The 144,179-nt window shown below is 38.4% G+C and overlaps 3 protein-coding genes across 7 annotated transcripts in view; all 3 read left to right on the top strand.

Annotated features, from left to right (window-relative positions):
• The window catches only part of angpt1 (angiopoietin 1), a 47,634-nt gene extending 4,096 nt beyond the window's left edge, over nt 1-43,538 (top strand). The window contains exons 2-9 of the mRNA XM_056741820.1: nt 14,241-14,396; nt 14,823-14,946; nt 17,774-18,013; nt 23,048-23,175; nt 23,809-23,910; nt 27,772-27,938; nt 37,964-38,094; nt 41,603-43,538. Of these exons, the coding sequence (XP_056597798.1) occupies nt 14,241-14,396; nt 14,823-14,946; nt 17,774-18,013; nt 23,048-23,175; nt 23,809-23,910; nt 27,772-27,938; nt 37,964-38,094; nt 41,603-41,766 (1,212 nt within the window). The 3' untranslated portion in view covers nt 41,767-43,538. The remainder of the gene's footprint in view (nt 1-14,240; nt 14,397-14,822; nt 14,947-17,773; nt 18,014-23,047; nt 23,176-23,808; nt 23,911-27,771; nt 27,939-37,963; nt 38,095-41,602) is intronic.
• An 8,094-nt stretch (nt 43,539-51,632) lies between these two features.
• Nucleotides 51,633-58,791, top strand: abrab (actin binding Rho activating protein b). Of its 3 annotated transcripts, none has more exons than XM_056741727.1 (3): nt 51,633-52,358; nt 52,916-53,343; nt 58,665-58,791. In XM_056741727.1, the coding sequence occupies exons 1-3, from the start codon at nt 51,724-51,726 to the stop codon at nt 58,754-58,756; spliced, it is 1,155 nt and encodes a 384-aa protein (XP_056597705.1). In that variant the 5' UTR covers nt 51,633-51,723; the 3' UTR covers nt 58,757-58,791. The 3 variants fall into 3 exon arrangements, with proteins under 3 accessions (XP_056597705.1, XP_056597704.1, XP_056597706.1); XM_056741726.1 differs by lacking the exon at nt 58,665-58,791 and adding an exon at nt 54,555-56,185; XM_056741728.1 differs by lacking the exon at nt 58,665-58,791 and having other exon boundaries at nt 52,916-53,698.
• Nucleotides 58,792-59,754: 963 nt separating this feature from the next.
• On the top strand, nt 59,755-129,595 carry samd12 (sterile alpha motif domain containing 12). Of its 3 annotated transcripts, none has more exons than XM_056742144.1 (5): nt 59,755-59,892; nt 70,435-70,616; nt 72,548-72,677; nt 86,261-86,401; nt 93,622-94,513. In XM_056742144.1, the coding sequence occupies exons 1-5, from the start codon at nt 59,880-59,882 to the stop codon at nt 93,753-93,755; spliced, it is 600 nt and encodes a 199-aa protein (XP_056598122.1). In that variant the 5' UTR covers nt 59,755-59,879; the 3' UTR covers nt 93,756-94,513. The 3 variants fall into 3 exon arrangements, with proteins under 3 accessions (XP_056598122.1, XP_056598121.1, XP_056598123.1); XM_056742143.1 differs by lacking the exon at nt 59,755-59,892 and adding an exon at nt 60,162-60,404; XM_056742145.1 differs by lacking the exons at nt 59,755-59,892; nt 93,622-94,513 and adding exons at nt 60,170-60,404; nt 126,407-129,595.
• The last annotated feature ends 14,584 nt before the right edge of the window (nt 129,596-144,179 follow it).

Here is a 144,179-nt window from a genome sequence, read left to right as displayed (position 1 = left end):
TGGGTACATACAGTAAGTCCTTTATTGAATAGATTTTTTTCAAGTATTAGATTAGTTTAGTGCAAAGAGGGTTTTAAAAACACTCCTTATCACACTTTAAGCCTAAATGTTCTTTCAGAGACTATTAAAGTCTGACTTTGTATAAAGCCGAAGGAATTCAGTTCCGTCAGCAGGGCTTGGCCTGAGGTCCATTTTGGGTTGATCTCAAGCTTCTGCCAGTGACATGTGGGAGTTCTCAAGGGAGTAGAAGTGATAGATCTTCACACTTAATGTGTTCAAAGAAAACCTTCTTCAGTCTCATGTTTCTGCGGATGGTGCCTCTTGCCAAGCGGCACTTTAGATTTAAAAGCACATACGTCCGAACCTTGGCCCTGTGAAATTCTCATTGTTCTGCTTTACCCTCGGCATGGCTGGCGGTGACTAGATGAAAACGGAGAGGTTAATCTTGGTGCTTAAAGGCCAAACGCTGTGGTTTTCCTCCACTGAGGGCATAAATGAAGACTGGACCATCTCACGGCCACACAGCATGTCTAAGAAGCCAAAAGTTGGACTGGGCTATTTTAGGGATGACTTTCTTAGTATCAAAGTTTGTTTTTGCTGATGGAAACGGCCAAAACCAACAAGCTAGATGAAGTGAAGTGAAAGCACCCTTGGCGGACTAAACAGCTCTTCCTTCCTGTTTCATAGCTTTTACACGCACCAGAACAGCGCTCCATTTATCAAGGCACCACATTAGATTCAGTGTCACTTCTTCAGATTCAATTCTTGCACAATGTGAACGCAATGCAGCACTTAGGCATGTAAGGGAAATAAAAAACATACTCAACTGTCACCATCTTTCAGGGCGAATGAGGAAACTGCAGCCCACGCTGAACGTTAAGCACAATGCAAGGGTCGTGTGGTTGATTTTGATAAACCATACTACCCGCTTTGAAAGTCATTTTCCAGAAACGTCATGTCATCTGGGTCTTTAAGCTAACTCTGGCATGTCTGTTTGATATAGGGCAGAGAAAACTCATGAAATCAATACCCTGCTAACAAAACCCAAGTGAGTAGGTCGCTTAATGTCATCTTAATTTTGTAAACAAACCAAATCTCCTCAACCATATTGTAGGCAGCATTATGTAGTTATGAGGTCAGATTTCCATCTGTGACTCATGAATCTTGCACAAGCTTTTAAGATTAATGTGAGTAAAATCTTTATTTTTGGGGCTTTTCACTTTTCTCGCTTTTGGGGAACGCCTAGGGCCGAAGTCCGATGGGTCCCTCACAAAAATGAGAGTATTCAAATATTTATTTTGGGATTCTTGTTGCCCCAGAGTATTTTAATATTTTAAATCTCAGTGTTACTGTTGGCATTAAATATATATCCCCTTCATTTTCTATTACACTGTGGCAATGCAGTTTTCCAAATCGCTAAACAATGATCAGGATTGCTGAAATTAATATAAGCAAAGATGATTGTTTTGGACAGGAAACAGAGAGGAACATTATTTTTAAACCTGAGCTTTTACTTTTCTTAGTGCATGTGACGGATAAACCTAATTTTACAATAGGCCCAATTTTTTGGGCTTTGTTAAGGATTTTTCACTTATTTAGGGATTTATTAATGCTGCGTGTGGAAATGTGGAATGTAGTTACTAATAATGTGCTTATTGTCAGTTGTTTTTCTATGCCTTGTAATGTTAAGAACTTAATCCAGGTATCAGTCAAATCTAATTCAGCAGTTCAAGAATAACCATATATAGGTATAATGGCCTTTCTATTATTAATATAATGAAAGAATATTATTATTATTACATTAAAGGGATAGACCACCAAAAATGAATTACTCATCCTCGAGTTGTTCCAAACCTGTTTAAATGTCTTTGTTTGGCTGTACACAAAGAAAGCTTTGATAAACACAAAAGAAGATATTTTGAAGAATTTAGGAAAACAAACAGTTCAGGGCCACCTTTGACTACCATTATCTGACTACCGCATCTCAGTTGCTAACATTCTTCTAAATATCTTTCTTTAGCCCTATTCGGACCGGACTAGTTTTACCAGAGGAGGTTTGAGAAATTTGTGTATCTCAGACATACTCGGTCATTTTAATAGACTTATTAACAAAGTTCATCATCCACATGCTGCTTTGAATGACATTTCCTCTTGGGATGTGCTTCTTCTGAGCGAGCTCCCAGTGCGGACGTCCCACGTAGCCTTCACAATGTCTTCACTTTCCATCATCCCAGCGAGGATGAGGTTTTAAAGAACGATGTTTCAGTTTATCGGATAAACCTAGTTTACCTTCATCAGCTTTTCCATGAAATCAAATCAAAACATCAAATGTTAGGATGAAAGAAAGCTATGATTGACTCCAAACGCCAAACTGAAAACTAATGAACAATAATGTAAACGCCCCTATGGGAAAACAAGTCAAGTACGAACAGGAAATCGAAAATGTGTGTGTGTCTGTGTGTTTTAAATTGTGTGGGGCAAAGGATTTAAATGATTTATATTTTCCTCCCTTCTTATCATTCTCACATTACAGTTTTTGTAACACTTGCACTGTGTCTGAGCCGCAGGTCTTCTTTTTACTAGATGCAACAGTGCCAGAACTAAGGGAGTAGTTTGTTTTATCTGTATTTTCTATCAGTGTCTGATATTCTTGATGTTCTGCACAGTGAGGTTATGCACACAGAAAGTTAACTGACGACAATCTTACATTACGATCAGCATTAAAAAGATCTAATGGTCTGTATACGATTAACCTTGGAAACAAGTGCACAAAGCATAGAGGGTGTTTAAAAGGGCAATTGGTGCAAGGCATTTTCTTCCAATATGTGTTTTATTGGGATACTTCCAATTCAAAGAAGAAAGTCTCATGCACTATTAGTTAAAATGAACAATTGTTAATGCACAAATACAAGCAATTGTACTCTCCATAAGTGGTCCCGTGGTTGGATATTATGAGTTTACTGTATAGTTTAGTGGTTTCTAGCCGCAAATTGTGTGACAACCACAACCCCTTATGAACCAGCCCACCACCCTCGACGCGATAGTCCGAACCCCGGCCAGCATCACACTTGCCTTTTTCTGGGACCACATCCAGGCTTCTCACATTTCACCCCATACCTGTTTAAGAAGGGCTGCGTATAATTGCTAAAGACGGAGATGTAGCCACTCACTACCCCCACCTTCTCCCTCCTTCTCATCTATTTGAAAGCAACTTGAACTGCTGGGTTAATAGTAGCAGGTTAAAGATCATTCCCCATTATGCTATGGGAGGTGGAAAATGACTGTGGCTTCAGTAAGTAGGCACTGTTTGTAATTTACCTCCAATTACTCATGGGATGTAGGCATTTTAAAGGATTGATGTTGGCGAGAAATGCAATACTACAGGTAAGAGGTTTGACTGTTACAACTAAACTAAACAGATAAGTCCTGTAATGCTTCTGTAAGTGATTTTGCAAAACAAAGTTCATTAAGAATGGATTTAGAAAACGTGTGTAATACAGTTATTTTTAATAAGGAAATGTGCAAAACTTCTTTACAGCCATTGCATTTCCAGTGCATTGCTAGACAACACAATCTCACTGGAATCCGTAACTATTCTTATGATGCTAAGTCGCGTAAATCGTAATCTTATTTTTTGCTCTGTTTAAGAGTGATTTGCGGTTGTGACTGTTAGGTTTGGAGGCGGGGTTAGGTGAGGGGCTTCAGTATTGCTTTTCCCTAATAATCGTATGTTTTTGTATAATTCACATTGTATGAATTTAAACAAATTAGCCAACTCGTGAAGTAGTTACGAATTCCTTTGAAATCAGGTTGTGGTACAATTTTCATATAGGTGTTTGCTGTGATGTTAGGTGGCTTCAAGAGCTTCATTACAATGATCCTAGTTCAAAGAGCCAATCCACCAACACTGTTTGGCTATGGGTCATGTTGCTGTACGGTTGCTGGGGGTTTTCTGAAATAGATGGTTGTTTTAGAGGCAAGGCACGTCATTACATTTCGCAGAAACGTACAAAGACAAATACTTTTCTCTATAGAATAACACGCACAGATGAATCATACACAATAAGGCCATGAACATTCATTGTGAAAGTTCAGTTAATCCGGTCAGTTTTGATTTCACGTTGATGTCAAAACCACACAATCAAAAGTCCAGAAAAACATATTTTTTTAAGTTTCAGATTCAAGTCTGAAGTCAGCGCAGATGAAGGATTTTTAAGAACACAGATGGGCAGGAAGCCACATCTCGTACTGCACTCCTCTTTAAAATGCATGAGTGAAGTGCATTACTGAGTGAAGTGTGTTTGTGAATGGATCTCTGGCTAGTGTCTGATGTTCTGCGTGACAACCGTGTATCATTAACAGATCTGTTTCTCGTGTGAGAGGTGGGAATATTGCCACACTAATAGCTGTTTGAGAGCTTGCGTGGCTAGATGGGCCTTAATAGTTTTTTCATATACAAGTTATTTATGTACTTGTCTACCAATGCAAAGGTCTTTCTCTTTTTTTCCGATGTCTCCTCCTTTCTCTTACTCCCTCACGCTTTCCTCCCATCAGTCTATTTTTATATCCCTGTTTTCCCTCCTCTGCTTGGCCACAAAACAACTTCCACAGACACAAAAGGGGCCTCTAAATTGTACAGTGTTGAATGGTATGACAACACAATGCCACAAACAGGCTCGTCTGTTCCGAGCTCCTCACGGAAAGTTCAGAGAGGATAACTTGTTAGGGGGGGTGCGGGACACAGATTCTACAGACTCTCTATCTAACGATTCTTCTTGTCATCAGAAAGTAGGTTAAGCAGGGACTGGAAAGCGTATTAAAAAAGTGTTATTAAATTATTACCGCATTTGACAGCCTTTATTATGTCACATAATTTTACTAATAGCATGTTAGATATTTAGTTTTTGTGTTTCATATTCCTGTCTTTAAAAATGACTGAATTATGAGAACTGGAATGTTTGGGATATTTGTGCACTGTATTAACATAGCTTGTGGAGTTGTGTTGGGAATTGAAAACAGACATGACGTTTATTTCGTCTTCTCCTCTGAATTCACCCAAATACTCTGGCTGGCAGTATCTCCTGAAACTGAAAGTATATTTAAATATGTTCTTTGTTTACTTATGAAGTAAATTGTAACATATAGCATACCCACGGCAAAGACATCTAATCTAGGGCCCATATTACATGCCAAGCTCAATAATAAGCCATCAATCACAGTCAAACTTAACCTGATAACCAATTGTACCCAAACAAAGTTGATAACATGCTGTTTTGAGTTCTGCACGAGTTGTCCGTGTCATTTTCCACTGGAACTAACTGTGCTTTGTGCTTTGGTGATGCCTGTCTTCTCCATGCCGCTGAGTTTTAAAGGATCAGGGTAGAGTCACGGTGGCAACGATGATGCATGCCTCACCCTTGCCCAGCGTTGGAATGGCAATCCGGGCCCCATGGAAAGGTTTCATGTGAGGGACTGTTGTTCTGGCCGAGAAGCGCTTATACTACGTGCAAATGGGCCACGCAGACACAAAGAGTGTGCAGTCATAATTCCTTCATATGACATCATTGTAACTGCGGATAAGCGGAACGACTAGAGGTTGTTATAATATTGTCTTGCAAGCCTCGCTTGGGTTATTTATGAGGTTTTTATCAAAATCACTGTACTTAGAATTTTATATCAGCATGGATGTCCTTGAAAGGAATTTTTTGAAGGATCTCCCCAAAATGGACTGGGAATAGACACCTTGCGAACCATTTTTTGAGTTAATATTTCTCAAGGTCCCTAAGTGATTCCTAACTGGGTAGAACGCTTCCAAGGGGGATTACCAGACCAAGTCACATTCTTTTTGTGATCTATCTTGGCAGAAAAGTTCCCATGTTCTGAGCTCTCATTTTGGGAAAGCTGAGGTCCGCTGTTTGCCTGGTATAGGGCATGAGATTGGTTTCCAGTATGATTTGTTTGTTGTTCCCTGCTTTTTTCTTCAAGGTTCGGGTAAATGCTGACATTTCCTCTCCCATACATTCAGATACACATAATTAATCAGGGTAATTCGGGGGTATCAGAGCAATTTTAAGAAACGGTTTTGAGTCGCCTAGACGTATAACAGAAAAAATGTTATAAGTGAGGCCTTGTAACTAGATGATTTGAACAAATATACAGTCATATACAATCTAATTTGGAAACTGTTTGTCCAGTGTCAGCAGTATTTCACATGAGATATGCAGAGGAAACGTGAATCCTGTTTGACGCAATAAGCTATTTGCTACACTACTTGTCATGAATGTTTTGTTTTTATTTTGAGTACGTGAACTTGAAAGTTAAGAAACGAATTTAGGCACAAAAACATTTGCAAACATAAATAAAGCAAAGGAATGTAAATAGTTCAAGGCGATTTAATGAGACATTCATATACTGTACACTGCCTTTCAAAAGTCTAGGGTCACTTATTATTTTTAATATTTTTATATCAAAACCGTAAATAACAAATGTAATGGGAATTATTTCATCAAACAATTTTATATGTAAACATATTTGAAGTATCCTCTCTGCCATTTAAAATGAGAAATAATATTGTCATTTTATTCTTATTAAAGTTCCCATATATAATGGGCTAAAATTGGCAGCGTTATATATATATATATATATATATATATATATTTGCTTTGTAATAAATTGTAAACAATTATAAATTTCTCCATACATGACTTTCATCTGCCATCATATCAAGCCTTCATCGAATTTGAAATCAAAATATGCATAAAAAGTTTCATAAAAGGTGTCTGTCATTGAATAAACACTGTTATATTATTCTCAAATGTGCACATAATCACTTCCCAAAGGTGGGAAAGTCCTTGTGTGCCTTATCGACTCTAGACGGACACTAAAAATCCAGTTCCAGAGTATTGATAATAATAACAAGCACATGTCCCATGCTACTTCATGCTATCAAAATCACAGAAGACAAAAGCAAACATTTCTCTTGGACGCTCTCCTCCCATCTACACCGAGTCAAAGCAAACAACCACTCTGTCTTCCTTCTGTGCTGCACGTAACTTCACGTTTCTCAGACAGGATACAATAAATTGAATTCTCCTTTGGTTAACCTCCACAGCCCGCCCTGCATTATTGGGTTACAGCACACCAGGATTCATCAGATGGGCTCTTGTTCTACGTTTTTGGTATTTATAGATCAGTGTGTATCATTTTCACTGGCTTCACTGGAGTGCTCATGGCTTCCAAAAGATGATCGATGATAAAGAAATTATGGATTCATGAGTAACATTCATGTTTAAAGTTGAGTATGTGCTATTTGAAGTACTGCGCTAAGTAAAAAAAGGTGTTGTTTGCAGTGGCTTCGTGAAGATATTGTTACCAACACTTTTGGCATCATTGGTTGTTCAAGCTGTGTTTGGTAAGGACAGCAATCTTGATTTTTCAATCCAAACAGCTTGAACGTATTTTCACGAAGAGCGACTACATTGTGTGACACTTGTGCGGTTTATGAAATCACATTCTTTAGTCTTTGTATAGTACACTTTTTAATTTCACAGTCAAATGTGTGCTATTACCAATAAGATGTGCATTCTAAGTTTCCTTGACCTTTTTCTTTTCTCTTTCATTCCTTTTAAGTCAAGTTGTGTTTAGACTGAAACACTTTGTTGACTTTGAAATGGGAGCAATGTTGATTTTTTGATATTGTGTTTCGTGCCAGTTAGCGTACATATTTTGCAGCCCAAAAGACAGTTCAACAAACTTCACAGACTTTAATACAACTTACACCATGTTGTTTAGATTTCTGTCTGAAGTCGCAAACCTCATCTGACACAGAATGTAGTAGCTCACATGCAAACAAAGGCTTCCACGAGGATGCGTGACAGTGATATCTTGCTTTACTTTAGACTTTCTTGAGATCACAGCAATAGGGCATATCTCAAATCAGTGCCACATGGGAATACATTATATTTTACTGCTACTGACACTAGAATTACAACATCGCTCACTGTGGCATGGCACCCTGGCAATGTTTTACATTTTTTGAGAGATGGGTAGTTTAGATTTACATTGCGTACATAAATTGTAGTCTCCAAACTGTGTATAAACAATATAATAGGGTGAAACGAATACAGTTGCACCGAGAGCATGCCAGTTTCAACTAACATCATGCTGTAAGTGTGTTTTCTCTGTGAATGTTTGACATTGCGTACTTGAGCGTGTTTGTGTGCATGTGAAAGGATGCGAGAAATAGAGTTTGTTATTTAGAAGTGAGTGTCAGTATTGTAACTCTGAGGAACTGGGTCGTAAATGTTTAATGTAAGCTTTAACTTTCACAGCACAGTCTAGGACTAAACATTTTGAAGTTCACTGTTAAAGAAGATTTCCCCATTAAAAATTAAAGAAGTTGTGCTCCTGGTTTTAATACATTTCGTTTTGCATACATCATGGTTTGCATACGTTTCGTCTCGAAAACCTAGCCATCAGTGCAGATACAGTAGTAATTCATGTTAATTTTTACAATCTGTAATTGCTCATTCCCAGCAGCCACCGGTGTCAAAAAAGCTTGCCGTAGCCCTTTTTCTAAACGCGGCAGACGAGATAAACCAGGCTTCGGACCATAGTTTCTCCTGTGAGACCTCACTTGTCCTGGTTGAGCTGTATCCAAAGTGCTGTAATGCATCACACTTTACCTTATGCTTGAATGTAATGTATATATCCCAAAGAGCTTGTGTTTAAATGTGCAATTACACCCTTTCACAGAGAAAACACTTCAATTTAAGTTAGTTGTCTTAATTTTAAATAAATTAAAATGTCTTTCGCAAAGAGATACAATTTTATGTCAATTAAATTAGCGATGCAAATTTGAATAAGTTACTTCCCAGCACTACATTTGTCCAACTCTTTATTAGAGCTAAGTACAGTCAGTTATTGCTTTAAACAGATTGTTGTAGCATTAACAGACTCATAACAGTGCTTTTAAGTCTCATAAACTACAGCAGACAGGAAGGGGAATGAATGTGCCACTACGGCAGCAAGAGAGCAGAGGTTGGCGTCACAGCACCAGCCATAGTCGTTATCATTGACCTCACCGTTCATCATTTGACCCGGCCTCTGTAATTCACAGACCTCTGCATTTTACAACCCTGTGTCAACTAGCAGTTTGGGAGATATTCCATTCGACAATTATGTCCGGCACACAGATGGATGATTTAGTGGCTCTTTAAGCAAGTCTGGTGTTATGACTTTTTAAATGGGTAAAGGCGTTTTGTCACCCTCACCGCTTGAGTGATGTGTGCTTTTATGATTCTGGGAAGAAATGTTTCCTTTAACTTCTGGTGTTAAGTTGTGAAACCCATGCTTTTTATTTAGTTTTCTCTTCTTTTCCTGTATTAGACATGTTTTTTAAATTCTGTCATCGGTTTAAGTCATGTGACCTGGAAAAACGACGAGTCTTATTGGCTATCTGATTTGATGTGCAAAAATGAGCAATGATCCTGTTCCACCAGTCAAAACGTTGGACACTCGACTGACTTTCCATTTGTCGTCGTTTTGAAGGACACTTTTTCTTATTCACACTTGTAAAAATAACAATCAAAAATATTTTTTTAGAAAAATACAAATTGTGCTGACAATTAAATTTCTTTATATCTCAGCAAGCTTTAGAAAAAAATCTTGGAATTGAGTGGCTACTTTAAAGAGGTTTTATTAACTTTTTTATTATTACATAATCTTTCACATTAAAAAATAAAAATGTCTAAACTTTTAACTGGTTCGTGTTTTTAAATGCTTTAAAAAATACTAAAATACAAATGACAGAAATAACATGGTTTTATGCGTATGGAACATTTCTGACTTCTTAAAATTGGATGTCTTGAACATCACTCAGTAGGGCTGCCCGGTTCACCCTCTCAAATTTGCGCACTTTGCAAATAAACACAATCAATCTGCAAGTCGACTAGTAAACTTTGCTGGCTTTAAACAGTGCTGTGATATTGATATAGACGTGACTGCTCTCGGGTCAGATTTTTGAGTGCTGATATGGCTGACCTCAAATCATTCGGTATGACCCTCTGCTGGTGGGCAGCTGTGAGATGTAAGCCAATCCCCCAGGTGCAACACCACCAGGTTCCACACGGTCATACACTTGATAATACTTGGTTATACCAAACTCACTCATGTGTGAAATACATCTTTGAGACGAAGTGCAGGTGAAAGAACTCACACTGTCTCCCCCCCAGTGAAGTTTTCTTTATTTTATTGTTGTTTATACAAGAGACCTGGTCTAGTTGTCACGCTTTTTCTGAATATTAAGGTATAGGTTTGTTTTCAAAAGGAAATTTCTGTAAAAACTTTTTTTATTGGGTTAATGTTGACCCAGGTACAGAAAAATATTATGAATTTCACAAAGGTTATTCAGTAACACTTTACAATATGATTGTATTTATTAACATTAGTATAAGCAAAAGTTTACAGTGGCAACATATTTTTACAACATTCAGTAATCTTTGTTAATTTTAGTTAAAAAATTATGATTGTTCACGTTACCATATTAACCAATGCTAACAGATTAGCATTAGCTTCGGCATTACCCATTCAATTTGTTTTTTTATTTTTACTGTTCCATCTGATTCCATGTGCCCCGAACAATATTTGTGTTGTCCTTAAATCTTGAAGGCTAATAAAAAACGACCAGATTTTATTTCCAGATTTTATAGCTGTAGCCTATACCTCATCTGTTGTCTTTGGGTTGGAAGGTTTGTTTATGAATGGAAGTGGGAAATAACTATACACCCACTAAAGCCCTTTTACCGTTTCCTTCAAGGAATTTTCTCTTGAAGTTTGTGTTTTTGTAATCTTGATTGTCCTTCCTCTGTTCCACACATGATACACTATGGAACATGACACAACCAAGTCACCCTCAGAAGGCCGAAAGAATGGATCTGTCGTCTTATGTTTCTGCAGGCCACCAGAACAGCACCCACACCCCTTCTGAAGGTGACTCCAGTAACTCTCACGCATTGGCCAACTTTGTCTCAGTTGAATCCATACATTCGCTGCCTCTTTAAACTGGATGGAAGTCAAAAATTCACTCCACAGAGATGGATTTTAATGGAAGACACAGGTGGAGAAGTTAAACGGGAAGTTCCCCCCAAAATGAAAATTTTCATCTTTTACTTTAATGTAATTTCAAACTTGTATGGCCTTCTGCAGAACAGATAGATCATTTGAAGAATGTGAATAACCAAATAATATTGGGCCCGTTGATTGACATGAGGGTGGAAAAAATGATTATACATTTTTTTATTAGGTGAACTATCCCTTTAATTTCATTTTAAAGGCACAATTCAGATGTTTTGGCACACGTTGAATCGTAACCATAAGACACCTCTAATGCCCGCAGTCTTTAAGCATTGTGTTACATGCCCCTCATATTCCATCCAATCACATATATCATGATTTAGTTGTTTATTCTAGAAAGAAACTTGTATCATGATAACTTGCCTCATAGTTAAAAATTTCTCATTTTATACTCGGGACTCCACATTCATTGCCAAGAAGAGATATAGTCGTGCGATCCTAATTCCATATGACATGAAATTGCTGGCGGCTAAGGCGGATACCGATTGAATTGTCTTAGCATTGTGTTGTTAACGGTCCATTTTAAGTTGAAGTGGAAAAATTCATCTTTTGTTGTACACTTTTCTTGTTTTATATGTTTTATTATCTATTTCACAAGATGACATCATATCTCGCTCTTAATAATTCTTGTCTCTGTCATAGATTGGAACGAACCGTGCACTTACAACTGATTTCCTCAAACATGTCTTACATTTTCTCAACATTCTAAACGTCTTCATGCCAAGTGATTTGTTCAATGGGTTCAGTTCTCCTAAATACACACAGCAGATTTAATGCAACAGCTAATACAGCAATAAATATGATGAAACCGTTAATTGAAATGCCATTCAGGTTTGCTTACAGCTCATTAAACTGCAGCATGGTGACAATCTAGTCCTCGAGACTCAATTGAACAAGACGTCTATAAAAGACTGGACCGTGACATGTCGCAGTCCTGTTAACATTTTGCTCCCTGTAGATCTTGCCACAGCATTTTGTTGCTTGTTCAGGCTAATAGATTCAAGCAACGGGATCACTCATGGTGTGGTTAGTGGAGCAGCACGGCCCACTGCAGTCCAGGAAAAAATGGAGCGACGACTGGGTTGTCAATGTAGATTTACAAAAGTGTCCTGCAGTTGGAAATGTTTCATCACTGTGGGTGTAGCTTTTTCTTGATGGCATGTTCAAATTTGCATATAAACCAGTTGGATCCCATTGCTTATGCTTAGTTACCAAAAGTTACAGTTATCCTATAAAGGCAGAATTTTTATTTTATTTTTAAGGGACAGTTCACCCAAAACATTTTTTAAATTGTCAAAAATAAAAGAAATGTCATACTTTACTCACCCTCAAGTTGTTTCAAATCTTCAAATGTCAAATTAAGAATTTTTTAATAGTGGCCAAGAACACGCATTCTTCCAAATATCTTTCTCTGTGTTAATCAGAAAACACTAAAACTAAAACTTTTTTTATTTTTTGCTTGTTTTTTCATATACTTGCTATATTCTATATACATCTCAGGTCACTTTTCTTGTCAAGTACTTGTATATTGATGTAAGAAGTTTTAGATATTTTTACTAAAAACAAGACAAAAAGGATTAGTAAGAATGTCATATTTTGCAGTGAATTTATACATATTTGGAACAACTTGAGTAAATGATGACAGAATTTTCATTATTGGGTGAACTGTTTCTTTAATAATTAAAAGATTCCTCCAGAAACTTTCTTCAAGAATTCTAACCAAACAGTCATGAGTTTCAACTCCAGAAGGTCCTTTAGTTGTGTGTAGGTTAAGGCAGCACTACATTTCGTAGCCCATCTTCAAAAATCTAGCATTTTTTTTCTGAACAAAATCCAGAAGTGATGGATTCCTGCCAAAGCACCAAGGTTTAGAAATGCGACTAGCTGGCAACCCACAGTGCAGAACACAGAGATCTAATGATAAACTGGTTGTCATATCTAATGCCCCGAATGTCAGCGGGCATCTCAGGGGGTTTAATCAGCAGAAGTACTCTTTGTGCCGTATTTGTGAAGCTTGTTCTGGCCTTGTCATCTCTCCAGCAAGAAGATTAGAATAAAAGGGTTTATGATAAACCCAAGCATCCCCTGCAGCTTGATATCTAAATCTCTTCCTTTCTGAACAAATGACCTACAGCTGCATCCACCTACCTTCAACACTGACTCCACAAGAGGTTGCTTTGTGCCTTTAGTTTATTACTAAGCCGCTCAAAGACGTCATGGAGTGAAGAACCTTAGATAAGAAATTCCTTTACAATGATGCCAACAAGGCAGAAGGGTTGAATCTTGGTTTCCTCAACATGAGGTTTTTAGTTTGAGGAAGCCGTAGCTGTGATGGGTTTGATTGCCCGTGTGTCCTTGTGCTGCAGTTGTGTCACCTTACGTTTTATTGGCCTCTTAAAAAAGTTGTCAAACTCTCGGTGTGCTCAGTGTTAAAATGTCTTTAGGACTGTTGGGGATGTCAAGTTAAAGGAATATTTTACTACCAAATCAAAATGTCCCCATGTTTTACGCATCCTAAAGGTATCCTAACTGAATATGGTTTTCTTCTTATAGTTATAATACGCAAATCATTTTGCTTCCAAGCGATAGAACGGGAGGGAACCGGTGTTGATTTTTTGAAGCTCCAAAAAGTGCATCCATGGATTAAAAAGATGGTGGTCTAGTGGGTTAAACCACTGAACTGGTAATCAAAAGGTTGGATAAAAGCGTCTGCCAAATGACTAAATGTAAATGTAAATGTAGATCTTCTGAAGCAAATCGATGCGTTTGTTTAATAGAAATATCCATATTTACATCACTGTTAATGTTGATGTCTCGAATGCGCGTGAACCTCTGGCTTGTTCTTTATTCTGTCTGTCTGTCTTTTATTGTTTCTTTCTGTCTGTCTGTCTGTCATCGGAAGATCGGTCGGTCTGTCTGTCTGTCTTTCCCCAACCATTACGGCATGATCCTAATTCCAGAATTAAAACTGACATGCACTAAGAGAGCAAAATTGTGACTAACAAAAAATTTTTGCACCTTGTGAGCGATCAAATATATAATAAACAATAACATTGTGGCAGCCTAGCTGTTGTTTTTTTCTAACGTGATCTTTTTTCTTGTCACAGATTGAGAACTACGTCAAAGAGAGCATGAAAACAGAGATGGTCCAGTTACAACAGAGTGCTGTTCATAACCATACAGCAGCAATGTTGGAGATGGGCACCAGTCTTTTATCCCAGACAGCGGAGCAGACACGCAAGTTAACTGATGTCGAGACGCAGGTACCTTCCTTCCAGGGTCCATTTCATGCCCCATTTAGTGAACCATTTTCCCCTTATGTAGCCCCTTAATACATTCTCTAACAGGCCAAGAAAAACCCTCATGCCACACTAGACTTGCAATCTTTTTAAAGTACCTTGCTACTGTTTTTATTGCTAAATGTCTTAAAGACTTGTGCATTTTTTAATGAGTCACAGCGGAATACAGTAAAGTTGCATTTTGCTGATTTGTCAAATAAGAGATTGACTTAAGAGAATATGTGGTCTTAAGTGCTACCGTATGGCACCGCGGTGAAGTGGTGCGCTCTATCCTATTTTATGTCTTTTCCTGTGGTAATGCTCAGATAGGATTGACTTACTTAATGGTTTTAAGGTCTGTGTTTTTGCGGAAGGATTACCGTATTTTTACAGAAATGTTATCGTTTTCAGGTATTAAATCAGACATCACGGTTGGAAATTCAGCTGCTGGAGAATTCACTGTCCACCAACAAGCTGGAGAAACAACTCATGGTTCAGATAAATGAAATCAACAAGATCCATGACAAAAATGGGTAAACCCCCCTGACCTCCCACCACAGCACACAACCGTACACCAAGCTTTCCAAGCTACAAACTATTGATCATTTTTATTAGTTAAACTACAGTCAGTTAGTTGGATTATGACACAGGAGCAACATAAACGGATTGTTGACCCAAAAATTACAAGTATATTATTTATTCATCCTCATGTCATTCAAAACCTTTATGGATACAATTGAAGTCAATGCACGCAGAACAAAAATGTCTGGAAGTTACAGTAGTGACCCTGATTTAATTTCCCACTGTACTGCTGAATAACCTGCCAGGACAGATGTTTAAATCTGACATGCTTGTAATTCATAGGACAATAGGATCTTAGGCCAAAACCACAATACAGATCATTACACAAAACGATTTTCAATCCCTGACAACATGATGAGCTCTTAGACTTCAACTTGGACTCACACAGAGCAGTGGGATGAAACCTCTGAGTGACGTCCACTGAACTCCCGTTCAACTTTTTCCCATGTGGAGACAAATACCAAAAAGTCTTGTATGTTTGCATTGATTTTGCAATGCACAATTTTTGTAATTCTTTCAATTTTTTTCTAAATTGATTGATCCGGTGGGACACATTAGTTACTGACAAAACAAAAAGTTCAATTCCCAGTGTTTGCTGTGGTTTGAGTCCAGCTGATGTTGGAAAAAGTGGATAGGACATTCATATCTCTTTATTCAATAAAATATCTAAAATATCAGATTGCTTGTGTTGTCGTTACCTGCGTTGGTATGGTTGCTGAACTTATATTATAGATTGTCTTCTATTTCTATCTTAAATAAATTTTGCATTCTATTAAAGGCCCCATTTTTTCAAGGTTTTCTAAGCTTTGGTTGTGTTTTTTGAGTATTTAACAATGTATGTTTATGTTTCTAGCTTCAAAAACCTTTATATTTCACAAATTTCTATCTTCCACCACTGTCTCTCTTCTCACCAAATAAATGGATTTCTTCTGGTTTTTCCAAAGTCACTCCTTCAGAAACGCTCTGATTGGTAAAGCAGATCAGCTCTGTCGTGATTGGTTCCCCGCTTAGAGTGTGTGGAGATGTCCCACCCATACCATATCAGTGAGTTCCGCTCATCAAGCTGTTGTGATTGGTCGGTCCCCCTCTCAGTGTACGTGTATTCATAAGCTTTGGCTTTCAGCAATAAACTGTGACAATAGTGTAAACTTCACTTCATCAGTTAAAAACACGGAGAGCGATCAAAGTGTAACGGAGGTCTGCTAGTGCATACGCAAACATCAATCTTTGTTACAAATCATATTTTTTCTACTGTGTGAGGGAAATGACACCGGACCGAATGACGTCAGACCGGTTATATTACCACTAATAATAGAAACGTTAGTTTTGCCTTTTATATTGGACACGAGTTGAATAATAAAACAAGCAGATTGACTAGGAGACTGCAAGCAGGACTTCAGAGGACATTTTATAGAAGTGTTGTAGACAGAGGTAGGCACACACGCACACACACACACACACACACAAAATATCAGTGTATTACAGAGAACAGCTTTCACGCTGATGTTAGTCATGGATTTTTTTTAGTCGTTGGTTATCTTAGAATGTGTGTAGCGGGATACTTTATACCAGCCGTAGGACTGTGATGAAAGTGATGGTAGTTCAGCGCGTAGCTCAGTCAAATGTTTACAATCTCTGATAACTAAACTCTACTCCAGCGGCTCTTCCTCTTCTCTGAGGAAGGTCTCGCCCACTTTTTGGCCTATTCCTGTGGGCGGAGGTTATTAAAAGCACTCGGAATAGTGACATCATATACCCGGAAAGTAGAGGGCTGTACTCAATTCCTCCCATCCTATGTAGTCCTTGACAAGTGATTTTGTTAAAGACGATATCTCTCTTGCCATTTAACTTTGAGCATTATCATTTTGCAGGTATTATTTATGCTATAATAGCAATATTACACACTGATTGAAGTTTGAAAAATGCGATCGCGGGGAATGGCCGCTTTAAGATGTTAATGTGGATTGCATTCTGCTTTAGTAAGCCAATGAATTCAGCTCAGCGTGCATGAAGTTTCCAACATTCACTTTAGAGATTTAAGACTTGGATCCATTCTACATTTAAACGAAATCCCAAAAGGTATACTTTAATTACCAGTGTGTGTGTTTGTTTGTATTGTGTGTAAGTTATGGAGATTGGCTACATACATAACAAAATTTATTTGAAACATAAATACAGTATTATCATGTTCTATTACAGTCCAGGACTCAAATAAGAATTTTTTACCTTGGGGTCCACACTTTCAAAAGCATGCAAGATGGTGATATATTATTTTATATTATGGAATTCTATACATTTTTAGAGAATTTATTTGCATTTCATGTATAAACCATCCATAGTACATAGTGTAGATAATTATAATTGATAAATATTTCTTTACAAATTGAATTAACATTTCAGTCCAAACTTTTGTAAACGTGGGCAATCTTTCACACTCTCAATCTGTGAACCGTTCACCAAAGTTACTATTAAATTAGAATTAAACTGTCACATAATTTATGATTTGATGATTTCTGTACGTTTCAGTTTTTGTACTGTACTGTTTGTACTGTACTGTTACCACAGTAACAAGCCTCCAGAGTCATTAAAAATAAATAAAAATCATTGTAATCCCATATAAATACCTTTATAGGAACAATAATTGCAATAACTATGGTATTTTGGCAGACATAATGGCATGCAAGTCACATTTTATTATAACACAATAATTCAAAGCATTGTCTTTGATTAGTTACGTTTCCCATAATTTCATCATCCTTTTTTTCTCATTGTTGCTCAGGTTCTGGAGGTGAAAATGCAAGAGTTGGAGGACAGGCACAGAGAGGAGCTGGAGGCTCTGCGGGAAGAGAAGAGCTCCCTGCAGGTTCTGGTTGGCAGACAGAGTTCAGTGATCCGCGAGCTGGAAGCTCAGCTGGGTCGAGCGACCGGTAACAGCACGGCTCTGCAGAAACAACAGCAAGACCTGATGGAGACCGTACGAAACCTGCTGGGCCTCTGCGCCAAGGATGGAGATACAGCATGTAAGCACATATAAATCTCTTTATTGTTTTCCTCTCTTAGTCTTTGAAGCTGAGCTGGATAAAAGTGTCTGTTAAATATCTAAATGTCAATGCAACACACAGATCAGTGTGTACTGACACTGAAAGAATGAGACAAAACTACAAATGTTATTTTGCTAAACAATTGTACAGAATGACGGGGAATTTTAACTAGATCCAGCGTATTACATAACACGTGCGTTATCAATGAGAAAAGCCTCTTCCTGGTAGTTGGTAAATATGCGTCTTTCTGCAGAAATGTCACATTTCCCTCCAGGCGGTGTTGCGAACCTCAACGGATGAGGCTTATCACGCTTCAGCACACTGCCTGTGGTTAACAGTTGACTGAAATGTCAAACAACCCTTGATTGAGTTACAGGCCAGACCTTACGTTCTCCCAGTGCAGAGATCAGGGATGGAGGGTTTCCTTCACACCAGCAGGAGTCAGTGTAGTGAACTCATTACCCTCGTTGTCTCCACCACAGCCCCAGCGTGGCCCGTTGGCCTCACGTCTGCCCTGTGTCTCTGTGGTCACAGAAAATTGATCTTGAATGTCGGAGATGGAACAGCACGGGTGGAAGCTCAGGCTTCTCTCTGGGATTTTGTCTTGCTGTGAGGAGCGTGTGAGATCTACTTCCTGTTCGGAGTGACCTTGACATGGCTCTACCTGTTTTGAGTTTACAGGACGAAATTCAGACAGTTTTCTGGGTGATTTTTCCAATCTGAATTTTAAAAGTGAATGCTGTTTTGGTGCTAGTTTGACTGGAAAAGGGCATCAAAGTCTTATTCTGAAAACTGTGTCCGTGGTTTTGTGTCCATACAATGGAAGTCAAGGGGGGCAATGTTGTTTGGTTATCAACATTCTTCAAAATATCTTATTTTGTGTTGTTTGGAATGACATGAGAATGGGTAAATAATAACATGTGCAATCCATTCAAGGTATAATTCAATGTTAGCACGTACTGTAGCTTCATATCCTTCATATCAATCACTTTTTGGGCGGTACACTTTGTGGTGGCCAAACTCTATAAACTTACTAAGTGCCAGTTCACATGCTTTACTTCCATGATCCGTCAATAAATATTGTAGTAGTGTGCATGTGGCTGAAAAATATCAGCATATTTGAACAACCCGCTGTTATCTTGGATTGAGACGTACACATTTGTGCACGAGCCAGTCACTCAAAATGAAAGATGAGTTTTTATTCCTGCTTGGTTTTGGGCTATGAGCTAGAACCTGAATAAAACGTTACAAATGGTTTCTTTGAGAGCTTTAATTGGCCGTGTAAAATGCAGTTTAGTTCCACTGTGGTTTGGCTTATTTTTAAGGTGGGACACGTAACATGATTTCTTGGTGGATCTTATTAAGTATAATTGTACACAAAAGTGCACTTTACCAAACAAATTATGTTTGTAATAAACTCAAGTGCAGCCTCAGCTATGTGGTTGGTCTTCTGTCCTGTGCAGCAGTGCCCAGCGCCAGTCTGAACTATAGAGGTCATTTTCATGACCTCTGACTGAATTTGTCAAACCTAATGGCTCCTGTGGGGAACCTGTCTATCAAGGTAAGAAGAAAAGATACTGTACTGTGGGTCTCTAAGGTTGTCTGTCGGGACGAAAACTATTTTTAAAGCAGTGTTCTACCAAGGCTCTAAACTGTCTTGTTTTGGCAGAAGTATAGACACGCTTGATTTAATGTTTTTAATAATGACATTTAAACTCGAAAACTATCATTTGTGCATGTACTGTGCATTTCTTTATTTAATCTGTTTTAGTTCAAAATGAGCAGATCGTACAAAATGGCCATGAAGTTGACATCTTTTTCAATTCTGTGTGTAAAGAATTAAAAGTGGATACGTCAGTGATGGTTGAGAGAATATCAAGAATATGCAGTGGCCACTTTAAAGAGGCTGAAATATACTGTAAGAGTTTCGGTTTGTTTAATTTTCTGTGGTCACTTTTCAATTCCCATAATTTCATTTGTTATTGTGTTATTACATGGTGACTCTGTTGTTCAAAAATTTGGAAAATAGTAATATGATTACTGGAAGTGTGTCTGAATGTTTGACTAGTTTATGCCTGAGGACATGTTCATTTCTTTTTCTAAATTTCTCATTTCAAATTTCTATTTGTTTTGAAAGAACCAAACCTAGCTGTTGCAGCTGTTTAAAGGGATATTATCAAGCATGCGTAAAATAGCATTACTAAATTTGTTCTCCCTTTTAAATCCCTAGTTGCTTATAATTATTGACTTTTTAGAATTGTATCAAGCGTAATAAACCTCATCAATCATCCTTTCTGCATAAATGAGCAAAAATACTGTTTTCTGCTTCAGAATTTAGTTCTCTAGAGACAAATGGTTACTTGCATGAAAAATGGCAATATGTCAGAAAAGAATTTTGGAGTTGAGAATGGTTTATGCCTTATGAAATATTTAAAAAAATACAGCTGCTCAGCTGGTGGCCTTTATTCTTAGGGTTCCTCCATTTGGAAAATCATCCTTCGTCATTACAATTTTTTATAAATAGTTATTTTGCAGTAGTAAATGTAAACCAATTCCCGCTCAGATGCCTCTCCAACTTAAAATGTGACTAGTTAGTCAACTGTTTTCAGTTTAAAATAAACTTCTTGAATAAATGTCTCAGTTTAAGTAGGCTGATAAACAGCAATTTTGTATTAGTCTGAAATTCTGTGACATTACAGACTAAAATAACTGTGTAATACCTGATAAAGGGAACACTTATTTTAATTTACTCAATTCTAAACTATTAAACTTTAGACTATATAGATGCTGTGGTCTGCAATGGCCTTAAACCACCCCGTTGTCCAATAAAATGCCATTAATATAACAAATTTATTAACACGTGTTGAAGAACAAAGATGAACAAATATGGCTCAACAGGTCTTTGCATAATGCTGCATTTTGTCATTGCTTGTACTAAGCTTGGCCGTCTCTGCTCTCTTCAGCTCTGCAGTTTTCAGCTTCTGGCTACGAGCGGTAAATTGTCGCTGTCTGACGCAGCTGGGCTTTTGTTGTGTTAGACTCCGCAGTGCGAAGTTCCCCTCTGTCAACCTGTCACAGTGGGAGATCCTTGTCGCCGACACTCAACCCTACCAAAACGGCAGGAAAAATATCCCAGAATGAAGGGTTGTCAGCCCGAGCCCTCTGTCCCACAACAAGGAACAAAGTTCCGCCTTAAGACCCCTGACACGGCCCTCTTTAACAGACACATCTCTACTTAAATACTCCCAACAAAATAAACAATGGTGTGAAAATTGAGATACGGTCTTTAGCTGCGACAGGAAAAAAATGTGAGAGGAATCGGAAGGAATTTCCAACTATATAACAAGTACACGGTGGGTAAATATAAACCACTTGTTATAACAGGAACTTGAAATTTATAGCTTGTAGTATTTTGTCCGCAGACTCTTGCTTGGTTTCAAAATATTGGCCTTGTAATTGTCTGCAGATGGAAAGACAAGCAGCTGTTGGTTCGGAACGCTCTGTCTGAGTGGAGCGGCTTTTCTATGAGAGCCAGAGATCAGCTTTTCGATTAAAAGACTTTCACGCCTCAAACGTGTCACTCACGAGAGGAAGATCATTTTGATAAAGCACCAGAGATCTGGGAAGTCACTGGTTTCTTTGAATTTCCAAATCCATCTAACCAGGTGTGAGACATCCAATGAAAGCCAATGCGTATTTTGAACTCGCCAGATGACGGGAGTCTTTGTTTATGAAATTGTTAAACATGATTTATTCCATGGTGTGCAATATTTTATAATATCAATATTTAGTATTGATATTGAAAGGAAGGGGTTATTCTCCAGTGTGCCTACTTCCCATCAGTTTACGCAATGGTTTTGGAACATGCAACAGATATTAGTAAGGCAGAAACTAGAGCAATAAATACCATATATTCCCTGTCAATCACACATTTATAAATAATCTTCTGAACTGTACAGAAATACTCAGAGAGTGCCTTTCTTTAGAGGTTGTTTCTGATGTAGGTCCAGAACATTCCAGCTTAACTCTTGTTTTATTAAATTCACAGAGGTTGGTGTCAAATATTTAGGATTAAACTGCTACACGGCCTGTCGATCTTGACAAATTGCCATCACCTGCCGGGTCCTGAGAAGTTTATTAAAATATCTGTAGTCTACCTGCCTACACAGTATTGCTGTCTAATTAAAACGGAAGACATCGACATGGCTGCATGGTCGTACCAGGCAGGAAGGAGTAGAAAGTGGAAATTGTTTTATTGATTTGACACATCAAGGGCAGACACACATTTTCTAATGTGCAGAACAATTTAGAGACCACTCCAGAAAATCTGGCTTCTTCCATCATACATTCATCTTTTAACTGTTAACAAATGAACATACGCTTGGTTTTTTGCAGTATTCAGGATATCCAAATATTGCAGCTGTTTTTGTTATTTTGACAAGTTTGTTCAGTTTCAAATTTATGCAAATAAATGCAAATGATCCCATTTTTTTATTTGGAATTTCGAAGAAACGTTGTCACAAGCTTTCGCTGCATGAAACAGAAATAATAATTTACTTAAACTGACGTAAATTTAAAAAATGTGTCAAATAATTTGAGAGTGGTGTCTTAAAGGAGCAATGTGGAGAATTTAGCAGCATCGATCGGTGAGGTTGCGGATTGCAACCAAGAACTCACTCCGCCCCTTCTCCCTCCCATTCGAAGCACTACGGCAACTGACACAGGAATAAGATGTCGTCACGTTGTCGCTTCTTCGCAGAAGAAGATAACATATTTACAATAGTACATATTTACACTCTGTAGAGCAGTTTGTTCGTCTGTAGAAACATGGTAAATTTTGATTCACCCTTGAAGACATACTTATGTAATTTATATTAAATTTCAGATCTTCCAGATTAAAAAACACTGGACCCTTAATTTTTTCCACGGTTGTATATAAATAGCTGTGTTTATTATGCTGCACAGCATTTAGTATTTTTGGTTTCGTCACCATTGTGTTTTCTATATCTTTAGTGGTCCCAAACAGCACAAAACAAGCTGACGAAGAACGGAAGTACCGGGACTGTACAGAACTCTACCAAGCTGGTTTCCAGAAGAATGGAGTTTACACCATCAATATTGGCCCACAAGAGACTAAAAAGGTACCAATTCTGATATACCATGAATACACACTCTTAAGGTGATTCAAAAGGTTCTTCGATGCCAAAGAAGAAGCTTTTGTTTCATAAAGAACCTTTAACATCAACAAAACGTTCTTTGTGGTGAAAAAAGGTTCTTTCCATTATAAAAAAGTAAGAAGAGATGGTTCTTTGAAGACACCTTTGACTGAATGGTTCTTTGTGGAACCAAAAATGGTTCTTCTATATAGCATCATTTTGAAGCACCTTTATTTTTAAGAGTGTACATGTCTTTCTCTAAATGTTCTCTAAATAGTTTCAGAGTTGGTTCAGTCGGTGACATTGGTTAATTGTAACCAGGTTGCTGTGTGTGTGTTCAGCTGTCTGCGTGTGTGTGAATGTGTGGGGTGATGATGTCGTTGCTCTCTGCCGACTGTGCTAGATTACAGCCAGGTGTCCCAGTACGCCACGGCTTTGATCTCAGGCCTGCTACCCTTTTTTAGCCAATTACTGTTAGGAGAAATCGCTAAGCTAATGGGAATATATGTTGTTTTAATAAGGATTTAACAACCCATAAGGTCAAGTGAGGTGGTTTGTGGGTTCTATCCGTTCTAGTACATGTCTGTGTGTGTGATTTGCGTGTCTGTGTTCAAACAGGTGTACTGCAACATGGAGTCCGCTGGGGGCGGCTGGACCGTGATCCAAAGACGTGAGGACGGTACAGTGGACTTCCAGAGGACATGGAAAGAATATAAAATGGTACGCAGCCATTTTTTTCTCGTTTAACCTCTGTTTGACTCTCTCTGTAAGTGCGATGTTGGAAGACGTGATCTGCCTTTAAACAATGCTTGTGGGCGATATATGTTTTCGGGTCATCTGTCTTTGATTTCGGCCTGGAGGAGTTAGGGGTAACCATGACTACCCGTAGTTTGACAAACAGATGAATCTTTATTGTAGCTGGAGCAGATACAGAAGAGAAGAGCTAAGTTCACACTTCACTAGAAACGATGGATTGAATGTCTGAACTGGCACGCCATTGACATTTTATTTTTAGATGGAGTGAAATAAACATAAAATCCAAAAGTCGTAACTAAAGAAGAACGTCAGTGCTGGCATTGTTGTTGGCACAGTGAATCGAGAAGTAACTCTCATTGAGAATCAAATTACTTTTAATGTACATATTTTTGTAAAAAGTGCTATTGTATTCCATACTTTATCTGTTTGGTCACAAATACCAAATGGAAAAAAAATTGATGTTGGATTTTGTGAACTGTAAAAGTTCCTTAAAGCAAAGAACACATGGTCAAAAAAAAAATCTGCCTATGCATAATACATACACAAGGTGTTCTGGGTAATTGCCGGGGCATCGCTGTGGTGGATTTGTAGTTGCTAAGGTGTTCTGGTTGGGCCCAAGATAGTTACAGTTTTTGGTTGCCTTTCCTGTAGCTCAGTAGTTAGAGCATGGCTCTAGCAATTCCAAGGTTATGGGTTTGACCCCAGGGATTGCACATACTCAAAAACAAATCAAAAAATGTATAGTATAATGCAATGCAAGTTTCTGTGGATAAAATCATCTGCCAATGTAGGTTGTGCATTTAATGTAACTCAGTGGAACTTCTTTGGCCGATTTATCATCCATTAGATACAAATTGTAAGCCGGGTCACGGATGGTAAATAGCACCCCAATTCACAATTTAAAATGTAAAGTGTTTAAATTGTTCTGTTTCCGTATTTCCTGGGAAGCAAACATATGATCTTGCCATTGCGTATACCATAATATCTAATGAAGGCTGTTGATAGACTGAATCTCAACCTGTTGATCGATAATGTGTCTCTACTATTCTTTCAATATTTCATGTAACAGTTATAACTGACAGTCCAAAAAGTCACGATTTTGACCTGGACCTGTTTGAGGTTAAGAGGCACAGCCCATTAAGTCAACACTAAATCTCATTCAGGGTAAAAGTTATTAAAAGCCCTTTCACATCAAAGCACATCATGAGTCAATAAAGCTTTTATTTATAATTTTCACTTTTGGGGGTAGTGTTTACCCACGGATTTCTCGGGTCAACTGAAAAATTGCAATAACTTCACCTCTCCTCATTTGAGCATCCGCCCAGCCAATTACTATCAGCTTCATCAACATTTTGTTTTTAAGCTTACATCAATTTCCCACAGGAAGAAAGGAGAAACTCTTCATAAGAATGGAATCAGGCAATGAAACGTTTGTTCCTTGGTTTTGGCACTGTTAATTTTACTTTGCGGGAGAGGGGGTCTTGGACGGGCTTCTTTGAATCATTCTGTTTCAGGAACGATACATAGCAACCATGTTTAGACACGGCTTACCGATGCTGAGTTGAATGAAAAACCACACACCCAGGAGAACGCCCTGTTTCAGGATATAAAATAACAATTGATTTTAATTTTTCCCTGACATTACACATTACGTTCACGGAAGGAATTTCTGCGTGTGAAACGGCGTGAGAGAGAGCGAAGGGGAGAACCGTTCTATGGATTATAAGATGTACAAGACTTCCAAAATGGGAAACCCAAGCAGAGTAAGGACCTTTAGACAACAAAACAGATTTCAAGGAGTTTTGGAGGGGAGACCTCCTCTGTGCTTTTTAAGATGTGCTACGGGCGAAAAGAGCGTCTCGTATTTACTCCCCAAAACTCTCGCCCATCAATCACTTACTCTCGGGCCTCTCCCCAATTACATTCCCGAGAGCCAGCAATTAATAGGTGAGAAGAAAACCCCAGCCAATCTGTAATGCAGTAAGAGTCACATTGACCCCAATGCCCTGGTCACATGGAGCCGTTGCCAGATGCACTTTGCCCTAGCAAGATACATTTACTTACATGTAAACACATATAGACCCGTGTTTAATTATTTAAAGGAATGAATATGCCTAGATTCAGCCCAGCGCTCATCATTTCCATCGCCGACATTGAAATGTAGTTTGTTCGGCTGAAACAAGTAGGAATAATGAGAAAAGTACAGTAATTACAAATGTTGCTCAAATATTGCTCCACCCTATAGATTTGCGGCACGTTTATTTGGTGATATGGTTCTGTTATTCTGTAGAGTAATTATTAATGTCGCTGCCAGCTGCACAACATTGTGATATGTTTCAGATGCCTTTTTCCGTCTGCTTAAATGAGCTGAACGGCTCCATTAGAGACGTGGAAGTTTTACGAAATATCTCAGTGTGTGCACTTGTGTGTAGTAAACCTTATATTGTGGGGAGTGACCAAATGTCCATATTGCAGTTGCATGATGGGAAGGACAGATCCACTGCCCAGTTAGCTATGTCAACAAAAATCTGTCATGTAGTCCCAATATAAAAAAGTTTACTTAATTTTTACCAATTTAAGTTGTGAACACAATTGTGTTGTGATACAATTTGTAAAACGTTGGGATTTTTAAACCTTTTTTTATATTAACTCTCTTAAGGACTTATCTATACTCTATACATAAGGTTTTATAAAATTGTATATATAAAAATAATGTGATGTTTATGTGTAAATACTAATAAATTGTATGTTATTATATCACTATTGGTACATTTAGATATTTTGGAATGAAAGTGTAAAATATTATTTAGTAATACAATCCTTGTTTTTTTTAACATGAAGGTATAGACGGAAATATTATTTGGCCCAAAAATATACTTCCAGTAAACCTCAGCAAAGAATCAATAAATGTTGAGTAGTTTTAATTTACTACAATAATAATAAAATATGAATATTAATTAATATTAATGTAAATGAAATATAACATAAATTATTTTACAACCAAACACAGACCAGTAGTTAACTGCCAAACTACAAAAATGTTGTTGTAAATTTCTTTCAGTTAAGGAAATTGGACAAGGCTCAAAATTTCACTTTTTGAGTCTACAAAGGACTCTCCTAGAATCTTAACACACACAATATGTTTAGAAGATTACATAAAGGTTTTTAAAAAAATCTAAGTTTAAATAAAAATAATGTATTAATAATAAATTATATCACTGTAAGTACATTTAAATATTTTGGAATAAAAATATAAACACAATTTAGTAATATAGTCTAAAACTAATGATAATAATAAAACTATAGTTTTTTTGTCATGAATGTATGTTCAAGGGTTTTTTTTTGTATATTGTGTTCTGAAACACTTCACTTTTCAGTATGGCAGATTGAGAACAGCTTCTGGTAACACCCCGAGAAACACATCTGATACAATTAGATTTGGTTGATATGTGACATCTGTGCTCATTCTTGAAAAGCCCCAGCCTCCCCACATTATATACAACATATCGTGTGTGGTTCGAAGTTCATTGGCTTTAGACATATGTCATAATTTAATGTGTTTTCTCACAGTTTTCCAGGTCTGATGTAGCTGTTAAACATCAAAACATCAGAAGCAGACCAGTTGTTATTGATAACCTCATGGATTAACATTTTCTAAGAATTCTGTTATTATAATCTCAAGCAAATGAGGAATTCCATTCTTGTGTTGATTCTGGTAAACTTAAAATATGTTGGATGGGATTTTCATTCCCACCGCCTCATCCAAGGCCATTTGTGACCCGAGTCCATACTTCTTCTGACCCACCGTCCCTCCCTTTCTTGCAGGGCTTTGGGAGCGTGTCAGCCGAACACTGGCTGGGAAATGAGTTTGTGTACATTCTGACCAATCAGAGGCAGTATGCGCTCCGTGTGGAGCTGACAGACTGGGATGGACATCAAGCCTTCTCTCAGTACGACAGTTTCCACATCGGCAGTGAAAAAAACAACTACAGGTAATTTTAGTCCAATATAACTTTTTGATCTTTTCTTTACCTGCCAGGAATATTTCTTATCCGCTATGAAATATCACTTTTAAATATATGTTTCCCTTTTAATTGTGATATTTGATTATTGTTTAGCTGTGTTTTCATTAAATACAGGATTTTTCTACAGACAACTCAGGTTAATTTCATTTTTGATTGTTTGACGTGATCCCAAAAATAAAAATCTGTCATCATTAATCCGCCTTCTTGTCATTTCAAACCTGTACGACTTTCTTTCTTCCGCAGAACACAAAAGAAGATATTTTGAAGAATGTTGTTATATTCAGTTACCAACTTTCTTCAAAATATCTTCTTTTGTGGTCTGCAGAAGAAAGAATGTCATAAAGGTTTGAAATGACAAGGGGGTGAATAAATGCTAACAGAATTTTCACATTTGGGAGAACTATCACTTAAATGCAGGGATTATGTGTGCATCCTGAATTACAGGTAAAGAAAAACTTCAACCACATCCATTACTGGTGGGACTTTTAAATATATTTTCTTTAAATCACACATTATTTAGTATTTATCTAATTAAGAATTTGGTTACCAGACATCAAATGTTTATTTATGTTATATTTATTTTTTCAGTCAATTTTTACTGACATTAAGTTAGTTTTGGAAACTGATTATAGAAGTCAAACACACCTCTTGGTAATTATAACTATATCCGGCATCCCTGTTGATATATTTGTATATTTCATTTTGTCAGTATCATTAGATATACAGTACATAAATAAAGACTTGTTATATCAATTGCCCGTTTTTCTTTATCTGTAAACTGTAATACCTGAAAGTAATGCCAGGAACAGTTCAGAAAACAGTATTATTGACCCCTCTTATTTGAATATTATTGGAAATATTGTATTGTCTTTTTGGTTATTTCTCCAATGAAAATTAGACATTCCAATGCAATAAATGAGAGAGCTTTCACATCATGCTAAGAGAAAATCAAGAAATTGGTTTCTTGCACACTTGGCAGTCTTATAGCGGCCTGTACTGGTGAGACTTTCAGGAATCTTATCAGCATTCTCCTCTCCAAAAATAGATGTGTTCTCTTAAAATGTTCACAGTGCCTCTTGGCCAAAACAAACCCTTTGCTCAAAGTGTGTAAGAGGTTGTCACCTTTGGATTATGATCTGAATTGAAACAATCAGTTGCAAGGTTTTTTTTGTTGTGTATACAAAATGCACAACCAGCAGATGTAGTATGCAGATAAAATGATTTTAGCTTTTAAATCTTAGGAGGAAACCAGTATAGTCAGTATAGCGTTGTCATTCTTGCATATTTTGCACTTGACTTTTCCTCTCTTGTTTCTTCTATCATTTTATTGGCATTATTTTTCCATTTCTATTTTATAACTTTATATTATATCACTTTATGAATTGTGTAAGTTAATATTACAGTACATAGTCTGTTGAAGTCTAAAATTTTGTTGGAATAAAATTCCATTTAATTGAATCTCCAGCAATCTCTAGTTTGTAAAATATATCATACTGTAAGATGGTGTCCAGCAGCCTTACCCATTAACACGTGTGCGTTATACTTTCACTCATGCATGTGCACACACGTCATGGGTACAGACGTGGCAAATAAACGCTCTTGAAACTTCCTTACAAATATGGTTACTGCTCATGATCCACAAGCGTGCACATGAATCCACAAAGGATCATTAAGTGTTTAATATATTACAACCATAAGCGTTTTTATTTAACAGAACCAAAGGGAAGATTTTCCAGTCAGGAAATGTTTGCCTGTCAGCCAGCCACTTGCATTTGCGTAAATTTAAAGCTATACGAGTGAAGAATATGTATTAGAACAGCAATAACTGCACAGGGGAATGTAATGCCATAACTTAAATCACGAAAAGGACTAAATGTCATGTTTATTACGGTTTTCAGACCCTAATGATTTCTAAACTGCATACAGGGTAAAGGTTGAAGTGAGCAAATAGCACTTGGCTAAATATATACCATGCTACGTGCAATAAATTTGAAATAATGAAGATCTTTTTCCCTTCTCTCTTTTTTAACCTAAGCAAGTTTCCGCAAAAGTCTGAGGCAATAATTTTGGGTGCATGAAGGGAGTTACATGAGGTGTAATCATTGGGCAGTAGTATTACAGATGCATATTAGTTTTGACACTTTAATCATTTCAATAAAGTAAATCTTTAATGTTTCGGGATCAACAGAAATGTTCATTCATTTTTAGAATTCTCAAAGTTTTTTCAGTAAGTGCTGCCCAGTATTGACTTCACACCTCTTCATGGCCATTACATTCTGGTGATTTTTTAACCTTTGCGATTTTAATTTTAAAGCACCGGTTTTGATTGTTTGCATAATACAGTATATTGAAATGTTCTCTGTGCAAAATATTAAGATAACACATTTATTAATTTTAAGATTGAGATGTTCACTACGCAAAAAAATACATGACAATTTGACATTTTTTGTGGGAAAAGTCCAGTTGCATTCTTTTGGTAAACCTCAAGTAGAGTTACTCTATCAGCTATCACAAAGTAACAGTATATGCCTCAGTGGTACAGACCACAGCTCTGCCCTCCACACAATTTTCCTCTCAAACTTAATTTAAATACTTGATTTGGACTTATGAGATGGAAACTGCAACTGATGGAAAACACAGACCATTAGTGGTAAGAATGAACAAAGCCTATGGCATAACACTTTACACATGGGTGTACCACAGGATCACTGTTGCTCTCAGATTATACGCAACAGCAATTACATTGGTCTGTTTATTAATAATATTACAGAAGAATGAAGAGACCATTTCTAATTTATTTTTCAGTTTTTCTAAATGTACTATTTATAGGTATGTGTTTAAGTAAAATTATTATTTGTGTTTCATGTGAACTACTAACAATATACATTTACTACAAAATTTCAGATTTATGTTTTATTTATTTTTGCCGGAAAAAGAAACAGGTTGAAATAACATAAAAGATCCTTTGTTATACTGTACATCAGACCTTAAATATTGCTAAAAAATAAGTTTATATTAACTTATAAGTAACATTAATTTGTACATGTATTTAGATTTACAGATTTTACATTTATGCATTTGGCAGATGCCTTTATCCAAAGCGACTTACATTGCATTGTACTATACATTGTTTCTTAGTATGTAAAATATTTGGGACAGAACCCATGCCCTTGGCGTTGCTAACGCGATACTCTACACTGAAAAAAACCACTATGCGCCTTAGTAGATTTTATGAATTTTTTTTATTAAAATATGCCTAATATAATTATGTTCCTGTTTTTAACAAAGAAATTGACCAGTTTTGGGAATAAAATCAACAAATTTTGTTAAGATTTTATTATTTTCTTTGAGCAAGTTTAATTGAAAAAATTATTAAGTAAATCCAACTCAATTTTATGTTAAATTTAAATTGGTAAAATTAAGTAAATTTATTTATTTTGTGTTGAGACTACAAAAATATTTTTTGTAGATATAAATACCTTGTCAGATGATCTGTAGTTCCCAGCATGCTGTGTATTTGACTGCATTATGAGATTAATTTTCCAGATTAACTGTAATTTTAAATGTTTTTCAGTAAAAGGAAAGATTTTTTCGAGTTTTTTGATGATTTATCTTTGAGATTTAGGAGAGTTTTGGTATTATTTTAAAGTTTGGGTTTTTTAATCAGAAGGGCGGTATTTCTGCCTAGGCTGAAGGAGGCACAATGTTATTCATGAAGTGTGTAATTTCACTCATTGAGCAGTAACTGTGCTCATGCCAGTACAGAGACCACCAGTCTCCTCTTACCTTTCCTTTACTTTGAATTGTAACTAATAGCGCAAGATTGACCTCTTTGTATAAACAGATTAAAGTGTACAAATAGACATTTCATTTGTTTCATTATGATTATGTGTGTAAATTCTTTCTTCACTTACAGTTACTCCTCTATTTTCATTTAACTAGAAAGGGAGATGAAAAGACAATATGCATTTCTCCATTCATATAATGTAATGCATTTGATTATGTTGAGTTTTCCAATGGTGGTTAAAAAACCGGTTCTTATTACAGCTATGTTTACAGAACATATGGATCCTGACGCTCCTTAATTTAACAATCAGCGAAATGGATCTGTAGCGTAATTGCTTAAAAAGATCAACACTGTCGTAATGTTATTCTGGCACCTGTACAACAATCCACATCACTATATTGGATATGATCATACAGTGCCCGTCTCCAACCGCCAGGCATTTCCTCTGTATTTTTAATAAGCCACATAGAGGAGAGTTGAAAAATGATATTTGACCATAATTCAGTGATTGCACTTTTTTCCAGTAAATGGAAGGTTAACAAGAAGTTAATTCTTTTGAGTTTTGTGTGAAGTGGAATTTGGGAGAGGCCGAGAAGTGTTGTGTTTTGTTTCCAAGGAGAACCTACATACAAAGGTTATGAGGGATAAAGGGTAAATATCTGGGGGGTCCCAGAGGGGACCAGACAGTGCTACAACAACTCCACTGGGATGGGGTCATAACAGGGGGTCAACACTCTTGTTCACGTTGTAGTCCTGGGCTGAAAGCCACTGACCCAACTCCAGTGCCCACAGTAACAGACACACAGACTCCTACCGTGTTTGCACACCAGTACTGTATATTTGATTTAGTGAAACGTTTGTGAGAGTATTCTCTTTAAAGAATGCATTTCCTGAAATAAGCTTTATTTAACCAGCCTAGCATTTGCATCTTATTGGTGCACAATTGTTTAATGATACTGGCTTTAATAAGGAGACAGAAAATGTGGTCAAAAGGTGAATGTGGTAAAGAGGGGAAATGTGGGTACAACGTGACTGGGGAAAGTTATTTTTGAAAGATGTGAACACCAATTGAGAGCCAAGAGAAATTCTTTTGGTTAGAGTTACTTACTGGATCATGGATACATTTCTGTTTTATTACTCACCATGTACTGTTCTTGACTTTTCACAATCAGTGTTAGAAATACAATGCCATGTTTTCAATGTTTTGCACATAAATACAGTTGAAAAACCAATACCAAAATGACTAAATGATACATGAATCTATTTGACTTTTAAATGAATAGTTCACGCAAAAATCATTTACTGACCTTTCGTCATTTTAAACCTGTTAGACTTTTTTTTCTGCAGAACACAAAACAAGATATTTAAAAAAGAAAATTGTTAACAGCGTTGGTACCCTTTTACTTCTATTGTATGGACACAAAACCAATGCAAGTGAATGGGTGACAGTTAACAAACAATCTTCAAAATATCTTCTTTTGTGTTGTGCGGAAAAATGAAAGTCATACAGGTTTGAAACGACAAGATGGTGAATAATTATGACAGAAGTTTCATTTTTGGGTATATTATCACTTTAACAGTCCTGTGTGGCTTCAAAAATCATATTGAGTTACTATTGTTACTCATAAAATAGTCTATGAACAGACATTAGTGATGTTATACAGCAACATGCGTCTGCTTTTAGTTTTAGTTTTAATTTTTGATAGTGGCTATAAAATCTATCTCTTAAACCGCCAAGTTTTAAATCCGCAGGTGTTGCTACAAGATCTTTAGTGGAATCGAACATTCAGATGTGAATTTTGGAGGTCTTGGCATACAGATCGCTGAAACCTGTTAAATGTCGATGCCTGGGGTGTACTGTACTTATCTTGAGTCTAGCAGAGACTATCAAAATCTCAAACCTCATCAAGAGTCATGGAAGAGACCACAGAGAATGTCAAAAGGTCTTGTAACAGACAACAAATGATTTGTTCAGTATTGTAAGCAAATAAGGTCAAAAATAATGACAGTGAAAGGTATTTTGGAGATGTTCTGTAATCTTGACATAAATTGCAAGTACGTTTTGTGAGAAAGATTTGTTTGACCTAAAAAAAACAGTTGTTAAATCAAACTTTCAAAGTAATGGTTCACACAAAAATGAAAGTTCTGTCATTTACACACTCATATAAAGCTAGTTTTACTTATTTTCTTCTGCAGAATGCCATGGGTACCAACCGTTTTCTGTGACCAACATTCTTCAGAATATCATCTTTTGTGTAAAGTCATACAGGCTTGAAATGACAAGAGGGCGAGTAAATTATGATATATGTACTAACTACAAGTTTTAAAGATGGGTTGTGACAGATAAAAGGCATCCAGCAGGAACTAACTGTGGGTTCCTCTCAGGAGCGGCTGCTTATCACACTTTGCTTAGATGAGTTTTGACATGGCCCACAGCTGTGGAGAGGAAATGGTATTTAAGTCTTTATGTTCAATCTCTTTCAAGGAATTCTTGTTTGACCAAAAGGGGTTCTGACGTATGGACCCCTATGGCACATGTGACTTAGACATTCAAGTTTTGTTTTTCCACTGATTTAAATATGCTGTGTTAATGTTCCCCATTTACAGTCTGTGCTGCTGGACTTTGCAGTATCTCATCTCGATCATTTCTACCTGAGAGACTGGTGGTTCAGTGAATCTAAATGAGTGAATCAAAAATTGTACTTTTAGCATAAGTAATAAAAAATGTTACTATATTTGGCATCGCATTTCAAACAAACTAGAACAAATCTGACAGTAAATCCTCATGTATTCTAAATACATGTCACATTTCCGGTTAGTAGCACTGCCGTCATTTCAAATGTGAAAAATAAGATGAGCAGACAGCAGAAACATCCCCTGGGATAGTGTTGTGAAAGACCATATGTGACCCTTGATCACATAACCAGTCTTAAGTAGCACTGGAACATTTTTAGTAAAAGACAAAAATACATTCTATGGGTCAAATTGATCGATTTTTTTCTTTTATGCCCAAAATCTTTTGAATATTAAGTAAAGATCATGTTTCATGAAGATATTTTGTTAATTTCCTACCTTAAATCTATAAAAAGCTTAATTTTTGCTAGTGGACGGCCTGCCACAGTGCCAATGATTAACAACTTCACAGGCAATTTCTCATTATTTAGATTTGTTGCTCCCACAGATTCCAGAGTTTTAAACTATCTCCGCCAAATTTTTCTCATCCTTGCAACCCATACATGTATAGAAAGCTTAATTATTCAGCTGTCAGATGCTGTAAAAATTTTGATTTCGAAAAATTGACCCATAAGACTGGTTTTGTTGTCCAGGGTCACATATGAATTTCTTTCCATTCTCAGTTTTCATCTGTGCTAGTAATTCCTGGTGTGATGAGAAGAAGCCCTTGAGGAACTGTATGAGCCATGCAGATGTTTAAGCTCAGAGTAAAACAAAGGCCATAGCGTGACATGCAAAAACATTGGATACACAAGAATAACTGAACACACAGGAAGTAAATCGTATGCTCTTCTGTGAATAAGGATGATTGGAATTGGCTAACATGTTAACTTTTAGAAGTTGCAGTGACTTGAGATGAGCACCGGTCAAGAGACCTGCCACTTTGGTTGCACGGTGTAGCATCGCGATGCTGAAGCTTCAAAATACCCGATGCCTCTCTGTTTTTAAAACGGTAGTACCGTAGTTAATGTTCCATGTGCGCATTAATATTCATTTGAACACTTAAATCTGCCTTTAAACTGTGTTTATCTCCTAAATGAAAGTGTTTTGAATGACTCAGAGGAGATAATGATTCAAATTAACGTTTTGAACGAGTTGGTTAAATGATTCACTAACTCAGTGGAAAATTGACGCCACCTACTGGCCCTCTTAGTTCTGCATTTAAAGTAAGGCTAATATTTCCCTTTTTAAAGACTGCTGTATCAATGAAATTTGCACCACATTTGAATTACTTCCCACGTGAAAAATTATCAAGTGTACTTTATAGTATTTACTACAGTAAGCTACTAAAACTCATAGACACTAGTGTTTCCGAGTCTTACCATAGTAAATATTATACGCGATACTACACCTGGTATAGTATCGTAAGACATGTTTATAGTACCGTGACAACCCTACTCGCCACAGAGAAATTGACAAATAGGTATGGCCACATAACATGTTTACTTTTGGTCAGAGTAGCTACGTACCTTATTTAATTTAACATAAACCAAAATAAGACTTTGAGGAACATTCAGTCTCTTTAATGGGGTTTATTCATGAAACTTTAGCAGAACAAATTTAATTCAAATTCATAAGTGAAACATCGATTCATATCAATGCAACATTACATGTGCGATCAGAAACACATGCGTTTCATGAATGTGGCCTAGTATTTTCTACTGTATCATTTTTAGACGGATTTCTTTTTTATCACATTGTTGATCGACAGATACCAAAGTGCAATGCAGGGACAAAAAATAATGTATTGAACTCTGTTCATCAAATTCTTGTTTTGGTTTGTATCAAATTTCTGTAAATGTAGCGTTTAACCTAAATAGAATATGTGAATAAGTAGAATATAGACCACTGTAGACCACTTTGCAAGATGTAAACACTGGTCCACCAGCCGTCTGGTTTCATTTTTACATTATTCTTAAATATATAATTAAATCTTTAAGATATTTGTTTAACATTTTGATTTGGTTATAAATGTTCTGTTGGTTCTGTTCAAAGTTTGGGCAGTGTTAAGAAAAACTGAAACGGTTATTATTCTGGACTAGCGTTGGACCTGCATTGTTTACGTCTTCTGAAGTGGTTTACAGAAAACAGGTATAAGTACAGATATAAGGCTATGGATCGACATGCGTTGAAACCTTGAGAAGTAAGAATGAGAAGCAAGAATGTCCTTCTTTTGCTCTCAAAATCTGCGTCCAGCTCTCCTGTTATGATAGAAACTATGCACAGCAAGTGAAACATGCTTTTGTAAAACAAGCATGTGGATATTCATTGCACTTGTGCCTTAACAAATGGATGTTAAATGTAGTCTTTACTGTGAGTAAGGAATAGAATACGTCGGTTTGGCATCAAACGTATATAGAAACCGCAAACAACCAAGGCCGTTTATCTTTGTGAAGAGACTGCAACAATACACTTCATTTTAATGAGTATGATGTCACACAACTGTGCTTGCAACCAATATGTGATGCGGGTGGCTTGAAATTGATCAGTCGGCCAGTTACAAGGAAAATCCAAATGATGGATGAAGTGTTAGGTAAAAAAATTAAATAAAAAGAAAAAAAGCCCCACTTAACAATAAAATCGACAGCCACACAATCACAGACTTGGCGTGTGATACCCAATGTTGCATCACAAGCCTCTTTTGACATGTCTAAAACATTTAAATGTAACCAAAAATATGATACATTTTTCTTTTCGTTGTCCAAGACACGATTTATAAAGCTCAATCTCCACTGTGCCGTTTTATTCGGGGAGATGAATTTCAGGAAATGATTTTGCGCGGCCGACCATGTTTCATTTGCTGCTCCATTTTTTTTCTGGCATGGTTGTGCAGTCTTGTTATTTGGCTTAATGTATGACCTAGTCAGAGGGGTAATAAAAGAGAAAGGTTGAGACCCTGGGCAGAACATTTGGTGACACAATGGGAAACTCAATGGCCACCTTTCAACCACTAAACTCTGGGCGTCAATGCTGCATATTATTGCAGCTTTGCTTTTGAACTCAAGCCTGCATTAAGAGAGGGTTGTGTATTTGTGGTGGCAGCCTGGAGTGTGAACGGTTGGATTAGAGTTACTATGTGGTTTCTGTGAGTAAGATGTATCTAGATAACATGGCAAGAGGTTTCCCAGCCTATGCACCCAAAATAGATTGAAACTCTTAAGAAATGATACATGGGTCATGCAATGTAAGAGTATCTACATAAATCACAAGGTGTCAGAGTTTTTTCAAAAACAATTTAGAAGATATTTTGAAGAATGTTGGTAACCAAACAATGGCAGTACTCATTTATGGACACAAAAATAATGCAAGTCGGTTACTAACATTCTTAAAAATATCTACTTTGTGTTCTTTAGAAGAGAGAAAGTCATACAGGTTTGAGTTGACAAGAGGATGAGTAAATGATGAGAGAACTCGTCGTTTTAAAAGTATGTCTCTCAACTCGTATTTCCCCTCTCTTCCTTCACTGTTTCAGGTTATTCCTAAAGAGCCACAGCGGGACTGCGGGCAGGCAGAGCAGTCTGGTGATTCACGGTGCTGACTTTAGCACTAAAGACATCGACAACGATAACTGCACGTGCAAATGTGCGCTGATGCTGAGCGGAGGTAAGGCACCATACATTTTCTGTTAAGCTCAGCCCTTATGATCGCAGTTATTCAGACACCGAATATCCAAGGACACTAGGAATGCTTTTTAAATCGATGCCTTTACATTTTAGAGAGGTGGCCATTTTCCATGCACTAAACAGTAAAACGAATAACTCTGCCCCAAATCACATTAGGAAAAAATACACTTTTATGTGGAGTCACAAACTTTCAAACCACAAATTTAAGTCAGTTCTGTCAGGTATGGTATCAGTGTTCCTATGGGAATACGAGAACATGAGCTTGATATCGGGCCCGATACTGATACTGATACCAATATCGATCTGTCCCTTAAGGAAACCCACATTATTTTCTCACCCTGATTTCATTTTTTTCAATGGAATAATATATATTTTTAATTTTGCATTTGTTTTGAATAAGTGGTTTGGATATTTTTAAAGAGAAAAATACCTACATAGAGGTTTGGAAGGAATGAAAGGGGATTCAGAATGATGACTTTTACCATATCTACTTCCATTATATGGACAGAAAAACACAGAGACACTTGTTTCTGAATATCTTCTTCCACAGTAGAAATAGTCATAAACCGGTCTTGAATAACATAGGGGGAATAAATGATGACAAAATGAGTATATATGGCAAACTATCCTTTTTGACAGAGGTCCTACATAAAGCTTTGAGTGAGTAGTAATGAGGTCATTGTGGACTTTCACATCCAGCCTACCAAAATGGGTAGAATATTATGAAGCAACAAATAATTGTAGGTCTCTATAATATTCCCCATAATGGTGTTTTACTAAACTAACTTCGGGAGGAGCAGGAGCAGATAATGAACTCGGCTGGTCGGCTGTCAGCAATCACAACAATCAACCTATCACTTCAAAGAGAGAGAGAGAGCGTCCCTATAAATAGTCAAGACATCTTACCTTCACTCTCTCTTCAGTCTCTAACATCCCACCACCACCCCGGCTCCTCACCTGGAGCCCCTCGTCTCCAGCAGGACAAAAAAAGGGGGGGGGGGGAGTGTTCCGGGTTCAGGCAAATGCCGGATTCGGAGCCCTCACCCTGGACAGGGGGGAGTGCTCTGAGCTCGGAAGAATGAACGAGCTCGGAGCCCTCTCCCCGACAGCATGCCAAATACGCATACCCTCAAACTACTCTATTATCTGTGTAGGCGATCTCGTGAAACGCCATGTACCGAAGTTCTTGAATCGCTTGTGTACATCATTTTAAAAGTGTTTGGCATTAAAAGGGTTCAGCCAAACTGAACTTCTGCCTTCACATTCTATGTCTGTCAATAGCTCTTCCTTTCTAGCCAAATGCTAAATAGGGTCCTGACAGTGATTAATCTCAAAGATATTTAATATGAGGATGCGAATAAATATGAGCCCTAGCAGGTTGCGATATAAATCTGACCTATGTGTGGAGAGAATTCGGCAAAGCAATTAATAAAATAAAACAGCGTCTCACTGAACGATTTTAAATTAATCTAGTTTTAATGAAAGAAATTTGGCTTAACAGTACGGAAATGTTAAAAATAGTCAGTCTTGAAACAAAACATGTTAAATTCTGTTCTGTAAGTGCTTTAATGAAAGACACATTGGTCCTCTAGTTCTGTTTTTATCACAAAATCAAACTTTTATCATTCTGTTGCCTCATTGCTGGTTACGAAGTGTGGTTAACAAGGCTGTAAAACAAGTTCCCTGGAGACAAGCAAAGCACTCACCCAAGCCAGAGGCTCGAGGTGCAATAGCATGGTAACCAGCAGATAGAGCGTCCAATCGGTTTGCTGTGTCAGAGCTGTGACAAAGGGCAGCGTCGTTGGCTCGCCGACGGCTGTTAAAATGTCACGGATCTCACTGGCATTCGAGGCTGTCAAGTGAACTTCAAGTCCTTCATGGGAATGAGACATGCCGCAGCGGGCACCGCGTGGGCACGATCTCCTTGTGTGTACGTGTCTGATCCAGTACAGTGGCTAGATTAGTATTTAATGGGCTGATAAGTGACACGGCTGACAGGCTTTCTGGGCAAAAATGATCTTTTCATGGCTAGATGATAAGCCACAACTAACTCTTATCGTTGAATGAGGAGGCAGAATGTTACATTTTCCAGCTTCAGTTAAAGGCCACTTGTGTCAGGTCATCACTAAGTATGAGACATACATAGCTGTGTTGCACAATCAGTGCTGTTTATCCTGATTATAAATGTCTTTTCCTCTAAATATCATAAAGATTATCAGATACTAAACCTGCACACCGGGCTGTGCCAGTCACTCCTCACCTACACCACAGTGACCACATAGCACCAGTGTAATGTTGGATCTAGAATCAAAGCTGTGTGTGTGCCATAGCCTGACCAAGAGTTGTAATGTGCTGCTATAAAAATAGTTGGTCATAACAAGTCAACAACAAAAATAGTATCCCATCAGGTCTAATAACAAGGGCAACCAAGCAGCACTCTGCATTTATCAGCATGCCAACAAAATGCCCCCATGGTAACATTTTAACCTTTGAATTGGGTATTTTTCTCAATACTATAATAAAGTATGCACTGAATAGATCAATCACACCAGAGTACAGTATGTAATTTATATTGTCCTGTAATGAGAAATATCTCAAAATATCTCAACGCATTACTTTTGGCCCCACTTCCATTTTCCACATAACTCATAATGTGATAACATCTAAAGATAACCCGGCCTTTCTCGAAATCCTCTTAAATGTGGTTAAAGTGTTATCAGAGTGACGTGTTGGTGATACGCAGATACATTTCCCACGTGAGAATGGGCCAAGAATACAAGTTGTGACGATTTTAGACCTCGAAAGCGAACAAAAAGCCATATAATCCAATATTAGTATGTAGGGCGTTGTCACAATAACAGATTTTCACTATAGGATTATTGTGCCCAAAAGAATTTACCCTGACGATATTGTTACGATATCTATTAAAAACAAATCAATAAGGCTATCATAAAAAACATGTGTATTGAGTTTAAGAGAGAGTTGGTAACCCTTGGCTCTTATGGGAAATGTTAAATGGAGTAATTTACTATATGATAACATGTCATCATTTACTCACATACCATTTCAAACCTGTGTGGCTTTCTTTCTTCCGCAGAACACAAAAGAAGATATTTTGAAGAATGTTGTTAACCGACCCCGTTCCACTTGCATTGGTTTAGTGTCTATACAATAGAAGTGAATGGGGGCCAATGCTGTTCGGTTCCCAACTTTCTTCTAAATATTACAAAATAAAAAAGAAAGTCGTAAAGGTTTGAAATGACAAGAGGGTGAGTAAATGATGACAGCATTTTCATTTTTGGGTGAACTTTCATTTTAAAGTCGATAACCATGATTTTAATATCATGGTTATTGCCGGTACGGTATATTGTGACAAGCCTTTCGATGTAAATGATTGAAAAATGTAAATACAGTAGCTCTATATACATTTCTTCTGTAATATATAAACTCTCAACACTTGTTCACCATTGTTAATGTTTCTGTCTTAGGATGGTGGTACGACGCCTGCGGCCCTTCCAACCTGAACGGGGTGTACTACAGACAAGGACAACACGTCGGAAAATTCAACGGAATCAAGTGGCACTACTTCAAAGGGCCCAGCTATTCTCTCCGTGCTACCGCCATGATGATCCGACCGGTCGACTTCTCATAGTCCTCCCAAACGCCCCTCGGGCCCATTTTGGCAAGCAGTTTTTGACTTCTGACTTCCTGGCCCATGACAGTATCAAGTAACGCTGTGTAAGTGGACAGCTATTTGCCACCTGGATAACTCAGGATTCTTTTGAGATAACACCTCTCCAGGAAACAGCAATTCTGTGAATAGACAGTCATCCTCGTTGTGAGACTCCACAGGAGACGGTGTGCTCTCTGGGAATCTGGGGCGGGAGCTGACTCGGCTGGTCTTTATTTTTAAATATCAGAGGTATGAATTCAAGTGCCATTCACTTGCCACTCAGAACGTGTGGATTGCTGAAGCAAGCACATCACCTTTGATGGTAGCAGACTGCGCCTACCGTCCCTCATGTTTGGACTCCAAGTGAATTTTTACAACTTGGATGTCCTTCGGTATCCTAAAAGGACCTTATCATTTTTTAATAAAAACGTGTTGCACAATTATATTCGGGTTGTGATACTTCACATTTGTATGCCTTTTTTATCCCAGTGTATTATTAATATTTTATTTTGTGCATTATTCCTGTCAACATGAAGAAAACCATAGCATGCAGTATTAAAAGGTCACTCGCAATACTATTTACAAGGATCATTTGTGGAGTGCTAGTGCCAGAAACAGCCTGTTGGCAAAGAGTGGTATACCCATCTTACAGCATGACTTTATTGAGTGCAAACCGCCATATTATTACTGGCTTTGAACTGTAGGGACCTTTAAGTGCATCATAACTTGGCATCAACACGCGAATGCATGCCAAAGATCACAGCTATTAAAGACAATACTGAGACATTATTTGTCTTTACAACAGATGGAGAAATGTCAATGACATACAGGATTGCTAATGCAGTACAATGCAAATAACAACAGACTATTATGTTTTAATTTGTTGGATTTAATACCATATTGTCTTATGTGAATTTGTCATATTAATGTTTTGCATATGTCAGTTTTGTACCACGTAGCTCTCTTTCGAAAGCTGTTTTTTTGTCTGACCGACAAGCTTGGATTTTCATTTTTATTTACTGTGTCAGGTTTGAAGGATGTCAGGTAAGCGCTTGAGCTTATGTTCATTTTTTAGTTTTTAGCAGTCCACGACTTATCACTTTACAATGTACATGCATTCAGTTTGACCATTGGTACAGTGTTTGTTTCGATTTATGGAAAACATTACTTTTTATTGAACTTTTGAGCAGAATATTGGTGAGATTGCAAACATACTGTATGTTTTTTTTAGCCTGCCAACTACCATCACAATATATCTAACAACATCTCAAGTCACAAGATTTTGTTGGAGGATTTACTCCGTTCTGTCTTTTATCAAAAAACACCCTTCTAGTCCTTCCCAGAAGGACATTATATTTCTGTACAACTACTGTCTGCCAACATTTAACTTCTACCAGCATGGAGCATTTTGCTGGAAACAAGTACTTCTAATCTACATACATAAACTCTTTAGATTGTAAAAGTGCAGAGTGGCATGTTTATGTTTTTTTATCACATTAAATACTCTTTAAGTTGGCATGTTCAAATGGGCTTTCTAGAGGAAAGCACCTGAGCCTGAATCAATGTTCTGAATAATAAAACACATCGCCGTAAATAACATTTATAGTATGGACTGCTTACAAAAACTTTGTACCTCAATAAAGTGTTACATTTGCAATGCTATTTAAACATCATCCTTTGTTACAATGTTCAGAATATTGTGATTTTATTTCAAATAAAAAACAACGTGACGTCCCACGCTCGCACAGTGATTGAATGCGCACATGTCTGAATCATTTATCACTGCTTCTGTAATCTTAATGCCCTCGCGTCTCTTTTCAGCATTTTGCCTTTCAGTCACGTCGCACTGTAGTCAAAATATTTACACACGGCAAAAGGAGAAACGGAAAGGACCGCCGTTTCGCAGGAGAATGGGCCCTGAACAAGCTTTAGAGCCATTGTATTCGTAGCTAGCTGACTGTTAGTTCTCCTCCACTCTTCCGTGACAGTATGCCGAGGTGTCAAACGATGCTGTCGGGACCCTCAAATCCCTCCATAGCTGACATTCCTGGACCCTAATCGAAGGGTTAAACAAACGACAGCGGCCTGTTAACTGCCACATATCTTTTAACACCTGAGATGACCCGCTGCATGCTCTGGAATGGGCACGGACGAGATGGAAGACCCGAAATTATGACAGAACTGGCAATGCGTGGTTGCTTCGCTTATCTAATGTATAGTTTTAACATGGATGACACATTGATATCATCCAGAGGCTGAAGAGAGCGTGGGGTTCAGTCTCGAGTGACCAAGAACGTTAGGTGAAGGCTAATGCTGAGGCCTCCACGGTCCACTGGATTTTCTGAAGACTGATCATTTCCTGTTTGCACGAGGTGATGGGGGGACAGGAAGCCCAGAGGAGGACCAGTTTTGGCTTGTTGGCGAGTAATGGGCCCGACGCCAGATCAGACAAGAACAGAGATTATACCTGCAGAGTGAACCGGGACATCTGAGGCTCTGTAGCAACATCAAACAGCATAACATGATAAATAACTATTAACATGTGGAAATAAGACCACCTGGATAAAACATATTCCGTCAAAATCATGATACCGCATATTTCCAGAAATAAAGCAGAAATAACCACGTAATAAATTACAGCCACAGTTCACCAGCGAGATTTTCACACATGTTAGATTCAGGAGAACTAAAAGAAAAATGATTCTTGTGGAACTTTGGCTCGCAGCAGTCTTTAGTTATTCCCTGAGCAGGTTTAAAACATTCGTAGGCTGAAGATTGAACTGTTTGGGTCTGCTTTGAATGATTCAACAATGCTGTGTGAACATTTTTGAACTAATAGGATTTACAAAGAACAACAGAGGTTTCAGGATGTTTTATTTTTTATTTCAGATAAGCACAGAGCAGAACTATTGTGAAATCAAACATTGTGAAGCACCGCTTATTTGGCAAATGCAAACTTTGGCAGTATCAACGGAGTGTCTTCAGAATTAGAGAAGAACAAACTGTCTGTGTTTGGTGTCTTCAGTGATTCAGTATTCAACTATTAAGTATGTGCACACACAGTTGTCTCAATATAGTGACATCTAATTTACTGAGGAAGCTAATGTAGTTTCCAGAAAGTGGAATACTCTAACAGATCTCTTTACCAAAAGAAACATGACACAGTCATTCGTGAAAAAATGTAAGCTTACTTAAAGAGGGAAAATTAAAATAAGCAGGGACATTTAACTTGATAGCAATTAATACAAAAGTAAAAATGTAAATCTAGCGTTGAAAAGTGTAGATGAACCTAATTTACAGTGTATAACCCAAACGAAGCGAAAGGGTTAACATGACAAGACTTTAGCATTGTTGATCAGAAGATGTAATAGTTTTATTCTGTGGGATGTTGTTTTAGAAACAAGTGATGAGTCGAGTAAAATAACTAATAGAGTTAATGAAAATTCACATTTTTGACTCAAGGTGCTCCATTAAAAAAAAAATGGTGGATTTAAATGACATACTGCAAGATATGTCCTGAAGATCTAAAGAAAGAAAATAATCTCTTGAAAAAACATGAGGGTGTGAAAACATAACTTTTGTGAGTGAGTGCACTCCAGGCAAAAATAAACACGTCCCTCCTAAAATAACATTGCATTAAAGCTAAAGTTAAGAGCTTTATTGCAACACCCAGGATTAAATGGCTCATTTTTAAAATGTATCAAAGGGTCAATATTTCTTGCTCTCAGGATCTTAATATTTTTAAAGTGTAATAGTGGCTATTGGCACTAGTTTTGGGGAAACAGATACTTTATCGACAGCCCCGCTGCCCAGGAGACTTCTCTGTTATTCCTGCTAAGCTGCATAGATTTAAAGCTAAAATTCGAGTCATTTAACAAAACAGCCTGAAAGGGAAATAAAAGTGTAAACAAACAGTTAGCGGTTTGGAACCCCTTTCTCCCTTTTGGAAGTCCAGTAGGTGTTCATGGTGATGGATGGATGGGGAGAGCGAGAGTGATGTTTGGTTTAGAGAGGCAGTGGACTGAGGTAATGCAGGAGATTCAGGGTGACGGGACGATGTTGGTGCTCAGAAGAGTTACGATGGCGCTGCGGGCCAACAGGCAGACAAAGGCCTGTTCATCAGACTGTTTTCTGTTGTTAAACCTAACTGAATCAGACCCAAGGGTTCTTCTCTTCTAACCCCACTCACATCAGGTGACTGATAATTTATCTTGAGAATAGTTCATGTTGTTTTTTAAGTAGCATTTTGTTTGGCTAAAGGCACTTCTGATCCTGACTCGGAACTTGGAAAGCGAGGACCAAGGTGAGCAAAAACAGTGCATACTTTTAGTCTCTTTTTTATGGTATTCTAGGATCGCTTTGTATTCCAATCACATCTCAAGACTTGAGTCAACGCCGGGGGTCATAGTGGTGACGTGGGTGCTACATTCCCAACAGGCAGACCAGACTGAGACATTTTCTGGGAAATCTGCAGAATTAATTTAAAAGCATTTAAATATATTAGATGGAGCAAAGAGGACTACATTCATTGGCAGCTGAATATTACAAAATCCGCCAAAATATGTGATAAACTGACATGCAAGTGATCTGTACAAGTTTGTTAAAGAAAGCATTCCAAATTGGCAGAGTTTATTGAGGAAATCTGTGGCCGTATTTTTTTTTAGTGTAGGCCTGCCAATACCTCTGATGGCAGTATGTGGCAGCCTTTAAACTGACTTTAAATATGACACTTGTTTTAAATATCATCTTGTTCTTTAAAGGGGTGCTGCAATGATGTGTCATGCAAGCCGACTTTTTCAATGTTAAACATGCTGTCTTCTCAAGCAAAACATGGTCAACTTGTCAAAAAACAAGTTGGGCGTATTATGTAGTATTTCTGTGCTCAATACGCAGGTCTTACAGGTTTCGGAATGTTTTTTTCGAAACAGTTTATTTAGTCCCTTTAGACTATAAACGGAGAATATAACGCTGGATTTGGAGATCGTTTGAAACTGATATACGGAGCCGTCCCAGCGTTAAAAGATGTCTGACATGAACCGCATGCGGTGAGTAATACTGATGTCTGTGTTTCGTTGAAAATGTGCTTTAGTTCAGCCTGCCTTTCCCCCCCGAACGCGGCATGTGATTTCGGAAGTAATCTTACAACTGTATCTATTTTTTATAAATGTTATCAAACTAAATACTCTTTAAAGATACAACGTATGCAATACTACTCTATAGGTACTCAAGATTAAAAGGAGATTGCCAGAAACGGCGTGCGTTTGGGCCACTTTAAAGAGACAAGTGATGACACTTAAATATTCTCCCACTGAAGATCTGAGGTAATCTGTAAAGACAGTCTGTCCTAAGGCGAAGATTTCTGTGCACGTGGATGTATATTTTCTATCCTGTACCAAAGCATAACTGTAACAGTGAAGGCAGGAATTGAATCAATCCTGCAACACATAAAATGGAGTAGCAAGACCTCTTAATTACAAAGCATTTTAGAAGAGAGATTATAAGAGACATTTTAGATTCATACAGAGTTTGGCCCTGTCCTCTATCTCAGATATGCAACTAGACTCCCAGATGTTATCTTTTTTATAAAGTAGTATTTACGGTGCTGTGCTACTCAGGAAAAGTTTTAATGGATGTATATACTGACCACAAGAGATTTAGTGTCTGACACACAGTTCTGCAGTATGAGGTCATGGATTGCTGAGTTTGCTAGCAAGTCTCATCAAGAGGGAAGCTGACTCAGGGGCAAACTAATAAAGATATGTTCTGAGAATTTGACAGAAAGAAAGAAAAGAAAATGCATTATTCTGAATAAAGAATAAGATATTGCTGCTTTTTATAGAGGGTTTTGATATTTCACTCACGTTGGAACAAGGCATGAAGACAAGGCTGTATGACTCAGAAATAAAATGCTTTCTTATTGGGTTAAACTGGTCAAAGTTACTTAAAAAAGCTATTTTATGAACTGAAAGCAATTTTTCAATATCCATCGTTTCTGTCGTGTTGGTTATTATGTTGGGCAAAACTACTAAATCACCATGGCGACCACTTTATCACGTCACGGTCTGTCAGTCTATCAATGCGGGAGTAAAATAAACAGAACGTGATGTTTTGAGATCTGCATAATTCTTACCTTCCTTACTTGTTCCAAGTACTGTATGAAAGACATCTCTTAAGTGTATTTTTCGTATATAACAAGCTGGTCTAATTGTGCGGGTCTTTCTGACAGATACATGCTCGGGGTTCCTCTCATTCTTTCTGACAGATTAACGCGCGTGCTTCCGCTCCTCGCAAGGTTGCTGCTTGATCACTATACTAGCTCATTTACTGTCTTTTTCTTTATTTATGAGGGTGCAAGACGGCCAAACACAATCAATAACATTCATTGCAACAGAGTTTTATTGCATAATAGAAAGATTTGAGACTTGCGAGCCGACAATGTTGACTTTGGACTGTTCAAAATGTTCATGGCAACACTTCATTCAGGTCAGTAGCCTATTCGTGAGGAACAATAGCCTATAAGTTTCTAATATCTGTTTTATTTTTAATTTCGTGGTTTATTGGTTTTGACTGTATTTCTGTATTTATGGCACAATTTTCTCCATTTAATATACCCTACTGCAAATATTTGGAAAACTCAGATATGTGCCCCCTATAACCTCAACTTTAAAGCCAGAGTACTGTATTTACCTTATTTTTATCACCATTTAGGACTTAGTGGTGCCTAATCAGAGACAGATTACCGCAACATAAATCCTGCTACACTCCTCAACATGACAGAAGTTAGCAAGCCACCAACACTGGTGCTTTGGGTAGTGCAAAAAGGCCTATCCATGCTCAATTAACTGTGATGGCCAAACAAAACAAGCCCAGGAACAGTTTTAGGCTCAGAGGAATTGAAACGCAAAAAGCAAGGCACAAAAACGGGGAAGTACGATACGCACCAGCAGGTACAGGTGTTGCAACTCTGGATCCTGCAGTATGCCTTGACCAAGAGAGATTTTCAGCCCAGATGGACCGAGGAACCACTGGACCATACATCTGGTGCAGACAGCTGGGAAGTTGATTCACACCTGGCGCTTTGTATGAGATGCCCATTCATACCAATGATGAATGCAATAAATCAATTGGAAACCATCTGAAAGTTGGTGCAGGACAAATATTTGTGTCCTATATGGGAACCTCGTTCTTTAATGAAGTACAATGGAAGGAATGCAATGTTTAAGGGTGAGCTGTATTTCAATCTGAGTTGAAGCTCAGGGTGACTTTTTTGTTAACAAAAATCTCAACATTTTTAAAGCATCTGCTCTCTTCGCCAACCTGTATACGTAAGCTTGTTTGCAGTCAAGGAAAGAAAGTGTGGGGTAAATTGAGAGTAATTTAAGTGGCCTTGGTTTGAAAAGAGAGGGAATTTGGGGGCTTGACCTTTAACCTGCATAGCAGGAAGACCTGTGAGGTCACCGTCATAAATCATTCTTTCTGGATCATCTCTCTTTATCTCAAGGTCTGCATATGGTTGTTATATACACTAATGAAACTAAAACGTTCTGTTCTAAGCTCAGTCGATCACAAATAATACAATTATCTTACAATAATCAATCATAATAAATGTGTAACAGTTCATATCATTATAAACATTTGCCTTCATTGCCTTAAACTGAATTTATGAACTTTGTAAACAGGGAATTAAATAAGTGCATATCCTCAGTAAATTAAATTTAGCAAAGTAGCTAATTTTATGTTGAAGAGTTCATTTAAAGTAATAATCTGTATTTTCCTATTAGGATTACGGAGACCAGTTTTTCTGTCGTGCAACCAATGTGAAACAATATAACTATGAGGACCTCTTGTGGTATTTCAGTGCATCCACACCTCAAATACACCAGTAAATTTTTTTGCAAGAGCCATCCATATGTTTTTGATATTTGGCTGCTTAAGTGATTTGCAAGTATGCAATAATAGTAGTACAAGGTTTCTATTTAACATTATTTTTAAGGTTTTGTGTGATAAATACATTTGTACAATGAAGTCTCTGTAATTCAGTTGGTAGAGCATTATCTTGGCAGCAAAATGTTTGGGAATTTCCTATGAAACACAAAAATGTACACATTGAATTCACATTTTGTTGGATGAAGTGTCTGCCAAATGTTCATTTACAAATATAATTTTGTATTTAAAAATACAATCGATTGTAATGTTGTCCTATAATTGTTGCTAAACCTCTCTAACTAGCATGCATGACTTATTACACCTTTCTCTCATTTCTCGAAACAGTTTTCCATGTTGAATTTCCCAAACCTTATTTACTTTATGATCTAGATTGTACTTAAGTTTGCTATTAATCCTGCAGTAAGTGTCCCTCTGTCCCCTGCATAAGCACTCACTGACATACATCTACATTGTATGATTGACAGTCAACAGCTGCTCACTATTTGGCCGATGCTTCATGTAGATACTATTAATACAACCACTGAATGCTATCAGAAAACAAACAGATAAACATAGATGGCATACCTGAACTTAACACCTTATAGTCAATACTGTACCTGTTATGCACAAGCACATTTCTCTGCACTTTAATAAACATCCAAGCAATAAAGCATAAAAAGAGGGTGCAGTTTGGATGCAATATCATTTTTGCCTTTTGCAGTGTAAGACTATCCAGTGTTTACGCAAGCAGAAGCTCTCGAGTCCCCTTCAGGTGTCACATTCTGTCCTTACCAAACACACATCCACTTCTGTCTTATATTGAGTGGCTCCTTGACATTTGCTTTTATGTGTTTTGACCTTAATTTAAATTATTATTCAGATAGATAAGATTTATATTGTTCTCTAGTTTGGAAGATATAGGTTGTATATTTTATAAAATATTGTTTTATAATACATAACACACATTCTGCTTTACAGAATCTATTAACTTTAGTGTGTGTGTGTGTGTGTGTGTCAGTGTGTGTGTGTGTGTGTGTGTGTGTATTAGGGCTGTCAATCGATTAATCGCGATTAATCACATCCATAATAATGGTTGTGTTTTCATAATATAAGTCTGTGTACAGTATACATTTTAAGGACATATTTACATGCATTTATTACCAATGATTAAAAACATATATATTATTTATTAATTTTTATTTTATATTTTTCCTAAATATATGCATATGTACTAATATGCACAGTGCACAGACATATATTATGTAAACACGAACTTCTATTCTGGATGCTCTTGACAGCCCTAATATACTGTATATTCACTTATATAATTCCAATTATATAATATATATTATCCCAAAATATATTGTATTCAATATATGTATTTGTTTACAGACGGTAATGGTTTTACGGTAATGGTAATTTGTTTACAGACGGTGATGGTTTTACAGACACACAGTGCATCTTTTTCCCCTCTATTTAATGCTTTTAGTTGCTGGAATTTACAAATTTGTTGTAAAGAATCTGTTCATCTCACTACAGTCCTACAAGTAGGGATATTAACAGTAAAAAAGTATTGACTGTTGGGGGGATTTCTGCACTTATAAGATAAGACTGAGAAATGTGTTCCTAATAGACTGGCTTAATAAGTACCAGACAAAGTCACTTCGATGCAAGTATCCAGATAAGACACACAGATTCAGCGCTTTCCTGAACAGCTTTCTGCACATTTGGAAAAAGCTTAACACTCTTTGATATCTGTGAGCTGTTTACCCCCAGTAATGGGCAACGATGAAATGTGATTCGACGAGTGTAAAGGAAAGATGATCAGCAGGAATGCCTGGCATACTTTCCACGGTCATGGGTTGGTTCCCCCATTTCAAAACCACTAGTGCTTAGTGGAGAGCACATATAGTCTAGAATTTACTACAGACAGAAAATCACAACACTGTGTCATATAAAAGAAACAAGGCATAGGACGTGAATGACGGATTTCATTCCTGGAGGTAAACCATGTCAGCGGAAAACACTACGAGGAAGCCTTCAGCGAACAAGAATATTAAAAAGCTGCGTGCCATAAGCATGGTGTGCAGCTTAACGCATAGCTGGCAGCAGTGGGTTAGCGATAATGAGGAGAAGCAGGCCTGCGAACCAAGCGGTTGGGCCCCAGGATGCCCTGAAGACCCCAAAGATGCAATTAAAGAAGCGGCCAAGAACCGTCTCTCTCAGAAGTCTCTTTTAAGTCAGGACCCTACAAAGAGCAAAGGTGACGGGGTGGCCCCAGGAGAGTCCCTTATCAGAACAGCACAGGTGATCAAAACAGTGACCAGAGATGTCCAAGAGAGAAGCACAGGTATTGAGTTTTTGACCAAACGCATCTGTAAGGACCCTGCCACAGATGAACTGGACAAGATGTTGAGCAAGAAAGGGTCGCCCACCTGCCGGAGGATGTGCTCCAATATGGTTTCAGAGCTGATGCAAGGGTGGAAGGAAATAGAGAAGGAGAAAATGCAGGCTGAGGAGGGAAATGTTGATAATGAGTTTGCAGAAGAAAGAGACCTGCAGCTAGGAACCAGCCAGGAAAATGATCAAACAAATGAACATACAGAATCATCTTCAATCAGGATAAAAAGATCTACTTTGCTTGGGTGAGTTTTCTTCTTCTATCATCATGATGTATGAGACTAAGAGTTTTCAGAGGACTGAGAGACGTCGGTTAGTTTGTGCGTTGGAACAGAAGGATAGCTTGGAATGGTATTTTAAGACAGATATATACCAAACACTGCGGTTGTAAATCTATTTATTTATAAGCGGGCTGTGCAGTTGTACTCAGGCAGATTGGATAACAATCATGTGTCTGTGCAAATGAAAACACCACATGTTTGTGCTGCGGACGAAGATCTGTACCATTCAGTCCATTATTTAACTTTTTACATATTTAAGACATTATTTATATAATCAAACTACTAATATATCTCTTTCATAAATACTATTTAAAAAATAAATAGTAAAACTTAGAATAATGATAAAGCAAGTATTGAATTTAATAAATGAAGTAGCTGGAAATTTGTGATTAAATAAGGATACAAACAAAGACAAAGTCTGTCCGCAAAAATTGGTTTAGCGCAGCCAATTTTACAATTGTAAATGATATAATTAAAACAAGTGGCTGTTTTCTTAAATCACATTTTTACCAACGTTTCAGGAGAAAGAAGGATGTGGAGGATGCCAACAAAATAAACGCCATGTCAAAGAAATACAGCACCGTGGGCAACCTGAAAAACCGGTGGCAAAATTGGGCCTCAGAGCATTCCGTCAATCAGAAGCTCAACCCCTTCAGCGATGACTTTGATTATGAGTATTCCATGTCTACCCGTTTGCAGAAGGGTGAGGAAGGCTACGGGCGACCCAAAGAGGGCAGTAAGACAGCAGAAAGGGCCAAACGTGCCGAGGCACACATCCACCGTGAGATAGATGACATGTGCTTCGTTATAAGGACTATGGCGGATCAGAATCGAGATGGACGCATTAGAGTGACCTTTGGGGAACTGTTCGACAGATATGTGCGAATCTCTGATAAAGTCGTGGGAATCCTGATGAGGGCCAGGAAGCATGGAAAGTTGGAATTTGAGGGTGAGATGCTGTGGCAGGGTCGGGATGATAATGTCATTATTACACTCTTAGTATGACATGGCGTTCAGTCTCACCTCATGTGAAGGTTTGCTGCTATGGATGAAATGTAGAAAATATTTAAAAAAACATTATGACAGATATAAGGTTCTTAATTTTGGAAGCCGAGTTTTCTGAGCTGTCTGCATTGTTTATTTCTGTTTGATGTATTAGTATCTATTGCATGTAGAAAGATAAGTTTAATTCTAGATCAAATCATATTTGTAAATGAGGAATTATTCATAGGAAATATGAATTTCTGTACAGTTACAGTATATTGTATAGTATCACAGTTTGTTATACAATAAACATCCAGAAGAGGGAGCAGTAAAATCACGCAACAATCGCCCACTCATATCTCTGAATTTAATATTATATTATTATAGAAAGTGGATGATAGATGGGACTGTAAAATTGTGGTTGGCTGGTATAATTCCCATCACCATTTCAACCGGCGTAATTTTTGAGGAAAATTGATGGAGCGGTGTTCTGTCCCGTTGTGGCATTAAAAGCCATTTTACAAAATTTTGGTATGGCAAGTTCAATTGATGTTTTTCAATCTAACAATGCGTGATTCTAGTATGTATTATACGACATGATAAGAATAAGACTGTACCACCAACCCATTTAAAAATCAGAATATAGATGATCACATGGATGGAAAAATTATCAGATACACATGTAGGCAGCCACAATAATGAATAAAAAATAAAAAAAGGTTAAGACCTTTTTTGATTAAGACAAAAAAGAAATAAATTACTCATAAATCCCTTAAATTTATATTTAGTAATTTAGCAGACGCTTTTATCCAAAGCGACTTACAGGTGAGGTAAGCAATGGACACAATTGGGACAGCATAAGGACAACAAAAAGCATAAGTGCAATCAATAAAAAGAAGACTGGTCTCATATAACCTAACAAAGTATACAGAGCTAAATTAGAATTTTTTATTTTTTTATTTTTTATAAAGAGTAGAGAAGAAATAGAAGTCAGAACTGATCAGTCAGGTGTTGACGTGCTATTATTTTTTTACTTACACGAGTAATTTAAAAAATAGGCCTAGCTATTTTTTTGTGTTTTTAAAAAATATAATTTTTGTTAAATATAACAACAAATGTAAAATCTAATTTAGATCTTGATGCATTTAATTTATAAATCATTTTTGACACTTTTAGGCATGGGCGCTGTAAAGTGGTGGAAGGTTAGGACGATTCTAAGGGCCCAGGCTGATTTAGGGCCCAGAAGAGCAGACCCCCTTTTTATTTTCCTATTTGAAGGGGGCCCAGAAATGTTGGTTTTCATAGGGCCCCGAATTTCTGGCGGCACCCCTGCTTTTAGGGTATACCAACAAAGGAATATAACATGGAGAAGCGAAGAAATCAAATAAGCAATGCTTTATTGAAAATGAAAATAAACATTCGGGCCACCACCCGGCTGAGGAAGGGATGAATAACCAGAAAGCAGTCCGAGCGAAAATGAAGAGTCAGACTCAGAGGTCAAACAGATGGGAAATCACCGGACGAGCGAAACCAGGGGACGGTTCAGGACTGAGGTCATAGCCAAAGAGCAGTCCAGGATGTCATGCGAGGGGAAATCCGTAACGGTTACGTAACCTGACGGGTAACCTAAAGCCAAAATAAAGAAAGCGAATAAATAGACTGAAATCTGGCGACAAGCGCATGCGGATTGCGATCAGCTACGACAGATCTGGATGTGGACGATTTCGATTATTCTAGCCGGTGGAGTGAGAATGTCAGTTGAGGCTAAAGCACGCATGCTGCTATTAACACTTGACTTTCATTTCCAGGTGCTTTTTTTAGCTGTTGCATGGATACCCATGTTTACATAGTCATAGAAGAGAAGACAGCGACATTGGAGGAAAAACCTACGACATCAAATCAATGTACACAGACTTTCTCTGTGAGACAGGACTGTAGTCTAAGTCGTACATTATTTAACATATACATGAATGAATTAGCTCGAGCTCTAGAACAGTCACCGGCACCAGGTCCTTACTAGAAACTGAAATGAAATGCCATCTGTTTGCAGATTAACTGGTGCTAGGGCTGGGAGGTATGACCAAAAATGTATATAACGGTGTTTTCCAGATTTATACCGGTTTTCCGGTACATGGCGGTATTTTTTTCTTCACATTTTCCACTGAAGAAAAGATAGTGCTGTTGATTGACTTAAAATGCCCTTTTATACTTTCATGGTAACAGTATCTCCTATCATAACTGCAAAGTTTAGAAATCTTTAACAAGTGAATAGCAGGCAAAGGTAACTTGTATACATAATATTTAGGGAAATAAATAGAGACCAGGGCTTGAAATGTACTTTTTTTCCTCTGAAGCACTGGTGCTCCCAACTTCAAGAGTTAGTATCATCCACCCAGAAATTAATAGTTTAAAACAAGATGGTAACAATTGTACCATTAAAACATGCATGTGATGTCTGTCATGTTTTACATAGTCACAATAGATTCATGATTTCCTGAAATCATATTTTTTAACCAAAGGCTTCAATAAGATATGTTAGAGGAAAGCGATCGGATCATGCTGTCAATCCTCCTAACTGACCCTTATTTCACATCCTAGCATATAGAGAAACAGTTCCAACTAAAATCACATCATATTATATGCTTATATTGAGCAGATATGAGGGGAACACGATCGTTTTTAGAGCATGTTTATATAGAAAAATTATGCTTTCTGTGTGACCGGTCACAGTGCAACAGTGAAAAGGGACCCCACTGAAAAAGTGTCGCGCCGCGTTCTGCACGTTCTTTAAGCGACATACACCGGTAATGCGGCATATTAAAAATTCATATAATAACAAATATACACGCCGGTATTCGGTATGAACCGGTGCCGGGCGATATAGCGGTTCATACCGAATACCGGCGTGTATTTTTTTCAAACTAAACAACATCCCCATAGAACACACATATCTTGGTACAAACATAAATAACACTGGAAACTTATACGACGCTGTGAATGACCTGGGAGACAAGGCACGAAGAGCTTTTTACACCATCAAAAAGAATATCAAAATTGACATCTGTCTGAAAATAATCGAATCAATTATAGATCTAGTAACGCTGTATAGATGTGAGGATTTGGGCCCTCTCACCAGCCAAGCGTTCATCAAATGGGACAAAGACTCTGCAAACAGAAATGTGTAAGACATTCTACAGGTACAGCGAAAAACTCCAAACAAGGCCTGTAGAGCAGAATTAGGACTATACCCTATAATAATTAAACTACAAAAGAGAGCTATAAAATTCGTCACTCACCTTAAGAACAGCGATACAGAGACACTCCATCACAAACCTTAAGCCATCAAGACTTGAACCTACAGAGAAGCTCCATCAAGCTGATCTCAGAACAAACTCTATAACCCAAAAAATGCCCAAGGCAACCTCAAACCCCAAACCCCAGCCAGACTAAACCAAATGATAACACAAAAAGAGAAATATCTCACACACTGGACAGAAGCAACAGCTCAGCAAAGTAAATTGGAATGCTATCTGTCATTAAACAGAGAATATAAACTGGCAGAATACCTTACAACCCTATCAGACCCTAAATTAAGAAAAGTCTTGACCATATACATTTACATTTACATTTAGTCATTTAGCAGACGCTTTTATCCAAAGCGACTTACATGTGGGGTAGGCAATGGAAGCAATTGGGACAGCATAAGTACAACAAAAGCATAAGTGCAATCAAAAACAGAAGACTAAATGAATATACAGAATATACAAAAATATACACACTTAATGATCACAAGCTCACGGTAGAGACGGGTAGGGCAGACACAGACAGACATGGACACCAAGAGAAGAGCGACTGTGTCCACACTGCAGACAGAATCAAGTGGAAACAGAAAACACGTTTTAATCTCATGTCCAAATATCATCAGAGAAACATTCTTTGCCGAGTTACAAACGTCCACAAACACTTCAGCCAGTTTCAACAAAAGGACAAGATTTCACACATACAGCAAGAAAACTCAAGAAGCTCAAACCTGGCTGCATATAAGTCAAGTCCTGCCACGACCAAAGAACAACTAGCACAACCCAACAAAACACTGACACAACACACACAAACTGACACTATGACAGGATCCTGTCATCCTCACTGAGAACTTTCACCAATACTTTGCTCTTTTTCTGTTTCTATTGAGATGTATATATATGATGTATATAAAGATACTTATATACTTTTTTATTTATTTATATATCTTAATCTGTATTTGTGCATGTTTGTATTGTAAAAAAATGCGTATCATGCCAATAAAGCTTGAAAAAAAAAATCTTGAATTCGCGCAGCGTAAGGGCTGTAACATAACTGATGTCATGTGGGAACTCCACATTCTTCATAAAATGTGGATATTATTATTAATATTATTAATAAATAAACAATTCCAATGTATTTATTTAATTTATAAAAATGTGAAATGAAGCGTAAAGAATAATATTTTAAATAAATTTTTTTTTATTCTTGGCCCAGGCCAACCCTTTAGCTCCATCCCTCATTATACTACTAATAGAATAATTTATTTTAACAAAACATGTGTTAATAAACACTTTCAATGTTACTAAATCGTATAATGTTACTAAAAGATATTTGAAAGAATGCTTGTTACCAAGCAGTTCTTGGACCCCATTGACTAGGAATCATTACAATGGTAGTGCCCCAACGTGCCCCAACTGTTTGTTTTTATACTTTCTTCAAATATACATTTTGTGTTCAACAGAAAAAATAAATGTATAAAGCAAATTTTATTTCTATTGTAGTCAATGGTGGTGAAAAACAGTTTCAGTTTCTTCTCTGTGTTCAGAACAAAGCTATTTTTAAAGATTTGGAACAATTTGAGCGTGATTTTTGTGTGAACTGTTCCTTGAATGCCAGACGTTATTTCCTGGTTTGAGATTGGAAACACATATAGGGAAACAATCCGAGGTGTCTGGAACTGCTGCATTCACGTGCTCTCGGAAATTCAATAATTCCCACTTTAATCCAGAAGTAACGTCTGGATTAAGTATGAAGAGTATTTATTAACATTAAAATAGTAATGTTACTATTGATTTATTAGCAATAAAACATTACAAGCATCTGCTAACATTTCATAAATTATTGAATTTCCGAGAGCACGTGAAGGCAGCATAAGTACAGGTACTACAGGTACTAGCCTACCTTCAATTACAGAAAACCGACAAATTATATGCATTTTCCATTCATACCGTCTTAATCTTTGCTACTCTGTTGTTTGGAAACCAGAATATCCAGTGCTGACAGTCATCTTCTGGAATGCGGATAAAAACATTGTCAGGAAACGTAGAATGAGTAAAAGGTGTGGAGCAACATTTTAGGTCGACACCTGTCGTGAAAGCAATCTGCGCTCTACACCCCCCTGCCTGGAGACACATACCAAATAATCTGCACTGTTCGTTCACTGACGTTCTCTGGGGTCACATCAAATGCATAAAGTCAACTCTTCCAGAATTTGCTTTCTTCTTTGATGCTCATTTGTTTCAGGTTTGTTTTGTTGACTGTTCCCCAATGGGCTCCAAACATAATGAGCTGTCAGTAAGCAACCTCTCATTGTCACAAATTACAGAGAACAAAATGACTGAAGCTTTATTTTCCTGAGACTTGAATAATGAAGTTGTTCTCAGTGTGACACTCTATCTGCTTACAAGTTATCCATTGTCACATTACTCTGTCACCTTAAAATCAAAAAAATTATATCAAAGCAATAACACTGTTGTCCTTATTGGGTGTTTTACCATTTAGCTATTGCAGAAATCAAACAGTTAAACAATTGCTGCAACGCAAAAACAAACCCATCTTTGACCCTTAAAACTTTGTTTTGAACATGCCTTCAAAGTTAGCTAAGACGTGTGGACATTAAAAATAAGGGTTGCGTGTTTGTCAATAAAAAAAATGAAAGCAATGTTAAAGATAAAGAAAATTGGCATCTTATTCCGCATTTAACAAAACATAAATAGAAACTATATAGCATGCAACAGGTTGACAAACTCAGCAATAATGCTAATAAAAAAAGAAACGTATCTTCATATTGTTACCTGATATGATAAAAATGCACAGTAACTTGAAATAATTGCTTCTTGGTGGAGACCATCTCATAATAGTAACTAAATGAAACAAAGTGATAGAATATTAATAATAACAATTATTATTCAATACTGTATATATGTGAATATATATACATACATATCAGTAAATAAATACGTACACAAGATGTACAGAGCAAGCCATTTAGGGAGAGAAGTTTAAAGTTTTTATCAGATCCTAAAACCAGTTTGTTTTCATAGGTACAACTACACTACCCATGGTTCTTCGGGACAACATTTCGCTTTTAGAGCACGCTCAACAGAGGTGTTAATAAGCAAGACGCTTTGGCAGAGTGGGAATACTCTGACACCACCGGCATTATCCATCCCATTATGCTCGAATCTATGGAGTAGCAGAATGGCTGTTCAAGGTAAGGACATATCTTTGAAACAATTTCATATAGAGCATACTATAGATGAACACGGAAAGCTTACCCACAGCCCCTTGACATTTATGATTGGCTGCCAGCCGCAGATCTTCGTCCTGTTCTTTTGCTGGAAGCCTATGACATAGAGATGGGCTTGCGAAGCAATAAGTCTATGCATGTACTGTAAAGATTCGCGTTCATGCATCACGCTCGCTCCATGCACGTTCACCCTCCATTGATAACATAAGCCTACAGCATGTTCGCACAGGATATTGTCTATGAATTCACGCTTAAAACGCGCTTTTGTAACAGGTAGGCTGGTGGTTTAGATGCGATGAGCTCTTCTGTGAGAACGTGCGCACTGACGCGAGCGTCTTATTAATCGCAAGGTGCGCGAACTGCACGCGTTTGTGTTTATAGCCCAACTGTTTCTGACACCTGCTCGGGTACCATGATGCTGGGTCAGTCTCCGCATCTTATCGGCGGCATCCTCTGGATTCAAAACCCAATGCGAGGTACGTTTCTCAATGAAGGCTTATGTGGGGATGTATTGTATCGATTTGACCCATCCGATGTCCAAACTTACTAAATCTCGCTTTAATCAAAGTCGGTTTTGCGAGGTCAGGAATATTGTGAAGAACGTCACTTTAGGCTACATGTGTGATTTCATGGTTTCGGTGACAAGGATGTTTACGTTTTATCAAAGTGGAATGACAGGATATTTTACGGGTGAGAAGGGCTGCAGAAAAATGTCATGTTTGTGTTGTCAGAAAGGAATGCTTGTGGAATTTGTAACATTATGAAACCAATGGCTTTAAAGGAGAACCGTTTAGGAATTGTGAATTATTCTAACCTCAAATGATAAATAAATAAAATAATGTATTTGATTCTTTGCGGATGGTTTTGAAGACTTTTGGTTTGCTTACTAATGATAATAAAAGTCCTTCAGCACTGCTTTTCGATGAGGGATATAGGGTGGATATAATTCATAATGACATGGATAAACTCTTTATTAACCTTTATGGGGTTAACATACCAAAATGTCCTGTCTCTGCATAGTCAGAATAAATAAATAAAAAACTGAACTTGTGTTTGATCATTTTTAGGGGTGTGCTGTGCTGTGTATTGCTCAGTGGTAATCCTTAACTGTATTGCTTGTCAATTACATCATATACTTCTTTTTTGGAAACTATGGTTGTCAGTTGGGTAGCCATGGGGCATCACATAATCATTTATTATCATTCCATGCCTCATGCATGTGTTCTATTCTGAGGTACTTCAAAGCACTTTTAATTCTTCGTGAGTGGTCTTTAGGGATATATAAACTGGAACCAAGCCAGCAATAACAGGATCTATTAGTGTTGCTCAGTGCATTTTCTAAATGTGACATCCTTAGTGAGGACGGTTATGCTTTAGAAGGGAAGTTCACAGAAACATTTCTGCATATACAATGGTGTGGTACTGACATTTAAATCATTGGGATTTGCCAATAACACAACCCATTTTTACTTTCTTAATGTGACATTTCTGAGAGTAACAGGATATTGAGAACAGATGTACGGCTTGACTTCTAGAAGTGGGTTTGCTAAAACAGTGCCTAAACTGCTGTTTTGCTATTGGTTAACATGATCCAATAGCACAGAGTGCCAAAGTGACATGATTGAAATAGAAATTTGTTTCAGATGAAGGGCAGTTTATTATAACTAACACAATTGTTGTTATAAGACTAGGACTGTATCCCCTCCAGCTCAGGCTGGCATATGATGTAGTTCATTTTGGCAATACTGTAAGCAACACTGAAGACATTTCAAAAGATTTGAGAATCTACAAGAGCTTCTGAATTGATCGAACTCTCTTGACAAGAATGGATTTTATCCATGAGCTCTTTTAAGGAAAGCCATCTAAGTACCAAAGGTACAGTACACTCTGGTTTTCCTGTTTCTCTACGGTACATTAGGTTTGGTTCAGCAGAAACCCTTTTCCTATGACGAGCCATTCTCAGCGCTGTGGAGTTGGATGTATAGTAGGTCTGTCACGATTATGAAATTACTGCGATTAATTGGCTGTTCGAAGGCTTTGATAATATAACTATAAATGACCTTAACACAGAAGACTTGAGTCTTGAGCACCAAAACTAGATATGAGGGTCTTGCTGTGTAGACGCAGCAAGTGTGGAAACTAAACAAAATCAACAACAAAAAAATACCAAGCTTATACAACTCAAAAGATGGAGAAATGTTATTTAAATGTAACACGTTGTGCAGATCAAGGACAGCGTATGTAAAATGCTGCAGAATCTGCAGATCACCCTTGTTTTCTAAGGATTCACAATAATTGCGGTTATCTGAAATAATTGCGCTGGTGTCAAATAATTGTGATGAGACGATTATTTAATAATTATGACAGCCCTGACTGTTTAGTTCCGTTTTTTTACAATATTTCTGTACTGTCGGTTCACCGTATATTGGCATAGTGTAAAGTATCATTCAGACCTTGATGGGCTTTTAGAAGCATTACAATCATACCTCCGCCGACCACGGAGGAGAAGGTGAGGCCACACTTTAACAGCAAGTGCATACTGATTTTCTCAGACGTCTGTCATATAAAAGAGGGAAGTTGTACTTTGAAGAGGGAAGAATGAATTGTATGAGTCGACTAAAGTTACAGAAGGATTTGAGAGTTTCCTATGTGCAGGTTAGAAAAGATACAAGCGCTTTGAATTATCTAAGGAGACTTTTCTGTCTAACAGGTTTGCAACAGATATGGTACAATGATGTACCCACATGATGACATCATTTTTCTGTGGAGCACTAAAGGTTGTGTTATTTCGAATGTTAGTGACCTCACATTCACTTGCATTGTACTCTCACATTCTGCCTAAACAAAATAATTGAGAATAAATGACAAAATTACAGTTTTAGTGAACTGTTGCTTTAAGTATTGAATGTCGCTCTCATAGATCTCCATAAAGACATACAGAGACAGATTTCTGATCTTGCTGTTACTTCTAGGATCTTGTTGGTGAGCTTGGAATGACATCTCACCCTGAGGCCTGTAAGGCCACTCCTTAATTGTTGCTTTTGACATCAAAGAGTTGTAAAAATTACATTATTTATAACCTGTTTACTTTACTTATATATGCTTGGACATAATCAACTCATCGACTGACTAGCAGTGAAAAGTTGCTGCTGATATTTTGAGACAATTCAACAACGTATATTAAACATCTGTCGCCAGAAGATATTTGCCATTTTTCTGATGAAAAGTAAAATAGTTTGTCATATTTCTCATTCATTTTTAAATGAATGTGTACTGTATTGTCATACATTGACACTCATGACATGGGTTGTTGACATCAAATATCTTTGGTTAAGATACTGTAAGATACTTTCGCTTATTCATTCATGAACAATTTTACCTAAGAAAGATACCTTTGGCCTGTGCACATTTTGTAAACGTGAAATTAGTAAAACAAGTTTCGCTTCCTAGAAGGAAGTGTAAAGCTTGTGTAGGTGGATGCTAAGTAAGCAATGTGACTTAAACCAAGTAATCTGATAATAAGTGGTTCTGTAACACAGATCAAGATAACAAAGATATTTATGATCCCTGCATTGCCACTCAAGAGTAATCTACAAATTTCTAGTTTATGGCTGTTTTACAATGTCAAGGTCTTGGTTTCTTGACCAATGTAACCATTAAGTGGGCATTCATTTGGGGAACCTTTAATAAAGTTTTTAAATTGGGTATTGTATGCTAATTCCTTCATTAGCAGTAAGCGAGGGCGAGGCTATGTATCATTGCATATCAATAAGCAGTTGATAAAGAATATGTAAGCACATGTACGTTTACAGCTCTTGTCGTTGAAGCTGACTGTAAAAAAGCATAAAGCTTTTCAGGTACAGAAAGATAACACTTCAGGTTCCTCTTTGTGGATATTCAGTGGATTTTGTTTGAAGTACACAGTGCATAGACCCAGAGGATGAACGTCAAGCATCTTCAACCCTTTGTTTCTATGGCAAATGCCTAAAATCGGATTTTGAAATGCTTTCAGAATTCCAGCTCCTGATAAAATATTTATTGCTGTCTCAGTGCTCTGCTTCCACATTAGCTTGCTATACAGTACATGCTATTTATAATCTCTCCCAAGACTTTTACCCTGACTGTTTCGGATGTGTGGTTAGACTTTTGCTTTCTTTTTGTCTGCTAAGCAAGTTGTTGGTAGGTCAACGTTTTGCGTAATAGTGTCTATTTTAGGTGGATTATTCTTAAACTTTGTTAAAGTAAAGTTGGAGCAAAACATGCATATACATTTTTATATGCTTGCCATTAAATGTTTGAAAAGAAGTGTAAACCTAAGAAGCTTTGATGCCTGAGAGACACTTTTAATTCTCACACTCAGAATGGATGTCAGATTAAATCACTAATGTGGTGATGAAGGACAAACCTCTCGCTGGCTCCGGTGGTTTGAGTTCAGCCCAGTTCACCAGCACAACCTTAAGATCCAGATTAGAGGCAAAATGAGTTCAGTGGGCCCACGCTTTGTCTGTAAGGACAGGGTCCGATATCCGTATCCAATTCCACAATTAAGCTGGCCTACTTTATAGAACAGGGACGATTCTTTAATCTTAGATGATGGTTTAAAATGAGGGGCCAGGAGGGGAAGCTGTTCCTTGGCTCACATGTGGGCCTTTCCTTCTTCTCCCCCCGTGTCTTCAAAAAGCTCGATTAGGGCTTTAGTATGCGTGTACCAAAGAGCTCTTTTCAAATTAAAGTAAACATACAGACCATAGACACGTTATTAAAGAAGTATGGATGGACCTCTCAATACATTCGTCCGTCAAGATACTAAGTGCACCTGACGAATTTATCAATTAGTTTACAAGTTGTTTTAAACATATTTTACAGTATTTGTGAGCATGATTTAAAAAATGTGTGATCCAAATTTGCAGTTTTCAGGAAATGGAAAAAGCACTCCCTGCTGAAAAAGGCAATAGAATCCCACCCATTTAATTGTTATCATGAGAATTGTATTAGTTTTTAATGAAAATGATTATTGTGTCTAATATTGTGTGATGAATTTTATTGGTGGAGTGTTATATGACAGATAAATCATATAGGAATAATGCCTATTGGAATATAATGGAAAAAAGTGAATGGTCCATAATGTTTTTTTAATGGAAACCATTTGAATTTCTGTTACGATTTCTATTGAGTTACTGTTATGTTTAAATGAATAAAGTGTTGTCACAATGACAGGCATGCTTTTAATACTTTTATTGGTTAGATATTAGAAAAACCGAGTCACAAACGTTAAAGGGGTCATATGACACGGCTAAAACAAATTGTATGGTTTGTTTTAGATGTAATGCAATGTGTAATGTGTATATATGATTTAAGGTTAAAAAATGCTGTATTTTCCGCATACCGTGCATCCTTGTATCGCGTCTTTGCACAACCTCTCTGAAATCTTTCAGATGCTCATCGCTCTGAAAAGCGAGGTGTGCTGTGATTGGCCAGTTAACCAGTGCGTAGTGATTGGTCGAATACCGCAAGCGTGTAACGGAAATGTAATTCCTCTTAACGTATTTGGAACATCAGGTTCAGGTACGCCCATCTTACTTGAGTATGCATTTGGGCGGTCTTAGTCCACCCATACCACGAACTGACGTAGATTTGTGGGGGTGTGGTTACACAAGGCGTTTCAGGCAGGTCTGGGTGAGCAAAATATGAGGAATGAGATTTTATATGGACATGTATCTCCTTGGACATTACAGTTAGTGTGTAAGCAATGTTCTTAATAAACAATTTTCTTATACTATTACTAGTTGAAAATCTCTTCAAATCCAGGGGTCAGTTGCAAAAACTGATTAGAGTATTGTTACATGTTTTCATTTAACCTTTTTCTTAAAGACTGCCCTGTTGAAAAAAAGCATATGCTGGTTTGGTATGTTGAAGCTGGTTTGTGCTGGTTTAAGTTGGTCATGTGCTGGTTTAAGCTGATCAGCTGGTTTAAACTGGTCGAAGCGCCATCAAAACATACCTTTTTTAACAGGGTGGAGATAGCTTCTTTAGTCAGTTACATAAAAACAAGGTTGATTGGTCTGGTTGAAATCTGAAAAGTAAATCAAATGTGTCCTAACTAACTGCTTGTCAGTGAGACTAGTTATTGAGACACAGTCTTAATTTATGCAACTGGCCTCAGAGCACTGAACTGGGTGGATTTTTGAAATGGGTGGAAATTTGAGCCATTTCTCCCGGTCTTTGCCAGGATTTGGTTGCATCTTCCGTGAGTCGCATTTGTCAACCACATACGTCATAGAGGTTCTCACATTTCAGTAAAGAAAAGAATCATAACATTTACATTAAACATCGCTTAAGACCTATAATCATTGTAGTTCGTTGTAGTCATTCTTACCTTGAAATGTAACGGCTGCCTTTATCAAATAAAACCTAAAATAATAAACCTAGCGTTAATAATAAAAAGACGCGCGTCCTTGCCAGGATTTGGAGAAATGGCTAATATGGTCACCCTACAAAATTGCCTTATTGTTAAGTAAAATTTAAATATTTTAATAAGTTGAATCATCTAAACTGCTTTGTGTCTTTTATCAAACGATACTTACAAAAGAAATAACACAGAAAAAATTCATTCAGTCTCATTCTGTCTGGAAGACCTGCTGGGCTTGGTCTAGTGAAGTTTGTTGTATTTTCCTTGTGGTTAATGTACAGAACTGTAGGCCAGTGCTTCAAGCTCTTGTTTGGGTGTGTGTCAGTGGGCAACATTCACATTAAACCGCCATCAGCATATACCCTGAGCTTTCTGCTTTGACCCATGCTCACTCAATAAACAACGTCGAACACCCTCATGCATTTCCTATGAGCTTTGGAACTGAAGCACTATTGTCTGTATGCAGAATAAGACTATATATTTTCTTGGTCACACATAAAGTACATAAACAAAACACCTTTCCTTAAAACTGAACCGTCATCTCCCAGCCACTTCAATTACAAACCCGTCAAGGACACGCTGATCCATCGTGAAGCACACTAGAGCTAGGTCCTCTTACATTACGTACTGCTGAGACTGACAGTAATGTGACTCTATGATCTGACATTATCCGGTGAATCGATTGGTGTCCTTTTTGTAGGCTTAACAGACATGGTCACAATTCGCTGTGTTTGAAATGATTCTTCATATCTCTTCTTGTGATGCACAGGAAGAAAACAACAGGTTTGGAGAGACAGGCTGCATAAATATTGATAGAATCTTAATCTGTTTGTCTCTCTAAATGAGGGAGAGGAAAGCAGCACTGGATTACACAGAAGCATCTCTTTCTCGCTTCCCGTCTCTTCCTTCATCCCTCAGTGCGCATGTCATGCAGAATAGAGAAAGCACGTTCTGATCTATATTTAGATTCAGAGGGAGAAAAAAGCATCTCATCCACCTCAAGGCCCAACATCAACCCCTCCAAACAGACTTCACACAAATCAAGTGCGTTCCTCTGTCTTGAGATGTTCACCTCTAAGCTTTGATTTCAAAATTTGGTGCCATTCGAGTCCCCATTCTCCTTTTCTCTTTTTTATCTCTTATGCCGCCTCATCTCGCCTCACCATACAAAGTTCAATGTATAATTTATATCTCCTTTGGAGCGCCTGACCATTAGACATTACATAGTGGTTTAAATATAAAGGAACCTAGAAAAGAAGAAGGCCTAGAAAAAGTGAGGCGAGCGCTCCGTGCTTGCCATGCTAAGTCGTTTTTGTTTCATGTCTGGCTCTTGCCTGCATGTACTGGTTCTTTATGTGTTGGAGGAGACACATCGAGCCAGGATGAATATTCCCAGCATTCACAGCAATAGGGGCTCGGTAAATAATAGCAGAGCAATTTGTTCTGCTCAAGTTATCAGTCGTTCTGTAACTAATGGTATGCAGCAGATGTCATCAAGGCTTAGATTCATTTGATGGCCGTTACGCAATGATGCTGGCTGATGTTGCGATGGAGGGCTTGTCAGACGATTTCTTATTAATGGTTCTTAATGTCAGTTGAATTAAAGGGGTAGTTGCATCAGAAATGAAAATTTTGTTGTTATTTACCTACAGTTAATATGATGTTTGGCAGAACATGATCTGCTTTCTTTAATGTGATGAAAGGGGGTGGGGACCAAGAGCCGACAAGTTCCAAAAAATACCAAAATCGTTAAAGGGGTCATATGGTGCGAGGACGTGTTTTCTGTGTCTTTGGTGTGTTATAAGATGCCCATGCATGTATTAAACACGTAAATTGCTAAAATTAAAGTATCGGAACAAAAAATGCATTATATCTTAAAGCGAATGCGAACCCAGACCTGCCTGAAACGCATCGTATAACCACACCTCGGCCAATGTACGTCACTTCGTAACATGATTGACTAAGACCGCCCAAATCTAAACGCAAGTAAGGTGGGCGTAAATCTCGTTGTACCGTCACCGCCGCAGCCATGTCGCGGAGACGCTGTGTTTCGTTGCGAAAAGAAAGACTTTTTGTTTGTCATGCAAATACACATATGGTTACATTTTAGTTACAACACTGTTCCAGAAAAGTACAATCCAATGTTCAAGTTTATTCACAGACGATTGCTTCACGAACGTCGGAGAGAGATTAAGAACGGCTTTGCACAAAAAGCTTTGGTTAAAAAGTGGGGCCATTCCAACTATTAAAACTTAGCTCGCGCTTCAGATTGGCAGCCTTTAAGTATATTTTCATTTTAAAAGACTTTGTTATGGATTAACGCGAGTTGAGTTTGTTGTGTGTTTATGATCTGCAAATGCAGACGTGCGCAACAACATAAGAAAAAAACAACATAAGTCCTAATAATCAGTAATAATGTTCCAACTAGAGGCAACAAAAGTCGTGCTTATAATGTATTTTATTTAGTATTTATATTCATTGTATTTGTTGAGTCGAGACGAGACGTGGAGTAACACTGGTTGATCAAGAAGGGCCAAAGCGCTCGCGTTATTTATTATGTTACCATTCCCTACTGTCACGTGAGCTTGTTTCTATCTCGCACAAACTCTGTATGATGTAAATGGTTTTTCGTTGCAGTCTTTATAACGTCGTATATACGTTATAAAACAGTTAGCTGTAATTTTTAACTATTTAACATAATATTTTTCTAATAAAACCTTACCAATCCTACGCACTGGTTAACCGGCCAATCATAGCACACCTCGCTTTTCAGAGCGATGAGCTTTGTAACAAATCTGAGTTTCAGAGAGGCAGGGCTAAGAGGAGATACAAACATGCACGGTATGTGGAAAATACAGCGTTATACACATTATATTACATCTAAAACAAACCATAATATTTGTTTTAGCCGTGTCATTTGACCCCAGCCAGTATTCAACATAAATTGTCCCAAGTTTCTAATGTCAGTTTTGTATCCATTCTCTGTTTTGTCTTTTATTAAAAAGATCAACTTGGATATTCTGCTATAAACAACTCAACTTATTCTGTGTTCCGTTGATATTGTAGGTTTTGAAAGATATGAGATTTTACTTGAATCAGTCTTTCTCCTATGGGTATTACATTTTCCAGTCTAGACTATCTACTTGCTAATTGTGTTCAAAAGATGGGATGAAAATTGTTGAATTATTAATTGTTATACAACTGGCCTGTATGTTGCTGCAGAGGTTGTTTTCAAGTAATGTGGCATTCAGGTTTGAAATGAAGCACCCTGTGTTTCCATGCCGGGGAGGCATGTTGGTTCGTTTTATTTATAGGCATTTAATTCACATATCTGTTCATGTAATTTCTGACAGGACAAGCTTCGACTGGCTATCATCTGCTTGGCCTCAATTCACTCCAGATAGCGCGTCAGACGGATTTGAAGTGTCACCGTTTAACTGTTTTAGTGTCACTTTTAATGCGATGTTCAGTGTCAGTGTTCACAAAGCTGTATTTTTGTCTTACAGTTTTTGAAACAGTGTTAAAAGCTTTTTAATACACACATAGAGGAAGCAGTTGGAGTTCTCTCTCAAAAATATCCATTGAAAATCAGGGGACTGGTTGAATTTATTATTTATTTAAGATTTTCTTGAACGTTATCTTTGTAGATTGTGCTAATTAGGGGAAATGTAAAATTAATTTCACATATTCGGTTTATTAATTATTATAAAAATACTGTCAGGCCCCAGTACCATACTTTGATGATCTGGTGCCATCTAGAGGAAAACACAAAAACAACATTGAATATAAGCTGTGCTTTTATTGCTGTATGGTGAATACATTTTAAATGTGGAATTGCTTAATTTCCTCTCTGGTCAAAAATGAACACTCTTTTAATAAAATAGTTTGAGTTTCCCAGTAATTCCAGCGAATCCTAATGCTGCTACATCATGCAAATACCTTCCAGCATATTCGTGCATACAACTTTGTTTCATCAGTAAGGGAAAGAGTCTAGGGTGAGTGAATGTTGAACTTGTATACTGTGGTGTGCGTCCACATGCAATGGCGCCATCCCGTGGTCATGATTTGTCACTAACCCATCCTTTTAATTTCAACAGCTGTCCACTGCAATCTGACCCAGAACGGGATTGACCATCAGGTGTGCACAAAGGATGTGACCTCACACCTGGAGGAAACGTCTGTTGATCATGATGACAGCCCTGGCTTTCAAGACCACAGTCCTGGTTTCCTGCGAAGATCTCCTCCACAACGTTCTGTGTCAGAGTCTGAGCTCTCCAGGGTAAGAACAGGACCAAGACATTCATTGCATATCAAATTATACAGATTATACACTGCACTTAAATATATATATACAGATACAGATACATAAAAATGTATTATATTTATTTATCTATTTATGAATGTATCCATGATTCATAATCTAAAAATGATTAAATCGTCAAATCATTTAGCAAATTTGCGCTGAACAAATGCACTTAATATTTGCATTAAATGGCCAGTAAAATAGCTATAACATGCACATCCCAAAATGCACTGTGTGTACATCACAATGTTGCTTTGGATGGATGGATGGATAGAACAAAAGAATCTTACCGTCATCAGGTCATTATTTTGCATGTAAACGCTTTTTACCACAAGATGGCGCTCTAATGCACCAAGTGTACATTTTTCACTGCGATCCAAGAAAAACTGATTATTTTTATTTACTAATTCTCTAGTGTAAATAATAAAAGCATTTTTTTTTCAGATTTTCAAGTATTACAAAATTGAATAACAACAACCTAAATTCATAGAGAAAATGTAAAGCATTTTTGTCATATACTTTAACGGAGCGCATGTAAAAAATATTGTAGATTGTTGAATAGCAACTGTTCAAACCATACGGGTTTAATCCCTTAAAATGGATATCTTATTCTCCTGTGTTGTCATAGATGAAGATCATATTAGTGCAGTAATGTATTCATATCTTCAAGTCATCACGCTTTGTTGCTATAGTAACATGAAAATTCTTGAATTGCCTAATTATACCAAGGACAGAATGACTGTCACACTGTGCGTTACAACTTTATTGCTCGCTTCTCCTCTTTTTTTGTTTTTGTTTCCCTTCTCCACTCATCTGCCACTCATCTCGGTTTAATTGGATGGGAATCCTGCTACCAACCAATCCCAGTCGTATCCCATCTGCGGGAGGCACACATTTGTAGCTCTGTCCGTCCAACAATGTTCCAATCTCTCGTAAAACAGATCTCGCTGCACTCGTACTGTGCTTTCAATGCAGTAATATACCTTTATGTATTATACCTCATCAATCCTCGGAAAGTCTCTGCTAGCTGCTCTGCGGGCCTACCTTCACACCTCTGCGGCAGGTATCTTGGGTTAATTAGCTCTGTGCTGTTTTTAGTAGGGCTGTGACTCTCGCCCCACTGGAGGCTGTTTCTACTGACTCAGCGTCTGAGTGTGTTTGGCTCGGCTCTGTCGCTGATGCTGAATTATGCCGCTTCTTAAACGTAGCACACACTTCAGCTCTGTCACAATGGCTGTTATTTCAGGCACTATGAATACCATGTTATGCTGAAATCATGGAACAACGTACCCCAAAAAAAGAAATTGTCATTATTTACTTTGTCTCGTGTTCTGAGATGCTGTATATTTTTCTGTGTTCCTCTGTTCACAATAATACAATATCAGCTGTTGTATTTTCATGCAGTTACAATGGGGACTGGAGCTTTAAGCTTTAGAAAGGACGTTCAAGTGCAATCAAAGTGATCCATAATCAAATCCTTCTGAAGTCATGCAATATGGTTTGAGAGACAGGATTGAATCACAATGGGTGAACCGAAAGTAAACGAAAGTATAAAATAAAAACTCTGCTAATGTTATTCGCCCTTGTGTCAATGAAAACGTGTAACTCTTTCTTCTGTGGAACACAAAAGAGGAGATTTTAAGAAATGTCTCGCAGGTTTTGTGCCCATACAATGGAAGTCAATGAAGGCTGGTGTTTTATGGATATCAACATTCTTCAAAATATCTTCCTTTGTGTTCTGCAGAAGAAAGAAAGTTATACAGGTTTGAAATGACATGGTTAAGTAAATGATGACCGAATTTTCTTTCTTTTTTTTGGCAAAGTATCCCTTGAAACGACTCCTGCAGTGCGCTTTAAGTCAAGACTGAATCTTATTCATTTGATCATTTATTTTTCTTCTTGCCCAGCCGGGAACTGTGAAGCTGTCCAAACCGGTGGCACTGTGGACTCAGCAGGACGTGTGTAAATGGCTGAAAAAACATTGTCCCAATCAACACCAGGTCTACAGTAACTCCTTCAAACAGCATGACATCACAGGTAAACAAGGCACCCTGTCACTCTCACGATGATCTTGTCCAAGGTCAAACACACGTGGTCCAATGCACGCTCACTCTTGCGCACACGCATTCCACTGGCATTAAAACCTTCGTAATAGCGCTGCTGTTAATTGCTACTGGCTCGGCCGAGATGAACGCGTTTCATGTTTATTAGCTCAGCAGGGGGTTCTCTGTACTGCGCATGAGGATGTGTGTCAGGGAATTATTATTTTTCATGTCGTGTGACCTGACTCATAATGATGGATGACGGAAGCATAGTTTTTCATGTTATATTGTGTTTTCATGTTTTGCTTCGCAAAGCTTCATAGAGATTAATTGCTTACATTGCGCAGGCTACACAAAACAGTTAGGTAACATAGTTTAAAGTGTTTGTTAATATTGTTGTCTTAGGGTCTCCATGGACCCCATCAGTAAGGCTTTTACAGTATATATGCTTTCATTAATGTCAAACCAGAAATGTTTTCCTTTATATGTGTTGCCAATGGGATATTGTATTTTTGACCCTGGACAACAAAACCAGTGTTATGGGTAAATTAGATTTAGAATTAAATTTAGATATTGAGGTTTTTCTGAAAGCTGAATAAATATGATTTCTGTTGACGTATGAGTTGTTAGAATAGGACAAAAGCTGGCTGAGATACAACCGTTTAAAAATCAGGAATCTGAGAGTGCAAAAATATCAAAATATTGAGAAAATCGCCTTTGAAGTTGTTAATCATTGGCACTGTGGCAGGCCATCCACACACAAAAATAAAGTTTTGATATATTTAAATTAGGAAATTTACAAAATATCTTCATGAATCATGATCTTTACTTAATATCCTCATGAATTTTGGCATAAAAGAAAAATCTATAATTTTCAACCATACAATGTATTTTTGTCTTTTACTAAAAATGTTCCCGTGCTACTTAAGACTGGTTTTGTCATCCAGGGTCACATTTGAAGAATATAAGATCTGATTTTGCTACATGCTTTAGATTGAATATTGGTGTAATGCAGGTTTGAAATGACATGAGGGTGAGTAAATGATGACAGAATTTTCATTTTTGGGTGAACTTTAAAGAATTCTCTCAGAATTGTTTACATATATTCATATACTCTCCCTTTAAATCAATTCATCCTGTATGTGACAATTTTTCATATTTTGGCCAAATGAGTAATGATGGCTAAAGCAATGTTCCATTCTTTTCGGGATCTATGAATTGTTCTCGTTTGAACAGACAGATTGTGATTTTGCTTTGCATCAGGGTTATGCTCAGCCCAATTATCCGTAATATATGCAGAAAAATTTCAAGCTGCTCGATGTGACTATCCAGCATTAATTAACAAGAATCAGTTCATAAACATCAGGCCTCATCAATTAGAGACACAATGCAATTTGCATCCATCTCTGGCCATTCCATGCATAACATAACATATTTCATTAAAGTAAACAAAGATGAATCAGGGACAAACTACTAAACAAAAGTGTTTAAAATAAATGCTGATGCATCTTCCTTGGTTAGGACACGATGTGCGATTCTTTATTTAAATGTAAATTCTGCATTTGGAACTCATGAAATCTGACGCCTTTATGGGGGTCATATTGCCATTTGTGAATTCTAGTAATTATGGTTGATGATTATCATGATGCACTCAGTTAAACATACATGTGAACCTCTGTATTGATTTATCATTATATCATATTTCACATCCCATTGCAGCCAAAATTGAATTCTTATTTTCCTTTTTTTAGTTGTACATGTACAGTATACCATTACGCCTCAAAAATAAGCACAAAATAAGCTATTAAATTATTAGTATCTAATTCCCGGTTTAAATCCAGTCGAACGAGTGCGCAGCCGGTATGATTAACGTTGTTTTCTGGTGCCAACACAAGACCATCAAAATTTCCCCTCATTGCTTCTACGGCATCTTCCGAATCGCTCTGAGAGTTTGCCTTGAACACTGAGCTGTCATTAAAAATGCATTAAAGCATATTAAGACATAATTAGATATTAGTCCCTAATCTGCAGTAATTACAAAGAGCGAGGCAGAGAGTTCTTCGGTAAATGAGTTAAGCACATATTTTTGATAGCGTAGGTGCATTCGGGGTAGAAGGTGGACTCGTTTTGTGTAACATACAGACGGAGATTGAATTATATGCCTGATACAGAACTCATGCAACAGGCAACTCTGGGCTGGATTCATGTATACATCAATCCCTTGGGTCATAGAAAAGAGGGGTCAAGGAAGCACATCATAGGGTAACACCACAATTAGTGCGTGTTAAGTTACCAAGTGTTGGATGTAATGGGTAATTGGACAACTAAATGAGATGTTCATTCATGAACCGTAATGAGGATTGTGGCGGTTGTTTACATATCCTTTGCGGCTTTGGGGTCTGTCAGGGTTATTTTAAGCTATATGTTGAAACATGCAATTATGTAGAAAAAATTGAAGTTAACTTCTAACAAATGATCGGGGTTAACCAGGTGTCTGTAAGGGCATCTACTGTACGATAACTGAAAACTTCACCAGTCTGAGCAACACCGCTATTAAAGTGACAGTTCACCCAAAAATAAAACTGTCATCATTTACTAACCCTCTTGTGTATTCAAACCTTTGTGACTTTCTTTTTTTTCAGAACATGAAAGATGTTTTAAAGAACGTCGGTAACTGAACATCACTGGCCCCCTTCGCTTCTGTTGTATAGTCACTAAACCAATGCAAGTCAACGGGGGCCAGTTAACAACGTTCTTCAAAATATCTTCTTTTGTGTTCTGAGGAAGAAATAAAGTCGTACTGGTTTGAAATGACAAGAAGGTGAGTTAATGATGAAAGATTTTTTATTTATTTATAAAGAACGTTGGTAACCGAACAATTGCGGTACGCATTCACTTCTAATGTATGTACACAAAACCAATGGAAGTCAATGGGTAGTCAGGTTTTACAGTAAATGATGAAAGAAATTTCGTTTTTGGGTGAACTATTCCTTTCCACTTTTAAGTGGAAAAGCTTACAACGTTTCCGATGGGGGACGGCATCAGATCTAAATCGTTCTGTTTTATGATCGCTTGGTCAGTATCTGCAGGCCAGAGGAGTAAAGGAAAGTCTGACCGACCTTCTGTTGACAGGATAAATGAATCCAGCTGGGATGTTCCCCGTTTGCTTGCTCTTCTTCTGCTTCCAGCAAACGGCTGTACAAGGGTTCTGGCTCACTACTGGTAAAATACTTCCAGAGAATACTGGGTGTGGTGGTTAGACGTTGGGTTTATTTATTAGAGTTTAGTAGTTTAAAGCTGTAAAGAATACATGTAAATCACACTCCCATTAGACAGAAGACCGGTGGTCTTGGCATTGTTTAGCGTTTCTTAAAGACTCTATTTTTTAAATGCAATCCCAGCTTGGTCATCCTGTTGACAATACAGGACATGTTTTGATGTGTGCATACTTCATATGCTGAAAAGCTGCTTGTGCAGAACACATATAGGGATATGAAACCTAATACTACCACAAATGTGTCAGAAACAAGGTCATAAGATGAGCTCAGATATGAAGTCATTTTATTGACCCAAAAATCTTAATTCTTTTATGTTGCTCACCCTCATTTTACTTTAAATCTGTGACTTTCTTCTGCAGAAAACAAAAGAAGATGTTCCTTCAAAATGGCCTCCATTGAAATCCATTGTGTGAATACAAAACCACTGAGACATTTCTCAAAATATATTGTGTGTTCCACAAAAGAAAGAATCCGATACAAGTTTTGAATACGGGGTGAATAAATGATGACATAATTTTCATTTTTGGAACTTTTCCTTTATTTAGGCAACTGACATGATTCCATAGTGCCAGGTTCATTTGCTTAATAAAACCATAACTGCCCCTATAACTTTAGATTTTGACCTTCTTTCTGAATAGCCAACAACAGACTTTATGTTATTTTGTCTGTTGTATCAAAGGTCAGTGAAGCATCTCATCCCAGAATAATCAGCTTTATCCCATCCATACCCAATATGTGACTACAGGTGAATTATGAGGACTTCCATTCATATATATTTGAGATTCATCCGGAAGTGGCTTCAGCCCTCGGTAGCTCAGCAGTGATTTCTGAGAGCGGAATGATGAGGTATGAGGGTCTGAAATTGCAGTGTTCCGCAGGGATGCAATTCAGAGCCATCAGATCAATTTTTCAGTATTCTGGGGAGGAGGATGGAGAGAAAAGATCAGATTGAATTGTGGTGATGTTGAAGGATTGGAACATGATGTGTCTTGAATAAAACTGCTGCAATTTTTCAGTTTTGATGGGGGAGGGGGTGACTTATATTACAGCGATAGCCTTTGATGGCCACATTAACATTTAATAATTAGAATGTGTTCTACCTTAAAAGCGTTTTACATATGTTATAAGGAATGAAAGGGAATTGTGTTCTGATGGTTTGGAGGTGGGGAGTATGCGGATTGCTGCGTATGACTCACACAACTGACGTTATTCTAGATTTTCTACAATGAGCATCTTGATGATGCTGCTATTTACATTCAGGGCATAGTCTTTTCAAATGGTATCCTTCTCAATATGAGGCTCATGTAAAAAATGGGCATTATCTTACTGTTCTTCTCTCTGAATGGCCTCCAACTAAATGGTCACATTTGTGTAGAGAAATTGATCAGATTTTGTTAAAGCCCTAGGTTTACTGTTGGCTTTGCATATTAATTTCGGACATGAGAAAATATTTTAGATGCCATCACATAGTTCGCATGCTGATTCATCTCCTTTAAGTCAGTCAGTAGAAGTTGAGGATTGAGTGCAGGGTTATCGCCAACACAAGCGAACATCCCTATAAGCATCTGTCTCTCTCCTTATGTTCTATTCATCTGTGTAACTCACTATCTGCCCTCTTTTGATTAAATGCCAAACGCCATTATTCTCTTCTCCAGTGATCAATACAGGCTCAGCAACAGGACAGTCTAAATAATGATAACAGTTCAATCTCACTAAAGTGATTTAGACCTATTAAGCTGTCCTAGGGACGTCCTAGGAACTTTAAAAGGACAGAACCCCATCTGACGCGGTGATTGTCCTCTAATGCCTGAATGAATGAAATTAAAAAATGGTGAATGAAATGTAAAGATGCAATTCACAATGTTTTTTAGGTTCAAAAATTAAACAAAAACGTTACTGCACCGGACAGTACATGTTAAAGGGGTAGTTCACACAAAAAATAAAATTCTGTCATCATTTATTCACCCTCATGTCATTCCAAACCTGGATGACTTTCTTTCTTCTGCAAAACACAAAAGAAGATATTTTGAAGAATGTTGGTTACCAAACAACATTGAACTTGTGATGCACCGATATGTTAATTGTGGCCAATAACGAAAACCGATAATTCTTTAACATTGGAAGCCGATTAACAAAATATTGGCCAATATACTGTATCTAAATATTAATATACAATTCCCTAATCCAATCCTGAAACAAAAGGCAAAAAGTGGACTTCTGCTTTTATTTGGAAACATTCACTGAAGAAAAAAGGCAACCATTAGTTCTATTTTTCCCCCTGAAAATCTACCAAGCCTCCTTTACACTAGTTAGATATATATTAGTGGTGGGCCGTTAACGCCGTTAACGCAGTGAGACTTTTATCGCGCGATAAAAAAAATGTCGCTGTTAATCTATTCTCAAAGTTGGGTTGGGAGCTGGGTCTATACTACGCAAGCTATGATGACTTTCACCTTGATATTTTAGCGCGGATGTATACCAGCTTAACTGCACTGTACGGGGCGAGAACGAGATTTTTCAACTCGCGTGATTCGCGTCATTCGCGGAAGCAGAAGCCACCTCATCATCTCATAACCAGGGCTTCATTCGCGCGATTCGCGCAGCAGGTAGGTCTATTGGCTCTTTTCATTAACATATAAATCACTCGCGCTTGACACGCCATTCGCGTTTGGTCTGAACACAACATAACGTTACTGTGAAATTACCGCATCAAACGTGACGTGCTAACATGGATGCAGCTATGAAGCCGCCGGGTTTGCTTCAGGGAATATTTATTTTTAAGAAGCTTCCCAATGGAAACATCGACAAGACTAAGGTTGTTTGCACCTTGTGCAATGCGGAATTGGTTTTTAAAAAAAAACACTTTCTCTCAACAGGTAGTGGTCTAGCTTTAGTTGAAACCAGTAATTTTGTATTGAGATCTAATGTATTATGGCTCCTGTATGACATATCGCTTGTTGCTCCCTCACTCTTTGTAAGTTGCTTTGGATAAAAGCGTCTGCTAAATGACCAAATGTTAATGTACTGTAGGAGCTCTTCCAGTCTCAAGTACCACCTAAACACAAATCATCCCTTAGCTAATGCGGAAGTAAACACAAGTTCATCTTATTGAACATAATTTAATTTTCATCACCAATTATCATAGTAGAACAGCTTTCTCAAGCAGTTTGTGATGCATTTTGGAAACAGGACATGAGCCCCTGGTCTAATGCGCCACCTGGTTTGAGAAACCCGTTCTCAAAGACTTACTTTTAGTCATTATTTGGGTAGCACACATATTCTGAATGCCTTCGGCAGAATTCAAATGAGCCATTTTAATCTAGATTAATCTAGATTAAAAAAATTAATCTATGCCCACCACTAATATATATATATATTTTTTTTATAAACTCATTACACAGTATATGTTATTCCAGAGCAACCCAGAAAAATGTTCTTAATAGCCACAAGTCTAACAGTTCTCAAGATAGAAAGAATTCAGACAGCAATCTGATTCAAACAATATGCTTTTGTTTCTATAATTTACACGTTCATAAATACTGTATCTACATCAACAATATTTTGCTAAAAGCAGTAAGTGAACGATCATTACAGAAAGACAGTACTGTACTGTATTTTACCTGTGAGCAGTGTGCAGCTGAAGAAGTTAAACCAGAGGAAATGATTAATCAGCTATAATATCCATCCATCCATTTTCTACCGCTTATCCGAACTACCTCGGGTCACGGGGAGCCTGTGCCTATCTCAGGAGTCATCGGGCATTTAGGCAGGATACACCCTGGATGGAGTGCCAACCCATCGCAGGGCACACACACTCACTCATTCACTCACGCACTCACACCCTACGGACAATTTTTCCAGAGATGCCAATCAACCTACCATGCATGTCTTTGGACAAGGGGAGGAAACCGGAGTACCCGGAGAAAACCCCCGAGGCACGGGGAGAACATGCAAACTCCACACACACAAGTCGGAAGCGGGAATAGAACCCCCAACCCTGGAGGTGTGAGGCGAACGTGCTAACCACTAAGCCACCATGCCCCCCTTCAGCTATAATATATTGGTCTAAATTTTATTATCGGCCGATTCCGATAACATTAAAAATGGCCATTTATCATCCGATACCGATATGGCCCATAAATCATTGTGCATCCCCACACTGACCCCCATTTACTTGCACGCAAATCCACTTAGACATTTCTCAAAATATCTTCTTTTTTGTGTTTACAGAAGAGTCATATACAGATTTGGCATGACATGAGGATGAGTGAGTGATGACAGAATTTGCCCTTTTTCTAGATCACTAATTGAATTAGCAATTTTTATTTCTTCAGCGAACCAAAATAATATAGACCCCGTTTGCGCCGATGTCACGCTTATGTCACGGCATTAGCTGGAGGCAAAACAAAAGGAAAAGCTGGAGGTGGCCAATACAAACCAGAACAGATTCGGGTACAAAAGGTGTTTAAAATATCATCTTGTTGTGTTGTTTAGTGCCACTGTCGACATAGTACATTTTCCAATTTGATATTTGAACACGTACCTGCTGCCATTGCCAAACAAAAACACTGACGACAGCTGTAGTTAAACACCACAAAATGAGCGGACTGAAAAGAAACGATCATCAAAAATGCTTGCGTTCCACTTCATAACACATAAGGGATAATGCACAGGCACCTGGTTGTTATCGCACAAATAAGCCCCGAAAGTGTGATCAGGACCTGACGCAAGGGTCTTGTTTCACACTGGAGGGGCTTATTCTGCGATAACAGCCGGCTCCTTATACATTATCCCGCTTATTACACGGCTGCTTGCCACATGAGACTGGACATGAAATGTGAATTTGAAATATTTGATTAGCTCATTTTAACCTTCCGCGAGGAAAAGCCGTTTACTTTACATTTACGACGGTCAAATGTTACAAACATTCAATTTGGTTTAATTATTTAGTCATATAGGTGATTAAAATACATATTTACATTTTAATTTTGTGTAATATTAAACTGCCTGCCCCTCTCAAAATGATTTGTAGCATCCGGGTTGCTGGGTGTTATTCGTTTTGAGCGGTTGTTATCTGAGAATAACAACCCTTTAAATCTCGCAACTGGCCAATCAGTGTCAAGTATTTCAGAGAGCCGTGTAATAATTAAGATAAAAAAAACTTCTGTCTGTTGTTGGTGTGGATTATGATTTGGCTATCTGTCTAAAAATATCTTGCGTATGCCCAAATCAGAAACTGGGGAACTGTCAGGATTCTGGACTGTTGTTTCTTGTTTTGGCCACTACTGTAGTTGTTATTGTCTCCACCGGTTGTTTCTCTTTAGACTCTTTGTTTTCCAAGTGTGCCTCATTTACCCCTGTGTGTTTAAGTTGTTCTCTGTTCCCTGTCTCGTCGCTCGGTCTTTAACGTTGTTGTAGCCAGTCACTCTTGTTGTGTCTAGTCTCTAGTCTAGAGTTGCTCATAGTTAATGTGTGCCATTTTGATTACGTTTGGATTTCTAAAGAGAACATTTTTATTGCTCAGCCTCTACGGAGTTGTTTTCGTTACCCTTTTTACTGTTCCTGTTTCTAGCTTGTGGAAGACCTTATTTTGGATTACTTTAGAGAACTTAGTTTTTTTGCTGTCTAGGATTTAATTACAATGATATTTTTTTCTACTCAAGCCACTGTCTGTGCGTGTCCCTTTGGGTTCCCCATTCCTCAGTTTGCAACGGTGTAAAGAGCTCGCCTCCAATACCGGAGTCCCTGTTTCGAGTCTTGGCCCTGACAGGAAAAATATTATTTTTCATGTAGCGTTAACTTTTGAACGCATATAGGGTATCCTAGTTAACACAACTATATCACAAGTGCATTAGTATAAAGGGAGAGGGAACAGTGAGAAGGCTCATGTTATGTGTCAGGTTTGGGTTCAAGTAAATGCATTTGCTAACATTTGCCACTGCCCTACAAAAGCAAAGTGCTGTAACTACACAAACACTGAAACTTAGAAAAATGAGTTCAACGTTTTGTCACCAGCCAGTCATTGCAGCCAGTTACTGGAAAGACAGAACAGATGTTACAAAGCCCATTTGAAACCTTATCTTAATTTTGACCAGATGTGTAGTTACCGCACGTTGCCTTTGAAGGCCAGTAAAGATCTATACGCTCTCCGTTTATCTTTACTATACACGCGTGGTTTCTCTGTCTGGTAGGTGTCAGGCCACTTAACTGGAGGTTATCCTGTCAGTTTGTCTCTGGATCCATTCAGTGAGCGCCTACAGGCCGGACAAGTTCCTGGCGTTAAGTTAACTTTTTCCGGTCCTAGACAGGGAGTGACTTTACGTGTTCAAATTTAATCAATTTTTTTTCGAGTCATCGTCAAAAAGCAAGCAAACAAAAGATGCTGTCTAGCATTAGTAATGCCTCAGGGGGATCTTTCTGCCTTCACCTAAGCTCCACCCCCAAAAACGTGTCACAATGTTTACTAACAGTAAAGGCGTCTATTACATCTGAACAATTAAGCATTTCAAGATTTTTTGTGAGTAAACATTTGGACCCCACAGTGTATTAAACTTGATTATTGTCCCCCTTGTTTTATTTTGTAATTTTTGTGTGAACACAACTGCACTTTTTCTTTTTACCTGCACCAAACCACCTGTTTTACTTAATTAACTGTTTGGCACCAAATTCACATTTCAAGTGTCCCGCTGGCATTCTTCATCTAGAATTAGTCCTTAGCAATGCAAATGAGATAATTTTGCAGCATATTCTGGCTTGTTGCATGATACTCTGTATAGGGCTATGTAGGGAAGTTCTTGGCAGACGCTGTCAGGCTCCGTATTGGTTTGAGGGGCTACCACTGTGTCTGCCAGTTTGTGTGTGTGTGTGTGTGAGTACGAGAGAGAGAGAGAGAGAGAGAGATAGAAGCCCCCTCAGGACTCATAGATGCAGCTGCAGTTAAACTATGTGAAGTATGCTGCAGTATTACCTGAGGAGTTTCCTTCACCAAGTGAAGTCCTGCTCGTTCACTCTGAGAGTTTTGTAGGAGAAAGTGAGGTTAATTTCCATCTTTAAAGGCCCCAGAGCCTCAATGTCTCTCATCTTCCCCGTCTCTTCCCTCTCTCTCCCCCAGTCTGTCATTTCCCTGGTTGTAGAAACGGTAATTAGCCGGGTCTTTTGGTTCACATGTAAAAGGGACACATCCCCAGAGTGACAGTGCTGGTGTGGAGGGAGGGAACGCTCCAAGCCGAGTCCATTCATCAGGAGTGTAGACTAGAGAGAATGAGATTTATCTGCCCCTAAACATATATGGCCAGTTCGCCTTTCGAACTCTCATATGCACTTTTGAGTGTGTGTGCATTGTGTGTTGTGGCACAGGTTTGGCCCCCAGCTATAGTTTGATGGCCATTGTATCTGTGGCGTTTAATGGATAACAATCAAAACAGGATATAGAAGAAGCCAAGGTTGGAGTGTGATTTCAGTTATGTGGAAATCCAAGACGTTGTTAAATTCTTAAATCTATTTTCTCTGTCAATTCTGCACACAGATAAGTGGACACAGACTATAAACTAAGTAAGCAGCATATATGGGGTGTGTACAGACAACTGGCTCGGATATTCCACAGGAAAGAGTGGGACAAGATTCTTTATAAATACAAAAGCCATTTTCTCTAAACACTCAAGGGCAAATAAACACACATGATGCACATAAACTGACTTTTTTAAGTATTTCTTGGCTGCTTATTTAGCAAGTTTTACCCAATTTTTGACATTAATATGTACATTTTAATGGCTTAAGTAAAAGTACAAATATTTTAAAAATACGATTTAAAAATGCATAAGATAAAGACTCCAGTCATGTGAAAGTGGCATAGACAAGTCTGTTTTTTTATTCTACACATGGGTCGCGTTCTACACAATCTTCTGCACAAGACGAAAGAAGATATTTTGAAGAATGTTGGTAGCCGAACAATGACTCTACCCATTCACTTATTCACTTTTAGTAATGACTTATAGGGTATATAAGCGTCAATGTCTATCCCTCAAAGCCCTCTACCATACGGTCCATGACTTGTGGTTGTTTTGTTCCTCACCATTTAACGCCAGTGAAAGTAAGAGTTTGCTTTATTCGACCTGTGAGAACAGGCTGCATTCTTGCGAATCCTTATCTTGCTGAGACAGCTGTCACCCAATGACCCACTCTTCCAAACATCTTCTAAAATGTTTTTATTGGACGGTCATTTGTTTGGAATGGCACCTTTCCCATTTCCTCCAATTTGTAACTTTCTCATTATTTTTCCAATCTTGTGTCTTTTCTTTCCCCCTCCTCTCCGTTCTCTCCTCTATTTCGCTGTGTTTATTTCTCAGACTTTGACTCATGCTCTCAGCGAGATACTCGTGGCAGTCATTCAGGATGAATGCACGCTGAGTTTCTTTTCCTCATTGAGGCGTTCCAGCCAAGCGCTGCCAAATGAAGGGGTAGTTTGGACCTTTACCAACGTACTAAAATACCTTACCCTGATCACCTCAACCTACACGCCTCATACATACTGCAATTTTCTGCCTCTAATGTTCCGTGACTAAATAGGCCCCATCTGTGCTCGCGGTGGCCAGATACTTTATTTAAAATATACAGTATAGATGACATCAAACATGATGCACTACGAGGTTTTTTTTCCATCTGTGTCTATTGCTTTGTTGTTCTGAATTGTTTTATTTATTTCATTCTTTACAAAAAATCCTAAATTTCTTTATCAGAATCTTGGTCTTTGTTTTTCAATTAAACATTCTTAAGGAACAGTTCACCCGAATATGAAAAATCTGTCAACATTTACTCGCCCTCCAGTTATTCCAAATCTGTTTAAATTTCTTTGTTCTGATGAACACAAAGAAAGATATTTGGAAAAATGTCACCAACTAACATTGTTGGGACAGCATTGACTATCATAGTCTTTTTTTATGTTGAACACAAAATCAGATATCTTAAAGAATTTTGGAAAGCATCTTTGACTATCATTTCAATTGTTCCTACTACGGCAGTCAATGATGTCCCAGAACTGTCAGTTGCCAGATATCTTTGTGTTCAGCAGAACAAATGCGTTTATACAGGTTTGGAACGACTTGGTGGAGTAATTCATGACAGAATTTTAAGTTTTAGGTATCCCTTTAAAGTGATAGTTCACTGAAAAACACCAATTCTGTCATTGTTTAATAACCCTCATGTTGTTCATGTGACTCTTTATCATGTTGAACCCTCAAGACGATATTTTTAGAAATGGTTTTGTGTCAATGAAAGTCAATGTTGTGAATTAAATCCTTATGTTATTCCTTACTTGTGTGACTAGAGTAAATAATCACAGAATAACACCAAATAGCAGATTTGTTTCTATTATGTGAGACCCTTTTAAAACCCTGCGTTGTTATTCTAACAGATGTTTTTGCGCAATTGCCTTTTTTTGTCCTGGCCATTATCATAATTTTACTGGCTTTTTACAATCTGCCCTGCTGTTTTTTTTTAATAAACACAGTGGCATTTACTTCTCCCTGTTTGTTTCTCACTGTCCTCTTAATTTCAGTTAACATTTTATTTCTTGTTACCACAAAGGTTCTTCTGTGGTTTAGGGTCAGTTAAATCGCTGCTTTGACTATCTTTTAGTGGGTTTTCTCAGCTCTATGTGGCTTTCCTGCTCATGCTGAGCTTTAAAGTCTTGACCATTAAGGGAGCATTTGAGCGAGTGACAGGAGGTAAATTGATCTGCGCTCATAATGCAACATAATCACCTTGAATTTTGTTGAATTGTGCGTCTGGATACCCTCCTCTCCACAGATAATGCCGCCACGTTTGGTCTCTCGCGCGAAAAACAACCGAATTATTAATTTCCATCACAGCGTAAATGCGTTTCCGCGTCAGTACCTCACGGCACAGTGTGACAATGGCTTTAAATCCAGCGCAAATGGCAGTTGTTAAGCGGGGCATTGATGGGCAGCATTATGACTCTCATCAGTAGAAATCTGAGGGGTGAAAATTATTAAAAATTACGTTGAACTTCATCTGACCTTGACCATATTTTTAGCTGAAAGAAAAGATTTCAGTCTATTTCGTTTCGCTAATTACAATATATTCTCGTTAGATTCTTGTAATGTAGGTTATTACAAGACTGGATCCAGCTTTACACAGGGGGCTTGATAATAGCCTCTTAAAAGTGACAAGAACAGTTTTGATTTATGCGCGTGGAGTTTTATTATTCATAACCATCCAATTTCGAATGTTTTTTCTTTTTAGTGTCTGCTCTCATTTCATAGACGTGTATGTGTGTGTGCAGGTCGAGCTCTGATGAGACTCACAGACAGAAAGTTGGAGCGGATGGGCATCATGCAGGAGAGTCAGAGGCAGTTCATCCTACAGCAGGTGCTTCAGCTCCGCGTCAGAGAAGAAGTTCGAACCCTGCAGCTGCTCACGCAAGGTACAACCACACGCACAAACACACACCTGTGCAAGTATACTTGTGAAGGTCATTACTGATTATCTTGTCAGTTTTTGGATTATTATCGTGGCCTTTTAAAGCAGGGAGTGATGGAAGTACACAGCGCTACATCCGAGTTTCCTTTCTCTTAAGTAAGCATTCCCTGAAAGAGGAATAAAAAGAGAGAGTATTGTGGGTAAAGGCCGCAGCTGCCATCGCCGTTTCTCATCATCTTCGCCTGACATACAGACTAAATTAAGCGATTTCCCCGCATGCTGACGCGCATGGGAACGGACAGCACGCTGATGCAGACAGGAGCTTTAATTCTCAAGCGCTTGCAAACGGTGCAGTGATGGTGGACAATACCACGAATGTCAACGTTGAGGCATTCAACCCACTGTCCTGACAAAAAATGAATTGTGGGCCTGACAAACTTACAGCCGGTGGTGGCATTTAGCTCTGGTTCCTGAGTAAAAAAAGGACAATCCCTGCGTCCCAATTTCACATTATCACACTAGCGTACTATCCGTCTAAATAGTACTCCAATTTTGAATTAGTACCTGAATGGTTGACTGTTTCAGGTAAGAATTGAAAGTGTAGATCCATGAACACTCAAACGGCTGATATATTACCCGTGCACAGCTCGATGGAATCGTGTACGCTTTACTGCATTATTAAAATTAAATAAGTGCTTCTTTGCTGAATTAATATATGTAAGAAAATGAATAAATAAATACTTAAATCAATGTTTGTGACTGTTAATGGTCACAACGTCATCTAGGCATCAGCGTCCACTTCCGTTTCACGTAGTGCGTCCTAGTGCATGCATACTGTTTTGCCGTTGCATAAGTAGGTGAACTGGGAAGCAGCTAATGACTAAAGTTAATACATGATAGTTTACCAGAATATTCCAGATTCAATGCAACATAAGATTTGCCGATAGCATCTGTTGCATGCTGTCGATTACCACAAAAAAAGTTTGAATAAATATGTCTGCCAAATGTTGTAAATGCCTTTCACCAGACAATGCAGTAAAATAAACCCAATTTATAGTAGCGTCAATTAAAAAAAAAATCAGGAGTCATTGACAGCATGCCAAGAACTTATGAACTAAAACATTTCCACAAATCTCTATGTAACTAATACGATCTCCATATGATCTAGGACACACAGGTGGATGGCCTGTATCTCATAGTGACCCATTAGCTCTACAGTAGACGTAAATTCAGAACTCCTTGTAAGTGCACCGGGAAACTGACAAAGGCCGTTTGAATACATGCAGGCTGACATTACATTTATGCATTAGCTTCTGTCTGCAGGGACTAACAGTTTTTACTGCGCTCTGGCATTAGGGTATCATGCAGACAGACAATAATTAACCTTTAGGGCTCTTTGGAGCATGCAGGGAAAATAATTAGATTCTGGCTACTGTGAATACCAGCGGGAATGACTGTAGCATGAGACTTTAGCAGTTACAGTGAACCGGGCAGTAACAGTCACCCATTGTTCGTATATCACGTAGCCGTCCATATGGTGGAAATCGTGCTACGGCTTCATGCTGTTGTGACGGGGACGTGACACAGCACATGGCTTTTATTGTTTTGCATAGCAAATTCGAAATATGTGAATTGAAAATTGAAGAAAAGTGATGTTCTGTAATTATTTACTCGGCCTTATGCCGGTTTGATGCCATATGGTGTTTTTTATGTGGAATGCAGGCTGAAATTGAGGAATTGTTATGCAACCCTATCCATACAACAGTTTCTGTTAAACTCCAAAATATTATCACTGGTATCATAAAGTTATTCATGAGAATACACTAAGCTATTGCAAACACTTACTTTTTCTTTATTTCAATTTTTTCAGCCTTTTTGAATAAAAGTAAAACATTTTTTAACTGTTGGAACTATGTTGCAAATACAGTAAAATGAAACTACATATTTATTGATCAAAATTATAAAGAGTACTGAAGGGGTTCCCATCTTTGCTCCCATTTGTCATTCATTTCAAAAATATTTTTAAATAATTTTCGTTTTCTAATGAAAGAAATTGATCTGCCAAACAGAAACTCATTATGTTTCCAAAATAACTAATATTTGTACTAGTTTTTCTCTTCGTTAGCATTTTGGTTGGTTGTGTATTATATGCTTTGAAGTACACCCATAATGCAACAGTGACCTCATACTGTACATGTGGACATCACTAAACATAGTGTAATATTTTCTGTTTATTGGACAGCTATCTGTCGATGGAGCATGCTTCTTTTCTTCCCTGCCTGAGATCAGAGTTATGATCTCTGCCAGCCGTGACAGTACCAGAACCAAAATCAAAATGAAATCATCGATACAAAATTACTCCCACCCATAGATACCAAACAAGCAGAACAGATGGCTCGCAAAGCAGTTGTACAATTGTTTATGGGCCTCGAGTCTAATGAGAAATACCGAGCTCTAATCATTCGGTCATAATTATTTCTCATTAGTGTTTACACGCTGCTTTTATGTCTGTATCCATGGCTACATCAGATGTTTCACTTCAAGGGAGATAAAAACCATCGACACCCTTTGATAAAAATAGATGTTCTCAAGATTCAGTCAGTTTATGAGTCAGGGAGCTCTAAAAGAGAAAAGTGACTAACTGTACTGCAGATAACCAAGTTTCTTGTATCTTTCCTCATGTTCATTCACAAAGAGAATGATAGACGTTATTGCGCAGATTATCAATTGTTGCATAATGGTGTCTGGATGAGGTCATATCTACAAAGCTGGACGGCAAGCAGCCCATTATAGTTCATTTATCATAATGAAGAACAGAAGAGACCAATATCAAAAGTTTGAATGTCTTTGAATATTTTGGAGGGATGTTCTGGAAAGTTTTGTCTTTAACAGAGGTAACTCTATGTTTTTGTTATGAGGTTACTTAAACAAATGTCAAGTTTTTGATTCTAGGTAAATGACACCGTTTATAGGCTTGTATAGAGTATTAATTGATATCGTGCGTCTATTTTTGGCATCTTTGGCTTTGTTCAGACAGATATATAGACAGTCAGTCAGATTGGTCTTAAAGATTGATCTTAAAGGGAAAGTTCCCCCAAAAACATTAACTCGTCATCTTGTCATTTCCAACCTGTATGACTTACTTTCTTTGGCAGAACACAAAAGAAGATATTTTGAAGAATGTCTGTAACAAACAATACCCATTCACTTCTGCTGTAGGGACAGAAAACCAGTCAATGGGTGCTGCTGTTTTTTGGATACCAACATTCTTTAAAATATCTTCTTTTGTTTTCTGCAGATAAAAGCAGGTAATACAGGTTAGAAATGGCAAGATAATCATTTTTGGGTGAACTATCACGTGGACATACAAATCCAATTTGTGTGCAGAACGCATAAAGCTTTTACACGGTTTAATCTGAATTATGAGAGTTTATTATCTTTGCATATTGCTTTTAGAAAACGGACTATAAAGTTATACTGGAATATCAATAAGAATTTTTAAGCGTTTGTAATAATGAAAAAAGCCATAACTGCCATATATAAAATACATTACACTAGAGAAGTAATGACTGGTAATGTTGTAATGGCATATGTTTGGTGAGGGGGTCTGTATCAGTGTTTTAGTGTCGAATATTTTGCTGAGTCTTGGGGTCCTCATCACTGCAGTTGTGTTAATAAATCACTGAGCCAGTGGTGAAGGGATGTGGATTATGAATGTGCGTGTGTGTGCGCGTGCTCTGGGGAGGCTCGGTGGTCTTCTCTCATGGGGTCTCAGTAGGAAGAGGTGCAGATTGGTATCATTATTTTACAGCACTTCTTGGAACCCTTCCTCTCCTCCACAAGGTCAGATTAATTTCATTTTTTAATTTCCTTCCTAGACGATCCCTGAAGATGCGTTCTTGGAGCCATGTTTGAGAAGATGTGATTAAGTCTTGCAGGGAAAAAATGAGTGCCAGCTGGGAAAGGAATATACTCGCCTATTATTCCTTCAAAAATTCCTGAGATTCAGTCACAGAGACCTCGGTTCTGCTTGAGTATAGCGTTTAATCGGGTCGCAATCAGGACGTGTGCGAGTTTGCACATTAGCGGCTCATTTTGACTGGAAAGCGGAGGTTTTTGGCATCATTAGAAAGGGAGGCGACAGAGTTCATTAAAGTCGTACAGAGAATCCCAAATGAGGACGTGAACAGACTGCTTGTGAATTGATGTCAGTTTATAAATACTGTCATTGCTGTCCTTGATTTCATGAAATTATAGGTCTCCATGTTTTTTCTCTTCAGAAAGTAATATCTGCATTGCTGTATAGGTTTGCCGTGTGTATTACATTAAACGCAGTGATGTGAATGAATCTTTTATATGCGCTCACTTTGCATGTTTTTGTTCAATGTTGGTCTGCAAAGGCTCATTTCAAAGGAACCAGACTGAAAACTCTAAAGGCATGTTAAAATAACACTTTATTGAGATTACAATACTTTAAAGTGTTAAAGCATGTTAAAAAAGTACAAGATTCTTTAAAAGTCAATGTGAGAGTTAATTTCCTTTACCCTCAAGGACGATCGATACAAACAGTTTTTATCTTTCGATACAAGCGAATGTATTCACAAACAGAACTATCTTTACAAATGTTTATCTATTGATGACTAAGATCTAGTGGAAGACATTCAGGTCCCGCAAAATCTGTTTTATTTGCTAAACAGGCCTATAGAGTCACTTCAGGATGTTAGACAGATTGTGTAAGTAGCCCATAAAGCCATCAGGCAGATCTATTGGATTGGTTTTCATCAAACTAATAGCTGTACAGGATCAAGGAAGGTCAGACCCTGTTGAAAAAATCTATCTTGAGCTGGAACTGTTGGTAGCTTTACGGATGCAGACCACCTTAGACCAGCACAACCCAACCGCCAGCAAGAGAGACCTTGTTCATTCCTTTGATCGCCCATCACTTTTCATTCAAATGTGACGGTCTTTATGGAAACTGAACATCTCATGTTTTATGTCATGAGGACCTCATTATTTTTTACCCATTTTCACCAACTACCACCCACTTCAGGTTTAAATACCCATGAGGTCCCTACTTACGGTTCTGCTTCAGACTTTGGTGTTTTGTATCAGAACTACAGGGCTTATCTCTGCCATTTTACTTTCCTCTTCATGGAGTCTTGCAGCGCTTCACACTGTATTCTGAGAATGAGGAGGTCAGATAGAGGTCTGTTGCAGCATCATATACCTAATAAAATGACAGAGACGTGTGTTCATGTTTGGGTTTCAAGGACAGCAGAAGCAGAACTGATGAAGCATGTGGTACATGTTGCTGATGTTACAAAGATTAGACGGGAATGGATGGGAAATGCACGCGCAGGTGCACACGTACAGAACATATAACCAGCACACCCAGAGATTATAAAGGTCAAGAATTCAGTTTTTTGCTTGCGCTTTCAATGTTTTCTTTTGCACTGCCACAAATACTAGAAAGGGGTATTTTGGGGAACATAGTTTTTAATGTGAATGTTATTTGAATAAATAAATTATTATTATTAGCAAATTTAGAATTAGTGTTGACTTTATTAGAAGTAGTAGTATTAGTAGTCCATTAAATAACAATTTTCAATATTCTTATTGTTTTCTTTATATTATTATTAAATTAACATGTTATTTTTGTCTGGATATTAATGTATGGGTTAAACCAATGGGTTTATAAGCCAAAGGGCCGCTTCTTCACCGTGGCCCCAACGCTCTCTCATTTGCTGGCACCAGACTATGTTTTGCCCAGTTTTGAATAGACAGATTTGCCTCTGAGCTGTTACAAACCACTTTTTATGCAAAATATAGACATATTAATCCTCTCCATACTGATGAACCTAAGCCAAATGGACAGTTTACCCTGGAGGTCTGGCAGGTGTAGCCATCCCCTCACTAGGAAGAGCATTGTAATGTTGTCAGGATTGGGAATCCGAAATAAACTGGTCGGGGGTTTGAGTTTCACATCGCGGAGTCTCGCGCATCGGTTTCCAGGGAGCAGCAGTGCCATTAAAAAGACATCGGGCCGGTTCCGCACTGTCTGCACCCGCCCATCAGCAGAGCAAAACCACTGAGCTCTCCGGCCGCCCGACGCCAAGATGCTCTCAGAACTACACTCACACTTACATACGCACAAACACACACTGCAGCGCGCATATACATACTGGCCATTGCCATTCAGTTGCTTTCCCAGCAATAGGCCGTGGACCTCACCAGGAAGATCAATATTGTGGGCATTAAAGCTGAAAAGGCTGTTCCGTGCTCTGCCCCGCACTACTGAGGGCTGTTAATGAGATATTTATAGTTTTTTTTTATTGCTGCTTAGCGTTTCGACCAGGTCAGGGTTGCGGGAGCTCTTTGATGCTACTGTTTTGATAGTGCCCTTTGGTACTGAGTGTTTTATGTCAGACGTCATTGACCTGAAGGGTCAAAGACAAGTAAAACAAACGTGGTTTACTGCTGTTGTTGTTATTTAGTTCAAATGAAAACAAGATATTATACTGTAGTGTGCTTTGGATTAAAATGGTTTTGGGTATTTTGAAATTGTATAATGAGAATTGATAAAAAACATTTAGACCAATGAGATTTGAGAATGGGTGTGGCATCATGACAGAAAATGAATGGGATTACAATTAGAGCTGTGAAATGATAAATCGTGATTAATCCAGAATAAAATTTTGTGTTAACATTATGTCTGTGCACGTACGCATACATGCATATATTTATGAAAAATATATCCATTAATAAACATTAATATGTCATTTAAATATTGGTAAAATAAATACATATAAATATTTATTGATAAGCATATTTTTGATATGCTCTGTACACATACATATATTATGTATATCAAAATAATATAATCTCACAATTACATAGTCATGTAAGCAAGCTCCGTAGGTAAATAAGATATTTATTTAATATTTTGGTTTACATGGAATGTAAATGTAAGGTCAGAAGAGGGAGGTCTGCGCATTACATTAACGTCTAGAGTTTTGACGAACACTGTGATAAAGTTATGTCAGTTCTTTCAGAAATCTAAATTCATAAATCTAGGTTCTCTTTAATGTTTTGTGTCAGCTTTTATTAGCTGTGACAGGGTGCTATAAGTCCCCTTTGGAAACCTTTGAAATCCAGTCTAGAATTACAAGGTCTGAAGTTTGATTCAGCGGGCAGGTGCTCAGTTTTCCTTTCTTTATTTGACAGATTCAGGCCTGACGATTTACCTTTACATCCCGTACAGCCTCTCATCCAAAGTGCACTTTAGACTACGCCTGAAAAGTAACCGCACTGTATGCCACAAGAGCATAGCTCTACTCACTCTGCCTGTGAAACAGTGAGCTCTCCAAACCACACAAACATCAGTTTGGCTTCGCTGGATAAATGGCTTTAATTATGACACATTTTCACCCCAAGGTTTTTTTGACAAATACACCTAATTTCCCCTCTCGGTCGACCCAGGGTCTCCACCTCTCGTTTTTCAATGAGCCTGATTGTTGCTTTTCACTGCAGTATTGAACGTTTTCTCCCTGCTGTGCCAAAACACACACTTTTTCATCCATACATTCGCTTTTCTCTGAAGAATTGCTGCTACATTCTCCAAGTCTGATCAACAATCCATCATTAGCTGTAATTGATGCAATTAAACATTTATCTGTCTGCTAAAACGTCTTTCTGGATGAGCATGATGAGAAGTGATTGTCTGCAGTTGGGGAAAAACTGACAGATTGTATGAAGTCAACTAATAGATAAATGATCTGTTCATTCTTCAAAAGTTAGTGTTAGTTTGTTTCCTTATATGTAAGTCATTACAGTACTGGCCTGCAGGCATGCAAAAACTTACATTTAGATTTTTAAGGCCGGGCCATGGTAACTTGCTCCACCCACTGCATACATTTATAAGCACGTTAATCCAAAGCAAAAAAGTTTGATTTCATTGTGATGTCAACAAGCAGTTTTTTTTTCACCTAACCTGTATACATTTTTTATTAATGAATACATTTGTTCACCAACTTCACTTTCTGTAGTGCAAATACTCCTTACCCCTTCATGCATAGAGGTCAATATAGTGAACAGTTTTATAGCAGTTTTCAGTTTGATTGTAATTTATTGTAGAAGTATTTTGAACTAGCTTTTATTTCTAGTTTGCATGATAATCGATGATTTTTAGCATTTTTGTCAAAACCAGATTTTGTCATTTTATTATTCTTTCTATATTGCTATATAAGAATGGTTTTTATTTTATTTTGTTAATAATTTTAGTCCGTCAACTTATTTTATTTTATTGCCAACTCAAAAATTCTCATTTTATTCACTGTAATTTAATGTATTAATTTATATTAAACACATTTTATTTGTGGGCTGATGTTTTATTTGATTTCAATTAATAGATGTTTTAATAGTTTTACTGACAAGCCACTGTATGTGGAAAATATGTGTAAAAAATGTATGCATGAACGGGTTAAATCAATTATCAATTACTTAATGGTTATTGTTGAGTTTTAGCAAAAAAAGTACATATTTAAAATATGAATACGATCTTACGTTGAGTGTTACACTATAAAAAAACTTAAACATTGTGTTTTACTTCATGTTTTTCCTTGCTTTTCTCAAACAGCCTCTGTGTAAATGTGCAATAAGTCCCAGCTGTGATCAAATTATTATGAGCTCTGGCTTACATCAGCCGCAGCGTGACAGAGCCTCACCGAATAGCACAGACCCATTTGGTTTAAATCAGTATTGCACTTGATAGAAATCAGAATATAAATATTTACAGACAAAGACTGCCTAAAGGACTGCTACTGATGAGACTTATTTGTAAGTAACAGATGCATTGTGGTACCTTTTGTATGTGAATGTCAAGTTGTTTGTGCCCCGCACCTACTCCTCTATGCAAGTACATTGGAGTTTATGTATCAGAGTAGCTGCAGGCATAGTTTGCCCCCTATTAAAGATTTACGCTCTTCACAGGGGTAGTTATTAAGCCCCTGGGCCCCTTTATGACACTTACTTTCAGTTTGATGGTAACATTGTGAGAAGATTAAAGTCACTTGGTTGAAAGGCCCCTTTATGATATTCTGTTTGGTTGATCTTCTGCAGTGCTTTGATACATGAAGTCTTTGTGTTTCTGCTCAAGATGACGTTAAATTAAATTAAACAGCATCACTTCATATTGTCATCATCCCCATCTAATGTAATTAGCTGTAATAATTGCGCTCCTCCCTCTTATCCTGTTTGAATTCCTGATAATAAAAAACAGCCACAACCGGCCATGCGTGAGCGCGGAAGACAACAAGTTCTCTGCAACCTCATTCCACCTCAGATGTTTCCTCATCGAGTGATCTGTCCAAACTGAGCGTGGGCTAACCATGGCAAGAGACGCTCATATTTTACGGGCCTATTAGCGTTGAGATGTTAGATTCTGGCTGAGAGCAAGACGATGAGAAGCAGAAGGAGCGATGCAGCCGTCACCTGTTCTGACAGAAGCCAGACGGAGGAACACAGATGGCGCCTCGTTTCAACCAATGGTGTGCCAATAAAGCTGTGATAAATTGATCATTAGCCCGCCTCCAGTCGCCATGAGTAGATTTACCTCAGTTGCAAGGTGTGTGTCTACTCTGTAATTACTCTGCAAAGATTTGTGTTCTGATTTGTAAAGGTAGAGGGAAATTCAGGGCCACTTTTGCATAACTTTCTCTAAACCTAATATTGCAGTCTGTTTTACATACTTACTGCTCCAAGTTCAGTGCCAAGCAAGATATCGTCTTTAACCAAATACAATGTTCAAGGACTACAGAGAACGGCTGGAATTGACTACAGCCCTCTACTTCCCGGGTACATGATGTCACCATTCCGAGTGCTTTTAATAACCTCCGCCCACAGGAATAGGCCAAAAAAGGGGCGAGACCTTCCTCAGAGAAGAGGAAGAGCCGCTGGTGTAGTGTTCGGTTATCACAGATTGTAAACATTTGACTGAGCTACTCGCTAAACTACTTTTACATTCATCACAGTCCTACGGCTGATAATAAGAATCCCGCTACACACATATTCTAAGATAACCAACGGTCAAATAACAGCTTCCATGACTTTAACATCGGCTGTGAAAGCTGTTCTGTGTTAATATTGTGTGTGGGCATACCTCTGTCTAAAACACTTCTATGAAATGTCCTCTGAAGTCCTGCTTGCAGTCTCCTAGTCAATCTGCTTGTTTTATTATTCAACTCGTGTCCAATATAAAAAGGCAAAACTTCTGTTATTAGTGGTAATATAACAGGTCTGACCCAACCAGTCCGGTGTCATTTCCCTCGCCATAGTAGAGAACAATCTCTAACAAAGATTGACGTTTGCGTATGCACTAGCAGACCTCCGTTACACTTCGATCGATCTGCATGTTTTTAACTGATGACGTGGAGTTGACCTGCCATTGTTACTGTTTATTGCTGAAAGCCAAAGCTTATGAATACACGTACACTGAGAGGGAGACCGACCAATCACAACAGCTTGATGAGCGGAACTCACTGATATGGTATGGGTAGGACATCTCCACACACTCTAAGCAGGGAACCACTCACGACAGACCTGGTTGTCTTTACCAATCAGAGCGTTTCGGAAGGCGGGACCTTGAAGAAACCAAAAAAAATCCAGTCGTTTTGTGAGAATAGAGAATAGAGGTGGAAGATCGACTTGAAATATGTGAAATTCAAAGGTTTTTTTGAAACTAGAAATAGAAACATCCATTGTTAAACTCCCCGAAAACATAATCAAAGCCTCTAAAACACCCAAAGATTGGGTCCACAAAGTTCTTTTTTGTTTTACAGTTTTCTTGTGGCAAGACTAAACGGTACAAGGTCTGGTCAACATGAACTCATTCTGGCCAAGAACTAACAAGAAAAAATGTCTGAGGGTCATATAAAATGTCCAATCATTGTGTTATTTTTCATTTAGGGGTTTCGTAAAAGCACCGTATTAGCTTGGTCTGGAAAAAGCGATTTACTAAAAACACTTGAAAAGTAGCAGATTTCATTGTATATTTGATATCGTTTTTTCATTGAGTGCACCTGGGGCCTTTTTTATTTTGTGCTATGATTAAAATAGTGCTTTTTGCCCATTATTTCAAGAAGTTGTGTAAAATCATCCAGCCAGATGTCTAATTCTGGACGTGCTATTGTTTCGCGTTTAAATCGCATCATGTCATCAGCGATGGGACTGTATTTACAGTTAGGCATTTAGCAGACGCTTTATTCAAAGCGACTTGTCGTAAGGAGGCAAAAGTACAATAAATTGGCTTTTAATCCATATGACTGTATGTGGTCTGCAGGTGTTCATCTACATAACACAACTGTCCCCAGATGTGCTGCTGTAAATTTAAACTGCATAACAAGCTTTTGTTAATATTACTGCTTTACAATTTGCACGCTGTAGCATGTCTAACAGTTGCCATCGTCTGGCAGAACAAAATTGTATTGTTTAAAAAAACATTGAATAGCTGTCATAACAGAATTAATGGTGTGTTATTTAAAGTTTTGTGTCAAGGCGGTTGTTTTCATGCATAAAAACAGGCAGTGTTTTTTTTTTTTTTTTAATATATTCTCACATTGTGTTTGCTGCATCAACATGATGTTTTTATATGTCTCTTGATACTGCACCGTCCTGTGTTTATTGTATGTGCAAATTTATGGCCCATGATGGTTTTAATGGCACAAGTCTGCTGCAACGAAACTAATCCTGCCAGCACTAGAATAACAACAAGAGGTGAATGTAATAGAATTGATTAATCATGTTTTGATGTGCTCGGCAGAATTTACACGGTTATGAATCAAAACCATCAAAACCACTGGGTTGCACAATTCATAAGCCAAACGTCTGCCAAATTCCTGCAGGTGCACACCCAAAACTCCTCTGTCAGCCTTCATGAACTGCAAGTGTCTGTTATGTTTTACTGCCGCCCTGCCACTTCATTTCCAACGCCTTTCTGATTTGGCACGGCCTGCCATATTATAATTTCTGATCGGACGCTCAGCCGTGACATGTCCGTTATTAGGCCAATTTTACGCTTAATTATGACCGGCGTGTTTTTTTCTTTTTTAAAGATGTGGTTTGGACAGGTGGCGATGCTGTATTTGCATGTGGCAGGGGAGTCGTCCGTCCGAGGCCGCACGCTGGCGGTTTTTAATTAAGCCATGTGATTAAGTAGAGCCGCGCCAGGCGTTTCGCCGCCCCGACAAATCAAATCAAACTACCCCCGCCGTGCCTAGCTACCCTCCCCGCTTTTATTCAGTACAGGTCAAAGATGTATCCCGTGGCCATTAGCAACAAAGCAGCTCTACCGAATCAATTACAGAGAACAGTGATATAAACCCAGCCTGGTTTATTTACCCCCTACATTCACATAATTACATTGTTGCTCATGAATGCAGGCGAGTGCGAGTGTGTTGCACACTTCAAATTGGAGTGTGTCTCACTTGCTGGTTTATTGTGATAGTGCCTTTCATAGTCATTTGTCACACTTGGGGCAGTGATTCATAACAAAGCTGTCTGGATTTAAAGAATGTACAATGTATCTGGGACTCTTTTGAGACTGCAGACTTCTGAGCAATTCACATTTCAGCTTTGGGGACTATTCAATCAAACACTCATTCTTAGCTTTCTGTAACTAAGAATCACAGTCGAGCATTTGTGTGTGTGAGATGTGAGCTCACTTTTGCTCGTCAAATCTTTGTCAAGACAAAGTTAGATTTCAGTAGACAAAGTATAACTTTATTTTATTTGAAGACTTAAGACAGTATATACTACAGCCGTGGAAAAAATTAAGAGACTATTTCATAAAATCAGTTTTTCTTGTTTTATAATGTAGCCTACTATTTATACGTATGTGTTTAGATAATCATTTTTGTTTTGTTTTGTGAACTTGTAACAATATTTCTACCAAATTTCAAAGAAAAGTATTTCAAAAAATATATATAAAGTTCAAACCATTTTTTTATGTTATAACCTCGATTTTTATCACAGACTTTGTTGTCATGCTGTCAGTCTTTCACATTGCTGTTAGATGACTAACTACACTTATGCTTCTGATGGACAACTTTAAAGGCAATTTTCTCAATATTTGTTATATTCCTTAGATTTTCAAATAGTTGTTACTCGGTCAAATATTGTCCTGTTCCAACAAACATACATCAATGGAAAATCTATTAAGCATATAAATCTCAACAGCAAAATAATTGACCCTTATGACTTGTGGTCCAGGGTCACATATGTTTCAAACTTTTAAGCAATAATTAAGGTAGCTGCAATAACTGGCTGGTGTGAAAACTTTGAAGGCATTTTTCACAGTTTCAGTGTTTGTGTAGTTACTGCACTTGCCCTTGTTGGACAGTATAGTTGTTTAATGATATATGACCATACCTGTCAGCATTTGAGACCCGTGATCCATTATTCGCAAACGAAAACCAAATGATATTTGAGCCCGCCAAATCACCTTGGTGTTCTTAAAAATATGTCTGATTCCACGCGACTTGTGTAACTTCAGTACTGTCCTGTGTGAACCAGTGGGCGGGGCTAGAGAAGTAGTCGTTGATATTCTTCTGTGGAGGCGGTGTTCAACCTATCTATGATGTGATATATAGGTGCATGCCAGGACCTGGCTTTCGCTGGGCCTGGTGTCAATAACAGTTGTAATTTCAGTAACAATGGCGTTTTCAGCGCTGACACTTACAGGCTGTTCGCTTGAATAAGAAAGCCTCTCATATAACAAAAGCTTGGGTTAAAATTGATGTCATTCATGACTTTGTTTGATATATTCATGTATTCAGGTGCAAGTTTCGTGTAATGTTTCAATGTGCAATCTAAAAAAGCATCAACTTGAATAAGACTTGACCTCAGAAACTTTAAACCGTTTAAATTAAATGAAATTTGAATTTATATGGGACCAAAGCAGGCCAAACACAGCGAGGAGACTTTGTCACCTCATTTTCCAAGTCCAGCACACTCATCTGCTGTGCACTGATAAGGGTTCTTTAACTCAAGTGTGTCTCATCGGTGCTGTCACAATCCTTAATCAGATCCCTGCATGAACGTCACTGCAACAAGATCCTTTCTCTCTCTCGTTCTTTCCTTCCTTCTTCCACTCTATTTGTTTTGCGTTTGTGTCTGCCAAGAAAGCACAAAACACCTCATGCCGCATTGCGTTTAGTGCGTCTGCTGCTTACACATTAAAGTAAGCACATGGATAAAATAACCACTATGTTGCATTGAACAATGTGGGGCTTATTAAAATTGCATATTCATATTGCTTGTATTATTCACAAATAATACAAATAAAAAAGATTTTCATCATTCAGAGGCTTAGATAATGTCTACGTCTCAATCCATATAGTTCATATCGCGGGAATCAGCAAGGGCACTCATGCAATGCATGATGGGACACTAATGACTTGGATACAGGAGACATTTTTGCTAGTTGAGCTACATGATCAACTTTCCCAAAAATGAATATAGTGAACAGATGCTCTTTACATTGACAAAGACCACTGCTAACAGAGTTAGTGTAGACAAGGAATAAATCTTATCAGAACGTTATCGTCCCCCTGACATCCAATCACCAAGTGTTACCGCACCGACAGGCGGCCCCACTGTTGCCAGCAAAACGTCAAATAGATGTACGCCTCACTTCATCTTAATTAACCCCATGCATTTTCACAATGCGTGCCCCATTTTTCTGCATTGAAGCATGAGAATTCAGAGCGTAGAATTTAACAACAGATCCGTCCTCGGCAGGAACAGGCTCAGAGCAGCTTACCTCCTTAACGCTAAATGTAGGGCCATTTGTCATCTTCAGCATCTTATCAGGAACAGAGCCTGAATATATCGTTCTTTGTCTTCATCTCCTGCAATGTTGGTTAGGCGCTGGTGTTGTCATGTGTTTTTTGGTCAAGCACTTTAACAGCAGGAAATTTGAGCTCTTTTCATGGGGCCCTAATGTTAAAAACTTCATAGGGCGTTTGTAGAAGGACGGGATGGGAGGAGGGAATCCAAAACCACATAGAGAGGTTAAAGTGTTGTGTGTCCAGTCATGCTGTCTCCTCGAGGCAGTGACAGACCTTTAAAATACAGAAAGAAGAATTATATATTTATGACTTCCTTTCTTTTGCAGAACACAAAAGAAGATATTTTGAAGAATGTTTGTAACAGAACAATACGGACTAACATTGTATGGACACAAAACCATAGATACATTTCTCAAAATATCTTCTTTTGAGATCTACAAAATAAAGAATCATGTACGTTTTTGAAAGACATCAAAATAAGTTTTTAGTTGAAGGTGACCTATCACTCATGATTTTGTAAACTATAGGACTTTCTTGTGCGTGGTAAAATCGTCACTTTGGGGAGAAAAAAAATAATACACATGAAATATGCACTATTAAATCAACTGTTTTAGTTTCATTTCAAAGCGTCACCTTCTCAACCAATGTGCTTGTTTGAAAACTATAATAATTTTCGCAATTTCATTCACTGTCTCGGAAATTAGACGCTTCAAATATAGATATCGTTAAAAGCACTCTTCAACTCCTCTCTCTCCTTATAGTTTTATCTCTCTCACTTAGTCTCTCTTCACCAGATATGAGTGTTGACTTTATTCCAGCACTTTCCAAAGCATCCCTCCTCACACACTCGTGCTTTCCCTTTTAATCCCATTAACCAAAATGGGCCTGTGTTTAATGGTGTGCTCTACTCCAGAGCTCCTGTTGAAGAGAGTTAATGGGGATCATGGCTCTTTTGGATTGAAGAAGGGTGAGAGATGAAATAGAAGGAAAGAGAGGACTGAAGAAGAAAGGATAAGGGATTTGAGGTAGTTACAGTACAGCCACTGCACCCAAGATTATCATGCGTGCTTCCAACCAGGCACACAACATTCCCACCTTATCTGTGAATACCGTTGTTCTTGAAATTACAATTTTGGATTAAAGTGGACCATGTGGATTTGGGACTGTGGGGGAAACGTGGCAAACTATGCCGTATAAGTACGTATGTGTTTGCATTCGTACTTGTGTGAAACATAAGATAAAACCTCACCAATTTTGGGATGCTCTTATTTGTTTAAAAATAAAAAGAATACATCTAAAATAATATAAATGGTTTTCTGTTATTGGGTTGCAAGCTGTACCGGTGCTATGATAGCATCATGATGCTTAAATTGAAAAAATACCTCTGATGATGCTCTATTTTTAAGGTAGTATCGTAGTACCGTAAGTATTGTTGCATGTGTGCATTAACTTTAATTTGAACACTTGACATCTGACTTTTCTCTCATAAATGTATCTGTTTTTAAACGACTCTAATAAGATAATGATTCAGTGACTCATTCATCAAAACACTTCACTTCGTTCTTGAATAAGGCGTTTTAAAAAAATTGGTTGTATGATTCACTGACTCAATAAAAAATGTCCGCCACGTACTGGACGTTTTAGTTTCACATTTAAAGTAAGCATAACAGTCCCTTTATAAACATTGCTGTATTTTCTCGCACATTTGAATTAGTTCCCACAAGAAAAATATTCTAGTGTACTTTAGTATTTACTTCAGTAAACTTTAACAAAATTCCTAGATGATAGTTTTTTTTAGTCTTGACATAGTAAATATTAAGGTATATTACCATATTTGATACAATTACTATAGTAAATACTACAAAATATTGTTGTGTACAGTATAATAAAGTTTACTATAGTGAATACAAAATGTTTCGTTTAAATCTGTGTATTGAGGAAATTTGGTGTATTTAGTTTCTTTTAATAATGAACATGGCATAGCATCTTAAAACTACTTGGTATCATGATACTTCAGCAGGTATAGTATCGTAAGGTGTGTTTATGGTACCATGACAACACTTTTCTGTTACTTTATTGTTTATGTATCCACATTTAATGTTAGCTTTGTGAACCATGGTCCTACCTGTGGCCTTTCTGTCTCTAGCTTCACCACAACAAAAACAGAGAGGGATGCTGAGAAAGTGGCAGGCAAGAGAAGGCGACAAGGGCTCTGGGGAAATACAAAGCAATATCCTGACCAGCCGGTTCATCCGCGCTGCCCCTCACAATTACAATGCATCTGACAAAAATATTGGGCCCAGGTCCCCTGCCATTTCAACTGATGGGCCCACCTGTCAGTGGCAGCATGCCAAAAAAGTGACCCCCAGAAATTGTATTAGCGCTGCCTTATTGAAAACGAATGACAGGCGGAGAACTCAAGTAACAATACAGTGAGTGGAGGAAGAGAAGAATAGTGCGGACGAGATGTGCTGCGACTGTCAGTCAGTACGGATGGAGATACAACGGTGGCGGAGTTATTTCGGGAATACAATGGAGACGGATGCAAGTTAATAGCACAGCATAGTACTGCTCCGGCTGTTTTAATGTAAAGTTATGGAAGTATTTACAGAAGTTTGTTTTTGCTGTATTTCTTATTTGTTATGGGGTAAATATCTTTCTTTGCCTACTCTGCATTACCATCGGTCGTGAGAAATGTGTTGGTTTTTCATAGTTTAGGAGATATAAGTTCTCAGTTGTGTTTTGTTTAAGTGTCCACAGATGTTCCTCTTAATTCTTGTTGTATTAAGTAGAAACCAATATTTACAGGCAGTCCGTTTTCAGCAAACTATACAGAGCCGTCTAGGAATGTTCTGGTTTGTTTCGGCTTGGCTGATTCACGTACAGGTCGACAGCAGAGGGCAGATCATTCTTTAACAAGAGCTACTCGTCTTTGTACAAACCGAACGGAGGCTAAAGTTCACTGAAACAATCCTCTATTCTGAACGAGTTTTGAAACAGGACTGCTGATCTGGAGTCAGATTCCCCTCAGCGTAGCACCTGATTTAGAAAAACAGGCTGCAGGCAAAATCTCTCTTCCCTTTCACTTTATTTTTGCAGTTCCAATGGAGTTATACGCCACATCTGCTGCCGGGGGGTCCCTGGAGACGCCGGTGGAGTGGCACAGATGGGTAATGGGTAATTTTAAGGTGTCCGGGCGGCTCAGTGTGTACATTGTCGTACCAGAGATTCAAGATTAAATTTAGTGAATTTCAAGAAGGTGAGCTGAAGGTACTCTTAAAAAACCACCTGCTCAGAAACAACCTTTCGGAGAATGAATTTAAAACAACACGTAATAAGTAGTTGATCTGATTTTATGTGTGCAAAGTATGTGAATGTCCAATTTAGAGATGGAAAACCAATAAAATACATGCAAACTTGGTTATGAGCATCAACAAAAAGATTTCCAAGTGTATTCCTAAACTGTATAAACTACCCTTTGAAAATAAGTGAACCGTACCAAATATACAAGATATTAACAAGATTTGCTACTGCTATTACAGTGAATGGGGAGAAATGCAACGCTTAATAAGGCCGCTCTAGCGAAGGAAGTCCCACCTTCCAGTAAAACAAGCCAATTGTCAATGGATCTTGTTCACGTTTCCGGGTTTCTTAGCAGCGGAAGTCGTCAAAGTTGAGTAAACTTTTAAAGTGGTGAATGGGAGACTACCACAAATATATTTTTTGCATTCTCATTTTTTTATGAAAATATAGAAAACTTTGGAAAATTTACGATGCTTATGACCGTTGAATGCGTCATCCGAGGCTTGTGAAAATGGTCCATCGATAAAGACAGAAATTCTCTGGGAAGGGACTCCATCCGGAGACTCATGAGGTGCTTTCCAGCCTGTGTGTATGCACAACATGTGATTTTTAGCACAATTAAAGCTTATCTAACAGGTACAGGTAGAGTTCATATCAAGTTGAATTATTGATTATTGATTGTGTTGCAAACATGGCCGCCGAATGGCACGATTTTGACTACAACTGTTCTCATGTTTTTAGTGTGCTCTTTACTTTAGTGTGTTTTGTGTATGTTCTTTACTTTAAACGATCAATTTTATATACTTAAAGCAACAACAATCTGTTTGGGTTCCCCCATGTGGTTGATAAGGGCAATTGTCTGTTATAAATGTCTTAAATATTGCCGCTGTATAAGCTTGTATGTGGGCAGCGTAATACACGTGAATTTGTTGACTTGACACTTCATAAACTGTAAATGAACTAAATCACTCTTTTGCTCCCGCGGGTTTGTCATGAACTCTCATGTGAGACATGGCGTGAGAACCCAAGTGCAGGCAGACACAGACGGTATTGATGGAAAACGAGGATATTTATTAACAAATAAACACTAAACAAGACAGGCAAAACAAAACCCCACGTGGGGGGAAAACAAGACAGGGATATATATAATTTTAACAAGAAACACTGACTTACTAAACTATAAACAAACACTGGTAACAAACACTAAACTAACACTTACTAGACAAGGAGACAGGAACAAGTAAAGACGGGGGCGTGAAGCAAACAGCAGACAGACTCACAGGTACTGCATACAATGCACGAGCAACGAGACAAAGAAACATGAGGACTCTTTATAGGGGAAACAGACAAAGGATAGTTAACGAGAAACAGGTGCTGGGGATTAGCACTAAGGAGAGGCTGACAAGGAACGAGATGTAGGGAACAATGACAAGACACGAGAAAGATCACTCAATCTCACACAAAACCATAGGTTATGCCATGACTCCACTCAAACAACAAGAATAAACATGACATGATAGTGGAATCATGACATAAGCCCCCCCTTTAATGAGCACCTCCAGGTGTTCATCAAGGGGTAACTAACGAGACAAGACTGACTGGGAAACAGACAAAAACCAGACAGACAAGGTGAACATGACAAGGGGCATACAAGATATGATAACAAAAGGGTTGGGGTGAGATAACAAAAATAACAGACATGGGAGGGGGGGCGGGGGCAAACAAGAAAACACAGGAAGTCCAGAAGGGGCAGGGCCGGGCGGGGAAGTCCCAGCCCTGGGGGACGCGCCAGGGCGCGGAGCCCCAGGAGGCTTGACAGGGGTAGTCCTGGGGGGAACTGTCCTAGTCCCCTGCAGGACTGCAGGGCTAGTCCTCGGCTGGAATGCCGGGCTGGACCAGGGCTGGAAGGCCGACTGGATTGTCGGCTGGACAGGGCTTGGTGCTGACGGCGGCTGGGCAGCCGGACTTGACGGCGGCTGGGCAGCCGGACTTGACGGCGGCTGGGCAGCCGGACTTGACGGCGGCTGGGCAGCCGGACTTGACGGCGGCTGGGCAGCCGGACTTGACGGCGGCTGGGCAGCCGGACTTGACGGCGGCTGGGCAGCCGGACTTGACGGCGGCTGGGCAGCCGGACTTGACGGCGGCTGGGCAGCCGGACTTGACGGTCTCCTCTGGACCGGGCTTGGTGCCGGTGGCTGGGCCGGGCTTGGTGCCGGTGGCTGGGCCGGGCTTGGTGCCGGTGGCTGGACCGGGCTTGGTGCCGGTGGCTGGACCGGGCTTGGTGCCGGTGGCTGGACCGGGCTTGGTGCCGGTGGCTGGACCGGGCTTGGTGCCGGTGGCTGGACCGGGCTTGGTGCCGGTGGCTGGACCGGGCTTGGTGCCGGTGGCTGGACCGGGCTTGACTCGGGCGGCTGGGCAGCGACCTCGGCGGCTGGGCAGCGACCTCCGGCGGCTGGGCAGCGACCTCCGGCGGCTGGGCAGCGACCTCCGGCGGCTGGGCAGCGACCTCCGGCGGCTGGGCAGCGACCTCCGGCGGCTGGGCAGCGACCTCCGGCGGCTGGGCAGCGACCTCCGGCGGCTGGGCAGCGACCTCCGGCGGCTGGGCAGCGACCTCCGGCGGCTGGGCAGCGACCTCCGGCGGCTGGGCAGCGACCTCCGGCGGCTGGGCAGCGACCTCCGGCGGCTGGGCAGCGACCTCCGGCGGCTGGGCAGCGACCTCCGGCGGCTGGGCAGCGACCTCCGGCGGCTGCTGGGCCGGGCTCGGTGCCGGGCTCGTTGCCGGGCTCGGTGCCGGACGGACCGTCACCATCCCACAGCGCCCCCCCAAAAAATATTTGGGGTTTGACACCACCGGACTCGGGACCACAGGACTCGGGACCACAGGACTCGGGACCACAGGACTCGGGACCACAGGACTCGGGACCACAGGACTCGGGACCACAGGACTCGGGACCACAGGACTCGGGACCACAGGACTCGGGACCACAGGACTCGGGACCACAGGACTCGGGACCACAGGAATCGGGACCACAGGACGTCCTCCACGTGGCCTTCTCCTCCCACTACGGTCAGTCTGGCCCACGGCTGACTCAGCCGGGCCAGTGGGGAACCGAGGGAGTACCGGGAAGGAGGACTCCCGCGACGTCGTCCTCGAGTCTCTAGCCACCCACTCACCTTGGACTCCACCAGAAGGGCTGGCGACCGTGGAGCTCGAGCCAGAGGGTACTGACTCCCCAAGGGCAGCGGCGGCCAGGACGATACCCTCCGCAGCGCTCGACCGTGGGGTGAAAGTCCCATGTGGAACCTCACCCCCGGGATCGCTACGGTTGGCCACGTACCTGACCATGTCCGCAAACCCCAAGGGAGCCAGCAGCCTCTTCTCTGACGGTGTGAGGCGCCGGGTGAGGCAGCAGTTGAAGATCGTCTTCAACTCCGCCTCACCAAACTCGGTCACCTCCGCCACCGCCGAGAATGCCCTGGCGAACTCCTGGTCACCATAATTCCCCTGGCGGAATCCAAGCATCAAGTGGGCCTGGCGAGACCGCAAGGACAACGTCGTACCGTCCATGCTGCCTACTGGGTTCTGTTGTGGCTCGTGCATTCTGTCATGATACTCGGGTTGAGACATGGCGTGAGAACCCAAGTGCAGGCAGACACAGACGGTATTGATGGAAAACGAGGATATTTATTAACAAATAAACACTAAACAAGACAGGCAAAACAAAACCCCACGTGGGGGGAAAACAAGACAGGGATATATATAATTTTAACAAGAAACACTGACTTACTAAACTATAAACAAACACTGGTAACAAACACTAAACTAACACTTACTAGACAAGGAGACAGGAACAAGTAAAGACGGGGGCGTGAAGCAAACAGCAGACAGACTCACAGGTACTGCATACAATGCACGAGCAACGAGACAAAGAAACATGAGGACTCTTTATAGGGGAAACAGACAAAGGATAGTTAACGAGAAACAGGTGCTGGGGATTAGCACTAAGGAGAGGCTGACAAGGAACGAGATGTAGGGAACAATGACAAGACACGAGAAAGATCACTCAATCTCACACAAAACCATAGGTTATGCCATGACTCCACTCAAACAACAAGAATAAACATGACATGATAGTGGAATCATGACAGGGTTATACTACTTTCTCGTACTAATAGTTCAAACTAGTTTCTAAGGTAGCAGTTGGTTTTTAGCCGTTGGCACATAGCGTGCTAGCTACATAGCAGCTGACTTGCTAACGTTAGCTACATAACACATTTGCAGTAGCCCAAAAACATTGACGTGAATGTGTTTAGTAACCAACGCAAATCATTTTCTGCAGTTATATTTTCGGAAACACACTCGCGACCAGGCGTTGTGCTTTGTGTAAAGGGTGCAATCAATAACTTACACTAAACTCGCTGTGGGAATAGTGCACAGTAACTAGATACTGATAATATTAGTCTTCGTGCATGAACTAAGGAATCAGCAACTTTTGACCATAAAACATTTATTGTGGTTTGGTAGTCAACATTGACAAGCATAACGCTAAATTTGTGATGAGAAACGATCATGCTACGTAAGCTATTGAGCTATCTCTAGTCTTCCTTACGGTTATAAATTGTGAACCAGTAACGTTAGTGTGCCAAAAAACAACCTGAGCACAGCCAAATTACTAATATGCTCAAATGTACAGGACAGTAAGAAAAAAAATACATTTAAGACTTTCAAATCCAGTAGCAGGAAGGCTAAAGTTAGATCTCCATCCGTTTTGCAACCGTTGCCTCTTGCAGCTCGAGTCGCCGAGTGTAAGTCCATCAGATATTGATTCATGCCGATCACTCTCTTCTCTTCTCCTCTTTGTTTTATTTGCTGGCTCTGCCATGGTGATGGTTTGGAGACTTGTGTTGAACTAGATCGCTTCGTCATATTGTTAGCTGTCGGCTGACTTCTCCCAGGCTACAAGTAAAATATGACGTATGCCGTAAAGCAGGGGATAGCCGGGGCTTGTTCCGGCCCGAACACCAAAGTTACAAGTGCAATTTCAGCCGATAGGAGGTTGCTTAGGTAGCAACGGCAGTAAAATTCGTCCAGTTCAAAGTTGTCCTACCACTAAAATAATTTTAGAGACATTAATTTAAGGTCAAAAAGTTGCTTTTTATCGCTTTGAAGGTTTTGAGATAAAATGTTTCCTCATTTTTTTTAAAGCTTATCAGGGTTTACAGCGCTGAAGATGTTCTGCCCTCCGATGAACAGTGAAATCTGTTTATAAATGTGTCCGACAGCAAATATGAGAAGTACAGCATTACTTAATGCATTGGTTTAAAAATAGAAGGACTAATGGTTTGTGCATTGCTGGAAGCAACATTTCATGTTCTCAAAACAATAAACATTCATCCAAAGAAAGCAGAATCTAAGCATTCTTTTTATTTTTGCTGAAGAGCCAGATTTTACGTTGTAATGAAGCCTTGTTCAAGTAGCATACAAGTTTCTGATTCAAAATCAACCAAACCTTGACTTTGTTTAGACTACATTTACATAGAGCTTTTAACATACTTGCAGCCCTCTTCAGCAAGGAATGTGTTGTGCATATATGCCCTAATTTATGCGAACATGTATAATGTAAACTTTTACGTGTGTGTACGCCCTCATGTCTGTGCACAGTAACTAAGGTTACAAAGATCAAATGCAGGCCCAATCGATTTCTTGCCTCAGATCTACCTCTCCTATGATAAACGCTGTCAGAACAATGAAATATGTACAACATCTGAGATTTTCACCTGAAAGTCAAAAAAGGTAATAAATCACAAGGAATCGCGTCAAACCGACACCCGTGAGTTCCAATTTCAGATGGCTGGGGTACAGAGCGATACCGCTGATACCAGATAGGGTTCCTTATCCTCGTATCTTTTTTATCAGGGGTTTGAAAGCTTGATGTTTACGCTTTGTCCTTTGTAGCTAGATTCTGCTGGATTTTCTTCTATTATGCACACAAAACTAGACACGGGAGCTGCTAATATATCTGCACGATCAGCAGGGGGACGGCGAAACAAACAGACGGGTGTTATAATTACAGCTTCGGAGGAATGGAGCTAAAGGTTTCATGTAAAGGTCTTTGGCGTAGTAGACATTGATTGGTGTTTTTGTCAATGTGATGTATGTGTGTGCCTTTACGGGAAAATGCAGAGGGAAGGGAGGGTGTTGAGAGAGAGTGTGTACTTTTTAGCATTAGAAGGGATAGCCCAGCTGCTACAGGCGAAAGCTAATATTTGCTTTCTCGATCCCACCTTAAAGAGGCAACGCAGCTGGAGAGAAGGACGGAATATCCTCGGCTTGGAGAGATGGGGCGAGATAGAAGCTCTTGTGAAACCTTGTGAGCTGTCTTTCCTAACCGGAAGTGACATGTGATTTGTGTGTCCACGCTGAAAGTGAAAATGCAGAGTGATGGAAAACAGTCAAAGCCATTTGAACACATTTGATGTTTAATGCGGAGTAGCAGGATTTTAGAGCAGTTAGATTTGACTGTGGGCTGCGTGCGAAAGCACTTCGAAATGCAACCCAAGTGAGCAACAAAAGGTTTTGCTTTTCGTCGCTTGCAGTCGCACAGCTGGCTAGCATTCGAGTCATTGTTTGCTTATGTGTTTTATTTAAATTAATAATGAAATTGGAAATTAAAGGGATTTTTAAAAATAAAAATGATGTCATCAAGTACATATCCATTTGTTATTTCAAACCTGTGTGACTTTCTTTCTTCCGCAGAACACAAAAGATATTTCGAAGAACGTTGGTAATTGTAATAAGGTTCAATTAAAGGAAGGAAGGTGGCGGGAACCGGCGAACATTTAAATAAAGTTTAATCAAAATAAACAAACAATAACAAGGATGTAAAATGCCGGCAGCCACCTCACGGTCGACTGCCGGCCATAACATAAGGTACAAACGTAAAAAATATGTCCGGGCCCGGTCCTCTCTCGCCGGCAGTCCTGTGGATTCGTCCTTTTATGCTCCCGAACTCCTCTGTGGGAGATGTGGGACCGGTGCGCGCACAGCTGTTTTCCACTATCACTCACGCCACCGGCTCCGCCCCACGGCTCCCGTCCCGCCTTCCTCGCTACAGTAACCAAATGACGTTGGCGGCCATTGACTTCCATTATATGGACAAAAAAAACACAGAGACATTTCTCAAGATCTTTTTTTGTGTGTTCCTCAGAAGAAGGATATTCATATTTGAATGATATAAGGGTGAATAAATGAAGACAGAATTTTACTTTTCATACTTATCTCCATGTGAATGTGAAGACCTTATTCAACTGCAGTTTGTTTACTTGTTTAGTCCTCCATAGCTCTATACAAACCGTAATCTAAGCAGGAAAACACACAGCAGGTCTCTTGTATGCTCGTACCAATTTTTCTCTCTTGGCATCTTCTCTTTTTGAGGGATTTGATTTGCACACCAGCTGAATTGGCTATATGTCAGACACTCTCTCTCCGTGCCAATCAAACAGCATTCTTCGTACCTGCGGCTTCATTTTTTGGGAATTACTGTGCTAAAATATGAATAAGAGAGGAAATGCATCAGCCCATGACCTTTAAGAGAGAAATCCTTCAGCGAGAGAGCAAAATGCCAATTGTTGAAAAGGTGGATAGAAAATGCCTCCCTAGGAGCTTTTGAGAGCTTTTAATGTCTTCACAAAGCTTCTTCAGAGAAAGTCTCCGAGCTAAAGACCCCCCAATCAGCCCATCTCTCCCAGAAAAGGAGGGCAGATTGTGATAATCGCTTCTTGTTTTTTCTTCCCCTCCAGAAAGTGTCATCAGTCCATCACAGAATATTTCTGCAGGCCCTCCATGTTCCCCTCCCTCTGTTCCACCTCCGTCCCTCCTGTGCCGAGCAATCAAAAAAGGGTGATGGATAACAGGGGTGGCAGTCGGAGGGAGGGAGCCTTTTTTGTGGTGTGGTTTCTCTGTGCTGTAATTTACAGCGGGATCACTGACGGCCACGTTTCGCTGTATTTGAGGGGACAGCTTGTTGCCTGGTCCCTGTGGAGGGGCCATCAAAGACCAAGCGGTCCCTCCGAGACTCATGTCGGTATTCTTATAGATGTCCCGCTCGCTTCAATTATCATGGGTATAATTTGAAATACAGTGAGAATCTGAAAAGATTCGTTTCTCTGTATGGTATGACCGACAGGCAGGAAAACTAGAGTTTGGGGGAGCAAATAGTTTGAGAATCAGTGTTTACTTTAGAAAAAACAATGACCTAACTTAAAGGGATAGTTTACACAAAAACAAAAATCATGTCATCGTTTAATCATGCTTTTTAAAACCTGGCTTTCTTTCTTCTGTGGAACTCATATCAACGATTTTTGAGAAATTTGTGTTTATACAATGGAAGGCAATGGGGGCCAATGTTACTCTGCTACCAAATATCTTCTTTTGTGTTCTGCAGAAGAGTGAAAGTCATACAGCTTTAAAATGACATGAAGGTTAGTAAATGATGGAAGAATCTTCATTTTGGTGATACAGTGCTCAATAATCTCATAGATTTCATAGCCTCAAAGTCTTCTTATAGCTGCATATTTTAGAATGTATTTGTGAATATTTTATGATGAATATTTTTCCACCACATGACCGATTACAGCACTGGAAAATATGCAGATTGAGGGTAAAATGCTTTCCAAATGTGCTGTGGATTATGCTCAACTCGAAGCCATTTGGGGACATTATAAAGACATGACTCTTCCCTTTGCGGTTAGTACCAGCCTCATAAACCGAGAGCTTGGATGACCCCAGCGTGAGGAAATAAAACTCATGGACATCATAAAGCAGTAGCCCACAAAACCTCGGTTGGGTAAAACGATGAGGGAAAAAACATCCACATCTATCAGCATCTCCATCACTCTGCCTGTAATCAGTTGCCTTGGTTTATTCTGCAACCTCTTACAGTAATTTGTAGGGACATCCCATAAATCACCGGTGTTTACGCTGTGTAATTGCTGACGTGCAAACTAAAACCATCATTTGCAGGCTGTGTAGCAGATTTACCTTTGCCTGAAAACTCCTTGCGTTTTCACCTGTGGGAAGTTTCTTGCGATGTGATTTTGATGTGCGGTTTCCGGACAGCCCTCAAATGAGCCTGTAATTGCAGGGTTGCTGTTAGAGACGGGTGGCTGAAACAGCGGTGGGCTGAAAAAGCAGTCGTCTCTCTTAAACACTTGTCAAGATGTTCTCCTCCGGACCGCCCACACCTTCATTAAGACCTTTGGTGGTGGCAGCAATTACAGAATGCTGAGCCCTCGCCGGCAAAAGAGAAATCTTTCAGAGGACTCCCAACAATCCACTCACAGTTATAAATTCACTTACAGAAGATAAAACGAGACGATAGCTTATTGTGTTTCCTTGTGTTGTTGCTGTTGTCATTTTAATTGTGTGTTTTTCAGAGGCTTCCCAACTAAATAGTGGGAATTACATGGATTTATCAACAGCCAGATTTTTTCTATAGTAAAAGTGCACGCAGATTAATTCTGCCATTGTTTTCTCAGCCTAGTTTAGCATTAACATTTTTGCATTTGACAAACGCTTTTATCCAAAGTGACCTACAGTGCATTAGTGCATTCAAGTTATACAGTTTATCGGTATGTTTGTTTTCTGAAAATCGAACCTGTGCACTTTTCGCTGCTAACTCAACACTCTTCCAAATGAGCTACGGGAACACTACTGGCTTTCCAGGAAGGCTCGTGTCCTTGTAAACCCATGTGCTGCTATTGTTTCTATGAAATACAAACACAGAAAGGTTTGAAGAATTGTTAATCGGTAAGAATCTTCAATAACGCAGCTGTTTTTAAGAGGCCCAGTAAGGGAAAATGAACAATGAGCATCGTATAAATAACACACACATAATCTTGTCCTTATTTGGTTAAAAGCAAATATATTTATCCTTTTTCTGTGTATGCAAAGTAGAAATGTGAAGCTGGTATTTTGGTCGCATTTGAGCGTTTATGTTCATTCTTTGGTACAGAAATGTCATAGACAAAATTAGCAAGTGATTTATCCCAGTTGTCTCGTGACGTGTATTTAAGTGTTGTGGGTTATATTTCTGAAAGTTTTTAATCAGTGTGATTGAATATGCAATACATCTCATAGATTTCTGTTTCTTGAAGTCTTCAGAAATCTCTAGGAGTCTTACTTGAAAGAATCGTGTGCATGTTTGACCTAAATGTTTCTCGTATTTATGGTTTTGAGTGTCTTTTGAATTACTTTTATGCTAAACATTGTATGTTGCCATATTTGCCAGGACTCCCTGTGGTAGATTACACTTATATCTTAATCAGGATAAAAAAAATATTAGGGTAGTATAATATTAGTATATTCATTTTTAATGGTTTTTAAATAATTTTTAATCATTTTAAAGAGTTTCAATAAAATTGTATTTTCAACCTTTGTAATGCATTAGCTACAATTTCACGAACAAAAATGAGTTATATTAAAAATAGTTTTTATTACATTTATTACTATAAAATATTATTATAAACTTTTTCAATGTAAGTTCATTGTGCATGAACTTATGGTAAGAGTTATACATTTTATGTTAAAAAATGTATTAGTAAATGTTGAAATTAACATGAACTAAGATGAGTAAATGCTGTAGATGAATTGTTTATTGTTTGTTCATTTTACTGCATCTTGATATACAATGTATTCTAGCTTGTATTAATGGCTGTCCATAGTTTAGACTCCACTGATCCACCTTTTCTCGTCTCTCACAATTTTCTTTTCTTCTTTATTTCCAACCGACACCATTAACATTAAGGCAGTTTCCACACCTAATGTTGAGTGTGAATGTACAGTTCTGTTCCAAACCGACTGATGAGAAAGACAAACTCATTTTCTTCTCCTTTAATGAAGAGTGAAATCCTGCCGTGGCTCATCGCTGCTGTGTGCCAACTCGTCCTCCATTCAAACAGAGCCTGTCCAAATTAATCTCCAGTGTAGAGCAGGTTGACCAATCACTGAACACATACTTTATATTTAGAAAGCTGAATTTACATGCGAGGACACACACCCACACACTCAGAATGCAAAATACTTATTAATGTGCTGTTCATTAACCATATTTCTGAATCACTGGTTTGTTCTGGAGATTAAATCACATTAGCTGGAGATAAGGTGTTTATGTGAGGTTAGCTTTGACACTTGTCACTCGGCCTGTTTTTAGCATCCCGCGTTATGATTTTGCACACTGCAGAATGTGTATTGAGATATTGTGTATGCAGTTCTGCTTCTAGATGAAGCGACGTCAAGAGATAGATTTTTAAATACAAATTGCAAACCAAACACGGGACCAGATTTGTTTATTTTCGTTCTTTCAAACATTGATGTGTATAAATTATATAATTACCTTAACAAGCCGCACAATAGAAATGAAATGATTACTTTCATTGGCTGAATGGAAATACTCAAATACTTCTTGCTCTATAATCTTTATATGATTGTCTGTTTGTTGTTTGCATTTAGCCTTATTCTTTGGTATTCTTGACCCTACAGTACCAAAAAAGACATTCTGCTCATTTTCAGGTCATGAACTTCCAGAAACAGCTCCTTGTTCTGCTTAAAAGGTTGAAGAGAGCAAATCTCAATGGAAACATTAGCCCACCAGCTTTTGCATCTCCAGTGCTGTCTCTGGGTTATAGAACGGATTTCCGAACTGGAAATGACTTGGCTTAGTTTCATGGGCTTTTCTGGTTTGAAATAGTAATTAGACATGTCTGGTTCCGTTTATCTTTGGTGTGTGTGTGTTCTGTCTCTTAATACAATTTGGAAGAAAATAATAATATTGGTCCGTTTCTTATAGCAAGGGTGATTAGCACTGGGCCCTAAAGAGAGAATGGATTTCAAATCATTTCCGCTTCAGTGAGTTCTCCAAATGCCCTTAACCCTCAGAGAACCAAGCACTGTTTTTTTAAGCCAGTGGTTATAAAGATCAAGATTAGAGTTTCAAAATGATCCTTTGCAAACTTCGCTATTATAGCTAAATATGCAAAGGATATTTGCAGCCTTGCAAACAAGCTAGGGGGTGGAAATTAGCTTATCTTCAACTTGAAATATTTATCTTACAAGTTTTAGGATGCTGATACTCCAGAAACCCTACTTTGAAAAACCTTTGAATCTACTGTATATTTAGAAACAGAATGCAATTGCATTGACCCTTATATAATCCTTCCCAGCAGTCAAGAAGATTGAATCTGAGCATGAACATCTCAGCCCTCTATAAAGTTTTATCAGAATACTGTAAAAATCATTTGGTGTAGTTTATCTGTAATTCGCTGCATTGGTTGTGTTGTGTGAATGTCATTACGAATAGTTGATCCCTAAGACCCACTACTACATTACTGCAAGATAAATTGCATTATATTTACATGCTTTATGTATTTTGGCAAGTTGCTTTTTTTCACTTAACAGGTAGAGAATAGTGGGAAACAAATGGTTTTACTTGAAATAACAAAACAAAGATAACTTTATTTATATTTGTCCAAAACGTTGTGGATTGAATATTCAGTGTGAATTTCAAAACGTCATGTGTTGCTTCAAAAACACTGTAAAGTACTATTATATGCAAAAATTATTATTAAAAATTGTAAAACAAATTATTTATTAATTGCTTCAAATGTTTTTGGACTTTTGCTACATTAAGTCTATATGGGTTAAAAACGTGTTTAAAGGGACAGTTCACCCGAAAATAAAATGTACTCAGCCTTACGTTGTTCCATAGTAGGAAAAAATACAGTGATAGTCAAAAGTGCCCAAGAAACATTTGCTTTACTCAATTATTCCAAATGTCTTTCTGTGTTCATCAGAAGAAAGAAATGTATACAGATTTGGAACAACTTAAGGGCGAGTAAATGACATTTTAAAGGTTAGTAGCCTTAATGTTAGTCGCAAGGGCAGTGGATCCTGGGACTTTTTTCTCTGTTCCTTCTGTATATCTGTTCATTTAGTCTGTCTCACAGTCCTCCAGAGTAGGAAGAACCCTGTGGGGGGGGGGTGGCCCACGAGTGCCCCCCCTTGGCGCCAGCCCTGCAGTCCTCCTCTTATTTGCAGTAATTGTGACTCAACTCAAAGTTGTGTTCTATGGAAAAATCTGTTTATTGCAAGCTTGACGTCCAAATGGATGTTATGGACTAATGGTAGCAGGAAATGTGGGTGTCTGTATTCCTCCATGATTAGTCAACAGGGGACTTTTGTAAGATGACACAATCTTGGAAAACAAGTTCTTCGTCCTTTGAAAATTAGTCAGCATGGATTGCGCAAACGTTTGCTTTGCCCCTTTTTATGAGGTTGAGTTATAGCGGGGGTGAGTTGAACCTGGATGGAGACACTGCACACTACAGCACTTTTGCTTTTATTATTGATGGATGAGACAGAAGTTATTATATTCACAGCTGAAAAACATGATGTCATTATGATGACATGTGTTCCTTGGAGACATTGTGCTGTCTTATTAATATTTATCATATATCTGCAATATTTATGCAACGTTCCTAGTAAATGCTTACAAAAAAAAGAATGCTTTGCGCTTAAAGGAAAAGTTCACCCAAAAATGAAAATTCTGTCTTCATTTACTCACCCACAAGATGTTCCAAAACTGTATGAATTTATTTGTTCTGATGAACACAGAGAAAGATATTTGGAAGAATGCTTGTAACCAGACAGTTCTTTGTAAATCTTTGTTTTAAAAAAAAAAAAAAACATATTTTGAAGAGTGAACGAGAAACAAACCGTGTTGGGGCACTTTTGACTTCCATTGTCATTTTTCCTACAATGGTAGTCAATGTTGGCCAAGAACTGTTTGGATACAAGCATCATAAATTCATACAAAGAATCAGACATGAACAAGATGTGTATGTTTCATCCCTATATTTGGTTCTGTACTGTTAATGCAGCTCGGGAGCTTTTCCCCCAATAACAATCCAGAGATACTGTAATTGTTTGTAATGAAGTGATCCATGTTCCTACATCCATGCAAGACACCATTTTCTCTCTTGTCCGAGACAAATGGATTTTTTATTGAATTTAAGGACTGCTGAATGTGTTACATGAAGCATTGGGCCGTGTAATATCGTGAAAGGCGTAGAAGGTTGTGTCACTCAAATTGACAGTCAGGTTAACACACCTTGCTGTTTAAATCCGTCGTGCTCCGCTCCAGTTAGTAAATCAAATATTACTGTTTCCTGATTGAAACGTTATCCTGGCGCTGTTGGCACATTTTAGTTCAACAGTTTAAGTTAATTTTGAGATATAAAGAACGATGGTTGACTTTCGGTCAAACGGTTTGTTTTTTAATAATATTGGAAATGAGAGAGCGTAAAAGTGACAACCTTCAACTTGAACCGGATGATTTGAATAATATGTCCAATAATAGTTTTACTTGATAAAATCACATTGAATAAGTGGACATGGCAGAGACGAGAGAAAAATACAATATCCTTTGCCCATATGAATGATGTCCGCTGACTGAGAGGGGTCATTACTCGCCAACGAACCTTAAGGTTATGGAGATAAATCACTGATTCTAAACGTTAAGACTAATTTTCAGGTCTCAGCTGATTAAAGTGTCAAGTCATCAGATTCAAGGGCTCTTTTGAGAGTTTCATCCATATCAACAGAAGGGTAATGAGATCCGGCACCTTGCCACGATTATCACAGACCGACCAATACTTCACAGGCATCACGAGTCCCAGCAGCTGATGTCGGGAAAGTCCTAATCACTTACACTCGTATCATTGTCTCATGTAATTGCAGTTTTGGATTTAGGCTTATATGAGGGAGTTATAGTCTTCACTTTTTTATTGACTATCAAGTGGACAGTTGTCTAGCAAAGACTATGAAGTATTATGTAGTAGATGATTCTCAAGGGAATGAGTAGGTGCAGTGACATGTGGTAGACCATTGAAATGAGAGGCAGATGCACACGGCTCTGGGGGATTATAATGTTTGAACTATCCCTTTAAGACATACATTTTATCATTTGGTATTATCTTTGGAAATCCAACCCATGACCTTGCCATCCCTGTTGAAAAGAACAGCATATGCTGGTTTAGCATGTTTTGATGTTGCTTTGGTGGTTTGTTCTGGTTTAAGCTGGTCATGTCCTGGTTTAAGATGGTCATGTGCTTGTCCTTAGCTGACCATGTCCTGCTCCATAGCTGGTTTAAACTGGTCAAACCAGCTTCAAATCATACCTAACCCAGCATGCGCTGTTTTTTTCAACAGGGATTGCTAGCATTATGCTCCACCAGCTAAGTTGACAAGAATATTCCTTCTCTGCCTCGTTTAAGAAAGCACACCTGAGTTTTCTTAAAGGTCCAGTGTACGAAATTTAGCTGCATCTAACAGTGAGGTTGCAAATTGCAAGCAGTGGCTTACTCCTCTTTCGAAGCACTACAGTGGCTGAAAAAGGACTAAGATGTCTTCTCGTTTTTGCATCTTTGTCAAAGGAGATAACGTCTTTATAAAACGTGCTCTGTAGAGCAGTTTGTCCGCTTTGGGCTACTGTAGAAACAACATGGCAAATTCCATGCAAGGGGACCCGCGTTGTACGCTATATAGATAGAAATAGCTCATTCTAAGGTAATGGAAACATAACGCTTTATCATGGAAGATCTTTATACACCTCTGAAGACAACGTTATGTATATTACATTGCATTTCTGTCAATAGATACTCCAAAAAATTACACAATGGACCTTCTATAACAGGATAAACAGAATTAGACGGTGCAGATTGAATTTTCTGATCTAAAGGTCAAAGCTGTGTGAGGGTCTGTGTGGTCTGTGGAAGGATAGCGGTCTGAGGCAGAGGAAGTTCTTCTGCGGGAACACAATGCAGAAAGGCGCACTCAGGCTAAATAAATGATCACAGGGCTATTTTTAAGACGAAGTGTAAATGTAGTAATCCTCCACGCAGCAACAGAGAAGAGCTTCATCTCCTCACAATCTTCCTCCCTCTTGTTCCTTTTGTGTCATGTTTTCGTTCTCATTTTGAATAAGAGATGTCGCTTTATTCTCTCGTGTATGCGCTAAATGCTAATGCCATCAGCGTCATACGAATCACAAAAGTACGATGGCAGTTAATTGATTAAATATTAAAATGCCGTTGTGATGCCTCTAGCACAATCTCTGTGTACAGTTCTCCATCACTGAGTGCTGCTCCTCGCTGGAGTTGGTTGTGTTTTTGTGAAAATGCAGCTTTTACTAATGAAATTTAATGGCGTATAATGGCGCGCTGTTAATCACGGACTGCAGCTTGAGTTTTACAAGGTTAACGATGGAGAGAGAGCGTGTTCTCTAGTGGACTCGGGTCCTTGGGAATTTATCAATGTCAGGTGAGGGTGAGCGCCACGGTTCATTGAAGCAGCTGCCGTAACTGCCACAGCTTCCTTTAGTGGAAAAGTTAGGAAGGTCTTTAGAACCTTTTGTGCTTTCAAAACTTCTGAGAAGCTCCACATTTTCTTGTCTTTATGCACACTTATTTACAGTTATAAACATGATGGCTTCTCATCCTTAACATGGTCAACTTGTCAAAAAACGAGTTGGATGTATGACGTAGAATCTCTGTGTTGGATACACTCCCCCAGCGGTTGTATAGGTTTCGGAAAGCTTTTTTCGAACATGAAAATACGTTTCGTTACAACTTTCTTAGTCCCTTATTGGACCATTCTCCCGGAAATGCCACCTACGCGTCAACCAACGAGAACGGGAGAAGAAGCATGCGCAAACGTCACTCTCACATGTGTGCAGGAGAAAGAGTGCGGGCAAGCGGGCACAAATGATGACAGTTTAACTACTATCCATACATTTTTTTTTTACCCATTAATAGATCTGTCATCATTTATTTCAAAAATGTTCCAGCAACTCTTTAATAGGATGAACATGATCAGTTTGGACATTTATGATGCTACTATAGGCCATAGACTTATATTTAGATATATTAGATACATTTTACAAAGATTTTCATTTTAGGTGAACTGTTCCTTTAAGAAGAGGCTTACATGCAAAGATATTTGCAGAAAAAGGTCAGCACAAAAGTAGAGAATCAGTACCACGCCGTAACAATCTCTTCTGTTCTCCCCCTCTTCATCATCATCTCCTCCTCCTCATGCCTTGTGGCCTGCAGAAGGCAGGAAGCTGTAGCGCATGAGACAGAAGTGATGGAATGGGAGATGCTCAGGCATTTGATGTGCAACACAACACAGCAAACGACTACATAAATAGACCCATTTATTCCACCTCGTACGGATACACCGATCTTTTGTTTGTTGTTGGAAATCAGGGCAGGGAGATGAAGAAAAGTTATAAGCCGCTGCAGAATGGGACGACCTATTTATGCCTTTGCGGTGGAAAAGCAAGAATGCATTGTACGTGGTGTGCTTACTGTAAAAGCGATAAATATTTTTCCCTTGCAGGCAGAAAGTGAAGAACTATACAGGGTACAGTACAGACAGATGGGTCCTGTGGACTAAAATATATGTTTGTGGTGAACAGATGCTGTATTATGGTTAGTCACGCAGACATAAATACATCAGATTTATGTTGAGTTCATCTTAATAAGTAATTATTCAGAAATGCAATAAACTATACATGACTATGTCTTCAGAGGTTTATAAAGGCCTTACGTAACGAAGTGTTATGTTTTTACTACCTTAGAATGAACTATTTTCATCTATATACACCGCGCCATTCCATTGTATGGAATTCACCATGTCGTTTCTACAATTGTGGACAAACTCCTCTACAGAGCGAGTTTGTAAATACGTTATCGTGTTTAGCAAAGAAGCGAAAATGTGACGACATCTGAGTTCTGTGTCGGCCACCGTAGTGGTTTGCAAGAGAGTGAGCCGTTGGTTGCCGCTAAATTTCATACTCTGAAGTATACTTTTAAGTATAACAGCAGTGAAAATGTAGTGCACAACTAGTTTTTCATTTGTACTGCAACTATGTTATAAGTGAAATTATAGGTATACTGTTTACTAGTTTAATGCTTTCAAAAAAAATTGTTTATGAAAGCACACTCTACTAGTTTTTAAACTGGAAGTATACTTGTAAACATAATTTAAGAAACTACAGGTAAGTGGAAAAAAGTATAAGCCAAGTATACTTATTATATACTTATTAGTATACTTTTAAAAGTATAGCTCACTATACTTCGACTTTTTTAAGTATACTAGAATGTAATTTTAAATATATTTTAAAGAATTACATAAAAAATAGGGTGCAAGTACTAAAGTAGTTACTCAGTTGTAGAAGGTTCCCACATACTGATGAAAAATGTACACCTTAAAACACTGTAAAGGTCATGTGGATGAAACGTCATCCAAAACCTTCTTTTACTCTTTATAGTAAGAAAGACTATATCGATTAATGGCATTTAATGATTTTGCTTAAAGGGGTCAAATGACACGGCTAAAACGAATATTATCGTTTTCTTTCAGATTTAATGTAATCTGCATACATGATTTAAGGTTAAAAACACTGTATTTTCCACATACCGTGCATGTTTGTATCTCCTCTTTGCCCCGCCTCTCTGAAACGCACAGATTTTTAACAAAGCTCATCGCTCTGAAAAGTGAGGTGTACTATGATTGGCCAGTTAACCAGTGCGTAGGGGTTGGTCGAATGCTGCAAGCGTGCATATTTGAAACATCTGGTTCCAAAGCAATTGTGCCGACAGTTACCCCCACCTTACTTGCGTAAACATTTGGGCGGTCTTACACCGTGTCTATACCGGACGCGACATGACAACCTACTTGTTTGTAATGGGTTTGTCACGACGCGTCTCACCGCATCCAGTATACATGATATTTGAAATTATAATGGGTTTAATTTGATAATTTTGCGTGTCTAATACATGCATGGGAACTAATAACACACCAAAGACACAGAAAAACACGTATTCGCGCTGTATGACCCCTTTAAAACTAGCATTTCAATACAAATATTTATGGATGAAGGGAACCACAATATAAAACAGCTTCTCGCACCTTATTACGCAAATAAAACCTGCTGCTTAATGTCCCGACCAGCCCTATTTGAAGCATACTAACCTCTATAACAATATCAGATCTAATAAAGTGGAAATGAAAAGAGGAACAGTAATCTCACTTCAGAGTTTCTCAACATCGCCTCGGGTCATTTGCCGAAACAGAAGTCATGCGTGTCTGAGCCACGAGTCGTCCAATCAGAGCGCACCTTGTCTATACTACAGAGCGAGTAGCTGTCAGTGTATGGTGGAGCTGAAAAGGCTCAGGGCTGTGTTAGGTAAGGAGGAGAAGATAGTGTTGAAGATGGTTGTGCTTTGATTCAATATCACCGGTGAGAACTCATTATGAAACCATAAGTAGCCTCAGGCTTTTCAGGATTTTTTTTTCTCTCTCTCCGATTATGTCCTCTTGTCCCCACATTCTCATAATGTTTGGTTTGTTTGTGATTTATACGAATCCGATCTTGATGCTAAGGAGAACTGACGGGCAACAGGGGCTGAAAAAGAATGACGTCGTCTTCTGCTCTAAATTGCCATACGCATCATCAAGAGAAGGTTGCACTTCTGTTCTGTTGTTTGAGCTACAAATATTTTATGAAAGCCGTCCTACATAAGAACCAGACAGATTGGTTTATTCGTTCAGGGCTCGCGGCATGAGCAAATGTCATTGTTTCAGGGTTGCCTCGCACAGATGGATGGAGAATGGAGTGGCTCTTCAGAACTGTCACACTTCAGCGTGTGATAATTAAACTGAGAGAATGGAATGAAAGGGACGGAAGAGGAGAGTGACTCATCCGCTTTTTTCTGAAATGTATTTTTCCCGTGATTGTTCTGTTAAAGGATGTCTGCGCTGATACTAGTATTATCATTCCATTTTTAGATATCGAGTGCCAAGGTTGACGCTATTATTTTGAGCAAAAAGAGTACACTAGAATGCGTTTGATACAATTGAAGGAATAGTTGACGCAAAAAATGAAAATTCTGTCATCATTTACTCACCTTCCTGTCTTTTCAAACCTGTATGACTTTCTTTCTTCTGCAGAACACAAAAGAAGATATTTTAAAGAATGTTGATAACCAAACAATGGCGGTACCCATTCACTTCTATTGTATGGACAAAAAACGATGCAAGTCAATGGGTATCGCTGTTGTTCGGTAACTAACATTCTTCAAAACATCTTCTTTTGTGTTCTGTGCAAGAAAGAAAGCCAAACACTGGTCCAAATGTACATACATGTCTACAAAATGTATTTTGTTTGTGTGTAGATAGCTTTTTGTTTGTTCTTTTGTTAACATGGGAGTTTACTGACCATACAACAGCACCCATTGGTTAGATGGATTCCTAGATGTTGGTGTGTGAGTCTAAATATATTCCCGTCTCCATTCGGCGCGTCAACAGTCCTTGGCAATTGAAGGAAAATTCCTGACCTTGATTCGCAACAAGCGAAAACGAAAAACACGCGGTTTCGTCGTTCAGCTGAACCTCTAGAGCCACCTCTCTCTCCCCACCTCCTCGACAACACCGCCGCACGCGCCTGTTTGGGATGGAGAGCTTGCGTACGTTACCTTGACAGCTTGTCAGGCTTCCCCACGATAATGAATTTCAAATGCTAGATATGCTCTGTTTGTGCTCCAGCGGGGTCCTCTCTTGGAGGTAATGGTGTGTTTGTGTGGACGTTTAATATGAGCTATATCACAATTGTGATTCAAACATTATAAGGGTTTCAAGAGTGCGTTCAGACACGTGTATGATCAGCTTCATAACGCTGTTGAATGTCACATACGTCACATAATCAACGATCTGTCTTGCGGTGCATCCCTCTCCACTCCTCTCTCTGTCTATCTCTTCTTTCTTTCTTAAAGGTCAGGTGATTTAGTAAGGTGTGTGCTTCGCTAAACTTTACTCCTGTTGAATTCTGGGATAGCTATTGATTCACCGCTGTAGCCACCATTTCATGTTCCTTTTCCTCACCCTTCAGTACATGTTCTCCATCTCTCCTCTCGTTTAAACAGAAAAGTTATTCTGTTTGTTTGCAGACTCACGCTTTGTGTTCTTCCTCCCGTTTGTTTCCTCCCGGTGAGTTTGTGCTTCCCATTTAATTTCCTGCTCTCCCCGGAGTCAAATGTTATTGCTCGGAGGCAACAGGAAACTTTGGTGGCGTTCTATGTTGTTGCAATTAAATATCAACTTTATCTTAAACGTTTCCCCTTAAACTCATTCAAACAATAAACAATAGACACAAATGAGACAGTTGTTGATGTACGGTAAGATCTTTTACAACTAATGTGGAGGACATAGCTTAGCTTGAATTCGGGAGAATATACAGAGAAATATTCGAGTTCATAATGAGATTTCTTTACAACCTTAAAAAACATATATCTTTCAGAGGAACTTTTGCCCCGTTGCTGTCTGTTTTGTCTCATTGATGTCTAGGAGAAACAAACAGAGATGTGCTTGCACTATATGGATATTAACATATCACAAATGCCCATCCAGAGGTAGGGAGAGATTATGCCAGGCCCTTATGAACGTCATTTGGCGATCCCTAACTAACGCCAGCTCCATCTGAACATCCTGTGCTTTTTTGTGCGTAGATCAAAAAACCTTTTCAAACTGTTGTTTCTAAGAGCACACAATTCTAAATAATCTATTGTATAGTACCTGTGCAGTTTATTAAAGAGGCCCTTTGGTGCTCCTTCTTATATAATTGGTCTTTCTCTCCCTCATTTACATAATATCTAATATTAATATTAGATACATAATATCAAGGTGCTTTATATTCACATATTTTTTCACGCATGTCTCTGTTTTTCTCCCCTCTGTTTTCCCGCAGCCTCCCTGGAGAGTTCTCCATAACCTGAGTCCTCCCGGAGTCCAGCCCATATACTCAGATGTCCACAGCACAGACCAGACTGTCCTCTTCAAACTCCTGAACCAAACACCACCCCTGAGCAAAACTGGATCCAACTTACTTTCAATGACCTCAAGAGCATATCAACTCAAACCTTGGAGAATCATCCAGACTAATGATGTTCTTGTCCTGGACTATGTGAAAGACTCGTTGCTGAATCAACTTGTTTGTTGTGTGTAATCTCCTGAAGTGTAGCACTTTAAACTCTCTCTTCCTGCCAGTGCTCAGCACACAGCCTGTTAGCAAATCTGTGCAGACAAGCATGATGCTCGACAACACATACACATACCCTGGACTTCCAGAAACTACAGAAGTGGTAGTGACCCCTCTCTCTCTCTCTCTCTCTCTCTCTCTCTCTATCTCTCTATCACCATCTCCATCCATGCATCATATTTTGCACGTCTGAATATTACTCGTCTCCTCCCTCCTCGTCTTGTATAATGTGAACCGGATGGCTTGCTTGGTTGGATGTCTTTATATGTCCCCTATTTTGAATTCCTTCATCATTCCATCGTCCAAATGTAGAGCCCATCTTCCCTTACCTGAACTGTACTGTGATTGAGACCAGATCTCCTCTAAAAACACAAGCCCACTCTTCCACACGTAGCCACAGTCGTGTCCTGATCCGGCATCAGTGTTGGAGTTTGATTCATGGTTGAATTGAATAAGCTGACAGGATGAAGCAACTGGGATATAAAACTGCAAAGCATCACAAATGGGAGATTCTTACGTTTTTGGAAAGAAGAAGAGAGAAGCAGATGATACGCCTCTATGAAGATCATTGTGTGGCTTTCTTCTCATCCCTCTGTTGTGGAAAAACAAGGTTTTAATCTTTTATTAAAGATTAAAAATACAGTCGAGCCAAAAATGAATTTGATGTCATTTATTCGTATTCATGTTGTTTCAAATAACTAACTTGCACATTATGCAACCTACTCTTTTTTTCATCCAATGAAAGTGAATGGTGACCGTGGTCACTTTTATTTTATGAAGTTGGAATATTCTTTTTAACTTGTTTGGTAACAAGAAATAAAGTAATTTGAGTTTGGAACAACATGAGGATGACTAAATGGTTACTTGATGATTTTTTGGTGAACTGTGTTAACAAGACTATAAAAGGATGCAAGATGCTTTAAAGGAAGCCTGTCGCTAGGAGCCTTGAACTTTCCATTTACTTTATGGTATTGAATGGAGATCCTCACAAAGGCATCACTGTTAATATAACATGGCCATTCACTGTTACCTTTTTAACTCTGAAGCACATGGAAAACGAAATCAAACGAACTGTGTCTTTTTACCCTTTGATCATTGCCACCTTTGTATCAAGCCTCTGTTAGTTACACGAGCCTCAGGCGCAGACATGGGTTCTCGCCACAAAGGGACTTGCCGCAACTGTAGCATGATACCGCAATATCACACATCTATCGCAAAGGCGCCAACGTGGCACCCAACAAAGGTCCGTGACCGTGCAGACCGGCCATCGATTATCTGGGTCGGCTCCAGTTGTTTTGAGAGCTACAGTAATAGGTTGCATGCGGCCGTATGATGGAAGGTTTGCCTTACAAGATGCTTTAGATTGGAATCAGATCCAAAAATTGAGTGGTATCGATTAGACCTTGTCGATTACATCTCGCATTGGCTCTCGTCTGGCACACAGGATGAAGTCAATACGGAGAATCTAGGGAAAAGCATGTTCCAATTAAAAAACAAGCTACCATTTCATGCCTTTGTGACGCCTTGGTGGGGTTTTTTTTAATCACCTGGAGGGCTTTGACGCAACTTTTGTTGACCGAGGGAACGCGAGAAGGGCCAAGGGGTGAAATGAAAAACGGTCGTTGATTTAATGGCTGCTAAACTAGTATAGATCTCAGTATATTGAGAATTCAAGTTCATTTGGTTCGTAGACAGTGGCTTTAAAATGAAATCGCATTATTGCCGTTTTCACGATTTGATGTTCGTCCAAAAGCGTTCACTCTTATATTGATCATTCCGATGAGCCATGGCCAACAAAATCAACTTAACTAAATGAACTGTAAAATATTGAAAATAGTATTTTTCTTTATGGAGGTTGGATCATTAGACATTAATGCTCAGATGAGCGTTTTAACTTTGTGAGACCATCACACAGTAGATTAACCACAGTCAACCCGGACTGTTCTGCAAACATCTTTCAGACTCTTAATCCGCTTTAGGCCATTGTTGTTATTTTCCAAGAAAAATGCATATAGATGTTATGAGATTATTTAATATTTTAACAATACAATTTTATAGCATATTCTACAGTATATTAAACTTGCTCAATATACTAAGACTGTAAAACTATATTAAAATGTTGGTATATATTAAAATATATGTATATTGTTATTTACATGCAAAGGGGAAAACATTCATTCTAAGGAGTCTCCAAATTTAGACTTCAAACAACAACAAAACAAAAGAAAAAATTACAGTTCGGCCCTTCAGAGATTCTTAACTTGTGTTAGTCCTACTAAAGGAACCCACTGTTACTCCGACTCCTTTTTGATCTTGAAGAGCCCTTATACATAATAATTAATGCACACATGTATGATTATAATAAATGTGAACATGAAATGTACTCAAGAAGGGTTTTTCTTTTGTCTGCGAGATTTGCCTTGAAATTCAAGTAGTCTGTAACTTTGAGAAAGAGAATATGAATACTTAAGCGCCCTTCCGTCAATGTGCTTTCATTGGAATGTAAGCTTTCTTACCTGAGAAGTTTGTATATTTTACCGTGGTGTTAGAACTGAGTTTAAAATAAATAATTGATGTCTACAGTTCTAGTACTAATGTTCTGATTAGGTTTAAATCAACTCTGTACAAGAACACTGGGACATGAGCACACCACAGAAATCATGTGAAAGTTTTCCTCCCTCGAGAGCTGCACAAAGCATATATGGATTCACAACATATCAATACATGTACAGTAGATATTGTTCATGCAGACACGCAGGTACAAAGAAACATCGGGAGATAAACCCACAAATACGTGTGCATTTATACTCAAACATCAAGCTGTATGCAGTAATCTAATAATGTTTATTAATGTTAATTACACCCATACTGTGCAAATTAAAAATGTATGATTTTTGACCCAATGTGTGCAGGTTTTTTATTATTGTTGATGTGAGTTTCTGATGCTTTCTTTTTAGCAGGCATGCAGAGCTTTCCCTCTCCATTCTCTCCGTAGTGTGGTCATTCATAAAGTGTATGTAAATATTCTACCAAAAAAATCACATTTTTGACACTTGGAACCATGCTAATATGATGCTCATCCAACAGAGCAGTGTCACCAAACCATTTGTATTGGGAGGTCAGATGCGATTGTGATGTTACTTTTAATAGATGGATAGCAAGAAAAAGTACACAGTAAACAAGATGTAGTTCATTTAACTTTATTGATTCCCAACCAGTGGTATGTGAACACCAGCCGCTGCTGGAGTTTGCTTTGTTTACATCTAAATAAAGTAGCAAATATATATTCCCATACTTTATAGATTTTATAATAGAGAGAATAAATCGATCTATATTCTGTTGATATGTGTTACAAACCCCACCTGTAAGTCACTTAAAAGCGTCTGCTAAATGACTTAATGAAATGATATGACAAAGCGCTTTGCCTTACTGATGGGGGTGTGGCAAGACCAAAAAGGTTGTGAAACACTATTTAGATGCTTTCAAATAGTATCACTACAAATCAAATTCATGTCAGTGCTCTACTGTGTTCAAAACAAGCCACCAGGCTAATCTAGATTGATATTGACTAGGGTATGTCTCTCACACACACACACACTTTGTTCTCTTGCTGACAGAGAAGATTCAGGCTAGCTGGTGGGGGAAAGTGAGAGATGAGCAGATGGTGGAATATGACAAACATCACTCCACCTCAAACCCTCTGTAGTCTCCAGTGACTCCACCAGAGATGTTCTCAGCATTTTAACAGCGTATTCCTCTGCTCTCGTGATTCTCTCCCTCACATTTTGACTGCTCTTGCTCTGTCCTCACATTTCTCTCTCTGAGCCGCTTCTGTATCTATCTATAACATGCTTGTCTGTTCTCCCCCATATCTTTCCTTAATTTGACTTTCTCTGTCGTGATTATTCAAATTTCAAGTTATTTCTATTCGTTCTATTATTATATACTCAAATATAGTGTCAGTCATCACTTTTCACAATACTCCAGCACATACAGGCTACAGTGTGTACGTGTGTGTATTTTGGCTGGCTAGGCAACAACATTCAGCCATATGAGACATGCTTGAAATGACTGAAGCTTGTTTGAAAACTTGATTGTTTTTTGGGTGGAGCCAAGTTGAATTTTAGCATTTGTTTTTTATTTGATATAAATGTGAATAAAATCGCAATATTTAAGCAGTTGGGGCTGCAGAAAAACATTTGAATAACTTTTCGGAAAAAGTTAAATTACGTTATTATAGTTATTTTATTTCAATTTTAGCTTTTTTCTGCATGTCAAAAATAATAGAAAATTTTGTAAAAATAAATTTCATACTTGCGATATTCTGATACTGTCTCGATTTTTTTCCAAATCTGGCTATTTTGCAGAATTGCAATAGTAATGAATCTTTTTCACATTTTGATCATGCATTTTTGCAATAAATATCTTTTTACATAAATATTTCACAGATTTGTGTAAAGATTTTTAAGTTTAAAGACCACAAGCCAGACCAATAGTACCCCAGTCCCGCACCAAGCATGCATCCATATTGCAGGCACAACTGTATCCGACAATGCCTTGCACTCATGAAATGTAAAGTGTTTCTCAACGAGCCAAGGACACCCGGCTCATGACAGAAAAGCTGTATGAGATCTCGGCGTAAGCTTTGTGTAATATTCTGCCTCAAGGCAACCGGAAACATTATGTGATCATTGTATAAATGCACATTTTATTGTCTGCATGTACCTCTGCAGACATACTATACAGGCAAAGATGTAAGTTTGTGTGACCATGGGCTCCAGAGGTAGTCCCTATATAAATGGATGTCTGGCGATAGGACTGTAGTCTTTATTATGGTGTAATGCATCATTTACTCATTCAAACAACTACAATTCATTCATCAAGACATCGTGTCTCTTTAAGACTTCGACACAAACACAAAAGACTTCTTGCATCACAACAGGGCTCTATATAAAATATATGAAATACAAGCAGATATAATGACTTTAGTGTTGGATAAAAAAAAACATTTGCTTTGAAGGAAACCACACTGAAAGTTGTTATTGAACTTTGAATTTTGATTTTAAGTAATAGACCAGTTAAAGTTTTAGTTTTGCTTTCAAGTGAAATCACTAGAAAAGTACATACTGTTTCTCAAGATTTAAACATTATATATATTGTAATTCAAATATATGTGAGTGTTTGGTAATGTGTATACAACTTAATGTCAAAAATTGGAATACTAGTACCTACTCTAAAATACTGAGCTGTGATGCTTGTATGGGCTGCATGAGTTTGCTTTCAGGCCATTTCATACTACTTAAAGTACTTAAAATACAGTTTTTACATAAGCTCACAATAGCTCATAAACTTTTTCATCCTGCTGACATAGCACTCTCAACACCCACACTTATTGTAGTGTTTCACAACTTGCTCCTGTTAATAATTGTCTTGTGCAATCATGAATGATCGGAGGTTCCTTTATGAGGAAATGTGTGACTCATTGGTCTCTGCTCTAAAATGCTGGAAATTGTGTGTGACAAATGTGTGTAAGGAACAGGTGTTCTTAAGCAAAGATCTGGCGTGTCATCACTGGCACACCCTGCCTCCCCACTTTTTTTCTTTAGGCAAGTCGGAGCAGTTTTGACCTTTCTTGTTTGGTGCCAATCACAACTGCAAGAAAGGGCACTTTTTTCTCACGCTTGTTCATGGCAGCATGTAGAAATCAAAGTGTCTTCTCTTGTTCCCAAAAGAGTTAAAAGACTCTTTATAATAGAATACAAAATAAGAATATATTCAGACATATTTCTAAGATACGAGCTCTTAAAACAAGAATGTTTAAATATATAATGATCAAATATACGAAACCATTGAAAAACTATTCAGCAAAACACTGAAACTTAAACCTGAAAGATCAAATCTTTGCTTTGTAATGTCATCTCACACTTAGAACACAAAATCTTTATTATTAGAGACAAGTTAAATATTTTTAATAAGTGTCAAGTCAAAGTTCCTTGTGTATTTGTGTAAATAAAGAGACGGGTATTTTTTAGTCATGATAACTTGATTATTAGTCACAAATAGTGTTTAAGCAATCATTGATACAACTGGACAAATATCTTGTTAGTGATAGTTTAACATTTCTGTGTAGATGCGGCTCTGCATGTACAGAAGATAAAGGGCTTTTTCATCTGATTTGAGTATTTTAAGGCTAAAATACACTTCAAGACTTTTGGACTTGTTCCAGTCTGTGCCAGTCTGCAGATTTTATCAGTAAGTGTGTTTCTGGAATTTTTTAAAAGTCTGCAAGTGTAAATATCTGTTCAGATTTTAAAAGTCTTGTAGTGTATTCCAGCCATTCGTCTCAGCTACAAAAGAGATCATTTATAAATCTAATTGAATATTAACCTATGAAACAGGATCTAAACCCCACAGTGTTGCTTTGATCTGGATTACTCACTTGGAGTGTCGTTCACTTCATTGTATTGTTGCTTCTATTAATTATATTTGCAATATATTGCAATATGATGGTAATAATACAGCAGAGAAAATCAAGAGACTGTTTAAAATAATTTTCAGTTTTTCTGAATTCATTTCTTTTTATTATTATTTTTCATGTGAACTACTTACAATATTTCTTTCAAATCACTGGACATGTCACAATACATCTAAATGCTTCTTAAATAAAAAAATTTTTCCATAGCTGTATGTCGGTCTACAGTGTGTGTCTGTGTGTATGTTTCTGTGTACAGAGCTTGATGTGAAGCACAAATATGTTCAGTGAAAACTCTAGCAGCCACATTATGCTAATTCGTCACAGTACCACTCTGCTTATGCGAGGCGCATGTATGCCTGTTGATAGAAGCACTGAATTAAATGCGGATTGGCAACAAGCTGCGTGTGTGCCTCAGAGGTCTTTCTGCTGTTCCCGCGGCCTTACTATTACATGGACTCATCCATAACCATGTAGATATGCATTTTCACAAGCTTTTATTGTCTTATGCATGTATTTCCCTATTCCCCAAACAAAACCATCAACTGCATGCTCAGATCGCATTTATTTTAAACTTGGAGGATGCATTTTGGTCCAGTGAGGCCACTGGGAACCTGGAACGGAACTCATTCTCAGACGCTTGAGACGGATGATGGCGTGTTTGGATATGTCACGTTGTTAATGCTGTGACATGTGCGGGCCAGGCGCCATGCCCGTTTAAATGATGTGTGTGTGAGTTTTGAGAGGGAGCGAGAAGATGATCCCGGAGAGGCCAGGGGGCCAGCTGGAAGCTGTGTCAGCCCCAGGCTCAGCGTAGCCCCATGGGCATCCGGCTTGGCACAGCTCGGCTCTGCGGCAGCTGGGACTGAGAATGACAGAACGGGCTGCTGTCTGCTGCTGCAACATCGTGTTAGCAAAAAGCGAGTGTGTCTGCAGTAAAACAATATTGATTGGGTCGTTTGATAGGTCACAGCTAGAAAAGCGTTCTTAAGTTATTCCCAACGCATTAATGTGCTCAACAGCCTTAAGAGCTGAAGGAAAATAATGAGATCGTATATAGGCTAAAGGGCTTTGCTTCACACAAAGTATTCACCCAACTTAGTTTCTAGCCACTCCGCTAGACAGTAATGTTTTATAATCTTATTATACACAGTAGGGGAGTCATCAGGGGCCTCATTTATAAAACCTCCGTATACGCACAGATTTGATCGTAAAGCCTGCGTACACAAAAATCCACGGCAGCCATATTTATTAAAACTGTTTTTGACATGGAAAAGTGCTTAGCACCACGTCAGGGTCTGAGCAGACGTATGCACTTTTGCTTGTCCGAGTGCTGAAGGTTTTAGTAAACATATGTCATTCTTGCCGCTTGTATGGGATTTGGACGCTGATGCTCTATTATAGAGGCTATCAATGACATTATTTAGACATCATCATCATCAGGGCGGAAATCTGAAACAATTTATTGGTCATGTGCGATTTATAGATTTTACATCTGATAGAGACACGTACACGCGTATTCTGTGCGTATGTTCATTCTATAAATCACAAATACGCACTTTGAGAAATGATCGTAAAATCAAATTAAGGACTGTTTCTTCGTAACATTCTATAAATGAGCCCCCGAAGTAAATCATTTGCACTACTGTTGGGTTCAAAGTTATGACTGCTGAATAGACTCAGCATTTCTTTTATTAAAGGTACAGTTTACACAGAAACTTAAGTCTTGACACACAATATTAAAGAAGTGAAACAGGCCTGGTAGGACGCAAGAGCTTTTTTTCTAAGTTCTCAAAGTGTCTGAGGTTGAAGTTGGACAAAAGTATGACACCAGAGGTTAATTTACTTTGGAAATTTGATTGTTGCATTTAAAGGTCCAGTGTGTATTTTTTTGGAGCATCTATTGACAGATATGCAATACAATGCATAACTATTTCTTCAGAGGTGTAAGACCTACAATGAAGTGTTATGTTTTTGTTAGCTATTTTTATAGGCTACATACACCATGGTCCCCTTGCATGGAATTCACCTTGTTGTTTCTACAGTAGCCCTAAATGACCAAACTGCTCTAAAGAGCGCGTTTTGTAAATACGTTATCTCCTGCCAAACATCTTTTGTATATGATTTGAGGAAAATAATCATGCTGTCTTGAAACTACATGAGGGTGAGTAAATGTTTGCATGTTTTGGGTGAAATGTCTCTATAAATAATTCAAAGAGTAAGACATCGTAACTTAAGAATGTGTTGTGACAGCTCATTCTGTCTTGCTTTTAATCTGTTTCGAATCCCAAAATGAAACGCAACTGGTGTGAGATGTAATGGGAACTCCAAATGTCTCCACCCACATTTTCCTCCAACGTTCTTTATAGGTCATATGTAGCACTTTCCCTCTCTCTCTCTCTCTCTCTCTCTCTTTGTCATAATTTTTCTCTTTCATGTCTTGCGTTTCTTACTTTTTCTCCCCTTCTCTTTCTTTCAATCTCCGTTTCTCAGCCATATACGACCCGCATATCTCTCTGATATGTTCCGAAGGGATCTTTAGGTCCCTCCCACCTCTCTTTTTAATGGGAATGAAGGCAGGCTTTGTCAGCTATTATATCGCCATGCCTTGTCATAATTACTGCTCCTTCTGCTTCTAAGTGCCTGAGATTGTAACAGTTTGTCGGTCTCACAATGAATAAGTGTGCACAAAAGTGATTGCTCCACATTCCTTCAGGGCTGATAGGTAAGACACAATAAGATAAGTGCATGTTATACAGCTCATGAAAGGAAACAATATTTACTTTTTGATTTGTTGGGAGAATCATCCATGGGGAGGCCTACCAGGTGACCAAATGTAATTGATTTACAAGTAGGAAATACTGTTTGTTTATTTATTTCTTATGTTTTGTTTGGTGTCTGGTAGATTTGTTGGCGTTTCTTTAACTTGGGCATCTTTGGCTTGTTATTTGAAACTTCATTTTTATTTACATTGTGTAGTAACAATGTCCACACTGTGTCATTTCCATATTTCAGATTATAATAGAGTAGTTGATTGAATTATAGTTTTGCTGGAAATGATGAAGGAACGCTTGTGTGTGAAGGGGTGAGGGCTACATTTAAATATTTTTGCTGTCCTATTGAAACCTTGGATGTCCAAATTTGCTGTTTTTCATGAAATGGAAAAGACACTGTACTGTTCGATGGATTAAATACTGTCTTGTCAAAGTTGAAAAGCACTTTTAAAAACTTTTTAATAGTTAGATATCTGAAAAACTCAGTGACAAACATAAAGGGCCACTAATAATTATGATTTATGACAAAAAAATCACTAAATATCAGGATATGAGGATTCAGAAGGACAGCAGCGATATGTTGTCCCCTATCATAACCATGTTTTAAAAAAAAAATTAAACACAGCCCATAATAACTATATTATGTTCTTAGGTTGTACAATAACATTAAAAATAACTTAACTAGAGACACATGTAATGTATGTAAAAAGTAAATTATTGGATTTCCCATTTTAAACCTGGCTATACATTATGTGCATTTGAATAGGAGCAAAAAATAACGAAAACCAAGTAAAAAGTTTCTAAGCTATTGTTCTAATGTGATCAAAAAGTAACTCATAACTTATAGTTTTAATAAAAATCAACCCCTGGGCCATAAAAGTTTAAGAAACGCCCCTGTATTGCTTTTACAATTTTGGTCCCACCAATTTACAAGCGCTGTGAAGCCCATCTCCATGTTTCATCTCTGACACTCATGCGAGATTCCGAGGAACTTGCAAATTCCAGCAAACTCGCAGGCACACTGGGGAATAGGGCTAATTTCTATTTGATGGCTCTCGAGCTCTCTTATATTCCTCCTCCGTCGGAGGCTGGAACAAACGATGTTTCACATTTTATTCCCATCAGGCCTCTGGGTTTGGGTTCATAACAAAGGGAATTAAATGTCAGATTCGACAGTCCTCAAACTGTGAAAAAACAATCCAGACCTCAAGCTATGCTTTTCTTTCATTCTTATTCAAAAAAGTTCAGCTCCATATATCACGGAAGCGACCGTTTGCTGACCTGAGTCTCTGCAGTCTGAATCTGTCAACTGTTTTTGAAGAATTAGTTTTGTGGTCCAGAGCAATCATGTCTACGGACGGCATCTATATTTTTTCAAAGTGAAAGAAGCTGTTGTTTTACTCATTCTTCTTTTCAGGGTGGCAGGTTGCGTTTACATGCTGTCTGTTTCTCCAATGCCAACTGGTGTGGATGGGGATAAATCACAGCCGGCTTGTGTTTTCATTATATCTGTGCGTTCCCTGTCTGCAGTGTTCACCTAAAGCAAAGATAAACGGCCAAAAATTCCTGGTTTTCCAGGGCATGTGGAATACCTGAGGAGCAAGATATATGAGGCCAAGCTTTGTCGAGAAGAGGCAACCAGAGTTGGAGATGCCGATGATCATGAGCTGCTGCCTTGAGAGAGAGAGAGAGAGAGAGAGAGAGAGAGAGGGAGATAGAGGGAGGGAAAGTGTTCATCTCCATCTGGAATATTTGCCACTCTTTCCTTTATTACAGTTGGTGTGACAATGACACGACAGATGTCGGATGAGGTCTTATAATGTTTACATACCAACAGAACTGTCTGGAATTTGTAGATTCTGTTTACCAGTTTGTGTCACGTAAAATACTTTCACAAAGATCCATTGGAGCAACATACACCCAGACACTTCCTATTCTTTACGTTCATTTTGACTAAGTGCTTTTAGCAAACGCGGGAGTATTATGTAAGTTTAATGGTTTTAGCAGAGGGCCTTTTGTATTTATTGCAGCATACAGTATAAATGTAAAGAGCAGATAGTCTTGTCAGTTTGCCCCCCGATCCGTTCTCGAGAAGCTAACTTTCTTTTGCTGTGCCAGAGACAGATTGTTTGTGTATTTGATGGACTCTCAATGGAAAAAGTGACTAAATGCAGCAAGGGGGGTTGATCTGGTTGACAGCTCTCGAGTTAACTTTGTTGTAAAATCTATAATTTGCTTTGGTAATGCATCAGCGATGAAAGGCTTCATGGCATATCATAGAGAATAGTCAGTGGTAGTGTAATTGGCGCGTTTGCCTCAGGCTCGCTGGAGCGACAGTCTCACAGCGCAAAGCTGAAATATTAAAGCGACAAGAGAAAGTCGCTTCTACACAGGCAGTTCATCAAAAGAAATGGTTTAACTTGCATGACAGCCGTAAAAGTTGTTCTTAAAGGGACAGTTCACCCTAAAATAAAAATTCTGTTATTTATTCACCTTCATGTCATTCAGACTCTTTGTTCTGTGGAAGACAGAAGAAGATATTTTAAGACATGTCTCAGTGGTTTTATTTCCATTTAATGGAAGTCGATGGGGTCTAATGTTGTGCGGTTACGTTCTTCAAAATATCTTATTTTGTGTTATGGAGAAGAAAAAAGACAAATGACTAAAACACACACACACAAGCACGCACACATGCATTTGCTTAGTTATTTAAATAGAAAACATGCATTTCAATTTTTTATAAATAGTTTTTAAGTATAAACTAACCCTAACCAAAACATTTTTTTATTATTTACTCTTTTTTTACTCTTTTTTTTATTATTTACTCTTTGAGGGGAGGCATACCTCCCCTCAACAATCTGTTTAACTGTATAAACGGTGAGGATATTATATGCCAGAGTTTAATATGTAGACTTCACACACAAATTAGCACCCTAACACAAAAATAACTGACATGTGATTTAGCTACATAAAGGCTGTCACAACAGTCATTTGGATTATATTTTTTGTGTTCGTATGACTATGTTGTGATGCTATAATTTTTAGTGTTTGGATGCTGTTATGTCAGCAACTCTCCGTGTGAAACTTGCTTGCCGCATGGACTAATTACAGCGCTGAAGCTGTCTCAAAAAATGAGGCTGAAAGCCGCACCAATCAAACTTCTTCCCTCTCTTTGAGCACAGCGGTGGTTAAAAGCAGGTGCCATCTTAGACTGAACCACAGTCACAGTCTCTCTCTCTCTCTCTCTCTGCTCAAATGAAATAACAGCAGTGGGTACAGTGTGATTTGAATAATTAATCCAATATGCATTTCAAAGTCAAGGAAATCACATGCAAGCTTGAGTGTTTTTAAAATCTGAGAGACAGCTGATGAGTTTTTTTTCCTGGTTGTCACATGGGGAAGTTTTCACATGGGATATATCTAGGAGCTAAGATTTTGAGTCCAGTTACAAACATTTGATTTCCAGCAGTGATTTTGTATCTTGGTTTTCCAAACACCTGGTTCAAAACTGTATAAAAGTAGAATCATTTTGTGACAAAAACTCCCAAATCATATTTTGCTATAGCTGTTTGGTTAGTGAATCTTAACAAGAGAAACACAAGAACACATTCAAGGGCACAGCTATGTAATAGATTTCCAGTATAGGGGCAAGTTGTCACATGTGTTTAAAAGGGATAGTTCACCCAAAAACGAAAATCCTGTCATCTTTTTTTGCAGGACACAAAAGATGATGTTTTGAAGGATGTTGGTAACAGAAAACTGTTTGCATTAGTTTTGTGTCCATACAATGGAAGTCAATGGGGATCAACGGTTTTGGGTTATCAACATTCTTTAAAATATCTTCTTTTGTGTTTTGCAGAAAAATAGAAAGTATGGGTGACTTAATAATGAAAGACATTTTGGATGAACTATTCCTTTAGGTGTATGAATGTATACAATTTTATTATAATAATTGTTGACTGAAGCAATGGTTTCATTTCCCGTTTCCTTTTTCGTTTTTCTCCCAAACTTTGGTTTCACTATTTTTCTAAATTTTTGAACTTAATGTAGATCATTTTGAGTGTCCAGACAGCTGCGTTCAAGTCAAGCACTGTGTTAATAAGCAAGGTTAATGTAGAGGTCAGGCTGGAGGGGTGTTTTGGGTCTGGAGGGTTTGTGTTATTGTGACACAGGGGGCATGATGAAGGGTTCTGTGTCTGGATTTGTCGGTCTCTTTCCCTGCTATTAGTGTTGATAGGCGACACGATGAAGCATACATAATTAAGCCAAACGGTCATATTTCATGAGTTCCCTTACATGTCCAAACTTGTCATTTTTTTAATTGCTTTGTAATGTTTTTAAATCACAATGCTTTCCGACTTTATGTGCCAGTTTTTGTTTCATTTCATTTTCATCTGTAATTTATATGACTTGAGCCCTGAGATAATGAAAATAAAATAAAAAGCACACTTTCCTTAAAGTTTAAATTTTTAAATTTCACAAATTTAAATGCTTGGTTCTTGTGCCCAAAAAATTCAAGCTGAGCTAAAACGTAGTTCATGGCTTAGCTATGCTCTTCCCAAACACTCCATCCCTCGACTCATTCTGAGATGGAACATTTCTTGACATTCAAGTCCTGTCTTTCTCTGTTTTGAGCGTCATGCGCTGAGCTGTAAGGAATTCAAAAATTCCCAAAGATAAACTTTTCTCATGTATTTATTCTGGCAGAATGAGTCAGTAGGGGTGAACGTCTTTTTCGTGTGTGCCAACAGAGTGTGTACTGTATGTGTATGCGTGACGGAAAGATCTGAGGATCAGTTGCTGACAGGGCATCCATCCAGATAACTTTTCCTGTTCAACGTCTGGGAACCTCGTTGACTGAGAGCAAACAAAAGGAAGTTCAAAGGGTGTGAGGAAAGACTGCTCTGATCTCACCCTGAGGAGGTTATGCATTAACATTTCCACAGCAGGTCATCAAAGTCACTGTGTGTATGTGTGGTAAAATCATTGGCATTTTCTATTATTTAAAAATAGTAAAACAGAAAGCGGAATAAAAATCAGTTCAAACTTTACTAAACTTGATTTACCATCGATAAGATTAGAGTTTTTATTAATGTGTTATTTAATAACCTGTTAACTATCGGAGCCCTATTTGAACCTACATATGAAAATGCATGTTGGAACTAAAATTGCCGTATTCTTTGGAATACAGACTTACAGTTGGTCTCGTTTTTTTATAAGAAAAGTAGCTGATTATTGCAAAAAAGATCACACACAAAAAATTAAAGGAGTTTTGTTAGGTAAACGGTAGAAAATAAATAAAAAAAAGTTTCTGTTTTTCTTTGATTAAAAAATACATTAAAAAAATACAGGTCGCAAAAGGATAAAAAAAATCTAAGCACACTCTTAATAAAAAATAATAAATTACTCTCCCTACATAAATGATTTAAAAAAACACCAAAGAAATATGTATTCTAGAGTCTTAGACTTTTCCAATGATATATAGTTTGTCATGATTCGATTAGAAATTATATGCACAATATTGACACAAACTTAGGTGTCCCGTATACGGGACGGGTGACAGTTAACTGGCTACAAAAAATTCTGTGCATCATTCTCTGCTATCGTTTTTATCTCCTTTAATCATCTGGATAAGTTGCAAACAGATCCAAATGTGAAGGTTCTTTAGCTGGATTTTTTGCAAAGAAACTCTCATTTCACCTCTCCAATCTGACCCAATTCTCTGGTTCAAATCTTTGTGGAATAAATTGACATGGAATACAAATGAAGAGGTTCAGAAGTCCAGAACCTGGCTTTTTTTAATGAGGACAAAACCCTATCAACACATCTAACCTGTTCTGCTTCATTTAATGCTTTGCTCTCCCTGCAGTCACTCGAGTTCTCTTTCCTTGTGATTTGACTCTCTCTCTTTCCTCTTGGGCTTTCGTTTGTGCCGCTCTCCCCTCCTACATCTTCCAACATTTAAACCTTCACATTGCCAAGAGCAAACTCCGTTCCAGTACGGAAAGGTCATTTTAAATAAATAAAGAAACGAGGAGGTATCTAACCATCCCACACTCGCACACATGATTTAAGAAGCTGTGTGCCAATTTAATGTGTTTTTTTCTTGAGATTCATTTGCCTGGAGGGGAACAGTGAGAGTTAAACAAGAGTAGCAGGACTTCAAACTCCACACCTACTCAATGGCTACGTCTGTGTTAGTCACGCAGCGCTTCTTGTTTTTTTCAATGTTGACGGATCCTCAGCACTCCGGCTCTTGCTGTGAGGAGTGAACAGGATGCTTACATATTAACGTCCCTATAAAGCCACGGCGTTGCTGCTAAACAGCTGTCCATGTTTGGTTTTGGTGAGATAAAAAAATACAATAGAGTGCACAAGCATAAACAATATGAAAGACATCAATGTAAGACAGCAAATTAAAATGCTGTTGTTTTTCATATTTCATTTATTTTAGAAAACAATTTTTCAAATTAACATATTTATATTAATATGTATAAGCCCTTATTATTCTATTATTATTTCAATTAATAATTCTCAAAATACATCCTACCATAAGGGACACAATTATCAAAATGTGTTTCACATGAATTCTCCTGTTAATAGTTTCAGTAGTCCCAAATCTATTTGGGCTTGCCATCCACATTATTTCTACACTCTTTAGGTGATTCTGTTACAGCATTCACCTGTGTAGCGTCTGGATAACACTGCGCCCAGCCCAGCCCAGAATACTCAGGGAATGCAACGGGTTACATTATCTCAGGCAGCTTTATCAGATCCTGGAACAGTGGAGGGTAGAGGACTCTCAAAGGGTGTTTTGTCTTTCCCAGGGCTTAGAACTCTCTGAACTCGCGGCTTACCCCAGACGCGGGTATTTGTTTACAGTGGCCCAAATTTTAGGCTTTTTATCACAAGCTGGGAGAGGCTTCGGAAAAAAGGCTATAGAGCTTGCTTTCTTATCTGCGGCAAGATATAAAAGCAAATCCCTCTGGTAATCCACCTCTCCTCTTTCAATTGTTGGTTAAATAAATAAGCGAATAAACAAGTCCTCCAGCAATAGTTGGGGAGAGGGAGTGGGGTAAGATGAGCCATTTTTTTGTAACGTATGTGGTCCTCAAGATGAAACAAAATGAGGCATAAGCGCAATAAAAGTATTTAATCGAGTTTCAGGATGTTTCCTATCAATCTAAATTATAAGAACACATCTATGACATTTAGTTTTAAATATATGGCTTCTTATAAAAAGTGTTCCTGTGGCTCAGTTTGCCCCATGACATTTGTAAGTTGATCCAAGTCAGCGTGTACGTTGAACCACATGGGGATATCCTGAGCATGCAACTGAATTTGAATTAAAACCAGGTTTTAAAGATTTACCTTCTAAAAATGCAATTCAATTATTATTTTCCCTTACAAATACTAATAGTTATTATTTTAAGCTAACTTAAACAAAAAAAGAGTCAAATAAACTTTACATTTCAATATCTTTAATTTGTAATATCTTTCGGTATCTTGTCTTGTGAAACATGAAAGTGGTAACCTTCCAAAAACAGACTAAACAGAGAATTTGTTGATTAAAAGTAAATTAATTTCTGATCTCATTAATGTCTGTTCTTGTAGATTCTTGGCATTATTCAGTGCTTTTAATGCCAAACATGTTAAGCCATTAGTGACTTAAGTTGGAAAGATATACAATATACTGTATGAGTAAAATCAGGAGTAAGTGTACTTTGGTGTACACTGACTGTCGATAAACTCATCATACTAAAGTAAACTTGATAAACTTAAAAGCCATGTGATATTTCATTGAAATTATATAGGTTTAAAAATTAGAATTTTAAGTTAACTTTCTTGACCCTGGCTTAATTTAACCCACAGCATTTGGCTCACTTTGCCCCATAGCTGCCAGTTTGGAAAAAACTAGCTAGATTACAAATTCAGGCTACTTTTTAGCCAAATCACCAACATGCATCATAAATATTTTAGACCTGGATACACTTGCTTCTATGTACCAGCAAGTCAAAAACAGATTTTAAAGTCAATTTATGCTGTCAGATTCTCCCACGTGCTTCACATTTTTACATTCTGCCAGAAATAACAGGTGATTTCAAAATGTATGTCCAAATGAACAGCACTGTGGCAGCAGTGAAGTCATTCAGGTTCCTGGGCACCACCATCTCTCAGAACCTGAAGTGGGAATGCGATCCCCAATCACATTGGCCTCCATAGCTAAAAAAGCCCA

The sequence above is a fragment of the Triplophysa dalaica genome, chromosome 25 (assembly GCF_015846415.1).
Source record: "Triplophysa dalaica isolate WHDGS20190420 chromosome 25, ASM1584641v1, whole genome shotgun sequence".
NCBI lineage: Eukaryota > Metazoa > Chordata > Actinopteri > Cypriniformes > Nemacheilidae > Triplophysa > Triplophysa dalaica.
The sequence above is the reverse complement of the archived record's forward strand: the minus strand, read 5'-3'. Positions and strand labels throughout refer to the sequence as shown.

Bases quoted from the DNA above. Each gene is read 5' to 3' on its own strand.
- samd12 (XM_056742143.1), top strand. From the start codon at position 60,341: ATGATGCTGGGTCAGTCTCCGCATCTTATCGGCGGCATCCTCTGGATT. The intron at 72,678-86,260 runs GTAAACAAGGCA...GTGTGTGTGCAG, and splicing joins CAAACAGCATGACATCACAG to GTCGAGCTCTGATGAGACTC. The intron at 86,402-93,621 runs GTACAACCACAC...TTTATTTGACAG, and splicing joins CCTGCAGCTGCTCACGCAAG to ATTCAGGCCTGACGATTTAC.
- abrab (XM_056741726.1), top strand. From the start codon at position 51,724: ATGTCAGCGGAAAACACTACGAGGAAGCCTTCAGCGAACAAGAATATT. The intron at 52,359-52,915 runs GTGAGTTTTCTT...CCAACGTTTCAG, and splicing joins AAAAGATCTACTTTGCTTGG to GAGAAAGAAGGATGTGGAGG. The intron at 53,344-54,554 runs GTGAGATGCTGT...TGACACTTTTAG, and splicing joins TGGAAAGTTGGAATTTGAGG to GCATGGGCGCTGTAAAGTGG.